The 114345-nt window shown below is 42.5% G+C and overlaps 3 protein-coding genes across 4 annotated transcripts; all 3 read right to left on the minus strand.

Annotated features, from left to right (window-relative positions):
- Positions 1 to 15827: 15827 nt before the first annotated feature.
- Positions 15828 to 22211, minus strand: LOC116885640 (CD209 antigen-like protein D). Of its 2 annotated transcripts, XM_032886948.1 has the most exons (7): positions 22093 to 22211; positions 21906 to 21992; positions 21555 to 21644; positions 20747 to 20821; positions 20140 to 20291; positions 17644 to 17753; positions 15828 to 16103 (listed from the first exon to the last, which is right to left on the minus strand). In XM_032886948.1, the coding sequence occupies exons 1-7, from the start codon at positions 22136 to 22138 to the stop codon at positions 15950 to 15952; spliced, it is 714 nt and encodes a 237-aa protein (XP_032742839.1). In that variant the 5' UTR covers positions 22139 to 22211; the 3' UTR covers positions 15828 to 15949. The 2 variants fall into 2 exon arrangements, with proteins under 2 accessions (XP_032742839.1, XP_032742840.1); XM_032886949.1 differs by lacking the exon at positions 21555 to 21644 and having other exon boundaries at positions 15950 to 16103; positions 22093 to 22138.
- Positions 22212 to 46746: 24535 nt separating this feature from the next.
- LOC116885419 (CD209 antigen-like protein B) lies at positions 46747 to 55232 on the minus strand. Its single transcript, XM_032886706.1, has 9 exons — positions 55175 to 55232; positions 54988 to 55074; positions 53849 to 53935; positions 52673 to 52759; positions 51763 to 51849; positions 50402 to 50488; positions 49908 to 50059; positions 48014 to 48123; positions 46747 to 46897 (listed from the first exon to the last, which is right to left on the minus strand). Exons 1-9 carry the CDS (start codon positions 55194 to 55196, stop codon positions 46747 to 46749), a joined length of 870 nt encoding a protein of 289 aa, XP_032742597.1. The 5' UTR covers positions 55197 to 55232.
- A 12466-nt stretch (positions 55233 to 67698) lies between these two features.
- On the minus strand, positions 67699 to 75323 carry LOC116885549 (CD209 antigen-like protein C). The gene is made up of 5 exons (XM_032886842.1): positions 75293 to 75323; positions 75102 to 75188; positions 74114 to 74265; positions 71928 to 72037; positions 67699 to 67849 (listed from the first exon to the last, which is right to left on the minus strand). Exons 1-5 carry the CDS (start codon positions 75321 to 75323, stop codon positions 67699 to 67701), a joined length of 531 nt encoding a protein of 176 aa, XP_032742733.1.
- Positions 75324 to 114345: the final 39022 nt, after the last annotated feature.

Below are 114345 nucleotides of genomic sequence, written 5' to 3' on the forward strand. Positions count from 1 at the left end.
TCCCCCAAACTAAAGAAATGCAATTGCAGTGAAAAAACTACAGCAGCATACAAAGTATCAGGATTCATTATGATATTTTTGAACAGGATTTGTTTTTAGTAAAATTTTCACCCCTTCTTTCCTGCTCCCTCCTCCCCTCCACCCCTTCTTCCCTGCACTGTCCTCCCCTCCCACCCCTTCTTCCCTCCATCCTCCTCCCCTCCCACCCCTTCTTCCCTCCATCCTCCTCCCCTCCCACCTCTTCTTCCCTCCACCCTCCTCCCCTCCCACCCCTTCTTTCCCCTCCATCCTCCTCCCCTCCCACCCCTTCTTCCCCCTTCCATCCTCCTCCCTCCCATCTCTTGTTCCCCCACTCCCTCCCCCCAAACCTCTTGGCTTCTGTTTCCAGGTCCTGTGTCCTCCTTCTCCACCTCTTCCTCACTACCCTTCCTCCTCCTCTTCTGGTCCTAGTTCCAGTTTTGCAGTCCATAACACACTCATGGCCACATATACACATTACATGCTGGGATTTACATATGTGAGAGAACATGTAATGCTGTTTTCCTGAGTCTCAGTTACCTCAATATAATGCTTTCCATATCCATGCATGCATTATCCTGCAAATGTCATTTCTTATAGCGGAACAAAATCCCACAGTGTATATGCAGTGCGTTTTCATCATCCGTTCCTCTGTTGAAGGATACTTAGGCTGAGTCCATGTCCTTGCTACTGTGACTAGTGTAGTAATAAATACATATGCATGTGTGGGATTCCCATCCCTTTTCTTTTATTTCCCCCATTTAATCGTCTCCTCCCCAGTTTATAGGTGGACATTTTTTTTGCCTCTGATGGCTTCTGTTTTCAGGTCCAATAAAATAATAGGAAGGGTCAAGAGGTGCCAGGAGAAGGCAGTTAATGGTTGCTAGGGAGAGGGACTCACAATGCCCCTCCTTCCTTGAGAGGTCTGCAGGCTCCTGGGGGATGAAGGATCATTTTCTTCAGAGGTATAGTGCTTGAAAAGGTTCCCATGTTCCTGTAAGCAACTCACACAGAAAAGTGCATGAGAATGAAAGGGCACTATTCGAGAAAGCAAGGAGATCTGCAAAAGTGGGGAGGGCAATGGGCTGAATGCAATCAAAATGCGTAACACAGCAGGAGGAAATGGTGCACACTTTTAATCCCAGAACTCATGAGGCAGAGGGAGGAAGGTCTCTGTGACCAGCCTGGTTTACATAGTTAGTGAGTTCCAGGACAGTCACAGCTACATAGCGAGACCCTGTCACAAACACACACACACACACACACACACACACACACACACACACACACACACCCCACGCACACAAAATGCATTGTATACATAACTGAAAAGGCACTGATAAAATCCACTAGTATGTATAATTAATATATTCTAATAAAACATTAGAGAGAAAATTATCCTAGTGATGATGAATTTCTATTTCTTTTTTTTCATCTTTATTAACTTGAGTATTTTTATTTACATTTCAATTGTTATTCCCCTTCCTGGTTTACAGGATTCCCATCCCCTCCCCCCCCTCTTTATGGGTGTTCTCTCCCCATCCTACCCCCATTCCTCCCTCCCCAACAATGTTTACTGGGGTTCAGTCTTGGCAGGACCAAGGGCTTCCCCTTCCACTGGTGCTCTTACTAGGATATTCATTGCTACTTATGCAGTTGGAGTTCAGGGTCAGTCCATGTATAGTCTTTGGGTAGTGGCTTAGTCCCTGGAAGCTCTGGTTGGTTGGCGTTGTTGTTCATATGGGGTCTCAAGACCCTTCAAGCTCTTTCAGTCCTTTCTAAGATTCCTTCAATGGGGGTCCCGTTCTCAATTCAGTGGTTTGCTGCTGGCATTTGCCTATGTATTTGCTGTATTCTGGCTGTGTCTCTCAGGAGAGATCTACATCCGGTTCCTGTCAGCCTGCACTTCTTTGCTTCATCCATCTTATCTAGTTTGGTGGCTGTATATGTATGGGCCCATGTGGGGCAGGCTCTGAATGGGTGTTCCTTCTGCCTCTGTTTTAATCTTTGCCTCCTTATTCCCTGCCAAGGGTATTCTTGTTCCCCTTTTAAAGAAGGAGTGAAGCATTCACATTTTTGTCATCCGTCTTGAGTTTCATTTGTTCTGTGCATCTAGGGTAATGCCATTTCCTTCCTTATCAATGAGTGCATACCATGTGTGTTTTCTGAAATTGGGTTACCTGACTCAGGATGATATTTTCCAGTTCCCCTCCATTTGCCTATGGTAAAGTCATTGTTTTTTGATAGCTGAGTAATATTCCATTGTTAGATGTACCACATTTGCTGTATCCATTCCTCTGTTGAAGGGCATCTGGGTTCTTTCTAGCTTCTGGCTATTATAAATAAGGCTGCTATGAACATAGTGGAGCACGTGTCTTTTTTATATGTTGGGGCATCTTTTGGGTATATGCCCAAGAGAGATATAGCTGGGTCCTCAGGTAGTTCAATGTCCAATTTTCTGAGGAACCTCCAGACTGATTTCCAGAATAGTTGTACCAGTCTTCAATCCCACCAACAATGCAGGAATGTTACTCTTTCTCTACCTCCTCGCCAACATTTGCTGTCACCTGAGTTTTTGATCTTAGCCATTCTGACTGGTGTGAGGTGAAATCTCAGGGTTGTTTTGATTTGCATTTCCCTGATGACTAAAGATGTTGAACATTTCTTTAGCTGTTTCTCAGGAAAATGGAAGATAGGACCTGAGTGCCTGTTGGTGAATGCTGTAAGTTCCCCATTGGCCGTGCTTGATTCAAGCGTGCTTTTAAAGATACAGGAAAATTCAATGAAAATGAAGGTATACCATACTCAAACCATTGGAACATAATGAAAACAGTGTTAAGAGGAAAATTCATAACACTAAATGACTTCATGAAGAAATTGGAGAGTTTCTATACTAGCCACTTACCAGCACAACTGAATGCCCTAGACAAAAAGAACACAAACACACCCAAGAGGAATAGATGGCAGGAAACAGTCATATTTAGAGCTGAAATCAATCAATTAGAAACAAAGAGAACAAAACAAAGAATCAATGAAATCAAGAGTTGATTCTTTGAGAATATCAATAAGATGGATAGACAAAGCCTTAGTCAAACTAACTAAAAGGCACAGAGACAGTATCCGGATTAACAAAATCAGAAATGAAAAGGAAAATATAACAACAGAAACTTAGGAAATTCAAAAAAATCATCAGGTCTTACTACAAAAGTCTATACTAAACAAAACTGGAAAATCTAAACAAAATGTATAATTTTTTATTGGACATTTTATTTACATTTCAAATGTTATTTCCTTTCCCAGTTTCCCAGCCATAAGCTCCCTATCCCATCCTCCTCCCCTTCTATAAGGGTGTTCCCCCTTCCCAACCACATCCCCTTCCTGCCTCTCCACCCTGACATTCCCCTGCACTGGGAGGGGGGGTCCAGCCTTGGCAGGACCAAGGGCTTCTCCTCCCATTGATGCCCAACAAGGCTGTCCTCTGCTACATATGCAGCTGGAGCCATGGGTCAGTTCATGTCTTTGGGTAGTGGTTTAATCCCTGGAAGCTCTGGTTGGTTGGTATTGTTTGTATGGGGTTGCAAGCCCCTTCAGCCCCTTCAGCCCCTTCAGCCCCTTCAGTCCTTTCTCTAATTCCTCCAATAGAGACCCCGTTCTCAGTTCAATGGTTTGCTGCTAGCATTTGCCTCTGTATTTGACATGCTCTGGATGAGCCTCTCAGAAGACAGCTATATCAGGCTCCTGTCATCATGTACTTCTTGGCTTCATAAATATTATCTAGTTTTGGTGGACACACACACACACACACACACACTATATCCCCAGCTGGGGCAGGCTCTGAATAGCCATTCCTTTGGTCTCTGCTCCACACTTTGTCTCCATTTCCCCTTCTATGAATATTTTTGTTCCCTCTTTTAAGAAGAACTGAAAAATCCACACTTGGGTCATCCTTCTTCTTGAGCTTCATGTTGTCTGTGGATTGTATCTTGGATATTCGAGCTTTTGGGCTAATATCTACTTATCAGTGAGTGCATACTATGTGTGTTTTTCTGTGATTGGGTTACCTCACTCAGGATGATATTTTCCAGTTCCATCCATTTGCCTATGAATTTCATGAAGTCATTGTTTTTCATAGCTGAGTAATATTCCATTGTGTAGATGTACCACATTTTCTATATCCATTCCTCTGTTGAAGGGCATATGGGTTCTTTCTAGTTTCTGGCTATTATAAATAAGGCTACTATGAACATAATGGAGCATGTGTTGTATGTTGGAGCATCTTTTGGGTATATGCCCAGGAGAGATATAGCTGGGTCCTCAGGTAGTAGAATGACCATTTTTCTGAGGAACCTCCAGACTCATTTCCAGAGTGGTTGTACCAGTTTGCAATCCCATCAACAATGGAGTAGCATTCCTCTATTTCCACATACTTACCAGCATCCATTGTCACCTGAATTTTTTATCTTAGCCATTCTGACTGGTGTGAGGTGGAATCTCAGGGTGGTTTTGATTTGCATTTCCCTTATGACTAAAGATGTTGAACATTTCTTTAGGTGTTTCTCAGCCACTCGGCATTCCTCAGCTGTGAATTCTTTATTTAGCTCTGAACCCCATTTTTTAATAGGGTTATCCGATTCCCTGCGAGTCTAACTTCTTGATTTCTTTGTATATATTCGATGTTAGCCCTCTATCAGATGTAGTATTGGTAAAGATCTTTTCCCAATCTGTTGGTTGCCGTTTCATCCTAATGACAGTGACCTTTGCCTTATAGACGCTTTACACTTTTATGAGGTCCCATTTGTCGATTCTTGATCTTAGAGCATAAGTCATTGGTGTTTTGATCAGGAATTTCCCCACAGTTACCATGTGTTTGAGACTCTTCCCCACTGTTTCTTCTATTGGTTTCAGTGTATCTGGTTTTATGTGGAGGTCCTTGATCCACTTGGACTTAAGCTTTGTACAGGGTGATGAGCATGGATCGATATGCATTCTTCTACATGTTGACCTCCAGTTGAACCAGCATCATTTGTTGAACATGCTATCTTTTTTTTTCCACTGGATGATTTTAGCTCCTTTGTCAAAGATCAAATGACCATAGGTGTGTGGGTTCATTTCTGGGTTCATTGGTGGTATTCCACTGCTCTACCTGCCTGTCTCTGTACCAACATTCCTTCAGAAGTGCTTTTATTGTTGAGGATAGTTTTTGCTATCCTGGATTTTTGGTTATTCCAAATGAATTTGCAAGTTGCACTTTCTAACTCTATGAAGAATTGGGTGGGAAATTTGATGGGAATTGCATTGAATCTCTAGATTGCTTTTGGGCAAAATGGCCATTTTTAGTATATCAATCCTGCCAATCCATGAGCATGGAAGATCTCTCCATCTTCTGAGATCTTCAATTTCTTTCTTCAGAGAGTTGAAGTTCTTTTCGTACAGATCTTTCACTTGCTTGGTTCGAGTCACACTGAGGTACTTTATATTATTTGTGACTATTGTGAGGGGTGTCATTTTCCCAATTTTTTCTCAGACTGTTTACACTTTGAGTAGAGGAAGGCTACTGATCTGTTTGAGTTAATTTTATACCCAGCCACTTTGCTGAAGTTGTTTTTTCAGGCTTAGTAGTTCTCTGGTGGACTTTTGGGGCCACTTAAGTATACTATCATATCATCTGCAAATAGTGATATTTTGATTTCTTCCTTTCCAATTTGTATCCCTTTGGCTTCCTTTTGTTGTCTGATTGCTCTGGCTAGGACTTCAAGTACTATATTGAATAAGTAGGGAGAGTGTGGGCAGCTCTGTCTAGACCCTGATTTTAGTGGGGTTGCTTCACATTTCTCTCCATTTAATTTAATGTTGCCTACTGGTCTGCTGTTATGGCTTTTACTATATTTAGATATGGGCCTCGAATTCCTGATCTTTCTAAGACTTTTTTCATGAAGGGGTGTTGAATTTTGTCAAGTGCTTTCTCAGTAGCTAATGAAATGATCACATGGTTTTTTCTTTGAGATTGTTTACATAGTGGATTATCTTAATGGATTGCTATATATTGAAGCCTGCTTGATCATGATGGATGATCTTCTTGATATGTTCTTGGATTTAGTTTGAGAGAATTTGATTGAGTAATTTTCCATTGATATTCATAAGGAAAATTGTTTGAAGTTCTCTTTCTTTGTTTTGTCTTTGTGTGGCTTCATAGAACAAATTGGGTAGTGCTCCTTCTGTTTCTCTTTTGTGGAATAGTTTGAACAGAATTGGTATGAGGTCTTCTATGAATGTCTGATAGAATTCTGCACTAAACACCTCTGGTCCTGAATTTTTTGTGGTTGGAAGACTTTTAATAACTGCTATTTGTTTAGGAGTTATGGTATTGTTTAGATGGTTTATCTGATCCTGATTTAACTTTGGTATCTGGTAAATGTCTAGAAAATTGTCCTTTTCCTCCAGATTTCCCAGTTTTTTTGAATATGGGCTTTTGTTGATAATTTTTTGAATTTTCTCAGATTCTGTTGTTATGTCTCCCTTTTCATTTTTGATTTTGTTAATTTGGATACTGTCTCTATGCCCTCTGGTTAGTCTGGCTAAGGGTTTATCTATCTTGTTGATTTTCTCAAAGAACCAGCTCCTGGTTTTGTTTATTCATTGTCTAATTAGTTTTGTTTCTAATTGGTTGATCTTAGCTCTGAGTTTGATTATTTCCTGCTGTCTACTCCTGGGTGTTATTTGCTTCTTTGTGTTCTAGACCTTTTAGGTGTGCCATCAAGCTGCTAATGTATGCTCTCTCCAGTTTCTTTTTGGAGGCATTCAGAGCTATGAGTTTTTCTCTTAGCACTGCTTTCTTTGTGTCCCATAAGTTTGGGTATGTTGTGCCTTCATTTTCATTAAATTCTAAAAAGTCTTTAATTTCTTTCTTTATTTCTTCCTTGACCATGTTATCATTGAGTAGAGCATTGTTTAACTTCCATATATATGTGGGATTTCTGTTGTTATTGCTGTTATTGAAGACCAGCCTTAGTATGTGGTGATCTGATAAGATGCATCAGATTATTTCAGTCTTCTTGTATTTGTTGAGGCCTGTTTTGTGATCGATTATATGATCAATTTTGGAGAAGGTACCATGAAGTGCTGAAAAGAAGGTATATTGTTTTAGGATGAGATGTCCTATGAATATCTGTTAAATCCATTTGGTTCATGACTTCTGTTAGTGTCTCTGTGTCTCTGTTTAGTTTCTGTTTCCATGATTTGTCCATTGATGAGAATGGGGTGTTGAAATCTCCTACTATTATTGTATGAGATGTAATGTGTGCTTTGAACTTTAGTAAGGTTTCTTTTATGAATGTAGGTGCCCTTGCATTTGGAGCATAGATATTTAGGATTGAGAGTTCATCTTGGTGGATTTTTCCTTTGACGAATATGAAGTGTCCTTCCTTATCTTTTTATGATAACTTTTGGTTGAAAGTTGATTTTATTTGGTATTAGAATGGCTACTCCAGCTTGTTTCTTTGGACCATTTGCTTGGAAAGCTGTTTTCCAGCCTTTTACTCTGAGGCAGTGTCTGTCTTTGTTGCTGAGGTGTGTTTCCTGTATGCAGCAAAATGCTGGGTTCCCTTTACGTATCCAGCTGTTAGTCTCTGTCTTTTTATTGGTGAATTGACTCCATTAATGTTACAAGATATTAAGGAATAGTGATTATTATTTCCTCTTATTTTTGTTGTTAGAGGTGTTATTATGTTTGTGTGTCTCTCTTCTTTTGGTTTCATTGCAATGAGATTACTTTCTTGCTTTTTGTAGGGTGTAGTTTCCCTCCTTGTGTTGGTGTTTTCCATCTATTATCCTTTTTAGAGCTGAATTTGTGGAAAGATTTTGTTTAAATCTGGTTTTGTCATGGAGTATCTTGGTTTCTTCATTTATGTTAATTGAGAGTTTTGCTGGATATATTGACTGGCTTTGGCTCTTGGGGCAGGAAGAGACTGGAGGAGTCCTTCCTCTAACTGCTCCTCATTTCCTGTGCCCAGAGGGCACAGAGGGCACTAGGTGGGTTCCTCTTGGGACAGGAATGTGGGCAGAAGTATTTGTTTCCTCTGAGCTTGCAGGAGTGTCTGCACTTCTGTGAGACCAGCTGTCTCCCCCATGGATTTAGGTACAGAGAGCTGTGGGACCAGTTCAGTTCAGTTCTGGGTGCAGGTAGAAACCAGAAGGTTCCTGCCACTGACTGCTCCTATATTCCTGTATCCAGAGGTCACTAGGCATGTTCCTCTTGGGCCAGGAATGTGAGCAGAAATGGCAGTCTCTCCTGAGCTCTCAGGATTGTCCACACTTCTGTAAGTCAACTCTCTCCTCCACCGGATTTGGTTACAGAGTAAATGTATGATTTTCTAGATAGATACGACATACCAAAATTAAATCAAGATCAGATAAACCATCTAAAGAGTACCATAACCCCTACAGAAATAGAAGTAGTTATTAAAACTTCCTACACTTCCTCTGCCCAAAAGCCTAGGGGTAGATGGTTTTAGTGCAGAATTCTTTCAGACCTTCAAAGAAGAGCTAATACTCCTCAAACTATTCCACAAAATAGAAACAGAAGGAACACTACATAATTCATTCCACAATGACACAGCTACCCTGATACTTAAAACTACACAAAGAGCCAACAAATACAGAGAACTTCAGGCCAATTTTTCTTATGGAAATTAACTTAAATATACTCATAATTTATTGTAAATAGAATCCAAGGACACATCAAAAACATTGCTCACCACAGTCTAGTAGACTTCATTCCAAGGATGTTGGGATGGTCCATTATATGAAAAATCCATCAACATAATCCACAATGTAAACAAACTCAAAGGAAAAAAAATCAGAAGATTATCATCTCATTAGATGCTGAAAAAGCCTTTGACAAAAATCTATTACTCCTTCATGTTAAAAGTCTTGGAGAGATCAGGAATTTAAGGCACATACCTACATGTACAGCAAGCCAACAACCAACATCAAATTAAATGGAGAGAAACTTGAGGCAATCCCACTAAAATCAGGGACAAAAGAAGACTGTCCATGCTCTCTCCATTTATTCAGTATAGCACTTGAAGTTGTAGGTAGAGCAATAAGACAACAAAAGGATATCAAGGGGATATGGATTGGAAACAAAGAAGTCAAGGTATTACTATTTGCAGATGATATAATAGTTTTCATGAGTGACCCCCAAAATTCTACCACAGAACTCCTATAGTAGATAAACAACGTCAGTCACCTGGCTGGATATAAAATAAACTCAAAGAAATCAGTAGCTCTTCTTTATACAAATGATCAATGTGCTGAGGAAGAAATTAGAGCAGCAACACCTTTCCCAATTGCCACAAGTGATGTGAAATACCTTGGTGTGACTCTAACCAAGCAAGTGAAAGATCTGTATGACAAGAACATCAAGTCCCAGATGGGAGCAATCTAAGATGATATCAGAAGACGGAAAGATCTCCCATGCTCATGGATTGGTCGGATTAACGTAGTGAAAATGGCTATCTTATCAAAAGCAATATACAGATTCAATGCAGTCCCCATCAAAACTCTAACACAATTTTTACAGACATTGAAAGAGCAATTCTCAACTTTATATGGAAAAATAAAAAACCCAGGATAGCCAAAACAATCCTGAACAATAAAAGAACTTCTGGAGGAATAACCATTCTTCCACCTCAAGCTGTACTACAGAGCAATAGTGATAAAAACTGCATGGTATTGGTAGAGTCAGACAGTTTGATCAATGCCGTAGAATCAAAGACCCAGAAATAAACTCACTTACCTATGGACACTTGAGTTTTGACAAAGAACCCAAAACCATACAATGGAAAAAGAAAGCATCTTCACCAAATGGTGCTGGTCTACCTGGCCATCTGCATGTAGATGAATGCAAATTGATCCATATTTATCAACCTTGACAACGCTCAAGTCCAAGTTGGTCAAGAACCTCAACATAATATCATATACACTCTATCTAAAAGAAGAGAAATTGGGGAATATCCTTGAACTCATTGGCACAGAAGAAAATGACCTGAACAGAACACCAATGGCTTCGTCTCTAAGATCAACAATAAATAAATGGAACCTCTTGAAACTGACAAGCTTCTCTAAGGCAAAGGACACTGCCAATAGAACAAAACTTCAGTCTATCAATTTGGGAAAGTTTTATCCCTAATCCTACATTAGATAGAGGGCTAATATCTCAGAACTAAAAGAGCTAAAGAACTCAGGAGCTCCAGAAAGACAAATAACCCAATTAAAAATGGGGTGCAGACCTAAACAGAAAATTCCCAAATAGAGGGATCTCAAATTGCTAAGAAGCACTTAAAGAAATGTTCAACATCAGAGAGATGCAAATCAAAATGAACCTGAGATTTCACCTTAAACAAATCAGAATGACTAAGATAAAAACTCAAGTGACAGCCCGTGCTGACGAGTTTGTGGAGAAAGAACAGTCCTCCATTGCTGGTGGGATTGCAAATTGGTACAGCCACTGTGAAAACCATTCTGGTGCTTCCTTAGAAAATTGGAAATTGTTCTATCTGCAGACCCAGCTATACTGCTCCTGGGCTGATACCCAAAAGATGCTCCACCATATCACGAGAACACATGCTCCGATATGTTCATAGCCACCTCCTTTGTAAGCCAGACGCTGAGAAGCAACCCAGATGTCCCTCACTCAAAGAATGGATATGGAAAATGTGCTTCATTCACACAATGAAATAGTAGTCAGCTATTAAAAACAAGGACGTCATGAATTTTGCAGGCAAATGGATGGAACTAGAAAATATCATCCTGAGTGAGGTGACCCAGACCCAAAAGGATATGCATGGCATGTACTTACTGATAAGTGGATATTAGCCAAAAAGTGCAGAATACCCATGTTATACCCCATAGACCCTAAGAAGTTAAATAAGAAGGAAGGCTCAGGTAAGGATGCTTCAATCCCACTTACAAGGGGGAACAAAATACTCATGGAGTCAGAATGGAGGGACCTTGGTGGGAATGAGGAGTGGGAGGGCAAAGAGGGGCAGGATCAGGTGGGGGGGGGAGTCAGACATGTCCCAGAGGACCAGGAGAGCGAGTGGAATTATGCAGCAGTGGGGTGTGTGGGGAGCCGCTAGAACGTCCTAGAGACCTGGGATGGGGGAAGCTCCCAAGACTCAATGTGCGTGATCTTACCTGCCATGCTCAATGATGGGGACATGAAACCTGAAGAGACCCCTTCCGGTAGTCAGGCGTGACTCTCGATGAAGGGATGAGGACACCAATCCACCTACACAATTTTCAACCTAAAATCGCTCCTGTCTAACCACCCCCAAACTCCCCCCAAAACCACACAGGGACGAAAATGGATAAGAGATTGAAGAATGGCTCAACTTGGGATATATCCTATAGGTGGGCACCAAACCCTGATAGTTTTTCTGATGCCTTGTTGTGTTTGCAAATAGGAGCCTAGCATGGCTGTATGTTAGAGGTTCCACCAGCAACTGCCTGAGACCAAGCAACGGAGAGAGGTTGGGGACCGCTATGGAAGAATCATGGGAAGAACTGAAGGAACCGAAGGGGATGACAACACCATAGAAAGACCAACAGTGCCAACCAACATGAACCCTGGGGAGCTTCCAGATACCGAGTCCGTAACCAGAGAACATGTAAGGGCTGGTTTGCAACCCCAGACACATAGGTAGCAGAGGGCTGCCTTGTCTGGCCTCGGTGGGAGAGGATGTGCCTAATCCTATAGAGACTTGATGTCTTGGGGTTAGGGAATACCCGGTGGGGGCCCATCCTCTCAGAGGCGAAGGAGAGGGTGGACGGGGGTGGGGAACTCTGGGAAGGGGTACTGGAAGGAGGGCAACATTTGGGATGTAAAGTAATAAAATTAATGAGGATGATGATGGTGGTGGTGGATGATGATGATGATGATGATGATGATGATAGCCAGTCATTGTGGTGAGTGTTTGTAATCCTGGTGCTTGGGAGGCACAGACAGGTAGATCCCTGGGGGTTGTTAATTAGCCCGTCATGGTTTCTTGGCTACTTGTAGGCCAATGGCAGACCCTGTACAAATGAAGACAAAGCTTCTTGTGTGGTGGGAATGAAATGACTCTGTGTGCAATATAAAGGCACTTACCACAAAGCCTGAAGACCTGAATTTGATCTCCAGGACCCACACCTGTACTATGGTACGTGTGTACCCCCTTCCCCCAGTAAGTAAATAATTTTAAAAAATGTCCTTAGGAAGGCGGGCAGTCTTTTAGAAATGACACAATAGGTTGTCCTCTGGCTTCCATATATGTGTACATACATGCATCTACACACATGTGTGCATCCCACACACATTCACACATATATATTCATATGTGTACACGCCCTGTAAAAGGGAGTCAAATGAGCTTTGTGCTTCTTAGTGTGTGTGTGTGTGTGTGTGTTACACACACACAGAGAGAGAGGGAGAGAGAGAGAGAGAGAGAATGCATGTGCATTGTGAGTATCTTGGGGGACAGATTCCAATGCCTGATAAATGCTGTTAGACACAGAAGAAAGAGGAGCAGCAGGTACCTTGATTTAAAGAAGAGCTGACATTGAAGAATAAGCTTTATTAAGAGAAAGGTACTACAATGATGGGATTCATGAGCCACACTCCAGGTAGGGAACATTAGAAAATATCAATAGAAAAATATCATTTTATTGTATTTGACACAAAGGAGTCAAGCCTCCTAAGAAGGGTGGCATCCTGTCAAACGTGGAGAGGAACTGCAGTAAGAAAAGATAGCATAAGAGATAGGTAGCCATCATGGATAGGATGGCCCGAAGGCCCAGGGCACCAAACCCCCTTTGAGCCTGCCATTCCCATCATCTCAGCGGACATGTGTGAAGATGGAAGGAAGTTTGGGGTGCTTCAAAGAATGCCAGCAGTATAGGAAAAGTCTGAAGCCGAAGTGGTGCTCTGGCAAATCTAGTAGCATTGGGAGCTCCCAAGGAACCCTGTAGGTGTTGCCACCTTGGCTTGATCCAAGCAAGTATGAGCCAGTTCATTGTGTGGATTGAAGTGCCTAGAGGAAATGAAGAGAAAGAAAAAAAAGAGAGAGAAATACAGGACTTGGGGGAGGGGGAAGGACTGTACCTTTTGTTAAAGATTCTACAAGGTCAAATGACAGAATTTTGAAATTATGGAGAGTTAAAATGTCCCAGACCAGAGACAAATTATATTAGGCGTTTTTTGGCCTCTTTATATGTTGTCTACTGCCTACCCCTGTATCTGACCTAACAAACACATTTCTGACTCTCAAACCTTACAGTGTATTTGTTAGGAGAGCACTAACTTCTACTGATCCAAAAAGCCAAGGATATCAGCAATGGCACTCAAGATCTGTAGCAGATTTTCCTGCTTTTCTGGAACCTGCCTAGCCATAGTACCCACAAATGTACTTTGACATATGGATTTTTTATGTAACTAATAAAATCTTATGTAGCCACTCCCACGACAGACCATAGACTCCAGGGGAACCTGAATGTATGTTCCTAGGGCATTTATTCATGTGTGACTCCAGAGGAAGCTATCTTTTATTTCCTTGAGGGTGTAACTTCCTGTCAGTGTCCATGGGTCTCCCAGCATTGGGGCTACATTGTTGAGGATTTGCAGTGGCCTCTCATAAAAGTGTTGTCTCTTTTGGGTAGCTTCTGGCCAGTGTATGAGTCTTTATCCCATGGATTAAATTTAGCTGACACCCCATAGAGCAGCATAGTGGCTACAGAACACTCTTCACTCCTGCTGTAGAAGTCTGGGGAAAAGCAAGGAAGTAGGGACAGAAGGGAGAGGAGAGGTGCCCGTGTGTGAGTCTCCTGTGGTGGCTCTGCAGAGAAGGAGGCAGGGAAGCAAATGCCATAGACAGCACCTGCGGGTTGGAAGCTTCAGCTTTTGTCAGATCCCACATGCACGACCCTTGAAGTTACCAGGTTCTTGTGCAGCAAGGCAAGGAATTGGACCAGGGACACACGGTTAGAAGGAGGAGTAGAGAGTTGATTAGGAAAGGGAACATGCTTCCGAGAGTAGCAGTGGCCAGTGAGGTGAGGGAAAAGCCCCTAAAGCACTCATGATCCTTTGAAGGTTGTGACACAACTGCTGCTCTGTCCTGTCATCTGCGCTCTTCTCAGGCACGCTCCGTTTGCCGCCTGTAGCCTGCACAGGGAGGAGCATCCCGTCTTTCGCTGCCGGTGGCTTGTTTTATGTGTTAGTCTTGAGGCTGCTGCCTTTAGTCCTTACCTTTTGAAAGGTCTCCCCTGTCAGGGACAAGGGGAACACCGAGGCAGATTGCCTTTTTGAGTAAGAGGTTTATTAGCAGAGTTTTAATGCCAAGAGAGTGCAGACGTATACACAATAGTATAGCAAGGGCTGTAAGGAGAGTTGAGGTCTCAACCTCACAGATAGCCAGACAATATGGCAAGCACTCTAAGGAGAATCCAAGTCCACGGATTCGAGTGGGGGTCATTTCATATAGATCTCAGAGGATGGTGGGAAATTTAGTAATCAACCTGTCTCAGGTTCCCCAGCCAGTGGCAAGGGAGGTGGAATGAAGGGAATTCTAGGTAGGAGCATGTGTCTGTACCACTAACCCCCATGATGTCTTAGAGACTCTGGGAACCTGACATCTGTGAACTTTGTTGGGGAAGTAAGAATGGAACCTGTGATTCTCCTAGGGTTGGGACCCCTGGGGTTAGGAGCTCATAGGCTGACAGTTGGGAGGGGTCTTCCCATTCCCTAACAAGGGCTGTGGTTTTGTCTTGGGAAGCAGTTTCCCACAGCACCTGGCCAGTTCTTCAGTACCATCTCAGTGTGTCTTCTTCAGTGTGCACCATCTCAGCTGCACTCAGCGTGTCTAGATCTTCACTGTCTGGACTTATGAGCGATGCACCGGGAAGAAGTCTTGACTGGGATTGGTCAGCTCTTTATATCTTTATATCAAAGCATGAACAGGCTGCAGCTAGCAAATATGTTTACACTTGAGCAGAGAGCTAGGAGACTCCCTTCTCAGGACCCAGCATGGAATCTCACTGGCTAAAGGGAGTTGGGGTTTTCTTATCCCAGTGTCGAATAGTCACTGATTGACTGGAGGACTTATTTCCTGGGTGCCTCCATCTGCAGAACAGGCTATGTCAACCAGGGAAGATTCCCTGTGGTGGTGGTGGTTACTGTTGTCAACTCAACAAGATCTAAAATCACTGAAATGAATCTCTGGAAGGGGAGCCTTCTAGATTTGGTTAATTGGGGGTGTGAAGACACATCCTAAATATAGGTGGCCTCATTTCATGACCTGGAGTCCCAGATGGCAGAAGGAGAAAGTGAACCGAGCACCAGCGCTTGTCTTTGTCTCTGCTCTCTGAATATAGTTGCAATATGAGCTGCCTAGGCTTCTGTGCCATGCCCTCACCTCTGTGATGAGTCTGAACCCTCAATCTGTGAGCCCAATTAATTCCCCCAAAGTTGTTTTTGACAGGTATTCTGTCACAGCCAAAGGGCTCAGGGGAGTTGGGTGGAAATTGTGCAGATGGATAGAAAATGTATAGGGATGGGCTCATGTCCCATGGGACAAAGAGGCTGTGATAGCACAAGAAAAATGCTCTGAGTTTTCTTGCAAGGGTCCTGAATGTGTTCTGTATCTGGTAATGATATTAAGTTGCCAAGGTAGGGGACAACAAGGAGACCTGATCCATGGTAAATCTGAGCCCTTTTGCACTCTAGAAGCTGAATTGGAAGGAGGCAGTGGCCCAAAACCAATGAGGATGAGGACTCTGACAGAAAAATGGGTGCTTTTATTAGCATCCTAATCTCAAAAGACCAGGAGAAGGAGCATGGACATGAGTCAGGTTCATCCACTTGGCATAGTTCGGAATGCAGAGGCTGAGAAGAGGTCTTTCATTTGATGGTACATGATGAGGTTGAAACTTTCTTACAGATCCAGAAAATCCGGGTATCGCATCTGAGGTCATTCCAGCCGTCCCCAGAGAACTCTGCACAATCTTCATCACCGACATTGTTGGGTTCCCCTCTATTCCAATACTGTGCAAAGCTGCAAATCCAGTTGTGACAGTTTTAATTGTCAACTCGACACAATTTAGAATCACTGGGGAATAGAGTCTCAATGAGGCATTGTCTAGATTAGCCTGGCCTGTGGATGTGTGTGAGGAATTTCAAAAATTGGACTGATTGAGATGGGAAAATACCCAGATATGGGTGTCATCATGCCATGGACTGTTGCTTGAAATGAGTGAAGGTGTTTAGTCATCCTCTTTCTCTGCTCTTGACGGTAGATGTGAGCAGCTCATTCCTAAAAGGTCTGTATGCTGGCTGGGTTTATATCAACTAGGGTAACTGGAGAAAAGGGAGCCTTAATTGAGAAAGCACCTTCATATGACTGGGTTCTGGGCAAGCCTGTGGGACATTTTCTTAATCTGTGATCGATGGGGAAGGACCCAGACCACTGTGATGTGGAGCAACCGTGGGCCAGTCGTTCTAGGTTCTATAAGAGAGCAGGATGACTAAGGCACCCCTCCATGGCTTCTGCAGCTCCTGCATCCAAGTTCCCACACTGTTTGAGTTCCTGACCTGACTTCCTTCAGGCATGGATTGCAGGTGTAGAAAGAAATGTTTATTTCTTCCTCAAATTGCTTTTGGCCATGGCATTTCATCACAGCAATAAGACAGACTGTAACCTGAACTTGTGATCCAAATAAACCGTTTCTTCCCTCAATCTGCTTTTGCCAGGATAGTTTATCCCAGCAGCAAAAAACAAAACAAACAAAAACCAAAAAAATAAGACTCACCAAAACCAAATAAACACACAAACACAAAAAGAAAACTATAGCACCAGTTCCTAGAACCTTAGTCTGCCCCACGGGCGTGCTAGAAACCATATTTTCAGTTTTAGAAGCTCAATGTCTTCATGTCTTCCCTCAATGCAGGTTCCTTTCCTTCCTTTCCTCTCCCCTCCCCCTCTCCTCCCCTCTCCTCTCCTCCTTCTTCCCTCCTTCCTTTTCCTTCATCATCATCTTTTTTTGAGACAACGTCTTACGTAGCTCTGGCTGGTCTCAAACTCACTACATAGCCAGGGATGAACTCAAATTTCTGATTTCTTCTGCCATTCCCTCCCTAGTGCTGGAATTACAGGCGTGTAACACACACTTGACATACATGGTGCTGGGGACAGACCCAGGCCTTTAGGCAGCCACTCAATCAACAGTTACATTTCCAGTCTAACTAATCTTTTCCATGGTAATAGTCCTCTTCCTCACCCAGTGGCCATGGTTAATAGTCCCCTTTCCCAGCGACCTTTATTTTGTGTTTTGTACCTACATACTTATACTAAACACTCTGTATTAAAATCAATATCCCTCAGAGGGATGCATTTTTTTTTTTTTGCTGATTTAATGGTGGGATTTACTGCTATTCTGTCTGTGCATGGTTAGGAAGATCTTGCATTAGCAAAAATGGGAGCGAGCTCTTTTTCCTAAGGGGCCAGGGAGAGGGGGATGAGCCCCCAAAACAGTTCAAGTCAGAGTGCCAGAGACATGCATTCACTGTGCACAGTGTACCTTTCATCGTAGACCTACCTGGGTGACAGAGGTGAGCCATCCACCCAGTGCCACGTGGCTTCATTATGCATGTCTGAGAGACCCATCCATGTTGGTCCCCTAGTCTTAGAAGTCTGCTGCAGGAAGGTCTGGAGTGGGATACAAGGAGGAATAAAACGAGAAGAGCTTTTATGCACACGAACTTTTGCAGGAAATTCTACTAGCAATCTGATTTCCCCCTTCTGCTCTATTGTGTCATGGGCACTCATGGGTACCTAGGTGGTTCCAGTTGACTATGACTATGTATCTTCTAGGCAGATGGACTGTGGTACACAGACACACACGGCTGGCTTTCCCACAACCACCCTTAGTAATGCTGCAAAGTTGTCTGTCTTGGGTGATTTGAGAATGACTGTAGGTTGACTTGTGACTAGCTTGAATTTGATGGAAGCATTTGTACCAGTTCACGATGGTTGCTAAAGATGCATACCAGCCACGTCTAGCTCTGCGTTGGGTGATGTCCTACTGATGAGGATAAACACTAAGGAAATGGGAAGAACTATACATTAAGATTGTTTTATTTTGCATGTGTGTACGTGTGCAGTGTCTGTATGTATATGTGTGTCTATATTTGGGCCATATGTTGTGAAGGCCAGAGGATAGCATTTGGTGTCTTTTTCAATTGCCCTCTACAAATTTTTGAGATAAAATTTTCTCATTGGATCTACAGTTCAATTAGGTCGACTAGCTGCTCAGCAAGACGCAGAAATATGTTGTTTCTGCTTTCCCAGTGCAGGCATTGGGTTCGCCAGCTTCTAAAATACCCGGAAATGCTACAAGGCTGCTCTGGGAGAAAAGTGAACAACAGTCTTCGCCAGCAGTGAGCAACATGAGCTGAGTAATGACCAGTCTGGCGAGATATACCTATGCCTGCCCCATCAGTATAAATGTTATGGTGGTAACTGACCAACTGCATTCTGCTTGGGTTTAAGGGATGCTCCATAAGAGGAAACACATGCCTTTTTTTTTTTTTTTTAAAATCTGGCCAACAACCCATGATTGTGGAGCACATGGGCCCCAGGGATGAACCTACTACTGTTATTTTTTTCTAGTACCTCAAACTGCCCTCTAACTTCATGTCTCCATAGCTATGGATCAGTGTGGATCTCAGACCTCGTCAGAAGCCTCTTTTTGTAGTAGATGATGGCTGAAACAGAATCTCATAGCTGCTCAAAGCACAGAGAATAAGTGTTTGCATGGCACTCAGCCCTACGTGGGGGCATCTCTATCATGTTTGCCCTCAAGGCTCTGGGAGCATCATGGAAGAGAAGACAGAAGATTGCTGGGGAGGGCTGCTGAACTCATAGCCTCACAGCAGTTATGGTTGCCTGCACGACATCAAGTTTGTCACCCCTGCAGCATGGGGAAGGGAGGTATCCATCAGGTACTTGGACAGTTAATGGCTTCTAGGGGAGGAAGAGTCAGTTTTTTAAAAACTGGTTGGCCAACTAAGCTCTGGGGAGGGCTCCATGTCTATGAATCTGTGTGGGAAACATAACTGTGCTCAGTGGGATACAGAATAAGGGATGGGGGATGGATTCAGAGGGAGTTAGAGGGAGAAGCGGATGTGTGTGAATAGGACCAAAATGCACTATATGCATGCACAGAATGTCAAATAATATATTTGAAAATGTGGTCATGCTAACTGGCCACCCCTCCCTCTCTCCCTCTCTCTCTCCCTCTCCCCTATCCCCCTCTCTCTCCCTCTCTCTCTCCCTCTCCCCTATCCCCCTCTCTCTCTCTCTCTCTCTCTCTCTCTCTCTCTCTCTCTCTCTCTCTCTCTCTCTGTTGTATGTGCATGTGTGTATGTGTGCAGGTGTTTGCAAACTCTGAGTGCATTTGCAGAGGCCACGGGAAGATACCAGGCATCCTGCTGCATTGTTCTCTACTTACTTCTCTCACATGAGAATTTCTTACTGGCCTTGGAGCTAGGCTGGCAGTCAGCAAACCTGAGGGATCTTCCTGTCTGCAGGCCCCATCCCCAACATGGCCTCAAGGGCACATGGGACCATGATTGTTTTTTCCCACAGATACTGAGGCTCCTAAACCAGATCTTCATGCCTTAGCAGGGAGCGCTCTAACCCACTCAGAAATCTCCCCAAACCCATAACCAGCTTTCAAAATCTGCTTTCAGACCCAAGTCCTTGTTTTCAAGGCAAGCACCTTCATGAAAGGCATTTCTCTAGTATTTAGTCTAGCAGGACATATATCCCCCAGTGAGGAAGGGGTTTCATACTGCCCAGCACACAAAGACAGCAATTACATTTTAGGCATTCTCCCCAATGCACCCGAAATGTTTAAGTCTTCTGTGAGATTCTGTGGAGAGTACGTGGGAGACCCTGCATTTCCACCCTTCTCTGCTCAAATCGAAGAAGCAGCATCTTATTCATAACTTTGTCTAGCAAATGGTCTCACTCTCAAGTGACCACAGCCAGATCTATGTTCCAGACAAGGCTGGGGCTCCATTTGGCATACCTGCTCTTCATCCGTCTCTACGATGACCAATTGAGCCCCCAGCTCCTTGCAGGCAGTGATGGAGTTGTGCCAGTTTCTTTGGGACTTGGAGAAGAAGTAACAGCTTCCATTGAAGAATGTCCAATCCCTCGGACAGGGTTGACACAAGCCGTCTGTTGGAGGAAGCAGATCAGATGTCTGTTCCCATTTCTCCTCAACCTTTAAGGTCTCCAGAGCCAGGGCCCTTACTCATCACAGCATTCTGGGGTGCCATTCCTCTCTGCATTTCCTTATCCTCTTCTTCACCCAGAAAAATCTAGCACATTGAGTGATTGCTGTGTGCATAGCCCCTGTGAACATTGTGTGCTTACTGTTTACATAACCCCTTTGAACACTGAATGTCTGTCGTGTAAATGGCTACAGTGAACATTGTCTATGCTGCACACAATTTCTGTGAACACTGAGTGCCTACTGTGTGCCCAGCCCCTGTAACCACCAAGTTCTCTTCTCAGTGTTATATTGTGATCTCCATTCACAGAGAAGGAAATTGATACTCAGAGTCTGATGACTGAAGGAAACTGACTCCCCTCCCACGGAGACCTGAGGTCCTGAATCCCTGGTCACTCACCATGGACTTCGGTCTTCAGTTGCATGAGCTCCTGGTAGATTTTGTCCTGAACTTCTGAGCTGGGTACCTTTGAGACTTAGCAGAGACAGAAAAAAATCCCTATAGTTATTAAATACGTCCTTTTTGCCATCGCCTGCACTGGGTCCCTTGGGACATTGCATTGTTTTCGGGAAGGTGGGTCTCACTGTGTTGGCACTGATTTCTCCTACTCCTGGGCATATGTGCTCATCTTATCTCAGCTTCACAAGTAGTTACGATCTCAGGCACATGATTCCACCTCAGTGTCTAGGACAATTTGTGCCTGATGTCTTTAAACATGTATTTGCCTTCTTCGTTTAATCCTTTCTTATGTGTATGACTGTTTTGCCTGCATGTATGTATTTATATCCTCCATGTATTTGTCTGTTTCTGAGGAGTTCAGAAGGGGGTGTTGGATACCCTGATACTAGGATTTTGGATGGCTGTGAGTCATGGTGTGTGTGCGAGAACCAAATCTAGGTCTTCTAGAAGTGAGTCCTCTCCTAGGTAAGTCCTCTTACCTGTTGAGACAACTTTCCTGTTCTTGGTTAATACCTTAAAAGGCTAGCAAACTAGACACCCAGAGAAAGGTGACCTCTCAGGAGAAATAGAGCCACAGCTCTTCTCTGCGACCCTCCCCTCCCCTTTCTGGTGTACCAGAGATGGGGATGATGTTTCTGAGAAGTTCCTAGCACCGCTGGAGGTTATGTTCCCAACTTGCATTCCTCATCGCGTTCCCCGACAGGTCCTAGAGCCAGATCAGAGAACCGAGCCTTTAATTGTGCCTGACCTAGGACAAGAATGATCAGCAGAAGCCCAGCCAAGAACAGGAAGGAGAGCAGCGGTAGGACCAAGGGGTTGTGGCTCTGCTTCGTATATTCTGCAGAACAGAAGGTAATTGTATTAGAATCATAGTGCCCTTGCCTTAGCATGGACCCAGCACAGACTTACTGCTGTCACCCTCCTCCCGAGAGCACGGGAATCTGAACGCTGAACCTCTACCTCCTATGGCTCACAATTCCATCCCCCACCCTCCATCTCCCAGAACTGAATGAGAAGTTTAGGATCTCAACTCCCGTTTCCCAGGACCCACTTCTGGGGAAGGTTGCCCATTTTTCCTCAGCCCCTCACCCAGCTGTACCTGCCAAACTTTTGATTCCAAATTTTGTTCGTAAACGAGAGCTGACAACAGAACACCTGGAACCACCCATCAAATACTCTTCATCCTCTGGAGAGACAGAGCACCAATCAGAGCCTGGGCAGGCCCAGCCACAAGCTACTCCTCAGGCCTCCCTCACTGAGATCCAACAGTCCCAGTCCCTCCTCACCTGGACTGTCCAGTTGCTGTGTCTTTGATTCCATGGATTCACTCATGGTTACTGCTATTGCTAGTGCCCGGGACTGTGAGAGACCAGTTTTTGTTGTCCCCTTATACCCACTTTCTAGACATTCTGATAGGAGGAGAAAAAAAGGAACTGAGCACAGTGCAGAAGAACAAGAGGGAGGAACCACACTCCTGACACAGCTCATCTGGTGCCAGACAAGCCAGGAACCTTCAGGGAGAGGTTTGGGAAGTTTGTGCACCAGAAAGATCTGGTCTATTCATCTTGTGACCAAATTATGGGATGCCTTTATCAAAGCCAGCAGCGTATAGAGCATATTTGCTTTGCTCTGTACCTTCCACTTGTGCTGAGGATTGGAGAGCCATAGCCCACATTCCCAGCTGCTCGGCCCCCACTAACTCGTGCTTCTCTGCTTTGCTGGCGTATAGACTCACTGTGATTTCTGCTGACTCTGTTGTGTGGATGGACTCGACGTGCTCCTGTTAATGTGACGCCTGCTGCAGATGTGCTGATTTCACTCCTCTATGCTGTAGCATAATGATCTGCTTTCTACTTCTGCACACCCAGACTGGGGAACAGGTTCCTAGTCTCACAGCTATTTCATGGGTGCTCTGACATTTGAACACAGGCAATCTAACTCTAGAGTCCTCCTTGCAAACCAACGAGAATCAAATGGTCCCAAGGAAAATAAAAAAGCTCCCTAATGGTCAACACATCAGATTGAGTGGAATACTCTTTGTGGGTAGCAAAGAAACCTATGGAAGCTGGGCGTTGGTTCCTTTCTTCCACTATGCAGGAACTGAGGGTCATATTCGTGCTATTAGGATTGGAGGCAAATGCCTTTATCTACTGAGCTATCTTACTGACCCATTTAACCTTAGTTTTGACACAGGTTGCCATTGAACCCTGAACTCATTGATTCAGTTAGACTGGCTGTCCAGTGGGCCCTGAGAATACTTCTGTTTCTGCCTCTATGGTACTTGGATTTTTGCACTGGGGTCCAAACTTGGTTCATCATGCTTGTGTGGCAAGTGCTACCTACTAAACTCTCTTCCCAGAGTCCTAATAGTTGTTATCGATTTGAAATGGAGATGACCTTAATAGGTAGACCAGAGATTGACCAGGTGGTTGATCTATAAAAAGACTTCAATATTATGGAGATATTTTACATTTTATTGGAGTTATGTGGTATATACATGTATGAGTGTCTAGGTGGAATGACTGTGTCTTCACTGTGCCACAGCAGTGATATAATTTCAGCACCAGAAAGCATGCACATGACCCATAATCAGTGAGTATATTTTCTGGCCTTTATTTATTTTATGGATTTAAAATAAAATGTATGTTAACATATGTTGGCTCAGAAACATAGTTCTCGCTTCAAATGGAATGAAAAATAAAATATCTATCTGGAGCCAAATGTAAGTGACGAGGTTCCAGGGGCACACATTCATGTTGTTCTAAACAAGTTCTACTGGAGAACAGCCACATGAGATTTTATTAGTTCAAGTAGGTGGGCTCCAGCTGATGTAGGGAAACTTCTGCAGATTTAAGATAGTATCTGGTCGCCTGAAGAGACGGCTCAGTGGTTAGGAGCACTGACTGCTCTTCCAGAGGTCCTGAGCTCAATTCCCAGCAACCACATCGTGGCTCACAACCATCTGTGATGGGATCCGATGCCTTCTTCTTGTGTGTCTGACCATAGCAACAATGAATTCATAAGTAAAATAAAAAAATAATCTAAAATGATATCTGGTGACATTCTAAGCTTTTGGGTTGATGGAAGCTGGTAGTCAGTTCTAAGAATTCATTTAAAACATTTTGGTGGTCATAACAATGTTAGGTCAGATCAGAGGTAGGCAACAGTGGTTTTCAGAAGGACTAAACATGGCTGTTTTGAGGGGATTGGGGTCTGTAGCATTTTAACTTTCTACAGTTTCGAAGCTCAGTTACTTATTATTTGTTTTAGTTTTACTTTTTTTGCTCTAATAAAATACCTTGACAAAAAGCAACTTAGGGAGAAAGGGTTGGTTTCATATTACAACTCCACAGGGACTCACTGTGCAGTGGGCTCAATATAACTGTCATATCTGTGGGTAAGAGGGAGGTTGATAGAGTCAAGCCACAGTACTTGTTTGTACTCAGCTCAGATCTACACTCTTCTAGAGTGCAAAACCCCCTGACTAGGGAATATGCTGCCCACGGTCAGCTGGGCTTTTCCATATCAATTACTTATGGCAATCATCCACAAACATGCGTGTCAACGAGGGGTGCAGAGGGTACCTGGAAGAGAATGGGGGACAAGAGACGCGAAGAAGGACGCCAAGACAAGAGTCTGATCAAGGCGACAGTTTTATTTTTTCCCCAAGGCTGAATTTATACCACAACAGGGGTAACAGAGGGGGTGGGGAGTAAGAAACATTTACTCAGGCCAAGGACACAATATCTGTGTGGTCAGGGAGTCAGCTGATGTTGACAGGATGTCAGAAAGGTCACAGGTTTGTCATATCTATTAGTCAGCAGGATGTTGGTTTTTCAGAAAGGTTACAGGTCATCATCACATTGGGTATCTTAATGTCAGATGTATTTCTCAGAAAGAGAACTTTATCATATTATTATTCGTTTTGACCACCATATTTGTATTAGTCTGAGGATTTTCCATGAACCCAGTCATATTTAATTCTAACCATAATAATAACATCAACAATGGAGGGCTTCAAGGGCATTGCTCCCAACACATGCCCACAGATTCTCTCCCTAGGTGACCCTAGGTTTACTAAGTCAACCATTAAACCTAACCATCAGAACCTTGTATAATCCTTAGCACAAGTATAGCTCTTTTCCCTTCTGAGTGCTCCAGTCCCCATTTTGTACAAGTTACAGATTGACAGCATTATTCCAGAGTGAAATACACATTTCCGGTATGCCTTTCACCCAGGATCCTCGAATGTTGATCCCCTACACAGCGACAGGTGAGCACAGTGACAATGCATCATCAGTGCTGCCTGGGGCCAGAGAGATGCCAGTGGTTGAGAATGCATACTGTTCTTGCCGAGGCTCTGCATTTAACTCCTGTGTCAAGCAACTCAATGATTGCTTGTAACTCCAGCTCTAAGGGATCTGACAGTTCTGGTCACCACAAGCACTCGAACTCACATGCACATCCCACATGCATGTATGAACACACAAACAAAATTAAAAACAAAATAAATAGTATCTTTTGTCCCCGAGATGTCCCCCAATTCTGGTTATCTTTCCTGGTATTCTCTCCCTTCGTCCTCCCCCATCAGATCCCTCCTGTTTTCCCTCCTGGATTCACTCTTCACCCCCAAGGGCTATTCTACTTCCTCTTCCAAGGGAGATTTGAACATCTTCCCTCTCGAGCCCTCCTCGTTACTTAGCCTCTCTGGGTAATGTTTACGTTACAGCTAATATTCCATTATAAGTTAGTACATACCATGTTTCCTTAGGGTCCATCATTCACCGAGGAATGATACCCTGCACTCGAATAGTATGTAAAAGCAAAGAGTGTTGTATTCTGTAGAAGTCCAGAATGCTGGGGTCTCCCATTCCAAGATGGGGACAATCAAGTGAGCTCGCAGGCCTGATTTAAAGCACATTAGGGGAATTCTGGGGTAAGTAACCTTTATCTTGATCCATCTCTAGGGACATTCCAGAACCTTTACTGGAGCATGGGTCTGGAAACTTGCTGACCCATTGCCCTTGCTTCAGGCCAGGTGGCAGGGCAGTTTCTGACTGGCTGCCTAAAGCTTGGGTTTTTTCCTAGTAACTGACGGGTGGACTTGACTGGACTTGACCAGTCCTTAGGTCTAGTCTCCTGAACTGCCAATTTAAAGCCTGTCATGGAGTCAGCCTAGCCTTCTTAGTTTGTCTTTCAGGGTCTGGGTTACCTTAGGATGATTTTATTTCTTAATTACCATCCATTTGCCTGCAAATTTCACGATGTCATTGTCTTAACTACTGAGTAAAACTCCATGTATAGGAAGCAAAGTTTAGAGCAGCAACCCAAGGAATGGCCATTCAGAGCCTGACATACATGTGGCCCATATATATATATATGGTATATCTTTGGTATATATATATATATATACCAAAACTAGATAAGATTGATGAAGCTAAAAAAATGCATGCGGAAAGGGACTGGATATAGATCTCTCCTGAGAGACACATCCAGAGTATGTCCAATACAGAGGTCAATGCTAGCAGCAAACCACTGACCTGAGGACAGGACCCCCTTGGGGGGAATCAGAGGAAGTATTAAAAGAGTTGAAGGAGCTTGCAACCCCATAAAAACAACAATGCCAACCAACCAGAGCTTCCAGGGACTAAACCACTACTGAAAGACTATACACGGACTGACCCAGGGCTCCAACTGCATATGTAGCAGAGAATAGCTTTGTGGGGGCACCAGTGGAAGGGAAAGCCCTTGGTCTTGCCAAGGTTGGACCTCCAGTGTAGGGGAATATGGGGGAGGGCAATAAGGGGGATGTATAGGGGAATACCCATATGGGGGAGGAAGAGAGGAGGAAATGGGGGCTTATGGACAGGAAACAGGGAAGGGGAATAACCTTTGAAATGTAAGTAAAGAAATATAAAATAAAAAATAAAAAACCTCCATGTATAAATAAACCACATTTACTTCTTCCGTTCTTCATTGAGGGGCAACTAGATTGTTTCCAGTTTCTTGCTAGTATGAACAAAGCTACTATAAACATAGTTGACCAAGTCTCTGTGGTAGGATAGGCCATCCTTTGAGTATATGTCCAGGAGTGGTATATGTGGGTCTAGGTACATCAATTCCCAATTTTCTAGTGAACCACCATGTTGATTTCCAGAGTGGCTTGTAGAAGTTTGCACTCCCACCAGCAATGGAGGAGTGTTCTCCACGCTTCCTACCCTCACCAGCACAAGCTGTCACTTGTGTTTCTGATCTTCGACATTCTCATAGCTGTAAGATGTAATCTCACAGTTGTTTCGATTTACATTTCTCTGATGACTAAAGATACTGGACATTTCTTGGACATTTGCGTATTCCTTGGACATAAAGTATTTCTTGGACATTTGAGATTCCTCTGTTGAGAACTCCAGTTTTAAACTAGATTATTTGGGTTTTTTTTGATGTCTAGTTTCTTGACACACAAACACACATACACACACAGACACACACAGCCCACACACATGTATAGATGCATGTATATATTGGAAATTAGCCTGTCAGATGTGGGGTTGTTGAAGACCTTTTTACATTCTGTGGCTGCTGTTTTGTCCTATTGATGGTATCCTTTGCCTTTGACTGTGTTTCAGTTTCATGAGGTCCCATTCATTAATAGTTAGTCTCAGTGCCTATGCTATTGATGCTCTGTTTGGGAAGCTGTCTCCTGTGCCAATGTGTTCCAGGCTATTCTACACCTTCTGCTTATTAGGCTCAGTGTATCTGGTTTTATGTTGAGGTCTTTGATCCACTCAAGACCTGAGTTTTATGCAGGGTGATAGATATGGATCTATTTGCATTCTTCTACATGCAGGTTTCCAGTTAGACCGGCACCATTTAGTGAAGATACTTTCTTTTCTTCCATTGTATAATTTTGGCTTCTTTGTCAAAAATCAGGTGTCCAGAAGTGTGTGGATTTATCTCTGGTTTTTGATTCAATCCCACTGAATGACAGGTCTATTTTTTATGCCAATATCTTGCAGATTTTATGACTATTGCTCTGTACTGAATTCAAGCTGTATTGAAGTCAGGGATAGTGATGCTTCTAAAAGCTCTTTTATTGTACAGAACTGTCTTATCTATCTTGTTTTTTTTCTGCATAAAGGTGAGAATTGCTCTCTCAAGGTCTGTAAAAAATTGTGTAAATTATGTAGATTGCTGTTGGTAAGAAGGTCATTATTCTGAGCAGACTTGATGACTTTACCAGCTCCATCAGCAAAGTCACCATGTCTGACCAGAAAACTCAGCTAAATGAGTATTGTCCCCAACACCTGCCACCCCATCCTAGCCAGTGGAGGAAGAATGGTCTCAGAACTGTTTGTCTCAATTGGCCATTTAAGTTTAATAGTAAAGACTGGTAACAATGAGTTGTCAAACTGTCAGAGGAAAGGAGAATGTTTTGTGGACCATTTGTGTGTGTGTGTGTGTGTGTGTGTGTGTGTGTGTGTTTTAAGTTACCTAGTTTTCAAAATCAGTACTTTTAAAATGGAAACAACTTGAACAAAAATCTGTCAAAGAATTTTGAGACCCATTAAAGCAAGTTTAATGAGAGAGAGAGAGAGAGAGAGAGAGAGAGAGAGAGAGAGAGAGAGAGAGAAAGGAGGGAGGGACGGAGGGAGGGAGAGAGAGAGAGAATGGCCATTTTTACTATGTTACTCCTATTGATCCATGAGCATGGGTGATCTTCACATTTTATGTCTTCTTCAATTTCCTTTGTTAAATACTTGAAGCTTTTTCACTTGCTTGGTTAGACTTACACCAAGATATTTTATATCATTTGTGGCTATTATGAAGGGTGTTATTTTTCTGATTTCTCTCTCAACTTGTTTGTCATTTGTATATAGGAATGATAGTGATTTTTTAAATTTATTTTTGTTTTTATTTTATTCTTATATTCAGTCACACTTCTAAAGGTCTTTTATCAGCTGTAGGAGTTCCCTGATAGAACTTTGGGAGTCACTTAGGTATTCTATATTATCATCTGCCCATAGTGATACTTTGACTTCTTCCTTTCCAATTTGTATCCCCTTGATCTCCTTTGGTTGTCTTATTGCTCTAGCTAGAAACTTCAAGTTCCATATTGAACAGATACAGAAAGAGTGGACAGGTTTGTCTTGCCTTTAATGTTAGTGGAACTGCTTTACATTTCTTTCCACTTATTTTTATCTTGGCTATCTGCTTGCTGTAAATTGCCTTTATTATGTTTACGTATATGCCTTGTATTTCTTATCATTCCAAGACTTTTATCATGAAGTATTGCTGAATTTTGTCAAAGGCATTTTCAGCATCTAATGAGATGATCATGTATTTTTTTTTTAGTTTGTTTGTTTATTTTTTTTACATTTTTTACATTTTTTTTTTTTTATTAACTTGAGTATTTCTTATATACATTTGAGTGTTATTCCCTTTCCGGTTTCGGCAAACATCCCCTCCCCCTCCCCTTCTTTATCGGTGTTCCCCTCCCCATCCTCTCCCCCTTGCTGCCCTCCCCCCAACAATCTAGTTCACTGGGGGTTCAGTCTTAGCAGGACCCAGGGCTTCCCCTTCCACTGGTGCTCTTACTAGGATATTCATTGCTACCTATGAGGTCAGAGTCCAGGGTCAGTCCATGTATAGTCTTTAGGTAGTGGCTTAGTCCCTGGAAGCTCTGGTTGCTTGGCATTGTTGTACATATGGGGTCTTGAGCCCCTTCAAGCTCTTCCAGTTCTTTCTCTGATTCCTTCAATGGGGGTCCTATTCTCAATTCAGTGGTTTGCTGCTGGCATACGCCTCTGTGTTTGCTGTATTCTGGCTGTGTCTCTCGGGAGAGATCTACATCCGGCTCCTGTCGGCCTGCACTTCTTTGCTTCATCCATCTTGTCTAATTGGATGGCTGTATATGCATGGGCCACATGTGGGGCAGGCTCTGAATGGGTGTTCCTTCTGTCTCTGTTTTAATCTTTGCTTCTCTATTCCCTGCCAAGGGTATTCATGTTCCCCCTTTTAAAGAAGGAGTGAAGCATTCACATTTTGATCATCCGTCTTGAGTTTCATTTGTTCTAGGCATCTAGGGTAATTCAAGCATTTGGGCTAATAGCCACTTATCAATGAGTGCATACCATGTGTGTTTTTCTGTGATTGGGTTACCTCACTCAGGATGATATTTTCCAGTTCAACCATTTGCCTACGAATTTCATAAAGTCATTGTTTTTGATAGCTGAGTAATATTCCATTGTGTAGATGTACCACATTTTCTGTATCCATTCCTCTGTTGATGGACATCTGGGTTCTTTCCAGCTTCTGGATATTATAAATAAGGCTGCGATGTACATAGTGGAACACGTGTCTTTTTTATATGTTGGGGCATCTTTTGGGTATATGCCCAAGAGAGGTATAGCTGGATCCTCAGGCAGTTCAATGTCCAATTTTCTGAGGAACCTCCAGACTGATTTCCAGAATGGTTGTACCAGTCTGCAATCCCACCAACAATGGAGGAGTGTTCCTCTTTCTCCACATCCTCCCAGCATCTGCTGTCACCTGAGTTTTTGATCTTAGCCATTCTCACTGGTGTGAGGTGAAATCTCAGGGTTGTTTTGATTTGCATTTCCCTTATGACTAACGATGTTGAACATTTCTTTAAGTGTTTCTCAGCCATTCGACATTCCTCAGCTGTGAAGTCTTTGTTTAGCTCTGAACCCCATTTTTTAATAGGGTTATTTGTCTCCCTGCGGTCTAACTTCTTGAGTTCTTTGTATATTTTGGATATAAGGTCTCTATCTGTTGTAGGATTGATAAAGATCTTTTCCCAATCTGTTGGTTGCCGTTTTGTCCTAACCACAGTGTCCTTTACCGTACAGAAGCTTTGCAGTTTTATGAGATCCCATTTGTTGATTCTTGATCTTAGAGCATAAGCCATTGGTGTTTTGTTCAGGAATTTTTTCCAGTGCCCATGTGTTCCAGATGCTTCCCCACTTTTTCTTCTATTAGTTTGACTGTATCTGGTTTGATGTGGAGGTCCTTGATCCACTTGGACTTAAGCTTTGTACAGGGTGATAAGCATGGATCCATCTGCATTCTTCTACATGTTGACCTCCAGTTGAACCAGCACCATTTGCTGAAAATGCCATCTTTTTTCCATTGGATGGTTTTTGGCTCCTTTGTCAAAAATCAAGTGCCCATAGGTGTGTTGGGTTCATTTCTGGGTCTTCAATTCTGTTCCATTGGTCTATCTGTCTGTCTCTGTACCAATACCATGCAGTTTTTATCACTATTGCTCTGTAATACTGCTTGAGTTCAGGGATAGTGATTCCCCTGAAGTCCTTTTATTGTTGAGGATAGTTTTAGCTATCCTGGGTTTTTTGTTATTCCAGATGAATTTGCAAATTGTTCTGTCTAACTCTTTGAAGAATTGGATTGGTATTTTGATGGGGATTGCATTGAATCTGTAGATCGCTTTTGGTAAAATGGCCATTTTTACTATATTAATCCTGCCAATCCATGAGCATGGGAGATCTTTCCATCTTCTGAGGTCTTCTTCAATTTCTTTCTTCAGAGTCTTGAAGTTCTTATTGTACAGATCTTTTACTTGCTTGGTTAAAGTCACACCGAGGTACTTTATATTATTTGGGTGTATTATGAAGGGTGTCGTTTCCCTAATTTCTTTCTCGGCTTGTTTCTCTTTTGTGTAGAGGAAGGCTACTGATTTATTTGAGTTAATTTTCTACCCAGCCACTTTGCTGAAGTTGTTTATCAGCTTTAGTAGTTCTCTGGTGGAACTTTTGGGATCACATAAATATACTATCATATCATCTGCAAATAGTGATATTTTGACTTCTTCTTTTCCGATCCGTATCCCCTTGACCTCCTTTTGTTGTCTGATTGCTCTGGCTTGAACTTCAAGAACTATATTGAATAAGTAGGGAGAGAGTGGGCAGCCTTGTCTAGTCCCTGATTTTAGTGGGATTGCTTCAAATTTCTCTCCATTTAGTTTAATGTTAGCAACTGGTTTGCTGTATATGGCTTTTACTATGTTTAGGTATGGGCCTTGAGTTCCTATTCTTTCCAGGACTTTTATCTTGAAGGGGTGTTGAATTTTGTCAAATGCTTTCTCAGCATCTAATGAAATGATCATGTGTTTTTGTTCTTTCAGTTTGTTTATATAATGGATCACGTTGATGGTTTTCCGTATATTAAACCATCCCTTCATGCCTGGGATGAAGCCTACTTGATCATGGTGGATGATTGTTTTGATGTGCTCTTGGATTCAGTTTGCCAGAATTTTATTGAGTATTTTTGCTTCGATATTCATAAGGGAAATTGGTCTGAAGTTCTCTTTCTTTGTTGGGTCTTTGTGTGGTTTAGGTATAAGAGTAATTGTGGCTTCATAGAAGGAATTCGGTAGTGCTCCATCTGTTTCAATTTTGTGGAATAGTTTGGATAATATTGGTATGAGGTCTTCTATGAAGGTCTGATAGAATTCTGCACTAAACCCGTCTGAACCTGGGATCTTTTTTTGGTTGGGAGACCTTTAATGACTGCTTCTATTTCCTTGTGAGTTATGGGGTTGTTTAACTGGTTTATCTGTTCCTGATTTAACTTCGGTACCTGGTATCTGTCTAGGAAATTGTCCATTTCCTGCAGATTTTCAAGTTTTATTGAATATAGGCTTTTATAGTAAGATCTGATGATTTTTTGAATTTCTTCTGAATCTGTAGTTATGTCTCCCTTTTCATTTCTGATTTTGTTAATTTGGACTCACTCTCTGTGTCCTCTCGTTAGTCTGGCTAAGGGTTTATCTATCTTGTTGATTTTCTCAAAGAACCAACTTTTGGTTCTATTGATTCTTTCTATGGTCCTTTTTGTTTCTACTTGGTTGATTTCAGCTCTGAGTTTGTTTATTTCCTGCCTTCTACTCCTCCTGGGTGTATTTGCTGCTTTTTGTTCTAGAGCTTTTAGGTATGCTGTCAAGCTGGTGACATATGCTCTTTCCTGTTTCTTTCTGCAGGCACTCAGCGCTATGAGTTTTCCTCTTAGCACAGCTTTCATTGTGTCCCATAAGTTTGGGTATGTTGTACCTTCATTTTCATTAAATTCTAAAAAGTCTTTAATTTCTTTCTTTATTTCTTCCTTGACCATTTCTTCCTTTATCATTGAGTAGAGCATTGTTCAATTTCCACGTATAAGGGCATTCTTCCCTTATTGTTATTGAAGACCAGTTTTAGGCCGTGGTGGTCTGATAGCACGCATGGGATTATTTCTATCTTTCTGTACCTGTTGAGGCCTTTTTTTTTTTTTGACCAATTATATGGTCAATTTTGGAGAAAAAGTACCATGAGGAGCTGAGAAGAAGGTATATCCTTTTGTTTTAGGATAGAATGTTCTATAAATATCTGTTAAGTCCATTTGGCTCATGACTTCTCTTAGTCTGTCACGTCTCTGTTTAATTTCTGTTTCCATGATCTGTCCATTGATGATAGTGGGGTGTTGAAGTCTCCTACTATTATTGTGTGAGGTGCAATGTGTGTTTTGAGCTTTAGTAAGGTTTCTTTTACGTATGTAGGTGCCCTTGTATTTGGGGCATAAATATTTAGGATTGAGAGTTCATCTTGGTGGATTTTTCCTTTGATGAATATGAAGTGTCCTTCCTTATCTTTTTTGATGAATTTTAGTTGAAAATTGATTTCATTTGATATTAGAATGGCTACTCCAGCTTGCTTCTTCTGACCATTTGCTTGGAAAGTTGTTTTCCAGCCTTTCACTCTGAGGTAGTGTCTGTCTTTGTCTCTGAGGTGTGTTTCCTGTAGGCAGCAGAATGCAGGGTCCTCGTTGCATATCCAGTTTGTTAATCTATGTCTTTTTATTGGGGAGTTGAGGCCATTGATGTTGAGAGATATTAAGGAATAGTGATTATTGCTTCCTGTTATATTCATATTTGGATGTGAGATTATGTTTGTGTGCTTTTCTTCTCTTTGTTTTTTGCCAAGATGATTAGTTTCTTGCTTCTTCTAGGGTATAGCTTGCCTCCTTATGTTGGGCTTTACCATTTATTATCCTTTGTAGTGCTGGATTTGTAGAAAGATATTGTGTAAATTTGGTTTTGTCATGGAATATCTTGGTTTCTCCATCTATGTTAATTGAGAGTTTTGCAGGATACAGTAACCTGGGCTGGCATTTGTGTTCTCTTAGGGTCTGTATGATATCTGTCCAGGATCTTCTGGCTTTTATAGTCTCTGGCACAAAGTCTGGTGTGATTCTGATAGGTCTGCCTTTATATGTTACTTGACCTTTTCCCTTACTGCTTTTAATATTCTTTCTTTATTTTGTGCGTTTGGTGTTTTGAATATTATGTGACGGGAGGTGTTTCTTTTCTGGTCCAATCTATTTGGAGTTCTGCAGGCTTCTTTGTATGCCTATGGGTATCTCTTTTTTTTAGGTTAGGAAGTTTTCTTCTATGATTTTTTGTTGAAGATATTTACTGGTCCTTTGAGCTGGGAGTCTTCACTCTCTTCTATACCTATTATCCTTAGGTTTGATCTTCTCATTGAGTCCTGGATTTCCTGTATGTTTTGGACCAGTAGTTTTTCCTTTACATTATCTTTGACAGTTGAGTCAATGATATCTATGGAATCTTCTGCTCCTGAAATTCTCTCTTCCATCTCTTGTATTCTGTTGGTGAAGCTCGTATCTACAGCTCCTTGTCTCTTCTTTTGGTTTTCTATATCCAGGATTGTTTCCATGTGTTCTTTCTTGATTGCTTCTATTTCCATTTTAATTCCTTCAACTGTTTGATTGTGTTTTCCTGGAATTCTTTCAGGGATTTTTGTGACTCCTCTCTATGGGCTTCTACTTGTTTATTTATGTTTTCCTGGAATTCTTTCAGGGATTTTTTTGATTCTCTCTTAGGTTTTCTACTTGTTCTCTAAAGGAGTTCTTCATCTTTCTTGAAGTCCTCCAGCATCATGATCAAATATGATTTTGAAACTAGATCTTGCTTTTTCTGGTGTGTTTGGATATTCTGTGTTTGCTTTGGTAGGAGAATTGGGCTCCGATGATGCCATGTAGTCTTGGTTTCTGTTGCTTGGGTTCCTGCGCTTGCCTCTCGCCATCAGATTATCTCTAGTTTTACTTTGTTCTGCTATTTCTGACAGTGGCTAGACTGTCCTATAAGCCTGTGTATCAGGAGTGCTGTAGACCTGTTTTCCTGTTTTCTTTCAGCCAGTTATGGGGACAGAGTGTTCTGCTTTCGGGCGTGTAGTTTTTCCTATCTACAGGTCTTCAGCTCTTCCTGTGGGCCTGTGTCTGGTGTTCACCAGGCAGGTCACTTGCAGCAGAAAAGTTGGTCTTACCTGTGGTCCTGAGGCTCGAGTTTGCTCGTGCGGTGCTGCCTACCAGCTCTCCATGGCGGCAGCAACCAGGAAGATCTGCGCCGCCCTTTTTGGGAGCCTACGTGCACCAGGTTTCCAGATGGCGTTTGGTGTTTTCCTCTGGTGTCAGAGATGTTTGCAGAGTGCAGTCTCTTCTGGTTTCCCAGGCGTGTCTGCCTCTCTGTAGGTTTAGCTCTCCCTCCCACGGGATTTGGGTACAGAGAACTGTTTATCCGGTCTGTCCCTTCAGGTTCTGGCGGTGTCTCAGGCGCAGGGGTCCTGCCGCTCCTGGGCCCTCCCCCACGGGAACCCAGAGGCCGTATCTAGTTTGTTTATATAATAGATTACATTAACAGATTTTGGTGTGTGGAACCATTCCTATATCTCTGGAAAGAAGCCTATTTGATTATGGTAGGTGATCTCCTTGATGAATTCTTGGAGTATTTTATTGAGTATTTTTGCATCCATGTTTATAAGGGATATGTGTCTGAAATTCTTTTTCTTTGCTGAGTCTTTGTTTAGTTTGGGTATCAGGGTAACTGTGGCCTTATAAAATGAATTTGACAATGTTCCTTCTGCTTCTATTTTGTGGAGTAATTTGAGGAGTATTGGTTGTTGAGGTCCAGGAATTGGCTCAGAAACTACACTAACACTCATCTAAGCCAGACAGGGATAGTTTATTGAGTGTATGCTACAGAACTGATCAATCATGACCATGGTCCAGATTAGGGAACTGAACCACAAATGACCCTGAGTTAAGATCCTACAAGGTTTTTAATCCCCAAATCCATAAGCATCTGTGCCAAGTTACTTCACCAATTGGGATTTAAGGATAGGGAACTTCCTTAGGAACATGTCTTTGCCATACATCTTTCTTGCTTCCATTGGTTGGGATATGCAACTGACTTGTCTAATATTCATGTCTTAACTTGCCAACTGAGATGCCAATTACCCACATACAGGTTTCCTTCTGCCAAGTAGGACATCACTTCCCAGGGAGGTCTTGGAAACTTAAACTTTACTTGACCATGACTCAAAATGGAAGTCTTATTCCAAATAGTTTATTATATCAATGCAGATGTCTCTCTTATGTTGAGGTCCATCCTAAAGACAGCATATACCACAAAAGTGTATGTATAGGTGTAAGAAATGCTGCTGGGTGGTTGGTTCCATTCCAAGTTTATCGTAAGTAACTATACAAAACAGTTCTACTGAATTCTGTTGTGATTGGTTTCCAAGGCCACAAAACAATAGAATATACAATCAATCTTATCATTAGAAAGTTTCCTAGTAACAGTAGAAACATATGGGAAACTTTCCTTATAATGTAAGGCTATCCAGGTAACAGTTGCCTAGGCTTTAATATTTTACCTAGGTTTTAACGTTAAACTTAGACATTAATATTTTACCTAGATCCTAATATTGGTATTATTTTTCTTTTGAAAGCCTGACAGATTCTGTACTGCAACAATCTGGCCCTGGGGTATTTTTATAGGAGACTTTTAATGGCTTATTTTATTTCCTTATTGACTATAGGTCTATTTAAATGGTTTACCTGATCTTGATTTAACGTAGGTAAGTGGTATTTCTCAGAAAAATTTACCATCTCTTTTAGATTTTCCAATTCTTTGTAGTACAGATTTTTGAAGTATCAACTAATGCTTATTTGGATTTCCTTGGTATCTGTTATTATGTCCCCCTTTTTTGTTTCTGCTTCTGTTAATTTAGATTTTCTCTCTCTGCCTTCTAATTAGTTTGGTTAGAGATATCTATCATGCTGATTTTCTCTAACAGCCAACTCTTTGTTTCATTGTTTCTTTGTATTGTTTTTTGTTTTGTTTCTGTTTTATTGATTTTTAGACCTGGGTTTGATTGTTTCCTGCTATATACTCCTCTTGAGTTTGTTTGCTTCTTTTTCTTCTAGAGCTTTTAGGGGTGCTGTTAAGTTACTAGTATGAGATCTCTCTGATTTCTTTTATTCATCTATCTATCTATCTATCTATCTATCTATCTATCTATCTATCTATCTATCTATCATCTATTCTCTATATCCATATGTTGTTACCTCCCTCAGTCCCCCTCTCAGAAAGTTTCTCCCCCATACTTCCTCCCCATCTCCTCTGAGAGAGTGGAGGCTCTCTTGGTATCCCCCCACACTGATAGATCAAGTCTGTGTAGGGTTAGGTACATACTCTCCCACTGTGGCTAGACAAGGCACCTTTTGTGCTGGGAACCTTGGTCCAGCCTGTGCATGCTCTTTGGTTGGTGGCTCAGTCTCTGAGAGCTCCTAAGAGTCCAGGTTATTGACTCTGTTGGTCTTCCTGTGGAGTTCCTATTCCCTTCAACCCTTCCCCCAACTCTTCCATAAGAGTCCCTGACCTCCATCCAATGTTTGGCTTGGGTATCTGCATCTGTTCCAGTCAGCTGCTGGGTAGAGTCTTTCAGAGGACAGTTATGCTAGGTTCCTCCCTGCAAGCACAGCAGAGTATTATTAATAGTGTCAAGGATTTGTGCTTGCCCATGGGAGGGGTTTCAAGTTGAGCTGGTCATTGGTTGGGCATTCCCTCAGGCTATGCTCCATCTTTGTCCCTGTATTTCTTTTAGACAGGGATTTTGGGTTGAAATTTTTGTGGGTAGGTTGGGCTCTTTGGTTTGTTGGAGTCTAACTTCCTGAGTTCTTTACATCTTTTGGATATTAGCCCTCTATTCAATGTAGGGTTAGTGAAGTTTTTTTTCTAATCTTCAAACTGCTGTTTGGTCCTAGTGAAGCTTTTCAGTTTCATGAGGTCCCATATATCAATTGTTGATCTTACAGCCTGAGTCACTGGTGCTTGTTCAGGAAATTGTCTCCAGTACCAATGCATTCAAGGCTATTTCTCATTTTCTCTTCTATTAGATTTAGTGTATTGGCTTTATGTTGAGGTCTTTGATATACTTAGAGTTGAGTTTTGTGCAGGGTGATAAGTATAGATCTATTTGCATTCTTTTCATGTAGTCATCTAGTTATGCCAGTTACATTGAAGATGCTTTCTGCTTTTCATTGCATAGTTTTGGCTTCCTTGTCAAAAATCAAGTGTCTATAGGTGTGCAGGTTTATTTCTGGGTCTTTGGCTCAATTCCATTGATCAACCTCTCTGCTTCTGTACCCTACCATGCATTTTTTTCAACTATTACTCTGAGATTGAGGTCAGAGATGGTGATTCCTACAGAAGTTCTCTTACTGTGCACTATTGTTTTGCCTATCCTGGGTTTTTTGTTTTTCCATACGAAGTTGAGAATTGCTCTTTCAAGGTCTATAAAAATTGTATTGGAATTCTGATGAGGATTGGATTGCATCTGTAGATTGCTTTCTGTAAGATGGCTGTTTTTACTATAATAATCCTACCAATCCATGAACATGGGATATCTTTCCATCCTTTGATATTTTTCTCAATTTCTTTCATCAGGTACTTGAAGTTCTTGTCATATAGGTTTTTCACTTACTTGGCTAGAGTTATGCCAAGATATTCTTTAGTATTTGTGGCTGTTGTAAATGCTGTTGTGTCCCTGATATCTTTCTCAGCCTATTTGTCTTGCATATAAAGGAAGGGTACTGATTTGTTTGATCAATTTTATATCCAGTTGTTTATCCAGCTGTAGGAGTTCTATGTAGAATTTTAGGGTTGCTGATGTATACTATCATATCTTCTGTGAAATAATGATACTTTGACTTCTGCCTTTCCAGTTTGTATTCCCTTGGTCTTCTTTTGTTATCTTATTGCTGAATCTAGAACTTCAAGTACTATATTGAATAGAGAGGGAAAGAGTGGGAAGCCTTGTATTGTTTCTGATTTTAGTGGAGTTGGTTTAAGTTTCTCTCCATTTAATTGGATCTTGGCTATTGGCTTGCTGTATATTCATTACATTATGTTTAGGTATGTACCTTGAATCCCTAATCTCCCCAAGACTTTTAACATGGAGGGATGTTGAACTTTGTGAAAGGACTTTTCAGCATCTACTGAGATGGTCATGTGTTTTTTCTTTGAGTTTGTTTTTATGGTGGATTACATTGATGGATTTTATAGTGTGAATCATTCCTGCATCCCTGGGTTAAAGACTATTTGATCATGGTGAATGACATTTTGATGTGTTCTTGGACTCTGTGAGACTTTTATTGAGTATTTTTGTGTCAATGTCAATTAGTGAAATTTTTTGAAATCCTTTTTCTTTTGTTGAGCCTTTGTGTGGTTTAGGTATCAGGGTGACTGTGGCCTCATTGAATGAATTAGGTAGTGCTCCTCCTATTTTTTACTTTGTGTAATAGTTTGAAGAGTATTGGTATTAGTTCTTCTTTGAAGCTGTGGTAGAATTATGCAGTAAAACTGTTATGGTTTATATATGCTTGACCCAGGGAGGTATGGCCCTGTTGTAGTAGGTGTGGTCTTGTTGGGGTAGGTGTGTCACTGTGGGTGTGGGCTTTAAGACCCTTGTAGTAGCTGCCTGAAAGCCAGTATTCTGCTAACAGCCTTCAGATAAAGATATAGAATTCTTAGCTCCTCCTGCACCATGCCCACTTGGATGCTGTCATACTCCCACCTTGATGATAATGAACTGAACCTCTGAACCTGTGATCCAGTCCCAATTAAATGTTGTCCTTAGAAGAGTTGGCTTGGTCATGGTGCTGGTCACAGCAGTAAAACCGTAATGAAGACAGAAGATGGTACCAGGGACTGGAGTATTGCCGTGATAGGCATGGCCATGTTTTTGTTTGGAAGAATGTGGATTTTGGGACTTTGGATTTGGAAAGCAGTGGAATGTTTTAAATGGGGCTTAATGGACTACCTAGTAGGAATAAGAAAGACTTTCTTACTGAGAGTGATTTGAATTGTGCAGACCTGGCCCAAGAGGTTTTAGTGGAGAATTTCAATATGTGGCCTAGAGACTCTTTTCGTGGGGTTTTGGTGAAGAATGTGGCTACTTTTTGTCTTTGTCCGAAGAGTCTGCCTGAGGCTATGGTGAAGAGACTCAGATTAATTGCATCAACAAAGGAAGAAACACCCATCACAGAATTTGTCTGGTTAAGTCTCATGAAGTGCTTTTTAAAGTAGCACAGCAAGCTAAGAAAGAAAACATAAAATATATGGTTCAAGTATTAAAGGGGCACCAGGAAGTAAGACCTGGTGATTTTTAAAATTTCCTTAGTTCCTGTTGTTATGTCTCCCTTTTCATTTCTGAGTTTATAATTTGGACACTGTCTCTGTGCCTTTTAGTGAGTTTGGCTAAGGTTTTGTCTATGTTGTTGATTTTCTCAAAGAAACAGCTGTTGGTTTTGTTGATTCTTTGTTTTTTTTCTTTCTGTTTTTAATTAATTGATATTAGCTCTGAGTTTGACTATTTCCTGCCATTTATTACTACTCTAGGGTGTATTTGCTTCTTTTTGTTCTAGAGTTTTCAGATGTGCTGTTTAGTTGCGAGTATGAAATCTCTCCAGTTTCTTTATGAAGGCACTCAGGGCTATGAATTTGCTTCTTAGCAGTGATGTCATTGTGTCCTATAAGTTTGAATATATTTTGCCTTTATTTTCATTGAATTCTACAAAGTCTTTGGTTTCTGCCTTTATTTCTTCCATGAATACATGATCATTTAACAAAAAGTTGTTCAGTTTCCATGAGTATGTGGGCTGTCCATTATTTCTGTTGCTGAAATCCAGCCTTAATTTTTAGTGATTTGATTAGATGCAAGGATTTATTTGAATCTTCCTGTATCTGTTAATGATTGCTTTATGCTTGATCATATGGTCAATTTTGGAGAAGGTTCCACCTGGTACTGAGAAGAAGATATATTTTTTTTGTTTTCGTGGGAAAAGTACTGCAGATATCTGTTAGATTCATTTGATTGATAACATCTGTTAGTTTCATTGTTTCTCTGTTTAATTTCTCTTTCAGTGACCTGTCCCTTGGGGAGAATGGGTGTTGACGTGTCCAGTATTATCGTGTAGGTTCAATGTGTGATCTGAGCTTTAGTAATGTTTATTTTACCCTTCCATTAGGGGCATAGATGTTCAGAATTGAGATGTCATCTTTATGGAGTTTTCTTTTGATGAGTATGAAGTGTCCTTCCCTATATCTTTTGATTACTTTTGGTTGAAAGTCTATTTATTTTATTACGTCTTAGAATATCTACTCCAGTTTGTTTCTTGGCTCCATTTTCTTGGAAAACTTTTTCCAGCCCTTTGCTTCGAGAGAGTTTCTATCTTTGTGGCTGAAGTATGTTTCTTTTATGCATCAGAATGATGGCTCTTATTTACCTATCAAGCCTGTTAGCCTGCTTCTTTTTATTGGGGAATTGAATATATTCATGTTGAGAGATATTAAAGATGAATGATTGTTAGTTCTTTTTATTTTTGTTGTTCAGAGTGATACTGTGTGTGTGTGTGTGTGTTTGTGTGTGTTTGCTGGAAGATGATTGATTTATTGTGTTTTCTTGGGTGTAGTTAGCTTCATATGTCAGAGTTTTCCTTCTCTTATCCTCTATAGGCCTGGATTAGTAGAAAGATATTGTAGTAGTCTGGACTGGCATCTCATCTGTGGTCTCTCAGAGTCTGTAATACATCTCTCCATACCCTTCTGGCTTTTAGATTCTCTGTTGAGAAGTAAGGTATAATTATATTAAGTCTGCTTTTACTTTTTTTTGCTTTTCCCCATTGCAGCTTTTAATATTTTTTCTTCTGTACATTTAATGTTTTTGTTTATCTGTTGGGAAGACTTTTTTTTCTGGTCCAATATGTTTGTCTTCTGTAAGCTTCGTCTACCTTTATAAGCATCTCCTTTTTTAGGTTAGGATTTTGCCCTATGTTTTCTGAGCTAGAAATGTTGGATGTTGTTGATTGTGTTCTTATGCTGGCCTCTAGTCATCTGGGTTTTGATTATTATATATTTAGGTGATCATTTCTGAGTTTATCTTTGTTGGATGTCAGGATGGAGGAGGAATGGTGAGAGGTTGAGATGTTCAGTTGAGATAAGAAGCATTAGAAAAAGAATGTGCAAAAAGGTACACACACACATACACAAGAGACACATGGCTTTTTTATTTTAAAATAAGGCAAAAGTTGTTAGGAAAGTGGTTGTATATGGTATTTTCTTTTAAAATATGTGCTCACTGGTGTGATAGCTGCATGACTGTTATGGGAACAACCAATTCTTTCTTACTGTATTAATGCCTCCTCTTCAGGAAGGAATTCATGACTGGTACTGGAAATCTGGCCAAAAATCCATAGCTGTCAAGGCCATCCACCTGGACAAAACTTACTATTGCTTTTTTTGATAAATGGTCAGATTGACAAACTACCTTCTAAATATGATTGTCAACAATCTTAAGGGACTGGTCATAGATGTTTCAGTGAGTGCATCCATGGTCACAACTACAATAAAAGCCACAAACACAGTCATAGCCAAAGACCTGAACAGATTATGTCAGATGCTGGCAAACCAACTTTAAGGATATTTTCTGGGAAAATTATGGAGCTTGCCAATAGGGATCTCAGAGAAGGGCCTCAGTGACTTATACCCTAGCCAGAGTAAAATTAAAAAAAATCATGGTACCTGTGTGAAGGTACACACACACACACACACACACACACACACACACACACACACACACACACATCAATGTAATAGAATAGAGAACGGTGCTATAATCCCATGCTCCTGTAGTCATTTGAATTTTTGACAGAAGGCCAACAAAACAATTTGAGAAAAGACATCTTCTTCATCAAATGGTTCTGGTCAAACTGGGTATACCCATGCAGAAGAAGAAGACAAGTTTCTCACTTCTCATTCTGGCCTGTGTTACCACTGAAGCCCGCTCAGATGTCTGTAATCTGGGATGCTTTCTGAAGCCGTGTTAATGGGCACAGGAGAACTGGCCCCGCCCCTCCCTTCAGCACAGACTCTCCTCAGTTGACGGCGTCTGGATAAGATGCAGGCTGAAAAAGATTCATCCTTTCTGCTGGGGGTGGCCACTAGGAATTTGACTATGCTGTAGTGAGTATATGGACAACAGGAAATGGACATGTGCTGGGGACAACATAAGATGACAGGGACTGCCAGCAGTAGGCTGGGATGGAGACATCTCAGAAGCCTGTGGCAACTCCTTGTAAAATAGGGTGGCATCTGGGACCCTGAGAAGCAGGAGACACATTCCTCCAGGACCCACCATCTGAAATAAGAGGCTGCCTTCAGTAGGCCGGGATAGAGACATCTCAGTAGCCCACAGCAGCTCTTTGTAAAAACTGTTCCCATTTCTCCTAACGTTAGCCCTGGACAACGGCTGCATAGATTTCATTTGGGCGTGACTGCCTTTCAGTTGGCCTTGGTGGCCTATTATATCTGACTTCCCTACTTCTTTCTCCTTCTGCTCTGGTGGACTCTGTGAAACTAGATGTTCTTTGATGTTATGATTCTTAAACAATTGGAAATTGAGGCATAGGAGCACAGCACAGCACAGCCCCTAATGGCCCAGGTGCCTGCTATGTGTTCTGTTTTGGAAACAATGTAATAACTGCACAATAGATTCCAGATTAATGCTTGACTTGCAAAGAAACTTTAAAGAAATTACTAGAAAATGAAATAGAGCCAGCATTGGGACCCTAAGAAAGGAAAAAGTTATTAAAGTTAGGAATTAAGTTTTACATAACATTTGAGAGTGGTTCCTGGATAAGGAAGTATAGAATACATAAAATTATATACTAGTAAGCTAAGTCAAAATACTGGGACTCTTATGAAAGTCATTGTGTGCAAGGAACAGAGAGCTAGCGGAACCACTGAGTTAAGGGTTAATGATTCTTTCTGGCCACTGCCTGGCAGCTTTGCCCATGTCATTTATCATTAGAGCTTCACAGGGAAATGCAGGTAGCTGACATCGGAGTTTTGAGCTCTGCAGTATAATAAGTTAAAAGTTAAAGTTTAAATAATGATAAGTTTACAATTATTATTATTTTGGCCACAGGCCTGGGAATAGGGGAAGCTTGAAACTTTGGGGAACGATTGTAATTGTTAGTTCTTTGTGGGATGTAGTTATTCTTTTGAATTTGATTTGGCAATGATTACACAATGTCTTTTTTCTACCTACTTTTGAATTATCAATAAAAGACTGGGGCAAGAGAAAGGCTGGAGAGCATGAGAAGAGCATGTGGAGAGTGAGTGAAGAGAACATGCCAAGAGTGAATGAGAGAGTAAATGAGAGCGCGCATGAGGGAGTGAATGAGAGAGCACATGAGGGAGTGAATGAATGAGAGAGCACATGAGGGAGAAAATGTGAGACTGAGGGAGAGAGCATGAAAAGAATGTGAGTGATGAAGAGAGAATGTGAGGCGTGTATGAAGAGGTGTGTGTGTGTGAGTGAAAGGAGAGTGCATGTGGTGTGTGTGAGGTATGTGTGAGGTGTGTATGAAGAGTGTGTGTGAGAATGAAAGGGTAATGAACAGAGGTGTGCATGAGTGTGGGAGTTGGAGAAAAGAAAAGCGCAATAGAAAAAAGCAGAGTGCACAAGAGAATGCAGAGTATATGCAGCCCCAAGCTGAGAGAGAGAGAGAGAGAGAGAGAGAGAGAGAGAGAGAGAGAGAGAGAATGAGAGAGAGAGAGAGAGCCTTGAAATTGCCTGTCATTTTGTACCCAAAGAGTAGTCTGTGGATATGTATTATGCGCCTTCCAGATATCCCTGCTTCCAGTTGAGAACTCCAATCCTGTGTTGAGGCTGGACCCTGGCAGGCATGGTTTTTCCTCCTTTTTTTTTTTTTTTTAGGGGGGAAGGAGACTTGGGGGGAAGGGGGGGGGGGTGCAACAGGGCTGCATGATATGGGATGCTCAAATAATCAATTAAAAAATAAAAAAAAGTTTCATATCCTTAGTCATGAGGGAAATGCAAATCCAAACCCCTCTGAAATCCCATCTTACCTCAGTCAGAATGACGAAGATTAAAAAAATTGGCTATACTCCTGTGGGAGAGCAATGAATGTACTCTTAACTGCTGAGCCATTTCTCTAGCCCCTGAGCTGAAATATTTGTATGTTGATGCCTAGAAGTCATAGATGGAGAAGAAGAATGATTTCCTTCATGCTTTAGTCTGCATGATGAGCTAAAGAGGCCAGGGAAGGTTCCTAGCCAAAAGTTTTCAGGCAGGTTGATGGAAAGTGAGCAGGCAGAATGAAAGTCTGCAGGGATAGGATCAAGGCGGATATGACTTGATGTGACGGCTAGCTTTTGTTGTCAGTTTGGCACACTGTAGAAGAATTGCATATCTTGGGTGGGCTTGCAGGAATATCTATGGGGCATTATCTGAAGTCAATTGAACAGAAACCCATCCTAACATGGCAGCATCTTTCTCTGGAGATGGGAGACTGTATTACAGTGGAAAAAGCTAGGCATGTGTGCAATTTCTTCTCTCTGCTTTCAGATATAATATGATTAGCTGACTCAAGTTCCTTCCTTGATATCCCTGCAGGGATGAGCTACAACCTGGAATTGTAAGCCAAATAATCCCCTTCTCTTCCAACTTTCATTTTCTCAGGACTTCATTATAGCAATAGGCAGCTAGACTACCTGGCAGTGGACGAAGGGCTGGGGAGATGCTCAGTGGATAAGAGTGCTGCTGTACAAGAAAGAAGGCCTGAGCCGGGAGCCCTAGTAATTGTAAAAGGACATGCATGGGTACATGCGTAACCCCATTTTAGGAGGTGAGTGGGGACAGGAAGACACAGGATCTTTCTGGTTGCTAGCCTTGCTGAAAAAATAATGAACTCCAACTCCTGTCTCAAGGGAATAAAGTGAAGAGCTATAGTGGAGGACACCAATATCTTCTTCTGGCCTTTGAATGTATGCATCTCAGCAAGGAAGATGGAGCAGATTAATGGAAAACACCCAGGTCCTGAATGCCTCCCATGTCAGGTAACTACATTGAAGTGGGGGACAACAGTGAACCCTAAGCCCAGAGAGACCTGAAAGCAAAAGGACACTAGTGAGTGGGTCCCATTGTGACAGCTTAATTGTCAACCTGACACAACCTGGGAAGAATCTCAGCGGGTCGTTGCCTGCATTGGTTGGCCTGTGAGCGTTCTGTGGGGTATTGTCTTAATCACATTAGCAGAGGTGGGAGCATCCAGCCCACTGTGAATGGTGCCATTTCCTAGGCAGGGGTCCTAAAATGTAGGAATAGGAAAACGGAACCGAGAATAAGCAAATGAGTGAGTTAGCTTGCACACACGTCTGACTGTTAATGTGATGTGACCAGCTGTCTCAAGTTCCTGCCATCCCTGACCTCCGTGCAGTGATGGACTGTCACCTGGAATGTAAGGTAAAATAAGCTTCTTTCTGTTTTAGTTGTTTTTTTGTTAGAGCATTTTATCACATCAACAGACACGAAACTAGGATAAACTTGGAGGATGAAGAATCTGATAAAAAAATAATACCAGGGTTTTTTTTTTTTTTTTTTTTTTCAAAATGCTGAGGCCAACAGCCAGGAAGAAGGAGCTGAAAGTGAGGCACATCCATTTGTCTGGCAAAGAAGCATGGCGGTAGAAGCTGAGGGGAGCTAGCCTTCAGCGCATGCGGTCGCAGACTTCTTGCAAATCCAGAACTTTTTGAGTTCACATTTGGAGTCATTCCAGCCATCCCCAGCAAATTCTACACAGTCTTCTTCACCGATGTTGTTGGGCTCCCCTCTATTCCAATATTTCTGGAATCTGGAAAAATCAGTCCACAAAATATTAGTCTACTGCATGCCATGCTTTTAGCTTTCTGAACTCAGTGTCTTCACATCCTGCTAGGACGCATCTTGTAGGCGGGCCTTCCTCTGGAGACTGAGGTGCGCCTGCGTCCGTTGGCTTTGGATTCTGACTCTTGTTACGTCCTACATTGAAGGGGGTAACTTTTTGATGTAAACCAACCAATCTGGATCCCACCTTCCTTGCTGGGTTCTCGAACTCTGGTCCACAATAAATCTGCCTCATGCCATGCACCAGACAAATTAGGGATAAGAATGTTAAAATGGTAGACCAACAGATACTAAGCCTGCCTCTCCTGCTCTTGTGCATGGACAACAAAGCCAAGGTTCTTTCCCACTGTGTGTCTTTCCTTTTGTTCTGATTTGTTGTGGTTCTTTCCCACGATCTCTGAGTTGCGTGGTGTGAGCATCCTTATAAACCTTTATTTTTTTCTTTTTTCTTTTTTTTCGGAGCTGGGGACCGAACCCAGGGCCTTGCGCTTGCTAGGCAAGCGCTCTACCGCTGAGCTAAAGGTTCCTCCCCTTCCTTACATCTCTTTCCCTACCCGCTTTTCTTTTTCTCCCTCCCCATTCCTTCCTTTGCAGGTTTCCTTTTGAAAACGTTTTTTGAGGCATTGTCTAATGTAGCCCAGGCTGGCTCAGAACCCATTATGTAGCTGAAGATAATAGTGGACTTCTGATTCTTCTCCCTCTGCCTCCCGACTGCTAGGGTTACAGCATGGACCACTATACCACATTGTGCAGACTGGACGTTATGCTACTTTATGAACATACTTATATCCCCAACCCAATGAACCATCTTTCGATGTTAATAGTTCCCTCTCCCCGTGGCCTTCCTTTATTTTGTATTTTCTACTAATAGCCTACATTAAAATCAGCACCCCTCAGGGGGACGTTTCTCTTCTTACTTTGATGGTGGGATTTGCTAATGTTCTATCTGTGTATGGGAAGGAAGACTTCCTTCCACCAGCAAATATGGGCAGCTCTTGTTCCTAAGAGGGCATAGAGAGGAGGATGAGGCCCAAAGGTCGCTATCAGAGTATCAGAGACTCTGCTGGTTGTTCCCTGGATCTACCTGGATGACAGAGTAGAACCATCTACCCAGAGCCATGTGGCTTCATTCTTCAGGTCTGACAGCCCCATCCAGGTTGGTCCTTTAGCTTTAGAAGTCTGCTGTAGGAAGGTCTGGAGATGAAGAGAAGGAGATTCAGGGGAGACTCGTTCCTACTTTCAGCTTGTCTCCCCAAACTCTTGCAGAAACGTCTACTTGCAATCTTCTCTTTCCCCTTCTGCTCTATCAGGCCATGAACACTCATGTGTGCTTTGATGATGTCAGCTATTTTTACACCTGTAGCCTATGGGTGGAGCATTCACTTGGCACAGGGTGGTACCCAGCTGGATAGACATGAAGGCACATGCCTTTAATCTCAGAAATCCACAGGAGTCAGACCCTGTCCGAAAGATAGCAACACCACACACACACGCGCGCACACACACACACACACACACACACACACACACACACACACGCACACACACGCACACATTCCATACCCCTCCCCCATTCTGGATGGCTCTTAAGAATTCTGAGTCTAGAGCATGACAAATACAGAGGTGAATGCTAGCAGCCAACCATTGATCTGAGAACGGGGTCCCCATTGGAGGAGTTAGAGAAAGGACTGAAGGAGCTGAAGGGGCTTGCAACCCCATAAGAACAACACCACCAACCAACCACAGCTTCCAGGGACTAAACCACTACCCAAAGGAGTACACATGGACAGACCCATGGCTCCAGCTGCATATGTAGCAGAGCCTTGTTGGGCACCAATGGGAGGAGAAGCCCTTGGTTCTGCCTAGGCTGGGCCCCCCAAGTGTAGGGGAATGTCAGGGTTAGGAGGCAGAAAGAGGTCAGTGGTTTGGTGGGGGAATACCCTCATAGAGGAAGGGAGAGGGGGGATGGGATGAGGGCTTATGAATGGGAAACCAGAAATTTGAAATATAAATAAAAAAAATATCCAATAACAAAAGAATTCTGAGTCTATAGAATTTCCTTATGACTGGCTTTAATGTGATGGAAGCAGATCATGCTAATTCATGGTTAATCATGCATGCTAAGATGCATACCCCTTCTTTTTCAGTTCTTCAGTGGCATCCTATTATAAACTTGAAATTGTTTCTGGTGAGAATATTTACAGCAGGGGAATTGGCAAGCACTACATATCATACCAGGTTATGTGTGTGTGTGTGCTTATCTATGTATGTATAACTGTATGTATGTGTATGTGCCTATGTATATGAATATGTATATGTGCAAATGTATATGTGGGTGCGGGTGTACATGCCACAGCACATATGTAGAGGTCAAAGGACAATTTGTAGGGGTTGGTTCTCTCTTTTCGGCATGTGGGTTCAGAGGATAGATTTCAGGTTGTCAGGCGTGGCAGCAAGTGCCTTCGCCTGCTGAGCTATCTCACCCCTTTCCTCTTTATCTTTGAATTTGAACACAAGGTCCTCAAGCTTGTGAAGCAGGCCCTTATCAGGATTTAATTTTTTTCATAATAATGTCTACTTCTATGTCTGGATGGGCATATGCCACAGTGCAGGTATGTCTGTTGGAGGGCAACTTCAAGAGTCAGTTCTTTCCTATTACCATGGGGGTCTTAGGAATTAAACTCAGGGTGCGAGGCTTAGAGGCAAACACCTTTGTCTGCTGTGCTAGCTAATCAGCCTGCACACCAAGGCTAGCTCTTCAAGAGCAAGTGGCTGAAGAGTGACCAGCAGAAGGATGATAGCCATGGCATTTTAGGTGTCCCCAAAGCACTCACAGATGCTCAGCACGTAGTTCTATGCCAAGGGCTCAGGGTCCCCTTCTCTTCTTTCCTCATATAACTCTGGCAAATTATCTTAAGCCCACACGATCAGGAGCCATGTGCACAGACCAGACAAGAATGGAGTCCCACCGGATGTACCTGCTCTTCATCACTATTGATGATGACTAATTGAGCCTTCTCTTCTTTGCAAGCTGTGACGGCATCATTCCAGTTCCGTTGGGACTTGGATAAGAAGTAACAGTTTCCTAGGAGGAATGTCCAGTCCCAGGGGCAGAGTCGACACAGGCGGACTGTTGGGGAAGTGGGTTAGGAGAGACTCATATCTGGATGCCTGTGATCTTGTGTCTGGTTAGCCCTCAGACCCTCCAGAGTCAGAGCCTTCCCTTGGCACAGCATCCTGGCAAACCATTCCTTTTCCACTTTCTACACCCCTTTGAAACTCTAGAGGAACTCAGGAGTCCTAGTTCCACTTCCTCTAGACTGGAAGAAATAGGGGATACAGTTGTTGCTACTGAGTGTTCACAACTATGAACACTCAATGTTCACTGTGTGTGCCCAGCCCCTGTTAGCATTGAGTACCCAAAGTAATGACTGCTTGAGGCTCCTGAGGCGTCTGGTTTTGGTTTACTCACGGAGTTCAGTCTTCATCTGTACCAGCTGTTGGTAGATCTTCTCCTGCTTAGACTTATCCTGTACCTGGAGGCTGGGGAACTTGGAAACTGGACCAAGAAAAAAGAGGTGGAACTGTGGCTATTAAACAGCTACTGTGCACATTGACTTGAACTCTGTCTCCAGGGACATTATGCCATCTCTCTTTCGAGATGGAACTCACCCTGTTGTTGAATCCTTTCAAACCCCTAGGCAAAAGGATGCACCATCCCTCAACCTCCCAAGAAGCTTGGATTTCCAGGGTCAGGGGCAGTTTTCCCCTATAAAGATCTGGAGACCTAACACCCAGGTATCTTGCCTCCACTTCCTCTCCTATATGGTGAGAAGTAGAGGCTTAACACTCAGAACAGAGGCCAATGGACTGACTTAACTGAGTGTCTATTATGTTCATGTTACCTATGAATATGAGTTTCTAGTCTGTGTATAACTTCAAGGACACTGTGTGAGGACTGTCCTCAGACCCTGTGACCACTGACTGCCAACTATGCACAAATTCAGTGAAAACAGAGTCCTTATTGTGCTCATGGCACAGTTGATGTTAACATGATTGTATCTAGAATGAACCAAGAGACACACCTTAGGGCAGGGCCGTGAGGGTTTTTCTAGGAAAGATTAACAGGATAAGGAACACATTCCAGTGTTGGCCCAGATATAAAGAAACTGAGGGAAAAGGAAGGCTGCTGTTATCTGTCCATCTTCCCATCTGCCCTGTTTCTGTCTCTGGCGCATCCATCCTCTGTTGACGCTGATCCTTAATCCTTCAGCTTCTCTTTGTGGCCTGATGATCTGTGCTCTCCAGGAATCCTCCGGGCCACAGATCAGGATTCTGAGGCACCCGGATTCAAGGGCTTGGCAGCTCCCATGTTCTCAGCCTCTGCAGCCACTGTGTAGGCAGCCACGGTGGACTTGTTAGACCATATTGTATAAACTAACCTAGTAAAGTCTTTTGATAAATATTCATTCTATAGAATTTGTTCTTCCAGAGAACCTAACCAATGTAGGGTTTGTGACTATTGAGTGCCTCCTGTGTATACGGTCCCTGTGAACACATAGTACCTACTTTGTGCATGTTCCTGTGAACATTGAGTATGTACTGTATGCACGGTGCTTATAAACACCAAGTACCTAGTGTTTGTATGGTTCCTATCAACACTGAATGCCTACTGGCTGCCTGCCTCTGGAAACATCAAGCGCCACCCTTGCTGTCACTTGTGGCCTCAATTCACAGATGAAGAAACTGAGACATAAATAGGTCCGATGACTCAAGAAAAGTGACCCCTATAGTGACCTAAGGCCTCAGAACCTCTGGTTTCTGATCACTTACGGAGTTCAGCCTTCAGCTGTGTCAGTTGCTCAGAGATCTTCTCTTGCATGGATTCATTCTGCACTTGGAAGACGGGGATCCTGGATACTGTGCCATGAAAAACAAAAAGAAGAGTAGAGAACTGCCATTATTAAATACCTACTATGTGCCATTGCCTATCCTTGGGAGATCTTACGTCATATTTTATGAACATCACTGTGTCACAGCTTGTCACAAATTCTAGCACAAATGAACATCCCCTTTCTAGTTCCCCAGTGGCTAGGACTGTAGGCGCAGGTTGCCACCCCAGCTTCTGGGATGGTTTCTGACTGATGTCATGCTTACTCTCTTTTGGAGACTGGGAAAGTAAACATTCAGAAAGGTGTCTAATCCTGGAGCTGCGGTTGGGGGTTAAAGTGAGTCCACACTTGAATGAATGCCTATGTTCCTTTTCTCTTCAACTTTCAGGCCCTCCAAAACGAAGGTCCTCCCTTGATGCAGCACACTGGGAAACTACTCCATTCTCTGCTTACTAAATGCCTCCCTTGCCCCAGGAAAACCCAGGAGTTTCTGTCTATGTCCTCTGACGGGAAGACTTGTATGGAGTTCAGAATAGGAGCCAAGACATTGGCTTGGGTATCTACTGTGTGTAGAGCACTTTGAAAATTGAGTTTACACTATGCATATGACCACTGAACATTAAATGACTGATGTATGCATGGTCCTATAGAGGACTGAGTACCTGCCCTGTGAACCCCCTGGAAATGTGAGTGCCTACTGTGTGTATAATCCTGGTAAGGAGCAAACATCATCTTTGTTGTTACTTTGTGGTTTCAATTTACAGATGAGGAAACTGAGACTCAAAGAGGTCTGATGGCTCAAAATTGGCCCCTACAGACCCGGAGTCTTGGGCTGCTGGTTTCTCACTCACGGAGTTCAGCCTTCAGCTGAGTCAGTTGCTCAGAGATCTTCTCCTGCATGGACTCATTCTGCCCCTGGGAGATGGGGATCCTGGACACTATGCAAAGAAAAAAAGTGCCATTATTAAATATCTAATAATGTCATTGGTCTCCAGTGACATTGTGTCATTTTAAAAAGCATTTATTATGTGTAGGGGTTGGGGGCATGCATGTTTGCATGCACAGAGCTCAAAGGTCGGAGCTCAAAGGAAAACTCGTAGGAGTCTCCTTCTACCACGTGAATTCAAGGGATTGAATTCAGGTCATCAGGTTCCGTAGCAAGCACTTTTGTCTGCTAAACTGTCTCATCAGCTCCTGCGTCATTTTACCTTTTAGACAAGTTTCAGTTGGTGTCAATGCTTCTCTTCAACTCCTGCACATAAATGGCTATCCCTCCCTCAGCTTTCCCAGTAGCTCAGACTATAGGTGGGTGTTGCCATTCTAGCATGTAAGACAGTTTCTGATTGACGTTTTGTCTTAACTCCTTTGAAGACTGGGAAACTGAACACCCAGAAGAGCATCTAATCCCAGGGGAGGCAGTTCAGGATAAACTCACCCTTGCACGACTATGTTCTTTATCCACTTAACCTTCATGCCCTTCAGAGTACACAGCATCCTAGGGAATCATTTCCTTCTCCACTTCCCAACACCTCCTACTCCCAACACCCAACCCCCAACCCCAAGAGTCCCAAGTATTATCCTCTAGACTGGGAGAATTTGATGATTAGCAATCAGAACAGAGGGCAAGAGAACTGTTTAACTGAGTACTGACTGTGTGCATGACTTGTGAATATTACATGGTTATATGACCCCAATGAATAAGTAGTGTCTGCTGCATGCACAGTTTATGTTGTTGTGTGACAAGTATGCTCATGTTGTCTGGGAACACTGAATGCCTACTGTGTATATGGCCCTTGTGAACATTGAGTGCTTACTGTGTACACAGCCCCCATCGACACTGAGAACCTATGGTGTGCACAACCCACATTGATACCAAGTACCATTTTCTTTGGCCACTGTTAATCTTGTGGTCTTTATTCAGAGAGTTGAGAAAACCGAGGCTCAAAGAGATCTGACAATTTAAGAACATTGGCCCCTTTCCCCAGAGCCCTCCTGGGACCATGGCACTTCAGTTACTGGTTACTCACTAAGTTCATCTGTCAGCTGGTTCAGTTCCTCAAGGATCTTCTCTTGCTTGGGTTCCTCCTGCCACTGGGTATTTGGGGCCTTGAAGACTATAAGGAAGGAAAAAAAGAATTTCATTATTAAATACTTCCTGTGTCAAGTCCTGCGCTCAGATACACTGTGGCAACTTTTCATTTTTCTTTTAGATGGGTCTCATTATGTTGTCAAGGCTTCTCTCATACTCTTTGGCAAAAATGATGGTCACGCCCCAGCTTCCCCGGTAGCTGGGGCTGTAGGCACACAGCAGCACAGGAGTCTGAGAGTGATTCTCGTTAATGTCTTCCTTAATTCTGTTTGGAGACTAGAAAACCTACCACTCAGTAAAAGCTGAGCCATAAGGAGAAATGGATCCAAATCCACCCGTGTCTCTTTCTCATTCTGTCCTACACCGGAGATGGGGGCTTCCTTTGAAGACACGTCATCCGCCTGTACTCTCCATTTCCCTCCCAGACCTAAGAAGTCCTTAGCTGAAGGTCCTGTAAGAGCTGAGCCCTTCCTTGTGCCTGACCTTGGACAAGAATGATCAGCAGGAGCCCAGCCAAGAACAGGAAGGAGAGCAGCTGCAGGACCAAGGGGGCTTGGTTGTGTCCTTTCAGGGAGAGAGTGAACTTTTAGTAGCCTCGTTTCAGAACACTGATCAGCATCCTCCTGCCACCTGCCATTCCCACTCAGATTCCACCTCCCCATGGGCCATGGTTTTGTTCTCTGGCCTCAATCTTCTCACAGCCTGTGATTTTCTGCTCCATCTACCCATACCCTCAGTTCCCTACCACAGCTCCCACTTCCACAAGACTCTCTTAATTCCTTGCTGCACCCTCCATCTCTCCAGTACCCTCAATTCTCTGTCCCAACTTCCACCATACTATAGTCCAAGTGTTCGTGTCCTACCTTCCCCTGGTCCATGATTTCCTTCCCTAGCTTCCTCCTCCCTCATCCTGCGATGGTTCCCCTAGCCACTTGCCTCAGCCTTCCCAGTGGCCCCCTACTCCCTGTTCAGCCTGTCTCCCCAGGAAGAGGAACTTCACAGTCCTAGCCTCTAACCTCCAAAGGCCCACTTTGAGGAGGCCTGTCCACATGTCCTCAGCCCCTCACCATGTTGTACCTGCCAAACTCTTGATTCCAGAATTTGGTCGTAGTCTGGAGCTTTTAATAGAATACCTGCTGCCACTGACCTCCGTCTCGCCATCCTCTGAAAGAAGAGAGCACCAATCAAGCCTGGGCAGACTCAGCTCTGAGCGGATCCCTCTGACTCCTCTCACCAGGCTCCCAGAATCCCAGCCCAGCTTCACCCATGGAATCAAGAGGCTGCATCGTGGCTTCTGTGGAGTCACCCACAGTCACCGCTGTCCCCTGGTGTGTGGGAATGCTGGAGATCACAGCTTTTATCCCCTGATGTTCTCTAAATGTCCTTTCACTCCGGAAAAGGAAAAAGGAAGCCCACGGGTTGCAGAAGAGCCTGAGGGAGGGGCTGTATCTTTGACACAGTCTATCTTGTGCCAGATAACTCAGGACTTAGTTAGTTAGCTTGCTTTTTAAGGGAGGTGATTGAATTTTGGGATTTTGTAGCAGAAAGAACCAGTGTGTCCATGGTGTGACCAAATTATGGGTGCCATTTTAAAGCCGATGGCCTATACAATAAATCTTCTTCTTTACGCCCTTGTCACCTATGCTGAACATAGGAGAGCAATATCCCATCTTTCCAGTTCCTCTGCCCTCTGACTTCAGGCTACCTTGCCTTGCTATGTCATAACCAGTGGAGATTTCTCCTGACTTTGCTGTTCTCATGCACCTGTCAAGAGGATCTGCTGTTGTCAGGACCTCTGACTGCTGGGTGGAATCATTCCTCAGAAAACCTTGTCACACTGTGGTAGCCAGATCAGGAAACTGTCTAAAATAGTCAGCTGGTTCACAGGGAAGCTAGGAATTGAACATGGGTATTCTGCTTCTATGTTGCAAATCAAAGGGGATCGAATAGTTCCAAGGAGGAAACGAAAAGTTCCCTAGCTATATCAGAATTGTAGAATTTTGGAAAAAGTCAACCCAAGTATGAGGACCTGAGTTCAAATCCCAGCACCTGGGTAGAAAGCCAAACATGGCAACATTCACCTGTGGCTCTAGTGTTGTGAGAAGCAGAGACAGGATGACCATGGGAGCTCATTGATCTACTTACCTAGTCAAATTAATAGTTCCGGGTCCACCGAGAGACCTTATCTCAAAATATAAAGTGAGAGACATAGTAACCAGGCCTGCTAGAGATAAGCTAAATTCATGATTCTAGAATATAGAATTTTTGTTCACCAGGATATAATGGCTGTTTGACTCCATTACTAGGACAAAGGAGACAACAGTGATCTACAACAGCCATTAGGCCCATCCTCTGTATCAATGTCTCCATGGCAATGCAAGAAGGCAGCACAAGGGGACAATCAGTGTTAAGTCCTGACCTTCCAGAAAGCTCCTTGCTTGCTTTCTTCTTGAGAGAAATGTAATTCTACTAGGTAAGCAAGATGATTTCAGGTAACAATTGCTTGAAAGATAACGTTGATATACTTAAAAAATATATTTTTGCATTATCTTTGCTTTGTAAATCTCCTATTGGTCTAAGTGCAGACTTGCAGACTTCTGTCTCTGTTTAAAATGTTCAAAGTGTAACCTGGGGCCAGGACCTAAAAGAGATTTAAGGATGATGGTGTGTGTGGAATGCATGTGTCTGTGATGTGTGTGTGTGTGTGTGTGTGTGTGTGTGTGTGTGTGTGTGTGTGTGTTAGTAAGATTCTTCTCCTCTTTGAGCATTAGCCAGAGCTGGACAAGTGCTATTAAAAGGCCCTTTCCTTCATGAATTCTAAGTGTGCACAGTAATTCCTAACTGGGAAGGTCACTCAGCTGATGGGGGAGGAGTCTGGGAAAATGGCATTTCCTCTGAAGGACACTCTAGACTCTCCCAACTGCTGATCACCAGTCCAGACTCTCTCAGATAGAAAAACTCAAGAGGGAACTTGCAGGATGGGGTAGGGCCAAGAACTCTAGGTCTCAACTAAGGTTCGACCCCATAGGGCGGAAGAGGGCTCTGAGTAAGCCCTAAGAGATATTTCTAGTAAAGCTAACAGGTTGGGATGGGACAGAATCCACACCAGAGAGACTTCCTAGAAAGCTGACAGGTTGTCTGTTAGGAAAACAAGGGGAGGAGGTGTGATGTAAGCTTCAAAAGGAAACATGAGTGACTGTGAGGCATGCTTGCAGGGAACTCTGTGTGTTGTGGAGACTCCTCTGGGCAGCATGATGCGCATGAATTTGCTTTGAGAAAACCTGTTCAGCTGGATTGAGGCAGATAAACTAGAGTCCTTTTCACCATGAAGCCTGTACCCTCTGTGACTGAGGGCTGAGCTCTCTCCGTTCACCCGCTGACAAAAAAAAAAAAAAAAAAAAAAGGTCCAATTAAAACCTGAGAACCCCTCCTTAAGGAGGAAGGAGTCCTATTCAGTATCTTGTATCTCTAAAAGGAAAAGGATTCATCTACATAGCAATGGGAAAGCTGGAGACCAAGAGCAGGGTTGTAAAGCCCAGTTCACAGGAACCCCAGGAGACTGCCAGAAATTGCCACACAGATGTAAGCATGAAGTCTTTATTGTGTTTTGTGTATTGTCCAGACCTAGATAGAAGCCTTCCCCACTCTGCAGGTTAGGAATGTGACACTCGAGTCTAGGGGTTCGGGGTATATATGGGAGAATGCAAACTGGGTAAAACCCCTAATGAAAAAGTTATTGCCCAACACTGCATCCTTTTTAGGAAAAAACGTCTCACGATGAATGGCAAATTCATTGTTATTGTGTCTTATGGTATTTTAAAATTTTAAATTGCTTGATCAAGGAGATTTATATGTAAAGATTAAGATGGCCAAATGTTTTCAAGCTAAAAAATGGTTTTTCATCTTGAAATAACCCTTGTAAGAAAGATACAAACAACATGCTGATCAAGCCAAGTAAGAGGAGGGGTTGGGGGCTGTCCCTGCATCTATTGCACCCCTGGGGATCCCTGCCTTAACCTGGATTCCGTGCCTAGCCTCTGTGGGAGAGGATTCCTCTACTCCTGCAGTGACTGGCTATGCTGAGGGTGGAGTGGGGTATAGGCTGATTCCCAAGGGCTCCTCCTTCTCAAAGGAGAAGAGGAAGGGGGAATGGGAAGTGAATCTGTGTGAGGGGGTATTAAGGAGATGGGGGCTGATATTGAGATGTAAAGTGAAAAAGTAAATAGAATTTAAAAATTAAAGCAAACAAACAAAACCCAAAGAGTACATGAGCCAAGCAGGGCATGTTGGGCTCACACAAAACAAACAAACAAAATCCAAAACAACAATAACAAAAAAAAAGGTGTGCTTCATGTTGGCTGGAGACCAACACACTCTTCCAGCTGCTACACCCTAACTGTTTCAGACACAGAATGACAATTCATTTTGATGTATAGCCTTTTCTGTTATTTACTCTGTGCAAGCAGTAATTGCTTTGGCTAATGCATCTGGACCATGATCAAGGTTATGGAAACCCTGAATGCGCTGCCAACGTAGGCATGGCTGCTGCAGGTAGCATGCTGGAAAGTATCTAGGCAGACACAGAATGAGATTGGGATAAGGCAGCACCTTATGTGAGGGCCAAAGTTATGTTTTAAGTTTTAATTACTGTGCCTAACAGATCTGTAATACAAAATACCTCAAACCCGTTAGCTCCTTGCCCAAGGACAGATACTTCCTGAGATGCTGGAGGCTGCTGTTCACATAAGATAACAATCCGTGTATTTCTACAAGTTTGGTTGACCAAACTGCTCCAGATGCCTTTGGTGACGTGCAGGTGGGAATTATGTAGGGAGGAAGTACATTAGGATACATGCTTGCCCTTGGTTGGATAAGGCGGGGAATATATAGCCTTGTGGGTTTGCCTTTATAAAGCACCTGGCCAGTGTAGCTAGCTCGTGGTCATCCTCTGGCAATCCCAGGTCTGTGTCTAGCCAGGGTCCATCTTCCTGGTCAGAATTTAATAAAGTTGCTTTAAATTTGGCTCAAAGGTTGTGGTGGTGGGTTTTCTTGCCCGGTGGGATTAACATTTAGTCATTCCTATCTAAAACTGTAATTTCACATGTTCAGTTCTCTGAAGAGTCCCGTTTGATCATTCGTGTTTATGAAGAATGCCCTCCCACTCAGCATTGTTGATGTCACTAAAGATCTTGCTGAGAGGTGAACTTCTCTCTCGGGTCCATGGAACACAAGAAAGTTAACAAAAGATACAAGAGTGAGGTGATAACATAAAGCAGAGTGTCTGGTTTACCTAGTCAAAGTGTTAGGCTATTGTAGAGAGGATACACTTGATAAATAAAGACGGGGACAAAAGCATAAAAGACTGAAGCCATGACAGAGAAAGTCTGACTATGCCACATGCAAAGATAATATACTTACTGCTAAAATTTAAAAAAAATGTTCCTCTGGAGATAGACTGACTTATCGTCACATGTTGAATTGTTTGTGTCTTTGCCAACTTTGCTAAGCTCTAGCTATTTGGAGAAACTGAGTCATGTAAGAACTGTGATAAAATTAATTATAAACATTTTCTTCTCATAGATGGCTCTGTTTGAGAAGCCATCTTACCCTTCTGTCCTTTAATTGTATCCTCTGTGCTAAAATGAGCCATAAACAGATCTGTTAAATTCATTTAGACTTTGTTGAAGTGTAATATAAAGAGATCAGGAGACCGAGGTGCCCAGATTCCCCATGAACTATGTGTGTGGTTTATTTCAGTACTAAAAAAACCCTTCAATTAAAAATTATAGGTTTTAAGGCTCAAAATTTTTGTAATTTAATTTTTTTTACTTATCCACTTTATATCCTGCTCACTGCCCCACTCCAAGCCACCCCCACAATTCTCCTCTCCACATACCCTCAGTGGGTAGAGGCTCCCCTGGCTATCCACCCCCTCCCCACCATGACACTTCAAGTTTCTGTAAGGCTGGGCACTTCCTCTCCCACTGAGGCCAGACAAGGCAGCCCAGATTGAAGAACATATATCCCATGTACAGGCAACAGTTCAAAATCTTAAGAGGAATAAATTTCCATGGTTTATAAATTCTTGTGAGAGTTGCTAATATATTGTAAACTGTTGGGATAAAGGTAATTAAGCCATAAAAGTAAGTGACCAGCAGTCACTTTTGTCCTTGATGTCCTAAAGGCCCCAGAGTTATGCTTGCAGCCATGTTTAGTGCAAGCAGAACTTATTTACTAGGACAAGACTGGAGGTAGAGATCAAGTTGTATCACCTATTATATAGTCATTCTGGATATGTTGTTAATGTTAGGCCCGAGACAGGTTACTCAAAACAAGTACAAATGTAAAATTAGTTTGTTTGATATAAAGTAATATTTAAAGTCAGGTATATGAAAAATTAGTTATAGAGAATTCAATATTCAAGTAAAATGGGCTATGTTTACAATACATCTCCGTGGCAGACATCTCCAGGCTCAAGTGGCACCTTTCCCTTGGGTGGAATGCATGAGAGTAAATTTGCATACAGGATAAGGCTGCACTGGGACATAAGACTGGCCAGAACCTGCTGCTGTGTGTACCTGATCAGGACAACCTGTGAGTAGGGAAGATGTCACTCCTTGTTCCTCACGTGGTAGGAGGGTAAATTCTCTAACCCAGTACACATCCTTTTTTTTTTTTTTTTTTTAGATCCAATTGGTAAGATATAATTGCCCACTTAAACATACAAAGCCCGGTACCATCCATCCCTTAGGAACATTGATAACAACCTGTAAATACACAGAGCTGAATCTTAACGTCACCTGCCATGGCTTCTCCCCTCTCTCCCCGTCTCATCTTCCTTTCTGTTCCACTCTCCTCCTCTTCCTTCAAACTTTTCTCCCACCCATCCTTCCTTCTCCTCCAGTGACAGGCCTCCTTCTATCCTGTACCTGCCTCACCTGTGACGTCATCCCACATTTCACCCTTTTGTTTTAATTAAAAAAAACTTTTCTCTCAAATATAAGCTGAGGATAACTATTATCATTTTATAATTAAAAAATATAAAATATATCTAAGACCCAGTCCAACACTATATCAGTTAAACAGAACATTTAGTTATCCATTCCAGCTTAAGAAAGGCTTAAAATCTATATTATATCTTGGCTAGCTTGTATACTATCTGATAACTATCTAATAAAATATGTATTTCCAGAGTAAAACAGCCTGATAGGCTATGAAACTATAATCAGTTTTCAACCCCATCAGAAATCTGAGAGTGACCAAATCTCTATACACATAGGAAGCCTAACATGGCTTCCAGAACTGAGAGGTTGTAGAGACAAATCTCCACTAGCACAGTCCCCTGTTAGCAACACGTGAGCACAAGTCTTCAGTCTTCTGGCCCCAAATCAACTGACAGACTCTTGAAATGCAGATTTTGAAGGGCAGATCACCCTGTCTTGGCAGGGTTTATCAGTCAATTATTCTGCATAATTTGTCCTTTTCTGGACAGTATTAGTCTGCAGATGAAACAGGCAGTTTTGTCCAGTGGCTGCCTAGCCACAAAGTATTGCCTCACCTGGAGGTAGAGATGTTCAAATTCTTCATTAAATCCACCAAAGGGGAACTGTTATGAGCAGATATGTCTCAACAAAAGATAAATAACTTCAAATCTCAAATTTTGTGGGTTTCTGACATTTTAAAAAACCATCTATCTATATAAGACAATCTGGACTGTTGTCTTTATATCTTGTCTTGAAAGTACTCTCACAAAGTCAGAGCCGTGAATTTGCTAGTTGGCTCTTAACTCACAGGCGTAATCAACTCAGAAGTTTGTAATGACAATAGAAGGACTGGCTCTAAACCTTGTACTTTTAAACTCTTTCAACAAATAAATTCTATATCAAAGCAAAGATAAGTTTTTAGCTTAGTTACCAAATGAGATTATGACTGTACAACTCAATCTAGCTAATTCCTCCCTGGTAAATTACAACCAATTTTAAATTCCTCATAAAAACAACTTTAGAATAACCGCTTCCACCCCCCCAAAAGTCCAGGGAGTTGGGGCGATGACTCCTCCATAACTTCTTCAAGCTGTACATTGACGTTGAGAAATCCTTGGGGGTAAAGGGGTAGGAAGAATGAAGCAAATGCTGTAGCCGATGTGTCCTGACTGGACCCAGCTGAAAGTCCTTGAGACCAGGAATCCAAGTAGGCACACTCTGCAAAATGCAACTCTCAAGACAAAAGTTTAGAATCGAGATATCTTGTTTGATTCTCCTGAATCAATTTTTTCAGGCGGTCTACCTCTATCAATTCTGATCAGTATGACTCTGTGAGGTTTCCAGCGCCTAATCACACTTTTTAAAAACACAAAGACAAAATCTTTCTCCCAAAATACTGTGTTCCTTAGTCTGTAACCAGAAAAGCTTGTATCTTGCACTCTCTCCCAGAGTAATAATATAACCATAAAACTCAAAGTCACACCCATTGTGAAGATTAAACAATTTTTTAAAAAAGGAAGCAACCTAAACTATGAGCCTGATAGGCTTTGGTACTCTATGATATCAGAAAATGAACCCAAAATTCCCGTGGAGCCCACGTTAAGAGTATTCGAGCTTCCTGTTATGGTAAATATCAAAAGTAACCACAAACCCTGCTAGCCGGCATCAACGAGCCATAAGGCCTTTAGCAGGGTAATTCATAAAACAAACCAAATACCTTCTATCAATCCAATATCAATAAGCAATATATCAAACCAGGACTTTAGCCCAAAATATCTCAATCTGTCAAGCTCTCTACCCGGAGCCACAAACTTTTCTTTAACCTTAATAACTTCTATAATATATATCTGCATTCATTCTCCCCGGTGTTACAGACATTCATCACAACTCTCTACTTGGAGGTAGTGACTAATTTTTCCCTATCTACGTTCTGAACCGTGGATGGAAATCCCCACCTGATTCAGGTAATCTCTTTACTGTCTTCTATCTAAAAACAAACTTAATCATATTTTAATACCTGTAATTAAGAAGTAGCTTGTCTAACTAGGATTTCAACCCAAAATTCCTGTGGAGCCCATGTTAAAAAGAATATGAGTATCCTGAAAGACTTTCTAAACAACTTTCTTTAAAAAGCAACTTTTAATCTCTAACTCTCTGAGCTGCCATTACTTATCACACAGCAGGGGACCTACAGCCTGCCAGCCCAGGCTGCTTCCCCATTTCTTTGTTTGAATTCCCCGCCCTTGAGATGTCACATGACTTAACATGGCACTGGCCTCCTCTTAGAAAATAAAAACTTGCTCTCAACTCTTAGGATTACTAGTGGATTCTTGTCCATCACATTGGTTCGCCATCTGTTGTAAAAATATAAAAATAAAATAAGTACGGTTGTCTTTTACCCTGCTAGGTCCTGCACTGCAGTGCCCCAAGATATCTGCTATCTTGGTGGAAACACATCCCAACTCTGCTGTGGCGGCCCAGTGTCTCCAGCCACCGCACACTTTCCTACACTCAAACCCTCACATAAAAGAACACGCAGCACAATAATCTTAGATCCAATTGATAAGATGTAATTGCCCACTTAAACATACAAAGCCCATACCATCCATCCCTTAGGAACATTGATAACAACCTGTAAATACACAGAGCGAGATCTTTATGTCAGCCTCCATTGTCCTGCCACCCTTCTCCCCCAGTACACATCTTAAATGTCTTAAGCAATGGAGACAAATAGCAGTTATGTTGCTCTCAGTGTCTCCCAAACAGACACACGAAGATACTGTGAACAGGGAAATCTTTCACCCAAGCCTGCCACACAACTACTATGGGACCTGCGTACTAGTTCAATATGGCTATACCTTCCCTGGCTTTCCATTCTCCTCTCAACAAAACCAGTCCCAGCCTGAGACTCATACCCGATTCTACAGGAAGTCCTCAGGAGAGTTCTAGATAATATAAGTCAAAGCCTCAGGGCCAGTCAGCGCACCAGAATGAACTATGGGCCCTCATTTCAATGCCAAGTTGTAGGTGCCATCCTGTGGACCCACCGTGCCTGGATAGAGAAAGCCATGCTGCCTGAGCAGGAGATCTGGACTGTGGAAGTTCACCCAGATCGGTCCTTTCAGAGACAGGAAGTTTGGTTCTTCACCTCTGACCAGGTTGTAAATCTGGATACCAGCAGGTCTATGCATTGCAGAAAGTTGAAGAATTCAGCAGGGGACATTTGAAGGCGGGGATGATGGTGGCCCTTCCTTCTTTTGGACTCATGATAATATTGTCCATTATGATTTTTATAGGGCTAGCCATGATGGCTCCTCAGGATTGAACTCTGACAAAGAACTTTACTAGTTCTGATATATTTTGTGGAAATACATAGGTTCACAAAAAATATTATCTGATTTCTTTAACAAGGTATAACTACCTATGAGTCCAAATAACAAGTGGTCTTTGTGTGTGTATGTATGTATGTATATATGTGTGTGTGTGTGTGTGTGTGTGTGTGTGTGTGTGTATGTGTGTATGAAATTGAATAGAGCCTTCCAACCCTGTAAAAGGGCCAACTCTACGAATTGACGAGAAAGAAAGGGTGTTATGTGCCTACTTGAAAGAAGGATACTGTTACTATGCTAACAAGCCAGAAATGGTTCGAAACATGGTAGAACCACTAAGGGAAAGTGTAGCCAACAGAAGGGAAGCCCTAGAACTCTGCGTATCTTGGAATGACTGATGGATTTTAAAACTTGTCTAATGTCTCTAAGGGAGCCCTTCTTTCTGGTTGGACTAGACCTGTGACGCCGGCCATGCCTTCTGAGCTGCTTACGGATTTATCAGCTCCTGGATAGAAGCTACAGAGTGGTCTGGCCTCAGAGCCAGTTTGGTGATAAAACAGGAGGGCACTGAGTGTTCAGTTAGTTCCCTATGGCATATGATTTTCAGTTGAGGTTTTGTGAAAGATGTTTCAGGTGAGGATGATGTAGAAGAAACTCCAAGTGATGGGTGCATTTTACCAGTGGTGATTTAATGCATGGGAGACATTAAATCACACAATACGGAATTTAGCCAGGCTTGAGTGGAATCGAGCTAGGCTTGAGTGGAATCGAGCTAGGCTTGCGTGGACTTGTTCCTGTGAACCATCACGGTTGCCTTTCCTGGGGTGACTAAAAGTCACAGAACTGTATTCCAAGCCTACTGCATTCTCTATTCTCACTACTACAGCTACTCTATCATTGCTGCCGTTGTTGTTAGTGTGTCAGGGGAACCCACCGTGCAGCCATCTTGCTGCACCCACTACCCCAGACTGCCATTCTTATTCTGCTCTTGTTCAGAGTCCAGGCACCTGAGTGACCAGGGAGGCAAACCTTGGTGCACTGACTGAGGTGAGAGGTTACGTTTCCCCACATACATATACCCTGAGCAAACAACCAGTCTTTAACTTGTTCTTTGGTAATTTCTCACACATATACATTGTATTTAGATCATATTCATATTTCTATCCCTCCTGCAAACCCTTCCCAGACTCTCATTTTCCTCTCCATTCTATCTCCTCCTGCCCTTTTTTGTCACCCACTGAGAGTTGAAGTTGACTGGATGACTGGGGTGGGACTGAAGACAGGAGGATTGTTGGGTATTTCTGGTTGCCAGCTAAGCTGAAAAGAGCTATTCTACATTCAGTCAGGGGAGACTTCGGTTCAAAGGAATAACACAGGCAGTGGTGGAGGAGGGCACTCTCTTCTGGTCTCACACTCATGTGTATAAGCATGTGCACCTGCACATCACCCCTCACATGCACACACAGAAACCATCGTGAGCCTCACTTATATTTCAAAAATGTTACCAGAATTCTCCTTGAAATCGGGAAGAGGAGTAGAGTGAAACTCACAGATGGGAGAAACCGCTTACACATCATGACTTCTCTAAAGACCCATATCTGCAGGCTAGGACATTGCTTAGCTGGCCAAGTGTTTGCCATGTGAGCACGAGAACTCGTGAAAAGCCGGGCATGCTAGTGCACACTTACAATACAGGACCTGGGAAGGCAGAGGCAGAAGGGTCCTTGGGGAGGTCTGGACAGCCGGTCTACTTTTTATAACAAGCTCCAGGTTCAGAAAAGCTGCTGGATCTCATTAAGTTTCCTGTTGCTGTGATAAACTACTCAAACCAAAACGCTTGAGGGAGACAGAGTCTATTCAGCTTGCGATTTCGTGTTACAGCCCATTATTGTAGGAACTTGAAACAACTGGTCACAGACAGACCAGAACAGCGAGCATATCTGCCTCTCCACTCACATACAGATCAGAATCCTCTTACATAAAAAAAAAAATACCCCTGTGGATGTGCTCCACAGTTGACTGGAGATCCTGTTAGCTGACAACCAAACATAGCCATCACACACACAATGGAAGATTTTTCCCATGAATTAATTTATTTATTCACTTTACATCCTGATGGCGGGCCCTCTCCTCCCAACATCCCCTTCACACATTCCTTCCCCCCTCTGCCCTCTTTCCTTCTCCTCTGAGAAGGGGGAGACCCTCCTGGGTACCAACCCTCCCTAGCACACCAAGTCAGTGCAGGACTGGACATATCCTTTCCCTCTGTGGCCAGATATGAGAACAGTTAGGAGAACAGGATCTACAAGCAGGCAACAGAGTCAGGGACTCTCACCCCCAACGCCATGTTCCAGTTGTTAGGGGATCCTCATGAAGACCAAACTGCATATCTGCTACATATGTGTGTGAGCAGGGGAGGTGGGGCTAGGTCCAGCCCACAATGGAATAATATTTAGGGGTGAATAAGAAAATGTATGCTAGACTCCACACTGTGGGTCTTAGGGATATCACGCCAAGCAAAACAAGCTAGCTGTGGAAAGAAAGGTGTTGCAGAATTTTGTTTGCAGGAGGACCCTCAAGCCGTCAGTTTTACAGAGACTTGAAAGGGAATGGAGATTTCCAGGGATTTGTATGACCCCTTGCTTAATGGGTACAGCCTTAATTTTGTTCTGGTGGGGATATAGAAGCATATATAGGGCAGGGACCCCCGATGTAACTGTTTCCAGAATGTCCTTGCTGGGGGCCAGGAATGACAAAAGGGAATTCTGTGTCCTGGCTCCTTCCTGTTCTTCACCTCTGTCTGGAAGCTGTGAAGACATAACTAGACAAGGAGGTGCCTAATGCCTTGTGGGTGGGCCATCTGGATTGACCAGCTCACCCTTTCCTTATGCCCCACTCCAGCCATATGTCCTTTAAAGGGCCTCCTACCTAGCAGTTCAACAGTACCTTATTTCTAGGGATCCCTCCTGCTACACAGCAGCCCCATCATCACTGTCTCTTAAGCGCCAGTGTGTGACTCAACCCCCATATTATAAAAGGCTAGTAACTCCTCCAAGTTACTGAGGAGCAGAGACAGGAGGATTCCTGTGGTGTGCTGGCCAGCCCTTCCTAGCAAAATTGGCCAGTATCAACAGGGTAAAAATGCAAAATACGAGATAGAGATAGACACCAAGGAAGACACCTGAGCTTTGCTTTTAACACACAGACACACACACACACACAGACACACACACACACACACACACACACACACACACACACACACACACACACACACACACACACACACACACACACACACACACACAGAGAGAGAGAGAGAGAGAGAGAGAGAGAGAGAGAAGACAAATGAGGAAACAGCTGTAGTTAAGAACTTCATGTTCACAGAGGAAGGAACTGGCATACACAGATTGCAAGTTAAGTTCAGTCACCCTGCAGGGTCATCTTGGCAACAGGTGTTGCAGACAGATGACATATCATTTCCCAGTGCAGGGCAGAGCAGACTTCTTGCAGATCCAGTATTTCGTATTTGTACATGGGGCATCATTCCAGCCATCGCCTCTGAACTCCGCACAGTCTTCTTCCCATTCGTTGTTGGGCTCTCCTTTGTTCCAATATTTCGTGAAACTGCAAAACCAATTGTAGTTTGAATGGCAAAGGCACCCCTAGGCTCATGTATTTGAATGCTTGGTCCCAGTAGGTGCAACAGTTTGGGAAGGTTTAAGAAGTGTGGAATTGGTGCAGGAGGTATGGGGGTAGGGTGGGGGGAGGGCTTGGTGGTTTTAAAAGGCCACAGCATTCCTAGCTAGCTCTCTGTTTTGTGCTTGCGGATTAAGATGTGCGCTCTTAGCCACTCCTCCAGCACTATGCCTGCTTTCCTGCTGCCATGCTCCCTGCCATGATGGCCATGAACTCTAACCCCCAGAATCATAAGTGCCAATTAAATGCAGTTGACCACACTGACTGTCCAGTGAGCATCAGATCCACGGTTTCTGAGATTACAAGCACAAGCCAAAATACTTGGCTTTCTTCTGTGGGTTCAGGGGATGGAATCAGGTCCTTGTGCTTGTCCCACGTGAGGGTTAGTTTTCACTGTCTACTTAACATAACTTAGAGTTACCTGGAAAGACAGTCGTAGGGACTGTCTAGATTGGGTTGGCCTGTGGGTGTGTCTGTCTGTGGAAGATTTTCTCAGTTGTGTTAAGAGATGTGGGAAAACCCTGCAAACCGTGAACAGCACCACTGCCTAGGAAAGGGGCCATGAATTGGTCAAGAGTGGAGAAATCCAACAAATGAGTGAGCACAGAAGCATCCATTTCTCTCTGTTCTTGACTGTGGACTTGATGTCACTACCTCAAGTTTCCAGTGCCCCAACTTTCCCACAATGCTGGTTTGTAACCTGAACGAAACCCATTTCCCCAAGAACTTGCTTTTTTTTTTTTTTTTTTTTTCTGGAGCTGGGGACCGAACCCAGGACCTTGTGCTTGCTTGGCAAGTGCTCTACCACTGAGCTAAATCCCCAACCCCCAAGAACTTGCTTTTAATCAGGGTATTTTAAGATAGCAACAGAAATAAATAGAACACAAACACGACAAGCAATTTACCAACTCAGCCATTACCCGCCCCCTCGACCATGCTTCTGTCATTGAAATGGCATGCTTTTGCACCTACTCTGCATGTATGACAGCAGATGTAATAGCTCTGGGGTCAATGAGATATCCAAGTCCTTTGACCTTGGCCCATGGTCCTTGTGATATTCCTGGACTGAAGGGGGTCATCTCACTGAGGGTACCTTCTTCAAATATAACCAATCAACTCTGATTTCACAGACTTAACCACCTTCATTCCCAAGATTTTGTACTTTTAGCCACTATATACCTATCCAGGGCCAAATACCACAGTGTCAGGAACAGCATCCACACCCCAGAACCCTGTAGACACTCCATACTGGCCAGTCCTAAGTCTGGAATACAGCTTTAGTCATTCATTCTGATGGGCACCAGAATAAGATTTCTTGCCTTCAACCCCCATACCAACCCTAATCCCACAGCTTTTGACAAGACTAGGTACTGTGATGCCCGTGATGCCCGTGATGCCCGTGATGCCTGTGATGCCATGATGTCTGTTCCTGCATTTGGGGTCTGTGAGTATAAGAAGCAGTGTTTCCCATGGCAACAAGAACTTTTACTACCGGTGATGGTTTATACTAATTGTCAACTTGATGGGATCTAGAATCACTTAGGAGACAAGTGTCTGCACATGTCTGAAAGAGTTTCTAGGCTGGATTATAGCAGTAAGAAGATCCAGCCTTGATGTTGACAGCACTTTCCCATGGGCTGGGGCCTAAGTTTATAAAAGGGATGAAGTAATGATCTGGAAGGGTTGCTTGAAGGACAAAGTGCTTGATGCATAGGCATGAGGGCCTGTGTTTGGATCACCACATCCACCTAGCAGCTGTGTGTTTATAACCCCAACATTGTAGGGTAGGGTACAGAAATAGGAGGGTCCCTGAGTTACTGGTCAGCCAGTCCATCTCAGTAGCAAACCCCAGGTTCCATGAGAGACTCTGTCTCAAACTGTAAGGTAGAATATGGTCTGCAAAGATAATAGAAGCTAGCTTCTGCACCTATTCTCACACATGTGCACATACACCAACTCCACACATGTATACACACACTCACCCCCACACATGTATACATGCATCCACCTTATACATGTATACATGCACTCACCCCAAACATATGCACATGCACCTATTCTATATATGTATACATGTACTCACCCATACACATGCACACATGCACCCATCCTATACATGTACACATGCTCCCATCCTATACATGTATACATGCACTCACCCACACACATGTACACATGCATCCACCTTATAAATGTACACATGCATTCACCCCCACACATGTGCACATGCACCCATCCCACACATTCACCTCTCCAGGCACTCACCCCCACACATATGAACATGTACCCATTCTATATATGCATAATGCACCTACCCCCACACATATACAATGTACCCACTTTATACATGTATACATGAACTCACCCCACTCATGTACACATGCACCCACCCTATACATGTACACATGCACTCACCTTATACATGTACACATGCACCCACCCTATACATGTATACATGCACTCACCCCCACACATGCACATATGCACTCATTCTATATATGTATACATGCACCTACCCCTACACATGTACACATGCACTCACCCCCACACATGTACACATGCTCCCATCCTATGCATGTATACATGCACTCACCCACACACATGTACACATGCATCCACCTTATAAATGTACACATGCATTCACCCCCACACATGTGCACATGCACCCATCCCACACATTCACCTCTCCAGGCACTCACCCCCACACATATGAAACATGTACCCATCCTATATGCATAATGCACCTACCCCCCACACATATACAATGTACCCACCTTATACATGTATACATGAACTCACCCCCACACATGTACACATGCACCCACCCTATACATGTACACATGCACTCACCTTATACATGTACACATGCACCCACCCCATACATGTACACATGCACTCACCTTATACATGTACACATGCACCCACCCCATACATGTACACATGCACTCACCTTATACATGTACACATGCACCCACCCTATACATGTATACATGCACTCACCCCCACACATGTACACATGCATCCACCTTATACATGTACACATGCACCCACCTTATACATGTACATATGCACTCACCCCACAAACATGTACTATGCACCCACTTCCACACATGTACACATACACCCACCTCACACATTCACCCCCACACATGCACTCACCCCCGCACATGTACACATGCACTCACCCCCAACACATGTACATACCCCCCACATATGTGTACATGCCACATGTATACACACACAATAGAAAAAGTAGACTGGGTCTGTTTCATTCTCCTTGTTTGTTTTTAGAGCATTCATTTCTCCTCCTCTGCTTCCTCACCATGGATGCAGAGTAACTAGTTTCCTCAAGCTCTTGCCAGTAAGTCTGTGCCATCATGGACTGTACCCTCAAACCATTCCTTACATTGATTTTTATCAGCTACTTAGTTACAGCAGCAAGAGCACACCATCACATAGATTTTCTGTCATACTACATTTAAATGACTCCCGTAGGCTGCCAATCCCTCCTCCGTCTCTGACTTGGCACCTTATCGGCGTATGGTTATGAAGAGCTCCTTCCTCCTTGAGTAAATGTCTTTTGCGCCTAGAGAACTAGGGTATGGAGACACATCTAAGGAAGAACTCTAGCCATCATTTTTTAATGCCACCTTTTGTAGTCTTGTGATATGTCTTCCATAGCCTCAGTGTTTGAGCATCTGGTTCCTAGCTGACACCATTTGAGAAGGCTGTGGAATCTTTAGGCACTGGAGGAAGCAGATCACTGGGTCGGACCTTAATCTTTATAGCCTGGCCTACTTCTTTCCTCTCTGCTTCCTGACTGCTGTTGCCATGTGACCCACCACCTCAGCTCCTGCTGCCATGCCATCCCCATCATGAAGAACGATGTCCCCTGGATCTGTGAACCAGGTAAATAATTTCTTCCTTAAGTTATCTTTATCTCAGCAGCAGAAGTAAGTAACATGCCACCCAGTGCTGTAGGCTGCTCCCTCTCCCCTGGATCTACCTGAAGAGCAGATGTGAGCCGTCCACCCAGTGCCATATGCCTTCACGCTTCAGGTCTGACAGGCCCATCCAGGCATAGCCTTTCTCTTTAGATGTCTGTTGCAGGAAGCTCTGGAGGGGCAGAGAAGCAGTCAGGTAGAGGTTACATAGCTTGTATTCCACCTATTGCTCTTTTGCCCTGACTCTTAGCAGGAAGTTCTACTTACAGTCTAATATTCAGCTTTCCAAGGTACCCCAAGGTCTCATGGCTTCCACATCCGTATCCTGTTTGCTTTGAACTTCCTCTCCTGAGCCATGTTAACATTGCCTGTCTTTCTGCCTTATGAGGAGTGCTGAGCATGGCCAGATGGTTTAATTCACCACTGGGTACAAATGCTGAAGTGGACTGTACCAGCTCTTCATTTTTGATCACGTACTGGATCTCCTTTGAGCTCTGCACTGAGGCATGTCCCATTGGTAACTTGAATTTCAGGGTGGCAATATTACATGAGTGGAATTGGCAAATGCTAGATAGTGGACTTTTTAAAAAACCCAAATAAAGGAAGTCATTTAGTGCTTTCCAGTGTGCTAACAGAAACCATTTACATTTTATGTGTTAACCTAAGGCACCCACTCATGTTCATATGGTGTATAATGGAGATGGTAGTAGTGGTTGTGGAGGTGGTGGTGTTGGTGGCGGTGGTGGAGGTAGTGGTGGTGGTGGTGGTGGTGGTGGTGGTGGTGGTGGTGGAGGTGGTGGAGGTGGTGGTGGTGGTGGTGGTGGAGGTGGTGGTGGTGGAGGTGGTGGTGGTGGTGGTGGTGGTGGTGGAGGTGGTGGTGGTGGTGGTGGAGGTGGTGGAGGTGGAGGTGGTGGTGGTGGTGGTGGTGGTGGTGGTGGTGGTGGTGGAGGTGGTGGTGGGTGGTGGTGGTGGAGGTGGGTGGTGGTGGTGGGTGGTGGAGGTGGGGAGGTGGTGGTGGTGGTGGAGGGTGGTGGTGGTGGGTGGTGGTGGTGGTGGTGGTGGTGGGAGGTGGAGGTGGTGGAGGTGGTGGTGGTGGAGTTGGTGGTGGTGGTGGAGTGGTGGTGGTGTTGGTGGTGGAGGTGGTGGTGGTGGTGGTGGAGGTGGAGGTGATGGTGGTGGTGGTGGTGGTGGTGGTGGAGGTGGAGGTGGTGGTGGTGTGGTGGAGGTGGAGGTGGTGGTGGTGGTGGTGGGTGGTGGAGTGGTGGTGGTGGTGGTGGGTGGTGGTGGTGGTGGTGGTGGTGGTGGTGGTGGTGGTGGTGGTGGTGGTGGTGGGTGGTGGTGGTGGTGGTGGAGTGGGTGGTGGTGGTGGTGGGTGGAGGTGGTGGTGTGGTGGTGGTGGTGGTGGTGGTTGGGTGGTGGTGGTGGTGGTGGTGGTGGGTGGAGGTGGTGGGGTGGTGGTGGTGGGTGGTGGGTGGTGGTGGGTGGTGGTGGAGGTGGTGGTGGTGGTGGGTGGTGGTGGTGGTGGTGGTGGTGGTGGGAGTGGTGGTGGTGGTGGTGGTGGTGGTGGTGGTGGTGGTGGAGGTGGTGGTGGTGGTGGTGGAGATTGGTGGGTGGTGGTGGTGGTGGTGGTGGTGGTGGTGGAGTGGTGGTGGTGGTGGCCGGTGGTGGTGGGTGGTGGTGGAGGTGGTGGTGGTGGTGGTGGAGGTGGTGGTGGTGGTGGTGGTGGTGGTGGTGGTGGTGGTGGTGGTGGAGGGTGGTGGTGGTGGTGGTGGGGGTGGTGGAGGTGGCGCGGTGGTGGTGGTGGTGGTGGTGGTGGAGGTGGGGGTGGGGGTGGTGGTGGAGGTGGTGGTGGGGGTGGTGGGGGTGGGGGAGGTGGTGGTGGTGGTGGTGGTGGTGGTGGAGGAGGGATGGTGGTGGGGTGGTGGTGGTGGTGGTGGTGGCGGTGGAGGTGGTGGGGGTGGTGGGGGAGGAGGAGGAGGAGGGGGTGGTGGTGGTGGAGGTGGTGTGGTGGAGGTGGTGGTGGTGGTGGTGGTGGTGGGGTGGTGGAGGTGGTGGTGGTGGTGGTGGTGGTGTGGTGGTGGTGGTGGTGGTACTTGGGATATTTTTATTTTCTACTTTTCTTTTCTTCCCTTTTCATGTGAAGCAAGTAGCACTCATCCACAATTCAACTAGCAAACCGTGTCTCCTCAGATGCCTGTGGCCAGGTACATGTACCCGAATGGTTTAGATCCCTCTGAGGTGTACCTACCTGCTCATCGTCGCTTTTGATGACCACTAGTTGAGCACCCAGTTTTCTGCAGCTGGTGACAGAGTCCTTCCAGTTCTGTTGGAACTTGGAGAAGAAGTAACAGTTTCCTTGGAAGAGTGTCCAGTCCCAGGGGCAGGGGCGGCACAGATGGTCTGTCGGGGGAGGTGGATCAAGATGGTCATGTAACTAGATGCTCATATTTCTGTGCCTGTCCAACCTTCAATCCCAGCAGTGGTTCCTGAGACATAGCATCCCAGGAGGCCATTCCTTTCTCTACTCCCTGAGAGGGTACCTCATACCACGAAAAGAAAGAAGTATAAACTTAAGAGGTCAAAAACAGGGCTGGAGAGATGGCTTAGCGGTTAAGAGCACCCAACTACTCTTCCAGAGGTCCTGAGTTCAATTCCCAGCAAACACATGGTGGCTCACAACCATCTGTAAAAAGAGATCCGATGCCCTCTTCTGATGTATCTGAAGACGGCTACAGTGTACTTATATATAATAAATGAATAAATCTTTTAAAAAAAGAGTTCAAAAACAGATATCTGTAGTTTGTCTGAGAGTCAACCATATGCACAGTTCTCTATGAATACCAACTTCTATTGGTTCTAATTTCAACCAACCAATTAATTAATTAACTAGTTAATAATTGATGTGTGTGTGTGTGTGTGTGTGTCTGTGTGTGTGTGTGTGTGTGTGTGGTTATGCCCATGCCATAACACAAATGTGGAGGTCAGATAATAACTTGAGAGAATAGGTTCTCTCCTTCTATCTGGGGCCTCAGAGGAAGCTATCATAGTTCTTAAGGCTGGATGGCAAGTGGTTGTAACTGCTGAACCGTTCCGCCACCCCATCATCTTTACATTTATACAAAGTTATCAAATCAAATGAGGAAAAAGTGGAGGCTCAGAACTGGGTAACAGCTGAAGTCAACCCATGTGTCATGGAGATGCTGAGTCCCTGGGGGCTCTTTCCTCTAGTCACTCACTTATTTGAGGCTTCAGCTGGGCCACATCCTGGTATACCTTCTCCTTCTTTGCCTGTTCCTGTCCCTGGGAGTAGGCAACATTAGAGACTGTGACAAGAAAAGCAATTTGTAATTATTCAACATTTTTTATGCCATGGCCTGAACTTGTCCACAGGGGGCACTAAAAAACCAACAAGTATCATGTTTAATACCTCTTTTTAAAAAGCGTAGGTGGGTATGCATGCACGTGTATGTTTGTGACTGTGGACAAGCTGTCACATACTGGAGGAGTCAGGGTATAGACAGCTGTCAGTCTTCACCCCTCACTTTGTTTGAAATAGGGTTTCTTGTCCACCACTGTATATGCCAGATTAGCTGGCCTGCAAGTTTCCAGGATTCTTTTGTCTGTGCTGCCCATCTCACCATAGCTATGGTTACAGAAGTATGCCTACCATGTCCTGCTTCACATATGTTCTGGGATTCAATCTCAGGTCCTCATGTTTCTTTGACAAATGATTATCCAGAGAGCCATCTATCTACATGCTGGTTCAATACCTCTTGAAGACAAAATCTGATAATCAGAGAAGACTGAATGGCCAAGGTAAGAGGATCCAGGGCTGTCCTCTACACCAGAGGTGGAAAGGGCTCTAAGAATTTTCTAAAAGTTCCTAACTTTTAGCCTACCTTTCTCATGGGCCTTGGTACCCAGCTGAAGGGTCTTACCAGGGAGCCCCCAACCCACCCACCGACCTGGCTGACCTTTGATAAGGATAGCCAGCAGGAGGATAGCACAGACTGTGAGGCAGATCAGCTGCAGCACGAAGGGAACAAGGCCATGGCACAGATACCCTGTAGAAGAGGAGGTGGGAGTTTATCACAGTGTCCCTGACCAACTATGATCCGTAGACCTCAGCATCCTCTTTTCAGATCTGCAGCTCCTACCTCCCTGGGGCCCATTTTGCTTGTATGCCAACCTTCACTTCTCTCGGACAAAAGAATCTTTTCTGACTCAACAATCCCATAGTTTTATAGTCCAGTCTTTATTTCTTATTCTTCTAGGACCCAAGATCCCAAAACCTCAGTGTCTATGTCTCTTGAACACCAATACTTACATTCTTTTACGCTATCTCTGAGGAAACATCTTAGCGCCCTTCTTCAGGACCCCAAACTTGACCACTCTATGTTTTTAGCCTTCATCACCCCAGGACCCAGGAGTCCAGAGCTTCGTATTTCATCTTTCCATGATCCAGGAGGATGAACATCTCCAGGATATAGGTCAGTCCTTCCAGTCTCAACCACTCTAGGACTGAAGAGCTCAGCTTTTCATCCTTGAACATTTCAGGGCCCATTTTGAACCTCTGTCTCTTACAACCTAGGAGTTCAGTCTCCTGGATGTGGCCACCGAAGGACCCAGGACTCTAAACGTTCAGCTCCCACTTGTGGAATGTCAGGAATATAAACACATAATGTCTGCTTAGTAGAGACGAGGAGTCTAACTCTAGCATCTACTTCTGTGCAACCCGAGTCTAGTTCTCAAGCTACATGTCCTCAGGATGCACGATTCTGTTTTAGTTTTTACCTCCATTGGATAGTGGGGTCCCATTTTCAGCCTCTAATTCCACAGCACCCCCAGTGTTCTCTTCCCTAAGACTTTAGTGCTGTCCTCAGCCTCCACCCACAGGACCAAGGAGTCTAGGCCTTAGCCTCCATCCTCCACGGGACCCGGAGGTCTAGCCTTCATCTTCTTCTTCCCTCACTCTTCCAGATCCAGACTTCTATTTTCCCCCTCCCCAGGACACAGACAACGGAGGAAGCCTGTCCCTTTCCCATTCCTTTTACCTGCAGCTTTCTTGAGGATGTAGGGAGGTTGAAATCTGAAGCCTTTGAGGGAGTATCTGGTGCTGCTGGCTATCAGGTGCTCCTCATCTGAATGGGCAGAATGTCAACCAGTTCATTGGCAAACAGACTCAAGCTGGCCACTTCGACCCCCTCCAAGTCTCTAGAATCCAAGCCCCGCCTTACCCAGGGAACTCAGTTGCTGTACTCTGTCTTCCTCAGAGTCACCCATCTTTCAGTGCTGTCCCACTGTGCCAGAGATTGCTGGGGACAGTGACATCTATTTAACATCCACCGTTGCTCCCTCCTTGGATTGATTCTGAGCCAGGAAGCAAAACAAGGAACTGTAAAATGTCGAAGGAAGATGATAGAGGGAAGTGGTAGGGCCTCTGACACACCATTTCACACAGCCAGCATTCCTGGAATGGATGGGTTCCCAGGAACATGGTCTTCTCTCATCTGGTAATTTAGCTGTCTTGATCTGAAGGTGTCATCACATTCAGTCCATTTCTGCTGACTTGGGAGAGGCTGTTTGTGATGAAGAGTTCCAACTATGAATGTCACATAACCTAGAATCCCCTGGAAAGAGAGTCTCAGTGAAGGGTTGTCTACACTGGATTGTCCTGTGGGCATGTCCGTCGAGGACTGTCTCAAGTTAACCAATGTGGGAAGACCCAGCTCATTATGAGACACACAATTCCATAGACAGGTGGTCTTGCACATCTAAGTGTGGAAAATAGGGCTGAGTGCAAGCAAGCATGAATTCATTTCTTTCTGCTCTTGACTGTCTTGAGCTCTTGTTGCCACAGCTCCTCACAATGATTGACTGATACCTGGAACTGTGAGCAGTGTCTATGAAACCAGGTTAGGGTTGAATCATACCTGTTCTTACGTTTAATGTACAGCATTATCAGGCACGTTTAAAAATGGTTCACTTACTCATCCATTTAATGACACCAACTGTCATAGATGTCATTACCATCATTTGATAATTAGGTCTCTTTGAAGCACAGGGTAGCCATGTAGCTGGCCCAAGGCTATGCAGTTGTTAATTGGTGGATATCAAGATGGACCCTACCTAAGCAGTGTCTTCTACAGGTCAACCTGTGATCCAAAAAGTCACAGAAACTCAAGAGGGAAACAGAATGATTCTTAGTAGCTTGGTGCAAATTGACCCAACCTGGAAAAGCTCACGTGGCCAGCACTAGACGAATAAACAAGAGAAGCTTTTTGTCAGAGGAATGACTCTGACACAACAAAAAGAAAGTTGCTTTTTGGGGTGTAAGGGGTTGGTGGGGTTGAGCAAATATGTGTAGAAGCAAGGGTCAGCCTGGGTTGTCACTTCTTAGGTGTACCCATCTTTTTATTATTATTATTATTATTATTATTATTAGTTTATTTTATTTTTATTATCATATTATTGTGTGTGTAGTGCAATGTAGTGTGATGTGGTGTGTGCATTAGTGAGTGCTATGTGTAAGAATACTACTTTTTGAGAAAAGGTCTCTCACTGACTGGGATTCACCACATTCCACCATGTCCAGCTTTCTTGCATGAGTTACAGGGATCAACACTAAGTCTTTATTAACAAAGCAATCTTCCATCATTAATGAATGTTCTGAAACAATGGAAACATTTAGACATAGAGGAAAAATGCTAAGGGGCTACTGGGAACACATGCATACTCCAGAGCTTGGGCCCCCCACATACACTCATGAAGAATACATACCCTGGGGAGAAAAGATGACAGATTTGACACAGCCATTGCTTTTCTGTATCCTTATGGGTCTGAAACAAATTATCAATGGCATGACTGTGGGGAGAGATGGGTGGCTTGAGAGTGTAACAGTAAACAGCAGAAAATAAGAGATCTGGTAACACCCAGATATATTGACTTACACATATACACATGCACACGTACATGAACATGCATACTGTACATTTGTGCATGCATTGACAGTCTTAATTAGATTTGCTACATCTGTAAAATAAATGAAAACAAAGACTCCTAACATTAAGTGCTTATGATCCTAGTTTTTGCTGCTGTGATAAACACAGAGGCAAAACACAACTTAAGGGAGAGAGATTTGTCTTGTTTTCTTTTGCTTAGCTCAACGATCCCAGGTTACAGCCTAGTATTATGAAGAGGTCAGGATAGGAACTTGAAGCAGCTAGTCACAGTCACAGTCACAGTCACAGTCACAGTCACAGTCACAGTCACAGTCACAGTCACAGTCACTGTCACAGTCACAGTCACAGTCACTGTCACAGTCACAGTCACAGTCACAGTCACTGTCACAGTCACAGTCACTGTCACAGTCACAGTCACTGTCACAGTCACAGTCACAGTCACAGTCACTGTCACAGTCACAGTCACAGTCACAGTCACAGTCACAGTCACAGTCACAGTCACAGTCACAGTCACAGTCACAGTCACTGTCACAGTCACAGTCACAGTCACAGTCACAGTCACAGTCACAGTCACAGTCACAGTCACAGTCACAGTCACAGTCACAGTCACAGTCACAGTCACTGTCACAGTCACAGTCACAGTCACTGTCACAGTCACAGTCACAGTCACTGTCACAGAACAAGAGTCACAGTCACTGTGTGTCACAGTCACAGTGTCACTCATTTGTCACTGTCACTGTCTGTACAGTCTGTCAGACACAGTCACAGTCACAGTCAAGGGCAGAGAGAAAAAGAGAGACTGTGTGCTCCTTGTGCTCATTTCTCTCCACCTGTACAGTCTGAGACTCACACCCAGGGAACAGCTCTGCTCATAATGGGTGGGTCTTCCAACTTTGATTATTATAATTAAGACAACCTCACGGAGACAGGCCCACAGGCCAGCTTGACTTAGAAACTCCTCACTGAGACTCTGGTGAGTATAGATTATGTCAAGTTGACAGTACTAACCACTGTAATTGCCCTTGGTAGGGCTTGAAACAAGGGGCAAAAAGGAATGTAAATGATTCCTGTATGTACACAGCCTGATACTCTGCAAAAGTACAGTTTCCCATGGGAGTAAGCAGGTACTAGAGAAGGCCTCCCATTGTCCTTGGCTTGGCCACTGGAGCTGTGCTGGGTGAGCATATTTAGATAGGTCTTACAATCAAGCCTTCAACGAAGAAGAGCAGAAGCCCCTACATTTGATATCTCTTAATATCCTTAGAATCTACTCCCAGACTCTCCCATGCTGGCTAATCAAGGGACCACTCCAAAGATCAAGAGGTGTGGGTCCCGGGCTGAGGAGAAAGTATAGGGAGTACAGTGCTTGTTTTGCAAATGTAACAACGTGAATATGTTCTGAAAAACCCATGTCAAAATAGTCAGGGATGTTGGCATGTGCTTATAATTTCAGGAGGGAGGAAAGGACCCAGAAGATGCCTGATCCTCCTAGGCTAGCCAGTCTAGTAACATTATGAGCTGTTAAGAGACTCTGTTTTGAAAAGCAAGGTAGAGGTTGTCCTCTGACCTCCATATGTGCACACTCAAGTGCACACATACACATACACACATACATGAACATGCATACTGTATATACATGCATGCATTCACAGTCTTAGTTAGATTTTCTGTATCTGTGTGAAAGCACCATGATGAAAAGCATTGTAAGGAGGAAAAGGGTTATCCTACCTTAGTCCATTACAGAAGGAGCTGGTACCGGAACCTTGAGGCAGGAGCTGAAGCAGAAGCCGTGGAAGAACACTTTTTATTTTTGGCTTTGCTTCTTATGGCTTGCTTAGTGTGCTTTCTTATACAGTCCAGGAACATCTGCCTAAGGATGGTATCACCCACAGTGAAGTGGACCCTCCCACATCAATCACCAATCAAGAAAATGCTCCACAGACTTGCCTGCAGGCCAGCGCTGTGATGGCATTTTCTCAACTGAGATTCCCTCTTTCAAAATGACTGCAGCCTGTGTCAATCAGAAATAAAACTAGCTGAGGGAGGGGAAAGAGAGAGAGAGAGAAGAGAGAGAGAGAGAGAGAGAGAGAGAGAGAGAGAGAGAGACAGAGAGACAGAGAGACAGAGAGACAGAGAGACAGAGACAGTCACAGAAAGGCAGGGGTGGCCCTCAGGAACTGGTTAGATACAGACATAAGGGCATAGAACATCTCACTGAGAAAATAAGGAGCTGGAACTGATGCCAATGTTAATACAATACAAACCAGAACAAAATACCCCCATCCTCCAAATCCTATAGCTCTCATCTCAAAAGGAGCAAGAGTTTATTCTGGAACCAAACATGAATGAGCATGGTCCAGGATTCAAAATGCCAGGTTCCAGAAGTAACCACTTTTAAGAGTGCCAGGACAAAGGAAGGTATTAAGTCACACTCGCTGAGGGTTGCAGGACAACCGGGAGATCACTGTCACAGTCCTCAGAGGCTAACTGATGACATTCTTACCCTTTGGGTTGACAGAAGCGCAAGTTTTTTTTTTTTTTTTATGTACATTCCAAAAGGATTTATGTATAGCCATGAAGACATTAGGTTACACACAGAGAGATGAGCTATATATGGCAAGTAAGCAGGTTAAAGATAACTCCAGATAATTGGCTTCTCACCTGTAACATTCCAACTCTCCACAAACCATTTTATCTATAGACTACGTAACTCGGTGTGGCATTTTTCTTCTCCTTTACTGGGAACCTGGGTTCACACCAGTATTAGTGGGGCACTCTGAATCACAAGAACCCACCCCGAGTTGCCATGCCTGTCACTTGCTGTGGATTCTTGGTGGAACCAGTTGCCTACTTGGTTATAGCGCCTAGGCAATAGCGGCTGAGCCTCTCTGGTATGAGGAGACTTCAATCAGGCAGTCCCTGTGCTGAGCCAATAGGAGCAGCTGAAGTGTCCCAGTCCCTTCTGTCTGAATGGTCAGACAGGAGGCGTCAGGGCCAGTCTGGGAAGGCAGATGACCCAGCCTGCCCTCACACAGGATCCCCTCTTCAAGCTTCCAGAGTTACATACTCTCCAGGCTTGGCCTGCCATTGCTGGTGGGAATTCAGTACAGCAGTGGCCACAGGCGCAAGCGAGCCCCAGCCTCCAAACAGCCATTTGGTCACTGCCCCCTCTGCTGCTCGTTTGGAAAAACTGCAACATGATAAGCCTAGGGAAAAACCCAGCTCCATCTGGGCTGCGCTCTCTCTCTCTCTCTCTCTCTCTCTCTCTCTCTCTCTCTCTCTCTCTCTCTCCTTTCTCTCTCCCTCCCCTCCCTCTCCTCCTCTCCCTCTCCTCCCTCCCATTCTGTCTCCCTCTCTGTGTCTCTGTCCCTCTGTCTCTTCTTTCTCTGTCTCCTTTTCTCTCTCTCTGTGTCTCGTGTCTCTGTCTCTTTGTCTCTCTGTCTCCTTTCCCTCTCTGTCTCTGTCTCTCTCTGTCTCTCATTGCGTGTGTACATGCATAATGCTTTTCTTTAATCACCAACTTGACACAACTTAGAATCACCTAGAGAATTTCAGTGAAGAAATTTCCACATTGAGTTGACACTGGGCATGTTTGTGGGGGTTGTTTTAATTAAGTTACTTGATCTGAGAAGACCCAGTGGGTTGTGGGCAGCCGTATTCTCCAGGCAGGTAGCTCAGGCTGCAGAGACCGCTCAGTAGTTAGTAACACTTGCTGCCTTCGCATGAGTCCCAGATTTGGTTCCCAGCATCCACATGGTGACTGACGAATATCCTAAATTCCAGTTCCAGGGGTTTTGGTGCCCTTCTCTGACCTCAGAGGGCACCAGGCACTCACATGTAAGCCAAAAGCTCATGCACGTAAAATACAAGCGTTTTCCCTTGGTTTTTTGTTTGTTTTTCTTTACTTTTTATTTATTCACTTTACATCCTGCTTACTGCCCCCTACTGTTCACCCTTCCCACAATCCTTCCCCAATGCCCCCTCTCCTTATCCTCACAGCATGCCGGGACCCCCTGGATATCCCCCACCCTGACCCTTCAAGTGTCTGTGAAGCTAGGCACATCCTCTTACATTGAGGCCAGACAAGGTGGCTCAGCTTGGCGGGGGAGCTCTCTCAGGCTCTATATCCCCAATGCTATGAGTCACAGCTAAGGACACCCCCACTGTTTCCTGGATGCCTCCCCTATCCAAGGTTTCTATCTCTTCTTGGAGATACCCCTTACCTCCCTCCATCAGTTGCAGATTTCTATTCATTCTCATGGCCATTCTGTCCTCCCCCTGCCCCTCCCCACACTCAACCCTGAACACTCTCACCCTCCTCCTGATCCCTTCTCCCACATACTGGGTGTTATGTAAGCCATAGCAGTGGAACTTTGTGTTCCCCTCCCTATTCCACGGTGAGATTTTATCTGCCTTAATTTTGTGTAAACAGTTGCTGCTCTTGGAGGTTCTTATGTGCACCAGACCTGTAATGTCCAGAAAACACTCTAGCTATTGCTGTCCCCTCTTTCATCATAATCCCTAAATCTTGGGGGGAGGGGTGTGATATATAGATGTCTCACTCAAAACTGATCAGCCTGCAGTCTCTTATTCTGTGCACATAATCAGTTGTGTAAATTTTTATATATTATTATACTAATTCATACACACATATATTACTTAAAATGAAATTATATTCCTTCTCTCACTTTCCCACCTACAACCCCTTCCAGGTATCCTTCCTCCAACCCCTCCATGTCTCCTCTACTGTCCTTTCTTTCAATTGTTACTGTTATATTTATATATAAATATGTGTTTATGCACAGATGTATATCTTGTTGTGTGTATGTGGTTTTATGGCCGGGCACTATGCATTGGACAATAAATAAGGTGGGACCATGCCTGAGAGGTGAGATCATCCTCTGCCAGCATCAATATTTGACTGTAGGTCTTCTAGAAATGGAACCTGTGAAATTTTACCCACTTGCATGTTAGCATGTGTATGATATTGCCATCGTTCTAGTCTTGAGTAAGCAGCCATTTCTAGAAGAGACTGTTTTCACAGTAGAGTTCCTGGTATTCTGGCTTTTACAACCCTTTTTTCTCTCTCTTGAGATGTTCCCTGAGCTGTAGGTTCAGGAGTTGTAATATCTTGTATCTGTTTGCTGGCTTCTCTGTGATCCGTTGGTCTCTGCATTGTATCTAGTTGTGGCTTTCTGCAATGGTCTCCATTTGCTGTAAGTGGAAGATTCTTTGATGAGGAGTGACAGGTATACTTGTCTGTGGATATAAAGATATGATTTAGAATGTAGCTAGGTAGAGCAATAGTATATTATTTTCTAAAGTAGATTCTTAAAAAAAAACCAAATCATTGCACATTAGTGATTGACACAGTGTATAACAGGCAAAGAAGAGCTGGCTGTTGTCACATTATATTTTTCCCAAGCTCATGTGTGGTGGTTAATCTTGGTTGTGGACTTGGTGGCCTCTGGGTGTGTCTGTGAGGGTGTTCCCTAGAAGGCTTACTTGAGGGGGGACACTTTGCCTCAGAGCGAGTAGCAGCCCAGATAGAAGGATGTACGAGGGAACAGCTGTGGTTTTTGCCTGCTTGCTTCTTTTGGTAGCTTCTTTTGCTAGTTTCATTTGCCAATACGACACAACCTGGAATCACCTTGGAAGAGAGTCCGAGTGAGGAACTGCCTAGATCAAGTTGGCCTATGGGCATTCTGTGAAGGATTGTTTGGGTACAAACTAATGGGAGAGGACCCAGCCACTATGGGTGACATCATTCCCTAGGCAGGATAAAGGTAAAGGGGACTGACTGAGAGCAAGTGAGCAGAATGGAGGCATTTGCTTGCTTGCTCTCAATCAACCCTCTTCACTTTTCAAAAAAAATTACTTTCCTTGGATATCTTATGTATTTACATTTCAAATGTTATCCCCTTTCCCCACTCACCCATACTCCTCCCCTCCCCCTGCTTCTATGAGGATGATCCCACTCCCACCCACCCATCTACTCCAACCTCAACGCCCAGGTATTTCCCTACAATGGGAAAACGAGCCTTCACAGCATCAAGGACTTCTCCCCCTATTGATGCCAAACAATGCCATCCTCTGCTACCTATGTGGCTAGAGTCATGGGGTCCCTCCATGTGTACTCAGTGGTTGGTGGTTTAGTCCCTGGGAGCTCGGGTGGGGTTTAGTTGTTGATATTGTTGTTCTTCCTATGGTATTGCAAACACCTTCCTCTTCTTCAGTCTTTTCTCTAACTCCTCCACTGTAGTCCCCAAGCTCAGTCCAATGGTTAGCTGCAAGCATCTGCGTCTGTATCAGTAGGGCTCTGGCAGAGCCTCTCAGGAGACATCTATATCAGGCTTGTGTCAGCAAGCACTTCTTGGCACCAGCAATAGTGACTGGGTTTGGTGGCCGCATATGGGATGGATCCCCAGATGGGGAAGTCTCTGGATGACCTTTTCTTCAGTCTCTGTTCCACTCTTTGCCCTGGTATTTCCTCCCATGAGTATTTTGATCTCCTTTCTAAAAGGAGTGAAAGATCCACATTTTCTTCCTTCTTATTGAGCTTCATATTATTTGTGAAATTTTCTTAAGTATTTCAAGCTTTTGGGCTAATATCCACTTATCAGTGAGTGCATACCTTGTGTGTTCTTTTGTGATAGGGTTACTTCACACTCAGGATGATATTTTCTAGTTCCATTCATTTGCCTAAGAATTTCATGTAGCCATTGTTTTTTTAATTGGATATTTTCAAATTTATATTTCAAATGTTATCCTCTTTCCCTGGTCTCCCGTCCATAAACCCCCTATCCCTCCCCTCCCCATTCTTCTATGAGGGTGTTCCCCCACCCAACCACCCACCCCTTCTTGCCTCCCCGCCTGACCTTCTTCTACACTGGAGGATCCAGTCTTGGCAGGACCAAGGGCTTCTCCTCATTGTTGCCCAACATGGCCATCCTCTGCTACACATGCACCTGGTCAGCCTATCCATATGTACTCTTTGGATGGTGGTTTAGTCCCTGGGAGCTCTGGTTGGTTGATATTGTTGTTTTTATGGGGTTTCAAACCCCTTCAGCTCCTTCAATCCTTTCTCTAACTCATCCAAGGGGGACCCCATTCTCAGATCAAAAATGCTGCAAGCATTTGCCTCTGTATTTGTCATGCTCTGGCAGAGACTCTCAGGAGACAGCTATATTAGGCTCTTGTCAGCATGGACTTCTTGGCATCAGCAATATTGTCCGGGTTTGGAGAAGGTACCATGATGTGCTGAAAAGAAGGTTTAGTCTTTTGTTTTTAGGATGAAATATTCTATAGATATCTGTTAAATCAATTTGGTTCATACTTTAGTTAGTTTCACTGAGTCTCTATTTAGTTTCTGTTTCTATGATCTGTCCATTGGTGAGAGTGGAGTGTTGAAGTCCCCCTCTATTATTGTGTGAGGTGCAATGTGTACTTTGAGTTTTAGTAAAGTTTCCTTTAGGAATGTGGGTGCCCTTGCATTTGGAGCATAGATATTCAGAATTGAGTGTTCATCTTGGTGGATTTTTTCCTTTGATGAGTATGAAGTGTCCTTCCTTATCTTTTTTTGATAACTTTTGGATGAAAGTCAATTTTAATCAATATTAGAATGGCTACTCCAACTTATTTCTTGGGACCATTTGCTTTGAAAATGTTTGTCAGCCTTTTACTCTGAGGTAGTGTCTGTCTTTGTCTGAGGTATGTTTCCTGTGTGCAGCAAAACGGTGGGTCCTGTTTATGTATCCGGTCTGTTAGTATATGCCTTTTTATTGGGGAATTGAGTCCATTGATGTTAAGAGATATTAAGAATATTGTTTCTTGTTATTTTTGTTGTTAGAGGTGGAATTATGTATGTGTTTAAGTTTGTTGCAAGGAGATTACTTTCTTGCTTTTTGTAGGGTGTAGTTCCCCTCCTTGTGTTGGAGGTTTCCATCTATTATCCTTTGTAAGGCTAGATTTGTGGAAAGATCTTGTGTAAATTTGGTTTTGTCACAGAATATCTTGTTTTTTCCATCTCTTGTAATTGAGAGTTTTGCAGGATATAGTATCCTGGGTTGGCATTTGTGTTGTCTTAGGGTCTGTATGACATCTGTCCATATTCTTGCTTTCACAGTGTCTGTTGAGAAGCCTGGTGTAGTTATGATAAATCTGCCTTTATGTGTTACTTGATCTTTTGCCCTTACTGCTTTTAATATTCTTTCTTTGTTTTGTGTATTTGGTGTTTTGATTAATATGTGAACAGAGGAAATGTTTTCTCATCCAATCTGTTTGGAATTTTGTAGACTTCTCGTATTTTTATGTGCATCTCTTTCTTTAAGTTAGGGAAGTTTTCTTTTATAATTTTGTTGAAGATATTTACTGGCCCTTTAAGTCGGGAATTGTTGTTCTCTTCTATACTTATTATCCTTAGGTTTGGTCTTCTCACTGTATCCTGAATTTCCTGGATGATTTGGGTTAGGAGCTTTTTGCTTCTTGCATTGTCTTTGACCATCATATCATTGTTTTCTATGGTACCTTTTACACCAGAGATTCTCTCTTCTATCTCTTGTATCCTGTTGGTGATGCTTGCATCTATGATTCCTGATCTCTTTCCTAGGTTTTCTATTTCCAGGGTTGTCTCCTTTTGTAATTTCTTTATTGTTTATATTTTTAGATCATGGATGGTTTTGTTCAATTCCTTTGTGTGTTTCATTGTGTTTTCCTGTAACTCTTTAAGGGATTTTTGTGTTTCCACTTCAAAGGCTTCTACTTGTTTATCTGTGTTGTCCTGTATTTCTTTAAGGGAGTTGTTTATGTCTTTCTTAAAGTCCTCTATCATCATCATGAGATGTGATTTTAAATCCAAATCTTGCTTTTCAGATGTGTTCAGATATCCAGTATTTACTGTGGATATTACCACTGGGTTCTGATGATGCCAAGTAGTCTTGGTTTCTGTTGCTTAAGTTCTTGTGCTTGCCTCTCATCATCTGGTTACCTCTGATGTTAGTTGGTCTTGCTGTTTCTGACTGGAGCTTGCCTCTCCTGTGGGCCTGTGAGCCTGTGCCCCTGTGATCTTAGGAGTGAGAGTGGTCCTGGGAAACCAGCTCTCTATGGGTAGGTTTTGGGACCAAGGGCAGTGGGACCACCCCAGCTCTAGGCACAGATGGATACTGGAAAGATCCTCTCCTAGGCTGCCCTTTGGCTCCCAAGTCCTGCAAACTCCTGGTTTTTCTCTCCTTGGACAGTCAGTGGAGAGAAAGCGGGTCCTACCCATGGACTTAAGGAGGCAGAGCACTTCTGGCAGACCACCTCTCTCCAGGCAGGTTTCGGATCTGAGGGCTATGGGAAAGCCCCAGCTTTGGGTGCAGATGGAGACCAGAAGAAAACCCTGTCACTTTTATTCTGCCTAAGGAGTGTTATGAATATGATGTGACCCGCTGTCTCAAGCATCTGCCATGATGATTTTTCTACAGTTATAGACTCTAACCTGGAACTGTAAGCCAAATGAACCCTTTCTCCCAAAGCTGATTTTGGACAGGGTATTTTATTGTAATAATATAAATGTAACTAGGACACTACCTTTGCTTCTGCTGGTGAATACACCCATGTTTTTTGATGCTACTGTTACTGACGTCCTTCACTGATATCAGAACTCATTTATTTAGCCTTCCCACATAAACCACAGCCCTTCAGAAATCCACCAGATTGGAACATCTGAGGTACCCAATCTCATGGACTAGATTCTCTTCCTCCTTTGGGGCATGGACTGCAATTATAGGACTGCCCAGCTCATATAGTGTCAACCAATAAATAAACCTTATTTGTAATATCTATTCATCCTATCATTTCAACTAAAGGTGATGGCATGACTGTGTGTTGAGTTGTTTTGTTATTGTTGTTTTTCACTGTTCAGGTGAGGAATGGTTGGAGAGAGGCAGCCTACTAATACCCTCTCATCACAGGGTACAAGACAATTTGATGGTTGCCATGATATACATATCAAAGACACAAAAAACAATTAGAGCATTTTCCTCATAATGCCTCCCCCTTATATCACCGTCTGAATAAAAATTAAATGCAAATAAGAATTTCAGAGGTGGCCTGTGCCCAGAGCTGACCTAGTCCCACAGTTCACTGTACCCATATCCTGTGGGGGAGAGAGCTGGACTCTCAGAAGTGGAGACAATCCTGAGAGCACAGGGGAGGCCACCATTTATACTTGAGTTCTTGGCTTAAGAGGAACTTGCCTGGAGCCCTCTAAACACAGGAACCTAGGAGCAGTCAGAGACAGGATCCCTCTGGTTTCTGCCTGCACCCAGAGATGAAAGCCAGTCTCCCGGAGTGCTGACACACCTGAGAGCAGAGGTAAGACCAATACCTCTGCTCCAAGGGACCCTCCTGTAGTCCTCAGGACACAGGAACCAAGTATCAGTCTGGAACAGGATCCTTCTGGTTTCTACCTGCACCTGGAGCTGAACGGTCCCATAGCTTGCTGTTCCTATATCCTATGGGGGAGAGAGCTGGACTCTCAGAAGTGCAGACAATCCTGAAAGCTCAGGGGAGACCACTACTACTTCTCACATTCATGTCTCAAGAGGAACATACCTAGAGTCCTCTGGACACAGGAACATAGGAGCAGCCAGGGACAGGATCATTCCAGTTTCCACTTACCCCTGTAGCTGAAAGGCAGTCTCCAGGATCTCTGACACACCTGAGAGCAGAGGTAAGACCAACATTTCTGCTCTGAGGGACCTGCCTGGAGCCCTCAGGATACAGGAACTGAGGAGCATTCTGGGACAGGGTCCTTCTGGTTTCCACCTGTGCTTGAGCTGATACTGTGCCACAGCTCTCTGTACCCAGATCCCCCTTGGAGAAAGCCAGTCTCCAGGAGTGCTGACACACAGGCTTACAGGAGGGTCAAGCCACTGTCAGAGACAGCAAGACAAGCTAACACCAGAGACAACCAGATGGTGAGAGGCAAGCTCAGGAGCCTAAGCAACAGAAACCAAGACTGCTGATGTCTTCAGAACATAGTTCTCCCACCAAAGCAAATACTGAATATCCCAAAACACAGGAAAAGAAAGATTTGGATTTAAAATCACATCTCATGATGATGATAGAGGACTTTATGAAAGACATAAATAACTCCCTTAAAGAAATACAAGACAACACAGGTTTAAAGAAAGTAGAAGCCCTTAAAGAGGAAACACAAAAATCCCTTAATTACAGGAAAACACAATCAAACAGGTGAAAGAATTGAACAAAACCATACAGGATTCAAAAATAGAAGTAGAAGCAATAAAGAATTCACAAAGAGAGACAAACCTGGAACCAGTGAACCTAGGGAAGAGATCAGGAGTCATAGATGCAAGCATCACCAACAGAATACAAGAGATAGAAGACAAAAACTCAGGTATAGAAGTTAACATAGAAAACATTGGCACAATAGTCAAAGACAGTGCAAGAAGCAAAAAGCTTTTAACCTAAATCTTCCAGGAAATCCAGGACACAATGAGAAGACCAAACCTAAGGATAATAAGTACAGAAGAGAATGAAGATTCCCAACTAAAAGGGCCAGTACAACAAAATTATAAAAGAAAACTTCCCTAACCTAAAGAAAGAGATGCCCATAAACATACAAGAAACTTACAGAACTCCAAATAGATTGTACCAGAAAAGAAATTCCTCCTGTCACATGACAGTCAAGACACCAAATGCACAAATCAAGAAGAGAATTTTAAAAGCAGTAAGTGCAAAAGATCAAGGAACAGATAAAGGCAGACCTATCAGAATTACACCAGACTGTCAACAGTGACTATGAAAGCAAAAATATCCTGGGCAGATGTAATACAGACAATAAGAGAACACAAATGCCGGGGTTGGGAATAGCTCAGTGGTAGAGGCTTGCCTAAGCGCAAGGCCCTGGGTTTGGTCCCCAGCTGAAAAAAAAAGAGAGAGAGAGAGAGAGAGAGAGAGAGAGAGAGAGAGAGAGAGAGAGAGAACACAAATGCCAACCCAGGCGACAATAACCAGCAAAACACTCCATTAACATAGATGGAGAAACCAAGACATTCCATGACAAAACCAAATTTACACAAGATCTTTCCACAAATCCAGCCCTACAAAGGATAATAGATGGAAAACTTCAACATAAGGAGGGAAACTATACCCTACAAAATCAAGAAAGTAATCTCCTTGCAATGAAACCAAAAGAAGAGAGCCACATAAACATAATTCCACTTCTAACAACAACAACAAAAAACCCAGGAAACAACAATCACTATTCCTTAATATCTTGTAACATCAATGGACTTAATTCCCAAATGAAAAGACATAGATCAACAGACTGGATATGTATAGAGGACCCCATATTTTGCTGCACACAGGAAACACACCTCAGACAAAGATAGACACTACCTCAGAGTAAAAGGCTGACAAACAATTTTCCAAGCAAAAAATCCTAAGAAACAAGCTGGAGTAGCTATTCTAATATCAAATAAAATTGACTTTCATGTAAAAGTTATCAGAAAAGATAAGGAAGGACATTTCATATTCATCAAAGGAAAATACACCAAGTTGTACTCCCAATTCTGAATATCTATGCTCTAAATGCCAGGGCATCTACATTCATAGAAGAAACCTTAAAGCTCAATGCATACATTCCAGTTCACACAATTATAGTGGGAGACTTCAACACCCCTCTCTCAGCAATGGACAGATCATAGAAACAGAAACTAAACACAGAAACAGAGAAAGTAACAAAAGTTAAGAACCAAAAAGATTTAACAGATATTTTTAGAACATTTTACCCTAAAACAAAGAATATACCTTCTTCTCAGTACCTCATGGTACCTTCTCCAAAATTGACCTTATAATGTGTCACAAAATATGCATCAACAAATACAAGAAGATTGCAATAGTCCTATGCATCCTATCAGATCACCACAGAATAAGGCTGGTTTTCAATAACAACAAAAATGACAGAAAGTCCACATACACATATAAGTTGAAAACATGCTACTCAATGATAACTGGGTCAAGGAAGAAATAAAGTAAGAAATGAAAGACATTTTAGAATTTAATGAAAATGAAGGAACAACGTACCCAAACTTATGGGACACGATGGAAGCAGTGCTAAGAGGAAAACTCATAGCTCTGAGTGCCTCCAAAAGAACCCAGAGGGAGCATACACGAACAGCTTGACAGCACACCAGAAAGGTCTAGAACGAAAAAGCAAATACACCCATTAAGAGTGGAAGGCAGGAAATAATCAAACTCAGGGCTGAAATCAACTAAGTAGAAACAAAGAGAACTATATAAAGAGTCAACAAAAGTAACAGCTGTTTTTTTTGAGAAAATCAACAAGGTAGATAAACTCTTAGCTAGACTAACCAGAGAGCACACAGAGAGAATCCAAATTAATAAAATCTGAAATAAAAGGGAGACATAACAACAGAATCTGATGAAAGTAAAAAAAAATATCAGATCCCACTACAAAAGCCTATATTCAACAAAAGTGGAAAATCTGGAGGAAAGACAATTTTCTAGACAGATACCAGGTACTAAAGTTAAAACAGGATCAGATAAACTACCTAAACAGTCCCATAACTGTTCTAAAGAAATAGAAGCAGTCATTAAAAGAATCCCCCCCCCAAAGCCTAGAACCAGATGGGTTTAGTGGAGAATTCGATCAGACCTTCAAAGAAGACCTCATATCAATACTATTCCACAAAATAGAAACTGGCACAATAGTCAAAGACAGTGCAAGAAGCAAAAAGCTTTTAACCTAAATCATCCAGGAAATCCAGGACACAATGAGAAGGCCAAACCTAAGGTCTAACTATTCCACAAAATTCTAGAAATAGAAGGAACACTACCCAATTCCTTTTATGGAGCCACAATTATGCTTATACACACACCAAAGACCCAACAAAGAAAGACAATGTCAGACCAATTTCCCTTATGAATATAGACACAACAATACTCAATAAAATTCTTGCAAACCAAATACAAGAACACATCAAAATAATCAATCATCATGATCAAGTAGGCTTCATTTCAGGGATTCAGGGATAGTTCAATATATGGAAATCCATAAACGTAATCCACTATAGAAGCAAACTCAATGAAAAAAATCACATGACCCTTTCATTAGATGCTGAGAAAGCATTTGACAAACTCAAGACCCCTTCGTGATAAAGGTATTAGAAAGATCAGGAATTCAAGGGCCATAACTAAACATAGTAAAAGCCATATACTGCAAACCAACAGCCAACATTAAACTAAATGGAGAGAAACTTGAAGCAATCCCACTAAAATTAGGGACTAGACAAGGCTGCTCATTCTCTCCCTACCCATTCAATATAGTATTTGAAGAACTAGCCAGAGCAATCAGACAACAAAAGTAGGTCAAAGGGATACAAATTGGAAAGGAAGAAGTCAAATAACATTATTTGCAGATGATATGACAGTATATTTAAGTGATTCCCAAAAAATTCCACCAGAGAACTCCTAAGCCTGATAAACAACTTCAGCAAGGTGACTGGGTATAAAATTAACTTAAATCAGTAGCATTCTTCTACTCAAAGGATAAACAGGCTGAGAAAGAAATTAGGGACATGACACCCTACACAATAGTCACAAATAACATAAAATACCTCGGTGTGGCTCTAACCAAACAAGTGAAAGATCTGTATGACAAGAACTTCATGTCTCTGAAGAAAGTAATTGAAGATTTCAGAAGATGGAAAGACCTCCCATGCTCATGGGTTGGCAGGATTAATATAGTAAAAATGGCTGTTTTTCTAAAAGCAGTCTAGAGATTCAATGCAATCCCCATCAAAATTCCAACTCAATTCTTCATAGACTTAGAAAGAGCAATTTGCAAATTCATTTGGAATAACAAAAAACCCAGGATTGGGAAAACTATCCTCAACGATAAAAGAATTTCTGGGAGAATCACCATCCCTGACTTGAAGCAGTAATACAGAGCAATAGTGATAAAAATTGTATGGAATTGGTACAGAGACAGGCAAATAGATCAATGGAATAGAATTGAAGACCCAGAAATGAACCCACACACCTATGGTCACTTGTTCTTTGACAAAAGAGCTAAATCCATTCAGTGGAAAAAAGCTAGCATTTTTAACAAATGATACTGGTTCAACTGGAGGTCAGCATGTAGAAGAATGCAAATTGACCAATTCTTATCACCCTGTACAAAGCTTAAGTCCAAGTGGATTAAGAACCTCTACATAAAACCAGATACACTCAAACTAATAGAAGAAAGAGTGGGGAAGAGCCTCGATCACATGGGCACTGAGGAAAATTTCCTGAACAAAACACCAATGGCTTATGCTCTAAGATCAAGGATCAACAAATGGGACCTCTTAAAACTGCAAAGCTTCTGTAAGGCAAAGGACACTGTCATTAGGACAAAATGCCATCCAACAGATTGGCAAAAAAATTCTTTACCTACCCTACATCTGATAGAGGGCTAATATTCAATATATATAAGGAACTCAAGAAGTTAGACTCCAAAGAGCCAAATAACCCTATTAAAAACAGGGTACAGAGCTAAAGAAAGAGTTCTCAGCTGAGGAATATTGAAAGGCTGAGAAGTACCTAAAGAAATGTTCAACATCCTTAGTCATCAGGTAAATGCAAATCAAAACAATCCTTTCTACCTCACACCAGTTAGAATGGCTAAGATAAAAAACTCAGATAACAATAGATGCTGGTGAGGATGTGGGGAAAGAGGAACACTCCCCCATTGCTGGTGGGGTTGCAGACTGGTACAACCGTTCTGCAAATCAGTCTGGAGGTTCCTCAGAAAATTGGACATTGCACTACCTGAGGTATACCCCTCCTGGGCATATACCCAAAGGATGCTCCAACATGCAACAAAGACACGTGCTCCACTATGTTCATAGCTGCCTTATTTATAATAGCCAGAAACTGGAAAGAGCCCAGATGCCCTTCAACAGAGGAATGGATTAAAAAAAAATGTGGTAATCTACACAATGGAGTACTACTCAGCTATCAAAAACAATGACTTCATGAAATTCATAGGCAAATGGATGGAACTAGAAAACACCATAATAAGTGAGATAACCCAAACACATACAAAAACCACACACATGGTACACACTTACTGATAAGTGTATATAAGCCCAATAGCTTGAATTACCCAAGATACAATCCACAGACCCCATGAAGCTCAAGAAGAAGCACGATCAAAGTACAGATGCTTCAGGCCTTCTTAAGAGAGGAAACAAAGTATTTATAGGAGGGGATATGGAGACAAAGTTTGGAGCAGAGTGTGAAGGACAATACTGATGAAGCCAAGATGTGCATGCTGACAGGAGCCTGATATGACTGTCTTCTGAGAGGCTCAGCCAGAATGTGACAAATATAGAGGCGAATGCTAGCAGCACACCATTGAACTGAGAACAGGGTCCCAGTTGGAGGACTTAGAGAAAGGATTGAAGGAGCTGATGGGGCTTGCAACCCAATAAGAACAACAGTACTAACCATCCAGAGCTCTCTGGGATTAAACCATTCCCCAAAGAGTACACATGGACAGTCCCATGACTCCAGCTGCATATGTAGCAGAGGATGGCCTTGTTGGACACCAGTGGGAAAAGAAGCCCTTGGTCCTGCCAAGGTTGGAGCCCCTAGAGTAGGTGAATGTCAGGGCATGGAGGCGGTAAGGGTTGGGGAGGGCAAACACCCTTATAGAAGAAGGGAAGGGGGATCAGATAGGGGGTTTACGGTTGGGAAACTGGGAAAAGAAACACCCGTTGAAATGTAAATTAAAAATATCCAATAAAAAAGGAAGGATGTGTCTAGTCCCAGTGACCTGATGCACAAGGGATGGATAATATCAAAGAGGCTACCCCTTTTCAGAGGAAAAGGGGGGATGGGGGAAGGGGTTATGTGTGGAAGGTACTGGAAGGACAGGGAGTCATGATCAGGATGTAAAGTGAGTAAATAAATGAATTAATTAAAATAGAGTAAAATAGTAATAAATTCAGTAAAATCACACTCCCTTTTGAAAAAAAAAACCTGCTACAGCAGAAAGGCAGGGCTTTGTGTGGTGGCAGGAATCTGAGAGCACTCTCGATGGCAAACAGGAAGCAGAGAAATTTGGTCAACTGGGGACTAAGTGTTCAAATACCTGAGACTGTGGGGAAAATTTATCATTCAAACTACTACATATGGGTTTTCTGCAACTGAATCTATTAATTTTCTGGATTACAATCCATTACTGTTGAGAAGTCAATGACCATGAGCTTTCCACCCGCACCTAAGTTCTCTGAAACAACGACTCTGAGATTCGATTATTATGAGTAAATGCCTAGGTCAAAAGGGAGGACTTCTTTCCCAACTAGCTCATAACTCAATTATCCCATTTATTCTATTCTAAGTGCTGCCCTGTCGGGGTTACCTCTTCTTAGATTCATGCAACTGTCTCCACCATCATTCAGGGTGAATGTCTTCCTATGCCTGTCTCTCTACCAGAATCTTCCCCACCCCATGTCTCACCTTCTAATCCCACCTAGTCTCACTGGGTTTTAAATTGACAGGTGAATGCTTCTACACATTGCACAAAGGTTTCCCTCTATATTTCCCCCCTTTAGTCCAATTAAAGGCTCTTTCTCTTATAATAATAAATTATATACAATAATAACAATTATGAAGGTAAGATTTACATTCACAATGTCCAGTCCATATGTATCTGGCAACCTTGGAGAAAGAATTTTATTATATATCCTATTTTGGTGAGTTCTGAGTTCTGTAGTTATTCTCTATCATAGCTTGCATTGCCAATATAAAACATCTTAGACTTAAGAACATTTTTTAAATCCTAAACAATCTAAATTTAATTGTGCGACTATAACTATCTAGTCTTCAACACCATTGGAGTCATGAGAAGGAATAGATATTACCCTACCACGTAGGTAGTACAGAGCAAGTAGCTTCTACAACTATAGAAATGACAGAGAACGCTGGGTGCTTAGACAGTTCTCTTAAATTCCTTTATAATGTTGAGGCATCCATCTTTAGCCATATGGTGGCCTAGAATATCTGACAGACTCTTTTTGTGAAGCAGGAAACATGAAGGCCTGTTTACCTTGTCTTGGCAAAGCTCAGCAATTGATGTCCCTGCATCTTGTTTGTCCACTTTACACAGCATACTGTCAGAAGTAGAAGCAGGGCAGTTTCTTGCCCAGTAGCTAGCTTGCTACATATGAAGCAAACTCCATATGGGAGTTTTTAGATGCTCATCATCTTCCTTGAAGAAGAATGGGAGTGCTGCCAGGAGCAGACTTGTCTCATTGTCAAAAGGCCTTTTATAGTAAAACATCTTTAAATACCATAATCTGTAGATCTGAGGTGTTTGAAGACCATCTCCTTATCTACAGTATATCTAAACAGGTAAATGTTGCTAATGTAAATGTTTCTAACTATTTACTATCTGTTATATCTTGCAAATATATTTTTGTAATAAATAGACTAGTATCTAACATAACCATAAATTTGATTGATTAACTATTAACTTGTATTTCTTAGTTACCCTAAACATTTTGTAATAGCAGTTTTAAAAGGACTAGAACTTAACATTTCATTTTAAAGACTTACATAGGAGAGCTCCATTTTAGTAGTTTGCTAACTTGGATCTGTACTCGACAGCTCTGCCTGACTCCCAGGAGGACTGCTCCAAACTGGTGAGATACACATGTCCCAATTCTCTGCCTGCTGGGTCCTGAGCAAGCCCAGAAGACATGAGGTCTTCCACATCTTTTCTGTGCTCACTCTTCTGGCCCAATCCTTACCTATAATCATGGATCTGCACTCCACTCTCCAGCCCATTGTTCTGCCTGCCTCCCAAAATGCTTGCTCCCATCAGGGACAATCAGGTGAGACGACAATGCACCAATTCCTTATCTGGTGGACCCCCAGCAAGGCTTGGAGCCCTGAGATCTGCCATGTCCTTCCTGATCTCCATCTTTTAGTCAACACATCTACCTGCAGTTGAGGATCTGCACTCTACTCCCTGGGCTACAGCTCTGCCTGCCTCTTTGGAGGTCAGCTGTTACCCAGAACAACCAGTCTCAGAGGTCTGTTATTCACAGGGATTCCAAGGCCAGGCAACACCAGGTGGCTAAAGGCTTCAAAAAGTCAGTGCAATATGGCACCATCAGAACAAAACTCTCCTACTGCAACAAGCCATAGGTATCCTAGCCCATTTAACAAGCAAGACTTTAACCTTAAACCCGACCTTATGAAGACGATAGAGGCCTTTAAAGAAGAAATAAACAAGTCCCAAAAGAAATAAAAAAATTACAATCAAACATGTGAAGGAAATGAATTAAACTAACTAAGACCTGAAAATGGAAATAGAAGCAGTAAAAATTAAAAAAAAGAAACACAAACAGAGGTAACCATGGAGATGGAAAATGTAGGAAAGAGAACAGAAATTACAGATACAAACATCATCAACAGAAAACAAGAGACAGAAGAGAGAATCTGAGGTGTAGAAAATACAATAGAATAAATTGATATGTTTGTCACAGAAAATGCCAAATGTAAAAAGTTTCTAATACAAAACAGTCCGGAAATTTAGGACACTATAGAATGACCAAACCTAAAAACAATATAAATAGAAGGAGAAAAAAATTCCCAGCTCAAAGGTCCAGAATGTATTTTTAACAAAATCATACAAGAAAAGTTCCCTAACCTCAAGAAAGAGAGGAGATGGCTATAAACATATAAGATGCTTACAAACCAAATAGATTGGATCAGAAAAGAAAATTGTCTTGCCACATAATAATAAAACACTAAATGTACAGAACAAAGAACAATTATTGGTCCTTTTTATCTCTCAACATCAACGGACTCAATTCATCAATAAAATCACCCAAGCTAACAGCATGGGCATATGAACAGGATCTATCATTCTCCTGCATACAAGAAACACCTCAACAACATAGATAGAGACTACCTCACAGTAACAGGCAGGAAAAAGGTTTTCCAAGCAAATAGTCCCAAGAAACAAGCTGGAGTAGCCATTCTAATATCTTATAAAATAGACTTTCAACCAAAATTAATCAAAAGAGATGGGGAAGAAAATGTCACACTCATTCATCAAAAGAAGAATCCATGAAGATGATGTTTCGATTCTGAACATCTATGCCTAAAATGCAAGGGCACCTACATTCATAGTAAAGAAACATTACTAATGCTTAAATCATATACCAAATTCCACATACCACTGTCACCAGTAGACAAGTCAACAAAACAGAATCTAAACTGAGAAATAAGGAAACTAACAAGATTGGGGATGTTTTTAAGGATCAATCCAAGAGACCATAGCTGAGATGTCTAGTAGTTGGATTATGGAACCTGGAGAGGTGACCTCCTGTAGCCTGGTATGAGATAAGGTTACCAACCCAACCACAAAACTTTTGACCCCAAATTTTGTCCTGTCTAAAAGAAATGCAGGGGCAGGCATGGAACAAGTACTGAGGGAATTGTCCAGCCAACAGCCAGCCAAACTTGGGTCCCATCCATGGGCAAGCACCAGTCCTTCCTACTGTTGATGATGCTGTTTGATAGCAGACAGTAGACTAGCATGGCTGTCCTCTGAGAGGTTACTCCAAGCAGCTGACTTAAGCAGATACTGAGACCCACACACAGACATATGGTGGATCATTGGGACTCTTGTAGAGGAGTTGTAGGAAGGATTAAGGGACACGTAGGGGATAGGAACTCCACAGAAACTACATTTAAACAAGGTCTTTCCACAAATCCAGCCCTCCAAAGGATAATATATGGAAAACTCCAGCACAAGGAGGGAAACTGCACCCTAGAAAAATCAAGAAATTAATCTTTCACAATTCCAAAAGAAGATAACCACACAAACATAATTCCACCTCTAACAACAAAAATAACTGGAAACAACAACCACTATTCCTTAATATCTCTTATTATAAATGGACTTAATTCCCCAATAAAAAGACATAGACTAAGAGACTGGAAAAATAAACAGGACCCACCAGTCACTTGAGAACATCTGAACAAGAGAGAAACCGTTGGATGGTATTGGAAACCCATCTAAGTACCTGCAGATAGTGTATTTACAGATCTTGGAGAAAAGACTAGATCCAAAACTTTAGTAAACCATCATAATCCCTAACTACATTCTAAATGTTTGCTCTTGTATCCTTAAATACGTGTATTTCTCACTGCATATCAAGAAAACTTCTCAGTGCAAAAGACAGAGACCATTACAGAAAACAAACTAGTCAAAATGCAGAGTTATGAAAGCCAGTTCTAGATACATTTACAACACAACTCCCTCACCCAATGCTCAAGGAACACTACAGAAGTTAAGTAGAAACTGCAGGGTTCTTAGGAAAGTCAGTTGTGTGGGAAGATGTTTTGCTGGTGCAAACACATGAAGGAATGTTTTCTTGAAGTGGACCCAGGTGAAAGACTAAGGCAGACTTGTGAAGGAATGTTTAGTAGGCACAAGAGAAAGAATGTTCTGCTAAAGCAAGAACACGAAAGGACACGTGAGGAAGGGTTCTTTGCTAACCACACTATGTATTGTTCTGCCTTACATTCCATAGTTGGACTGCATTTGTCAGGAATCCATGGAGAGAAACATACTAAAAATCTTCTGGTGGTATGAAGTAGTTTCTTGCCATTTCTGTGGACTTGGGATGATTGGCAGAGTGCTGTGAGCTGAGACAGCCACCATATGTCTGTGTGAGCTGAGGCGCGACCCATGGAGGACATGCGATAATTGGAGGGTATTAATAGGACTCAATGGACAGTGAGGGAGGTTAAGCTAGGCTTGCTTATAGAGCTAACGGTGCAATGCTTCTGTGTCTTATGTCTTCACTGGTCTTCGTTGATATTTGCTTTCGTTGATATGTGCTCAGAGAGGCACAGCTGAGAACTTCTCCTGGCATCCAGGTCCCTCCTGCTGACTTGTGCCAAGGCTGAGGCCTGGCTGTCTCTGCTAGGTAGTGCCACTGCTGCTGATTCGCATTTGCTATCCACACTCTTCCAAACTGGACATGAAGTGTTTGTCAGTGAATCGAGCTGACGCCACTGACCTGTGAACTGAACTGCGGATTTCCAGACAACACAGGTAGGAGTTGATCCAAAGAATTTTTTTAAACAGGTTCACTTCTCCTGTATCCTTTCTTTCCCACTACCTCTGGTGGGTGGTGGGCTACAAAGGATGTTAAAGCAATTAAAAATAATCATTAAAAATAGGTTTTGAAAAAATTAAACTTACATGAAAGAGGGGGCAAAAATATTGTAAGACACCACAGGAACAGGGAGTTTGCTCTGAGGTTGTGTCTCCTAATGATGTCAGAAGTTACACGCAAAAAGTCTCATCAGCATGACAGACTAAAAATAAGCTGAACAAGTACAATAACAACAGACATGACAAAGTAGATGAGAGAAAGACCATGAGATTGTAACCTTGAGTAAAGAACTATAGGTAACAAATGAATACTGAGAGCAGAAGTAGTCCCTCCTCGCCCCTGTGAAGAGCTCATCAGTTGGTTATCCAATACAAAATAGTCAGCCTTGAAGTCATACCTGAAACCATTATGCAGATTGAGCAGATTATATTAATATTTTAGGAATATATATGCCATGTATTTTTCTCCATTTTTATTAAATTGGGTATTTCTTATTTACATTTCAATTGTTATTACATTTCCCGGTTTCCAGGCCAACATCCCGCTAACACCTCTCCCTCCCCTTCTATATGGGTGTTCCCCTCCCCATAATCCTCCCATTACCGACCTCCCCCCAACAATCACGTTCACTGGGGGTCCAGCCTTGGCAGGACCAAGGGCTTCCCCTTCATAGGTAGACTATTCATTGCTACCTATGCAGTTGGAGTCCAGGGTCAGTCCGTGTATAGTCTTTGGGTAGTGGCTTAGTCTCTGGAAGCTCTGGTTGTTTGGCATTGTTGTTCAGTTAGGGTCTCAAGCTCCTTCAAGCTCTTTCAGTTCTTTCTCTGATTCCTTCAACGGATATCCAGTTCTCAGTTCAAATTTTGCTGCTGGCATTCGCCATGTATTTGCTATATTCTGGCTGTGTCCAGGAGAGATCTACATCCGGTTCTGTCAGCCTGCACTTCTTTTGCTTCATCCATCTTATCTAGTTTGGTGGCTGTATATGTATAGGCCACATGTGGGGCAGGCTCTGAATGGGTGTTCTTTCTGGCTCTGTTCTAAACTTTGCATCCCTATTCCCTCCCAAGGGTATTCTTGTTCCCCTTTTAAAGGAGTGAAGCATTCGCATTTTGGTCATCCTTCTTGAGTTTCATGTGTTCTGTGCATCTAGGGTAATTCAAGCATTAGGGCTAATATGCACTTATCAATGAGTGCATTGGTAACATGTGTGTTTTTCTGTGATCGGGGTACCTCACTCAGGATGATATTTTCCAGTTCCATCCATTTGCCTATGAATTTCATAAAGTCATTGTTTTTGATAGCTGAGTAGTATTCCATTGTATAGATGTACCACATTTTACTGTATCCATTCCTCTGTTGAAGGGCATCTGGGTTCTTTCCAGTTTCTGACTATTATAGATAAGGCGGCTATGAACATAGTGGAGCATGTGTCTTTGTTACATGTTGGAGCATCTTTTGGGTATATGCCCAAGAAAGGTATAGCTGGGTCCCCAGGTAGTTCAATGTCCAATTTTCTGAGGAACCTCCAGACTGATTTCCAGAGTGGTTGTACCAGTCTGCAATCCCACCAACAATGGAGGAGTGTTCTTCTTTCTCCACATCCTCGCCAGCATTTGCTGTCACCTAAGTTTTTGATCTTAGCCATTCTCACTGGTGTGAGGTGAAATCTCAGGGTTGTTTTGATTTGCATTTTCCTTATGACTAAAGATGTTGAACATTTCTTTAGGTGTTTCTCAGCCACATGACATTCCTCAGCTGTGAATTCTTTGTTTAGCTCTGAACCCCATTTTTTAATTGGGTTATTTGTCTCCCTGCAGTCTAACTTCTTGAGTTCTTTGTATATTTTGGATATAAGCCCTCTATCTGTTGTAGGATTGGTAAAGATCTTTTCCCAATCTGTTGGTTGCTGTTTTGTCCTAACAACAGTGTCCTTTTGCCTTACAGAAGCTTTGTAGTTTTAATGAGATCCCATTTGTTTCCATTCTTGATCTTAGAGCATAAGCCATTGGTGATTTGTTCAGGAAATTTTTTCCAGTGCCCATGTGTTCCAGATGCTTCCCTAGTTTTTCTTCTATTAGTTTGCGTGTGTCTGGTTTGATGTGGAGGTCCTTGATCCACTTGGAATTAAGCTTTGTACAGGGTGATAAGCATTGATCAATCTGCATTCTTCTACATGTTGACCTCCAGTTGAACCAGCACCATTTGCTGAAAATGCTATCTTTTTTCCATTTGATGGTTTTGGCTCCTTTGTCAAAATCAAGTGACCATAGGTGTGTGGGTTCATTTCTGGGTCTTCAATTCTGTTCCATTGGTCTATCTGTCTGTCTCTGTACCAATACCATGCAGTTTTTATCACTATTGCTCTGTAAGACTGCTTGAGTTCAGGATAGCGATTCTACCCAGAAGTCCTTTTTTGTTGAGGATGGTTTTAGCTATCCTGGGTTTTTTGTTATTCGAGATGAATTTGCAAATTGTTCTGTCTAACTCTTTGAAGAGTTGGATTGGTATTTTGATGGGGATTGCATTGAATCAGTAGATCGCTTTTGGTAAAATGGCCATTTTTACTATATTAATCCTGCCAATCCACGAGCATGGGAGATCTTTCCATCTTCTGAGATCTTCAATTTCTTTCTTCAGAGGCTTGAAGTTCTTATCGTACAGATCTTTCACATGCTTGGTTAAAGTCACACCAAGGTATTTTATATTATTTGGGACTATTATGAAGGGTGTCGTTTCCCTAATTTCTTTCTCGGCTTGTTTCTCTTTTGTGTAGAGGAAGTCTGCTGATTTATTCGAGTTAATTTTATACCGAGCCACATTGTTGAAGGTGTTTATCAGGTTCAGTAGTTCTCTGTGGAACTTTTTGGGATCACTTTAAATATACTATCATATCATCTGCAAATAGTGATATTTTTACTTTTCCTTTCCAATCTGTATCCTTTGATCTCCTTTGTTGTCTGATTGCTTGGCTAAAACTTCAAGAACTATATTGAATAAGTAGGGAGAGAGTGGGCAGCCTTGTCTAGTCCTTCATTTTAGTGGGATTGCTTCAAGTTTCTCTCCATTTAGTTTAATATTAGCTACTGGTTTGCTGTATATGGCTTTTACTATGTTTAGGTATGGGCCTTGAATTCCTATTTTTCCAGGACTTTTATCATGAAAGGGTGTTGAATTTTGTGAAATGTTTTCTTAGCATCTAATGAAATGATCATGTGGTTTTGTTCTTTCAGTTTGTTTATACAATGGGTTATGTTGATGGTTTTCCATATAGTAAACCATCCCTGCATGCCTGGGATGAAGACTACTTGATCATGACGGATGATTGTTTTGATATGATCTTGGATTCGGTTTGCAAGAATTTTATTGAGTATTTTTGCATCGATATTCATAAGGGAAATTGGTCTGAAGTTCTCTTTCTTTGTTGGGTCTTGGTGTGCTTTAGGTATAAGACTAATTGTGCCTTCATAGAAAGAATTTGGTAGTGCTCCATCTGTTTAAATTTTGTGGAATAGTTTGGATAGTATTGGTATGAGGTCTTCTATGAAGGTCTGATAGAATTCTGCACTGAACCCATCTGGACCTGGGCTCTTTTTGGTTGGGAGACCTTTAATGACTGCTTCTATTTCTTTAGGAGAATGGGGTTGTTTAACTGGTTTATCTGTTCCTGATTTAACTTCGGTACCTGGTATCTGTCTAGGAAATTGTCCATTTCCTGCAGATTTTAAGTTTTTTAAATATAGGCTTTTGTAGTGGATCTGATGATTTTTTGAATTTCCTCTGATTCTTTTGTTATGTCTCCCTTTTCATTTCTGATTTTGTTAATTTGGACACACTCTCTGTGTTCTCTTGTTAATCTGGCAAAGGGTTTATCTATCTTGTTGATTTTCTCAAAGAACCAACTTTTGGTTCTGTTGATTCTTTGTATGGTCCTTTTGTTTCTACTTGTCTGATTTCAGTCTGAGTTTGATTATTTCCTGCCTTCTACTCCTCTTGGGTGTGTTTGCTTCTTTTTGTTCTAGAGCTTTTAGGTGTGCTGTCAAGCTGCTGACATATGCTCTTTCCTGTTTCTTTCTGCAGGCACTCAGCGCTATGAGTTTTCCTCTTAGCACAGCTTTCATTGTGTCCCATAAGTTTGGTATGTTGTACCTTCATTTTCATTAAATTCTAAAAAGTTTTTAATTTCTTTCTTTATTTCTTCCTTGACCAGGTTATCATTGAGTAGAGCATTGTTCAATTTCCAAGTATATGTGGGCATTCTTCCTTTATTGTTATTGAAGACCAGCTTTAGGCCGTGGTGGTCCGATAGCACGCATGGGATTATTTCTATCTTTCTGTACCTGTTGAGGCCCGTTTTTTGACCAATTATATGGTCAATTTTGGAGAAAGTACCATGAAGTGCTGAGAAGAATGTATATCCTTTTGTTTTTAGGATAGAATGTTCTATAAATATCTGTTAAGTCCATTTGTCATGACTTTTTAGTCTGTCACCTCTGTTTAATTTCTGTTTCCATGATCTGTCCATTGATGAGAGGGGTGTTGAAATCCTACTATTATTGTGTGAGGTGCAATGTGTGTTTTGAGCTTTAGTAACGTTTCTTTTAGGTATGTAGGTGCCTTGTATTTGGAGCATAGATATTTAGGATTGAGAGTTCATCTTGGTGGATTTTTCCTTTGATGAATATGAAGTGTCCTTCCTTATCTTTTTTGATGAATTTTAGTTGAAAATTGATTTTATTTGATATTAGAATGGCTACTCCAGCTTTCTTCTTCAGACCATTTGCTTGGAAAGTTGTTTTCCAGCCTTTCACTCTGAGGTAGTGTCTGTCTTTGTCCCTGAGGTATGTTTCCTGTAGGCAGCAGAATGCAGGGTCCTCATTGCATATCCAGTTTGTTAATCTATGTCTTTTTATTGGGGAGTTGAGACCATTGATGTTGAGAGATATTAAGGAATAGTGATTATTGCTTCCTGTTATATTCATATTTGGATGTGAGGTTATGTTTGTGTGCTTTTCTTCTCTTTGTTTTGTTGCCAAGACAATTAGTTTCTTGCTTTTCTAGGGTGTAGCTTGCCTCCTTATGTTGGGCTTTACCATTTATTATCCTTTGAAGTGCTGAATTTGTAGAAAAATTGTGTAAATTTGGTTTTGTCATGGAATATCTTGGTTTCTCCATCTATGTTAATTGAGAGTTTTGCAGGAGGACAGTAACCTGGGCTGGCATTTTGTTCTCTTAGGGTTGTATTGACATCTGTCCAGGATTCTGGCTTTAGTCTCTGGGCTAAAAAGTCTGGTGTGATTCTGATAGGTCTGCCTTTTATATGTTACTTGACCTTTTCCCCTTACTGCTTTTAATATTTTTCTTTGTTCTGTGCATTTGATGTTTTGACTATTATGTGACAGGAGGAGTTTCTTTTCTGGTCCAATCTATTTGGAGTTCTGTAGGCTTTGTTTGTTTATGGATATCTTTTTTTAGGTTAGGAAGTTTTCATGATTTTGTTGAAGATATTGGTCCTTGAGCTGGGAGTCTTCAGTCTTCTATACATATTATCCTTAGGTTTGATCTTCTCATTGAGTCCTGATTTCCTGTATGTTTTGGACCAGAGCTTTTTCTGTTTTTTCATCATCTTTTAATTGTTGTGTTGAAAATTTCTATGAATCTCCTGCTCCTGAGATTTTCTTCTATTCTGGTATTCTGCTGGTGATGCTTGTATCTACAGCTCCTTGTCTCTTCTTTTGGTTTTCTATATCCAGGGTTGTTTCCATGTGTTCTTTCTTGATTGCTTCTATTTCCATTTTTAATTTCTTCACCTTTTAGTTGTGTTTTTCCTGTAATTCTTTCCGGAGTTTTGTGATTCTTTCTATATGCTTCATTTTGTTTATTTATGTTTTCCTGAATTTCTCTAAGGGAGTTCTTTATGTCTTTCTTGAAGTCCTCCATCATCATGATCAAATGTGATTTAAAATCTAGATTTTGCTTTTCTGTTGTGTTTGGATATTCAGTGTTTGCTTTGGTGGGAGTATAGGGCTCCGATGATGCCATGTAGCCTTGTTTTCTGTTGCTTGGGTTCCTGTGCTTGCCTCTCGACATCAGGTTGTCTCTGGTGTTACCTTGTTCTGCTATTTCTGACAGTGGCTAGACCACCACTATATAGGCTTGTGTGTCAGGAGGCTGTAGACCTGTTTTCCTGTTTCTTTCAGCCAGTTGAAGGGAACAGAGTGTTCTGCTTTTCAGGCTTGTAGTCTTTCCTGTCTACTGGTCTTCAGCTGTTCCTGTGGGCATGTGTCCTGAGTCTACCAGGCGGTCACTTGGAGCAGAGAAGTTGGTATACCTCTGTCCGTGGTTAAATGCTCCTGGATTGTGTTTCAGCCTCCATGAGGGAAGCAACTGGAAGGGGCCTGCCCGCCTTTTCTCGGTCTCTGTGCATAGTGGTCCCAGATGGCACTAGGTATTTTCTCTCAGAGTTAGAAATCAATTGTTTAGTCTCTTCTGCTTCCTGAGGCGTGTCTGCCCTCTGAAGGTTTAGTTCCTCCCACTGGATTTGGGGTGCAGGAGTTGTTTGTCCTGGGTCCTCAGTTCCGGGCAGTGTCTGACTGCAATGAACCTGCAGAACATTTGTAGGTGTCCTTATCTTCCATTTTCCCAGAGGAAATCTATAGTTTTCTCTTGGGCCAGATTTTTAATGGGGGCATTGAGGTCTCCCCTGCAGTCTCAGGAGTGCCCACCTGTCTTGGTGATGAGATCCCTCCCACGGAGTTGGGAGCAGGGAGCTTGGGCCGGGATCAGCGAGGTTTGGGTCTAGCTAGAAACCCTGCATATATTTTAATTTAATTTAAGTGATATATATGCCAATTCAAGCAAAAGGGATCATGAATTATAATTATCCAAAAGAAATAGATGGAATGTCTTGATCGTGAGAGACAAGAAATTATGTAATTTTTAACCTTAAAATTTTTAGGAAGTTTAAAATAAGTTTATTCCACCATAAACATTATGCTATGCATATGTATACTAAAACATCACATAGTACCCTATAAATATATACAAGTTTTTGGTCTTTACCTATCAGCTAAAAAAATAAAATTTGTGGGCTGGAGAGAACTTGTTGAAAATTCTGTCTTTTTTCCCCTGGATGGTTTTAGCTCCTTTGTCAAAGATCAAGTGAGCATAGGTGTGTGGGTTCATTACTCTGTCTTCAGTTCTATTCCACTGATCTACCTGCCTGTTTGTGTACCACTACCATACAGTTTTGTTTTTATCATGATTGCTCTGTAGTACAGCTTTAGGTCAAGGATGGCGATTCCTCCAGAAGTTCCTTTATTGTTGAGAATAATTTTCACTATTCTTATTTTTGTTATTCCAAATGAATTTGCAAATTGCTCTTTCTAACTCCTTCAATGTCTAATTGAGTTGGAATGTTGATGGGGATTGCATTGAATCTGTAGATTGATTTCAGCAAGATGGCCATTTTTACTATATTAATCCTGCCAATCCATGAGCATTGGAGATCTTTCCATCTTCTGAGATCTTCTTCAATTTCTTTCTTCAGAAACTTAAAGTTCTTGTCATACAGATCTTTCACTTGCTTGGTTAGAGTCACACCAAGATATTTTATGTTATTTGTGAATATTGTGAAGGGTATAGTTTCCCTAATTCCTTTTTCTCAGCCTGTTTGTCCTTCGAGTAGAGGAAAGATGATTTATTTGAATTAATTATGTATTGAGCAAAATTTTGAAGTTGTTTTTCAGGGTTTATGAGTTCTCTGCAGAATTTTTGTGGTCACTTAAATGTACTATCACATCTGCATGTAGTATTATTTTAACTTCTTTTTTCAATTTGTATCCTTCTGGCCTCCTTTTGTTGTCTGATTGCTCTGACAAGGACTTTTGAGGGAGTATACTGAATAAGTAGGGAGAGAGTTGGACAGCCTTGTGTAGTCCCTGATTTTAGTGGCAACACGTTTCAAATTTTCTCCATTTAGTTTGATGTTGGCTACTGGTCTGCTGTATATTGCTTTTACTATGTTTAGGTATGCCTTGAACACTGGTTTTTCCAAGAAATTTATCATGAAGGGGTGTTCAATTTGTCAAATGGTCTTCAGCATCTAATGAAGAGATGGGCTCTCTTTCAGTTTGGTTACATAATTTGGGTTTGTTTATTAGTGGATGAACGTTGATGGATTTCTTGTATATTGGTCTGAAAGTTCTTTTTTATTTGTTGGGGTCTTTTTGTGTGGTTTAGGGGTATGAGATAATTGTGGGCTTCAGAATGAATTTAGGGTTCATCTCTTTATATTTTGTGGAATAGTTTGAAGAGTATTGTATTAGGTCTTCTTTTGAATGTCTTAATAGAATTCTGTACAAAACCCATCTGGTCCTGGGCTTCTTTTGTTGGGAGACTTTTAATGACTGATTCTATTTCTTTAGGGGTTTGGGGACTCTTTAGATGGTTTATCAGACACTGAATTAACTTCAGTACTGAATCTGTGTAGAAAATTGTCCGTTTTCTTAATATTTTCAAGTTTTTTGAATATAGGCTTTTGTAGTAGGATCTGACGATTTTTAAAAATTTTCTGATTCTGTAGCATGTCTCCCTTTCATTTCTGATTTGTTAATTGGATAGTTTTCTGTGCTCTCTGCTATAAGGGCTAAGGGTTTACCTTTGTTGATTTTCAAAGAACCAGCTTATGTTGATTCTTTGTGTAGTTCTTTTATTTCACAAGGCTGACTTTCCTAGTTTTGAGTTTCATTATATCCTGTTATCTATTTTTTGGGTGTATTTGTTTTATTTTGTCTTAGAGTTTCAGGTGCATTAACAAGTTACTAGTGCATGCTATGTCCAGCTTCTTCTTTTTGAGTACCTGAGCTATGAAAGCTTTCTTTCTTCTAGCACTGTTCTCATTGTGTCTCATAAGTTTGAATATGTTGTGTCTTCATTGTAATTAAATTCTAATAAGTTAGCATTGAGTCAAGCTTTGTTCAGCTTCCTTGTGTATGTGGGCATTCTGTTGTTTTTGTTGTTAATGAAGACCAGCCATATGCCGTGGTGATCTGATAGGATGCATGGGATTATTTCAATCATCTTGTATCTGTTGAAGCCTGTTCCGTGACCAATTATATGGTCAATTTTGGAGAATGTAACATAAGGTGCCGAGAAAAAGATACACACACACACACACACACACACACACACATATTGTTTTAGGATGAAATGTTCTAGAGATATCTGTTAAATTCATTTGGTTCATAACTTCTGTTAGTTTCATTGTGTCTTTGTTTAGTTTCTGTTTCCATGATCTGACCATTGATGAGACTGGGGTGTTGAAGTCTCCCACTATTATTGTGTGTGGTGCAAGGTGTGCTTTGAACTTTAGTAAAGTTCTTTTATGATTGGGAATGCCCTTGCATTTGGAGCACAGGTATTTAGGATTGAGAATTCATCTTGGAAGATTTTTTCCTTTGATGAGTACAATGTGTCCTTCCGTGCCTTTTTTGATAACTTTTGGCTGAAAGTCGATTTTACTCAATATTAGAATGGATAATCCAGCTTGTTTCTTGGAACCACTTGCTTGGAAACATTTTTCTAGCCTTTTACTCTAATGTAGTATCTGTTTTTGAGGTGCATTTCCTTATTTAGGGAAATGTTGAGTCCAGTTTACCTATCCAGTCTGATAGTCTATGTGTTTTTATTGAGGAATTGAGTTCATTGATGTTAAGTGATATTAAGGAATTACCATTGTTGCTTCCTCTTATTTTTGTTGTTAGAGGTGGAATTATGTTTGTGTGGCTCTCTTCCTTTGGGTTTGTTGAAAGAAGATTGATTTCTTGCTATTTCTAGGGTGTAGTTTCCCTCCTTTTGTTGGAGTTTCCATCTATTATCCTTTGTAGGACTGGATTTGTAGAAAGATATTGTGTGAATTTAGTTTTGTCATGGAATATCTTTTCCAATTAAGGTAATTGAGAGTTTTGTTAAATATAGTAGCCTGGGGTGGCTTTTGTGTTCTCTTATGGTCTGTATGACATCTCTCCAGGATCTTATAACTCTCATAGTCTCTGTTCAGAAGTCTGGAGTAATTCTGATAGATCTGCCTTTATATGTTACTTGACCTTTCCCCTTACTGCTTTTCATATTCTTTCATTGTTTTGTATTTGGTGTTTTGACAATTATGTGATGTGAGAAATTTCTTTTCTGGTACAATCTATTTGATGCTCTGTAGGTTTCTTGTGTGTTCTTAAGCATCTATTTTCTATTGGATATTTTATTTATTTACATTTCAAATGTTATCTCCTTTCTTGGTTCCTCTCTCTCCCATCTCCGCTGCCTCTGCTTCTCTGAGGATGCTGCCCTTCCCACATACACACTTCCACCTAATACTCTGGCATTATCCTACTCTGGCGAAACAAGACAGCATCTCTTTCTTTAGTTTAGGGATGTTTTCTTCTATACTTTTATTTGAAGATATTTACTGGAACTTTATTTTGAAAAATCTTTGCTATCTTCTGTACCTATTATCCTTAGGTTTGGTCTTCTCATTGTGTCTTGGATTTCCTGGATGTTGTGGGTTAGGAGCTTTTTGAATTTTGCATTTTCTTTAAATATTGTGTCAATGTTTTCTATGGTACATTGTGCTCCTGAGATTCTTTCTTCTGTCAATTATATTCTGTTGGTGATGCTTGTGTCTATGACTCCTGATCTCTTTCATAGGTTTTCTATCTCTGGGGTTGTCTCCCTCATGATGTCTTTATTGTTTGTATTTCCATTTTTTAAGAACCTGAATTATTATTTTTTTAATACCTTCACCTGTTTGATTGTTTTCCTATAATTCTTTAAGAGTTTTTTGTGTTCTCTCTTTAAGGCTTCTATGTGTTTATATGTGTTTATTTCTTTAAGGGAGTTATGCATGTCCTTTTTAAAGTCCTCTATCATTATCACAAGATGCGATTTTTAAACCCACATCTTGCTTTTCCCGTGTTTTCAGTTAGTCAGGACTTGTTGTGGTGGGTAACTGTGTTCTGATGATGTCACGTATCCTTTGTTTCTGTTGCTTTGGTTATTACCTTTGCCTCTTGCCATCTGGTTATCTCTCTTATTAGTTGATCTTCTCTCTGACTGGCGGCTGTACCTCCTGTGAGCCTATTATGATAAGAGTGAGAGCGCTCTTGGTAGACCAGCTCTCTACTGATAGGATTTGGTTACAGGGTTCAGTGAGACAGCTTTAGCCATGGGTGAATATGAAGACTGGAAGGATCCTGTTCCCAGCTACTCCTCCATTTCTGTACCCTGTGTACTTCCGGTGGGTCCCTCTTGGACAGTTATTTGAGCAAAAGTGGTGGTCTCACCTGTGGGCTTAGGAGTGAGAGCACTCCTGGGAGATCAGCTCTCTTGGTACAGATTTTGGATATGGAGGGCTGTGGGATAACCTTAGCTCTTGACACTGATGGAAACCAGAAGGATCCTGTCCATAATCTTAAATTTTTAAATTACTTTAAACATGGGAATTTGAAGGAAAGAAAACTTTGGATGGTTTCAATGAGGTTTTGTGCAGTCCAGGCTGTGAAAAAGGAATGAATATCAAGAAAGAACAGAAGTACTGGAAGTCGGCAGCAGACCACATATCATAAGCATCTGCTCAGAAGTTAGCAGAGAGGACATTTTGTGAAAATAAAAACAACAAACAAACACAAACCCATCAATCCCCCCCCCCGAAAAACTTCAATATGCTCTTGGGTATGCCATTTTCTTTCCCTGAGTACATTTCTATTTTTGTTCATTCATTTACTCACTCATTCATTGTGTGTGTGTATGCTAGTGTGTGTGTGTGTGTGTGTGTGTGTGTGTGTGTGTGTGTGCACATACCACTGTGAGAGTGTGGAGGTCAGCAGATAACTTGTTAGAGTTGATTCTCTCCCTTCTATTACATAAGTCTTAGGAATCTTACTCAGGTCATGCATGACAGTAAGGCTTTACTCCCTGATCAATCTCCTTCAACCATTATATTACTTTAAAAAGGCATCAAATTTGAATTCATACTGCCTTGCCCTGAAGTTGTTCTCTGCATCAAAGCCAACTGGTTTCACATTAGTCGAACCCCTAAAAGTTGAAAGGAAATCGCTAGGCTGCTATTGGTGACTACATGGGGCTGTTCTCATCCCTAAATTCTAGGTTATTTTCACCAGATATATTAAACAAATGTAAATGCTGATGATTCAGTTCCAAGAGTCAATCACTAGGCATTACCATGAATAAGAGGATCAGCAACACAAGGCAGGGAATCCTAGAGTTGAGATTGGGTTTCGACAGAAGGAACTTGTTGATCTTCACCATATGTCAGGACACATAGCAAAATAGTTTTATTTTGAAAGTTAAATCTTTCTGTTTTGACTTTCCTATGTTTTGTCAAGAAGAGTGTGGTATACATGCAATATGGAGGCCTGAGGTTGATATGGGTATCATACTTGACTTCTATTCCACTTATTCCTTGAGGCAAGGCCACTCAATCAAGCCCAGAAGTCATCAAGTTGGCTATTCTTTCTAGTGCTCTAAGATTTCACTGCCTCCAGTGTCCAAGGTTATGGTTAAATATGGGCTTCCATCTTCATACAAAAGACATAAAGATAAACATGCGGTTCAATTGAAATAATTACAGTTATAGGAATGTGCAAATTGTCCATCCGTAAGTTGATAGGCGCTTCAGTAGGTTCCATTTCTGAGTTACTTTAAGTCCTGCAGCAATGAGCATGCGTGAATACAAACCTCTGTAGTAGGATACAGAGGACCTGATGCAGTTCCCAAGAATACGAAGGCTGCATTGAGAGATTTTCTGCTGAAAGCATCAAAGAGATTGATCACTAACAGTGCACCAATACTCTCTACCCTGGGCTTCTAAACTTTCTGATCTCCCATGGAAACCGAGGGACTAGTCTATGTCATCTATGTTTAATCTTCAGATTCCTTACCGTAGCTCTTGTGGTGACCATTACCACTTCTCTTTTACTCTTCCTGGTTGAGTGTAGGTTTGAGGAGTACAAAAAGGTTTTGGCAAAGAGAAACTGTGCTCCCCAAATTCTACACATTTGTGGACAGCAGTGAAGAAGAGCATTTGCAACAGAGAAAGTAAGAAATATCTGTGTTTCTTGGGTGAAACTAAGCTAAGACTCAGAGAGATTAGGGTTGAGTGAGAGGGGCAGATCAGGAATCAGCATTTTTAGGCTCTAACTAATGCTCTAACCATCCAACGAATGATCTTGTAAACAGTAACTTGTATAAAAGCTTTGGAGCAGCTTTTTTTTTTTTTTTTT

Source organism: Rattus rattus, chromosome 16, assembly GCF_011064425.1.
Source record: "Rattus rattus isolate New Zealand chromosome 16, Rrattus_CSIRO_v1, whole genome shotgun sequence".
NCBI lineage: Eukaryota > Metazoa > Chordata > Mammalia > Rodentia > Muridae > Rattus > Rattus rattus.

Excerpts from the sequence above, each read along its gene's own strand:
- LOC116885640 (XM_032886948.1), bottom strand. The coding sequence starts at position 22,138 with ATGAGTGAATCCATGGAATCAAAGACACAGCAACTGGACAGTCCAG. Across the intron at positions 21,645-21,905 it reads TGGAATCAAAAGTTTGGCAG|AATATACGAAGCAGAGCCAC; the intron begins GTACAGCTGGGT and ends TCTGTTCTGCAG. Across the intron at positions 16,104-17,643 it reads GGCTCACCTCTGTCACCCAG|CTTTGCACAGTATTGGAATA; the intron begins GTAGGTCTACGA and ends CTGGATTTGCAG.
- LOC116885419 (XM_032886706.1), bottom strand. The coding sequence starts at position 55,196 with ATGCAGCCTCTTGATTCCATGG. Across the intron at positions 52,760-53,848 it reads CCAGCTGACAGATGAACTTA|TGTCCAGGATCCCCATCTCC; the intron begins GTGAGTAACCAG and ends TTCTTTGCATAG. Across the intron at positions 50,060-50,401 it reads ACAGATGAAGACTGAACTCC|TCCGCCTGTGTCGACTCTGC; the intron begins GTGAGTAAACCA and ends CTTCCCCAACAG.
- LOC116885549 (XM_032886842.1), bottom strand. The coding sequence starts at position 75,323 with ATGCATACCCACCTACGCTTTTTAAAAAGAG. Across the intron at positions 75,189-75,292 it reads CCTACGCTTTTTAAAAAGAG|TCTCTAATGTTGCCTACTCC; the intron begins GTATTAAACATG and ends TTCTTGTCACAG. Across the intron at positions 72,038-74,113 it reads TCAAAAGCGACGATGAGCAG|AGCTTCCTGCAACAGACATC; the intron begins GTAGGTACACCT and ends CTGCCCCTCCAG.